General features: G+C 50.5%; 1 protein-coding gene and 1 long non-coding RNA gene across 5 annotated transcripts; both read left to right on the top strand.

The window, feature by feature from the left end:
• Positions 1–60,302: 60,302 nt before the first annotated feature.
• On the top strand, positions 60,303–116,952 carry CTBP1 (C-terminal binding protein 1). 4 transcript variants are annotated; one of them, XM_049886568.1, is made up of 10 exons: positions 60,310–60,517; positions 83,531–83,728; positions 87,281–87,435; positions 97,075–97,219; positions 101,151–101,357; positions 109,692–109,906; positions 112,622–112,752; positions 113,590–113,717; positions 114,655–114,772; positions 115,951–116,952. In XM_049886568.1, the coding sequence occupies exons 2-10, from the start codon at positions 83,722–83,724 to the stop codon at positions 116,135–116,137; spliced, it is 1,293 nt and encodes a 430-aa protein (XP_049742525.1). In that variant the 5' UTR covers positions 60,310–60,517; positions 83,531–83,721; the 3' UTR covers positions 116,138–116,952. The 4 variants fall into 4 exon arrangements, with proteins under 4 accessions (XP_049742524.1, XP_049742523.1, XP_049742525.1 ...); XM_049886569.1 differs by lacking the exon at positions 60,310–60,517 and adding an exon at positions 70,847–71,271; XM_049886567.1 differs by lacking the exon at positions 83,531–83,728 and having other exon boundaries at positions 60,303–60,517; positions 115,954–116,952.
• Positions 116,953–118,350: 1,398 nt separating this feature from the next.
• On the top strand, positions 118,351–128,552 carry LOC126077331 (uncharacterized). The gene is made up of 3 exons (XR_007517708.1): positions 118,351–119,109; positions 120,618–120,714; positions 128,474–128,552. It is a non-coding gene; the product is annotated as an uncharacterized LOC126077331 (long non-coding RNA).
• Positions 128,553–142,678: the final 14,126 nt, after the last annotated feature.

Here is a 142,678-nt window from a genome sequence, read left to right as displayed (position 1 = left end):
TTGTCTGACGCAGAGAGTCATAAAATTGGACATGCACAGCAGCACTCCATCGTTAAATGGAAGTGGTATATAAGAGATCAGGCCCAAGCAGGACCTGAAAGTACAAGTAAGTTGCATGAGAATGCAGCCCAAATGCCCATGGTCTCTGCTCTGCCACATTACCTTCAATCTCCCAGTCTGCACTTATGGCCTTATGGGGAGTCCCTTATGATCAGTTGTCTGAATAAGACAAAACTCGTGCCTGGTTTATAGATGATTCTGCATGATATGCAGGCACCACTTGAACGTGGGCAACCACAGCACTATAGCCTCTTCTGGAAACTCCCTGAAGGATGGGTGAAGGGAAACCGTTTCTATGGGCAGAACTTCGAGCAGTGCACCTGGTTGTTCACTTTGCTTGGAAAGAGAAATGGCCAGATGTGTGATACATACTGATTCATGGGCTGTGGCCAGTGGTTTGGCTGGATGGTCAGGGGCATGGAAGGAACATGATTGGAAAATTGGAGACAAGGATTTACGGGGAAGAGGTATGTGGATAGACCTCTCTGCATGGGCCAAGGAAGTGAACATATTCATGTCTCATGTGAATGCTCACCAAAGGGTGACCTCAACAGAGGATGATTTTAATAATCAAGTGGATAATATGACACATTCTGTGGAAACCAGTCATCCTCTTTCTCCAGCTACTCCCATCATTGCTCAATGGGATCATGAACAAAGTGACCATGGTGGCAGGGATGAAGGTTATGCATGGGCCCAGCAACATGGACTTCACCTCACCAAGCTGACTTGGCTATAGTCACTGCTGAGTGCCCAATCTGCCAGCAGCAGAGACAAACACTGAGTCCCTGATATGGCACCATCCCTCAAGGTGATTAGCCAGCAACTTGGTGGCAAGTTGATCACACCGGACCACTTCTGTCTTGGAAAGGGCAGCATTTTGTCCTTATTGGAACAGATGCTTACTCTAGATATGGATTTGTCTTCCCTGCATGCAATGCATCTGCCAAAACTATCATCCGTGGACTTACAGAATGCCTTATCCACCGTTACGGTGTCCCACACAGCATTGCCTCGGATCAACGGACGCACCTCACAGCAAATGAAGTGTGGCAGTGGGCCCATGCTCATGGAATTCACCAGTCTTACCATATTCCCCATCATCCTGAAGGAGCTGGCTTGATAGAACAATGGAATGGCCTTCTAAAGACACAACTGTGGCACCAGCTGGGTGGCAATACCTTGCAAATTTGGGGCAATGTTCTCCAGGAGGCTATATATGCTCTAAACCAGTGTCCAACATATAGTGCTGCTTGTCCCGTAGATAGGATTCATCAGTCCAGGAATTAAGGGGTGGAAATGAGAGTGGCACCACTCACTATTACCCCTAGTGACCTACTCACAAGATTTTTGCTTCCTGTCCCTGAGACCTTATGCTGTTCAGGCCTAGAGGTCTTAGTTCCAAAGGGAGGAATGCGCCCACCTGGAGACACATCACTGATTCCACTGAACTGGAAGCTAAAAATGCCATTTGGCCACTTTGGGCTCTTTATGCCTCTGGATCAACAGGCAAAGGAAGGAGTTATCATACTGGGTGGTGTGATTGACCCTGATCAACAAGAGAAAATCAGATTGATATTACATAATGGAGGTAAAGGAGAATATGTCTGGAATGCAGGGGATTCCTTAGGGGGTCTCTTCGTACTATCATGCTCTGTGATTAACAGCAACCTAATTCTGACATGACTACTAATGACCCAGACCCTCAGGAATGAAGATATGGGTCACCCCACCAAGCAAAGAACCATGACCAGCTGAGGTGTTTGCTGAGAGCTAAGGGAATATGGAATGAGTGGTAGAAGAAGGTAGTTCTAAAATCCAGTTATGGCCACTTGACCAGTTGCAGAAATGAGGACTGTAATTGTTACGAGTATTTCTGCTTTGTATGTGTGCATCATATATTTTTGTTTTCTTTGTTTATAAAACATAAGCTATAAAACGGGCTAGTGTGTTTCCAGTTGTATGTGTGTTAGTTGTATCATGTTAGATACAAGTATGACTTTATAATTGTCTTAATCAGAGATTATGTATGGCTTAATGAGATGTGTACATGTGCCAAGTTGACAAGGGGTGGGCTGTGATGGTTAAGATTGTGTATCAACTTGGCTACGCTATGATTCTCAGTGTTTATATGTGATCACTTCGATGATTCAATCTGCTGTGAGTAGCCAATCAGCTGAAAGGGCATTTCCTTGGAGATGTGGCCTGCATCCAAATATATGCAGATGTTCTGGATCCTGTGACTGCCTCCTGTTCGTCTGACCTCCAGGTCTTGGAACTTGAGCTACCAGCTTATCTGCAGACCTTGGGTTTCGTCAATCTTCATGGCCTGAGAGTGGGAGCCCTGCTCACCGACCTGCCTATCTTGGGTTTGCCAGCCCCTGTAGCTACATGAATCGAGAGAAGTCTCTATCCTGATCCATGGACTTGGGATGTTCCACCCTCTACAATTGTGTGAACCATTTCCTTGATATAAATCTATATATATATTTATACCCTTTATTGGTTTTGCTTCTCTAGAGAGCCCAGCGTAAGACAGGGATCAAATAGAAGAACTATCTATATGGGATCAAATCAACAACACCAACTCAAAAGGTTAGATAGGAAGCTTAGGTGGCAGTGAGTTTACGTTAACTGGGGAGAAACAGCTCAGAAAGAGAGGAGAAGAATGGTTTGCACAACTTGAAGACTGTACTCACTGTCACTGAATTGCAGGTGTAGAAATTGTTGGATTGGTGTATGTTCTGCTGTGTATAGTCTCAACAACAACAACAAAATAAAACAATTTATTAAAAATATATAGTAGAGCTACATGTACTGTCATGGAAAACTATGCAAAATAGTTGTCTTTGTTTGCTGGTGCTGCAGTAACAGAAATACCACACAAAAATGGCTTTAAAGAATAGAAATTTATTTTCTCACAGTTCTGGAAGGTAAAAGTCCAAATTAGGGTCTTGGCCAAGTCAGTTCCATCTGAGTCTCTCTTCTAGTTTCAGGTGACTGCTGACGTTCCTTTGCTTGTATATGATCCTCACATGATGTCAGTCTTTCCCCAGTGTGTGTGTTTCTCTGTTTACTTTGGTCTTTTATAACTCAGAAGTGATTAAATTTAGGGCCCACCCTACACTGATGTGACCTCATCAACAGAAAAATAATCAAGTGGATAATATTATTTCCAAACAGGATCACATCCACAAAAAAACAAATAAAACCTGTTGCCGTAGAGTTGATTCTGACTCGTAATGACTCTATAGGACAGAGCAGAACTACCCCATAGGGTTTCCCACGCTGTAATCTTTATGTAAGTAGGCTGTTGTCACATTTTTCTCCTGCAGAGCGACTGATAGGTTCAAACCTCTGACCTTTCAGTTTGTAGCTGAGTGTTTAACCACTGTACCACCAGGGCTCCTATTCACAAATATACCAAACCAAAACCAAACCCAGTGCTGTCGAGTTGATTCCGACTCATAGCGACCCTATAGGACAGAGTAGAACTGCCCCAAAGAGTTTCCAAGCAGCGCCTGGTGGATTTGAACTGCTGACCCTTTGGTTAGCAGCAGTAGCATTTAACCACTACCCCACCAGGGCTTCCATCCACAAGTATAAGGACCGGGAATTCAACACATATTTTTTGGTGAGACATAATTCAATCTACAACAAGTAAAAAAAGCAAACTACTTGACAATCTTCATAGTAGGTATAGTGGATTGAATTGTATCCCCCCAAAAGTCCTAACCCCCTGTAACTGTGAAGTGACTTTGGAAAGAGGGTCTTTGCAGATGTAATTAAGTTAAGGATCTCTCTATGAGATGGTCCTAGATTTTGAGTGGGCCTAAACCCAAAAACTGATGTCCTTATGAGAAAGAGGAAAGGGAGACTTGACATACACACAGAGCAGAAGACCATGTGACAATGGAGGCAGGGATTGGAGTGATGTGTCTGCCAGAATCTCTAGAAGCTAGGAGAGTGGCATGGAACAGTCCTCCTTCAAAGCCCCCAGAAGGAATCCCCCCTGCAGACACCTCGATTTCAGGCTTCAGGCCTCCAGAACTGTGAGAGAATAAAATTCTGTTGTTTTAAGCCACTCCAAAAAACAAAAGAAAACCCACTGCCATCAAGTCAATTCCAACTCATAGGGACCCTATAGGAGAGTAAAAGTGCCTCATAGGGTTTCCAAGGCTGTAAATTTTTCCTGAAGCTGACTGCCATATCTTTGTCCCATGGAGCAGCTAGTGGGTTTCAACTGCCGACCTTTCGGTTAGCAGCAGAGTGCTCAACCACTATACCATCAGGGCTCCTTTTTTTTTAAAAGCCATCCAGTGTGGGATAACTTGTTACAATGGCCCTAGGAAACTAATACAATATACTTTCATTTTTATCAAAACAAATAATGACAATAACAATATCAAGTTCTGTGAAAGAAGGAAAAAAGTTTTATCTGGGGTGAGATTTTGGGGGATCTTGTCCTTCCTATTTTGTGTATTTATGTAACGTTTGCATCTTCACTTTTACATATGTGATGCAATCAATGCTGAAAGTAATCAAGGTATCACATATTTGTAACCCACTCCTGGAATGACCTATGCATATGATGCTAGGGGCCTGACACAGGTAGTAGGCAGACTTGAGAATGGTCAGGAGCTGGGCAGGGCAGGACAAGCTGACAGGTCAGCCATGGGGACTGAGGGAGGGTGGTGATGTTTGGGTTGCCAGTTTGGATGGCCAGGTGGATGGAGGAGGTCGGAGGAGAAAAGGAATTCAAATCCTGGGCACACTGGACTTGCATTTTTTGTGGCACCCAGTTAAGGCAAGTGGCTGAAAGCTGGACATTTAGCCTGGAGTCCAGGAAGCAGGGCTAGGCTATAGGGATCCCAGTGCGTAGAGGGTCCATGAAGCCACAGAGTGTAAGGAGTGTCCAGGGAGCGTGCATCTCAGAATAGAATGGATCAGCTCAGGAGTGGGAGGGACAGGGACCATTGACAAATCCTTCCAGAAGTTTGGCCATAAACCAGAGGGGTGTGACATGGTGGCAGCTGGAGGTGACATGGGACGTGAACATGTTGAGATGATACCTTCAAAGGGGAAGCTAGTGACAAAGGAGTAGAAGAGGATTGGGGTCTCTGAGAAGGCAGGAGCAGGGGGACTGTGGAGCCCAGAAGGCAGGGACTGACCTCAGAGGTAGGAAAGACACCCCTTCCCTTTTAGCAGCCATCTGTAGAGGTGACCCACTTCTTCACCTGGAGTAGATATGCTCTTCTGGAGAACACTGGGGGCAGGTGTCAGGCAGCCTCAAGTGCCGTCTGGTTGATAGTTACATTGACAACCATTTGAAAGCCATCTTTCCTGGAAAATCACGAAGAAGCTCAATCTTATTAGCAGGAGCTGTGGTTATGTTATTAACTGTGGAGGCAGCAGAGGGCACCAGACGATGGAGCACATCTCAAAAGCAACATGGAGATCTCTCACAAGCCACCCTTCCATCTCCACAAAATTGTCTCAGGGTTATTCTTTGTGAATATTCATGCTTTCTAGTAGCAGGGGAAAAATCATAGCAGGAGGCAGGGAGGTAGGCAGTTAGCATCCTGTCATGGAAAAAACTTTCCATTTTCACTTTCTTTCAGGACAAATTTAATTTCTGGCTGTAAGTGCTTCCAAATCGCTCCCTGAGGATTAGCTCTCACCCATTTTAACCATCACTAATGAAAATCTCCAACATACATCTGTCAGTTTGTTATAATGTGGTGACTTTTGTGTTGCTGTGATGCTGGAAGCTATGCTACCAGTATTTCAAATATCTGCAGGAAGACCCATGATGGGCAAGTTCCAGCAGAGCTCCCAGATTAAGACAGACTAGGAAGAAAGGCCTGGAGACCTGTTTCTAAAAATTAGCCAGTGAAAACCTTATGGATCACAACAGAGTATTGTCTGATATAGTGCTAGAAGATGAGCCCCCTAGGTTGGAAGGCTCTACACAGTAGCCACAACAATGGGCTCAAACGTGCCATTGATCATGAAGGTGGTACAGGACTGGTAACGTTTTGTTCCGTTATACGTAAGGTCACCATGAATCAGAGCCAACTCAATGGCAACTAACAACAACAATGAAGATCTTGTGGGCAGTCTGATTTTTCTTATGATGCCTCGACTTTATATTCTGTCTTCATGATGCAAACTTGCTTGATAATCCAATACCAAAAAACAACACATTGCCGCTGAGTCTATTCCAACTCGTAGTGGCCCTATAGGATGGAGTAGAACCTGCTCCAGAGGGTTCCCGAGGAGCAGGGGGTGGATTCCAACTGCTGACCTTTTGGTTAGCAGCTGAACACTTAATCACTGTGCCACCAGAGCTCACATCCAATACAACAAAGACATATTTTTCCAAGAAGCTATGGTTCTTGAGAAAAATTCTTAAAATGTTGGAACTTTCTCTTCCATCCATGATGGAGTAAGTAGACGCCAACCCCACCACTCACCTGAAACAACTAGACAATCAGATCAAGTCAATGAAACACACCCAGTCCTGGATGTACCACACCCATCTTCCAGTAGATTGCTTCTAGGGCCACCCAGCCTTGTGACTGTGATTTGTGAGCTCGGGATGGGAGGTCAACCCACTCATGCAAGGTCACTTGGTGTCTGATGGTCGAAGTTCTGTCTCTAGTGGAGCGTGGCAGCTTGCCAGCACTGATGCCTGAACAGTATAATTTTCTGTGGCCGATGCACGGCCTTGCTCCAGAACCCTAGGAGTTTACATTTTGATTTTCCTACGGGGGCTTCCCTAAACTTCACTTGGTGCAGTTCTGCAACACAGATACCTCTAGTATTGTAGACAGGGAGGGTGTACTAGATTACAAGGCTCAGCTGGAAGGACTGCTTATACCTCAGCCTGGACCTGCAACAGAGCACTTTCTTGCTCTGGGCCAACCCACACCAGGCCACTTTCTCTATTACATGGTGTCTAAGTTATCTAGTGCTGCTATAACAGAAATACCACAAGTGGATGGCTTCAAAGAATAGAAGTTTATTCTTTCACAATCTAAAAAAACCCACTGCCGTCGAGTTGATTCTGACTCATAGCGTCCCTATAGGACAGAGTAGAACTGCCCCATAGGGTTTCCAAGGAGCAGCTGGTGAATTCAAACTGCTGACCTTTTGGTTAGCAGCCGTAGTTGGCCATAGCTCTCAACCACTGTACCAGCAGGGCTCCCTCTCACAGTCTAGAAAGCTAGATGTCTGAATTTAGGGCTTCAGCTCCACAGGAAGGCTTTCTCTTTCTGTCGGCCCTGGAGGAAGGTCCTTGTCACCAATCGTCCCCTGGTCAAGAAGCTTCTCAGTGCAGGGACCCCAGGTCCAAAAGATGCACTCTGCCTCTGCACTACTTTTCTTGGTGCTATGAGGTTCCCATATCTCTGCTGGCTTCTCTCTTTTATATCTCAAAAGAGATGGACTTAAAAGATTGATTTAGAACACAACCTAATCTTGTAGATTGAGTCCTGCCCTATCAACATAACAGCCGATAATCCCATTTCATGAACATCATAGAGGTAGGATTTACAACAGGTAGGAAAGTCACATCAGATGACCAAATGGTGGACAATCACACAATACTGAGAATCATAGCCCAGCCAAGTTGACAGATATTTTTGGGGGACACAATTCAATCCATGACACACGGTAAACGGGTCAAACAGCATTCTGTAGTATGGAATATGCTGCTTCCAGAACCCAACAAGGCCTATCAGGCATTGTTCTTCTTTCCTAGTGGTAGGAGGTTCAAGACACAGTAATTTTTCCTTAATTTGAAGGGGATGACCCCTAAAAACTTCTCTGATGTGATGATGCTGTAGGGTTTATCTCGCATTCTCTGATTCTCTGTCTTACGAAGGTCTCTAATGTAATTGCCGCTTCTTGCTTATCCTGTATCATTTGTAAACCAATTGCCACCTAGTGGACTCCAACTCATGGCTACCCTACTTGTGTCAGAGTAGAGCAATGGTCCGTGAGGTTTTCAGTGGGTGATTTTTCAGAAGCAGATTGTAGACCTTTCTTCCAAGGTTCCTCTGGGTTGAGTCAAAGTGCCAATCTTTCAGTTAGCAGCTGAGCACATTAAATATTTGTACCACCCAGGGAGTCCATGTCATCTATACCCAAACCATTGCTGTCAAGTTGATTCCGACTCATAACAACCCTATAGGACAGAGTAGAACTGCTGCATTGGGTTTCCAAGACTGTAATCTTTACGGCAGCAGACTCCCACATCTTTCTTCTGTGGAACTGCTGGTGGGTTCAAATCCTTGACCTGTCAGTTAGCAGCCAAACGCTTAGCCACTGTACCACCAGGGCTCCTTATATCATCTACACAGAGGGTGATTTTGATGATCTGTGGTGTCTAGTCATATTTTGATAGATTGCAGATGAGTTAACACAGCCCTGGGGCAAGACTTCAAATGTATACCATTGTCCATCTCATGTGAATACAAATTGTTCGATTTCTTTTTGCTGATAGGGATAGCAAAGAAGGCATTTGCAAGATCAACGGCTGCATATATGCACTTGAAGTTGTGCTAAGTAGCAAATATACATATTCAGGAGAACAGCTCCGCTTGGCACTGCTGCTTGGCAAATTTTGTAGAAGTCCACTATCATCCTCCAGGATCCATCCAACTTTTGTCAAAGCATGACCAGTGTTACATGGTAGTATAATGGGAACCACCAGTTATGCTTCCTTTAACTCTTCAAGAGTGGCATCTTCTCATCCCTACCCCTGAAAATTCCATAACATATTTTATTATGCTATCATGACTAGGGGTGGGGGGAGTTTCAATGTGTTCCACTTGGTCTTTGTCACTGTTATGGCTTGAATTGTGTGCCCCTAAAATATATGTTGTAAATCCTAACCTCTATGCCTGTGGTTATATTCCTATTTGGAAATGGATTGCCTTTCTCGTGTTAACGAGACAGTGTGAGATTAGGGTGTGTCCCGAGTCAATCTCTCACAGGATATAAAAGGAGCAGATCAAGCAAGTCAAGAGGGGGAAAGATAGGCGCCAAACCACATGGAGATCTCCAAGGAACCAGGAAGCAGAAGCTGAAGAGACAAGGACCTTCCCCCAGAGCCGACAGAGAGAGAAAGCCTTCCCCTAAAGCCGGCACCCTGAATTTGGACTTCTAGCCTCCTGAACTGTAAGAAAATAAATTTTCTTTGTTAAAACTACCCATTTGTGGTATTTCTGTTATAGCAACACAAGACAGCTGAGATAGAATTTACTACTGAGAAGTGGGAGTGCTGTTCTAACAGATATCTAAAATGTGGAAATGATTTTGGAATTGGATATGGAATTGACGCTGGAAGAGTTTTAAAATGTCTAGATTGCCTTGAAGAGACTGTTGGGCAGAATTATGGACATCGAAGGCAATTCTGCTGAGGGCTCAGGAGGAAGTAAAGAGAACCTTAGAGAAAATCTTTATTGTCTTAGAGAATACACATTGTTGCTAGGCATGCGGACATTAAATGTGCTTCTGGTGAGGCTTTAAAAGGAAATGATAAATACGTGATTGGACAACGGGGCAGAGTGATGCTTTTTATACAGTGGTAGAGAACTTGTCTGAATTATGTTCAAATGTTTGATGGAAAGTAGAAATTGTAAGCGATGAATTTGGATATTGGGCTGAAGAGATTTCTAAGCAAGATTTTAAAGGGTTTGCATTGTTTTTCCTTGCTGCTTATAGTAAAATGTGAGAGAAAAGAGATGGATTTGAAAATGAACTGTGCAAAATGAAAGCAACACTTAAAGATTTGGAAAATTTTGTTGTACAAACTAAGGATGTGTGTCCTAGAATTTTTATAAAAGATGTGGCTACACAATCTTTTGTTAAAGACATTAAGTCTTTGACTAATGGATCTAGCCAACTACCACAGCAGAAAACCTATCAGCTTAGACTGAAGGGGTCAAAGACAGGACAAAAGGAAAGAAAAATGTCTGCCCCTTGGAATGCTACAGACGGGACACAGGCCACTATGGAACTATGTCTGTTCTCTTCCAAGAAAAGAAAAAAAAAAAAAAAAAAAACAACCCTGGAGCAGCCCGGAAATCAACAGAACTGTTGGAAGGAGCACAAGAAGCAGGGCTGCCTTGGTTTCAAAGGTAAAACGAAAGCCTGCTAAGTTTCAAAGGGTGGGGCCTATGGCCTGCTAGGTTTTAAAGAGATAGATCTTCACCACCTTGGTTCCAGAGCATAGGGCTGACATTCAAGAGTGCCAGGGGGGATGGGGCCACCACCCAAAGCTGAGGGGTGGGGCTGTTATACCCATGGGGCAGAAGAACAGAGCCTGCCAGGGCTAAGGGGGTACGGTCGCCACTCAGGTGGACTAGGAGAATAGGGCCACCCAAAGCTGAGGCATCAGGGTTACCATCCCAGTGGGCCTGGAAGGCAGAGCTGAAGCCCAGGGCTGAGGTACCTCCACCCAGAAGCCAGAGAGCATGGCCAACACCCAGAGTTTGGAGGACAGGGCCCTTGTCCAGATGGTCCCAAAGAACAGAGGATTATTTTTAAGCCTTGAAAGCTAACGTAAATTGTTCTGCTGGGTTTTGGACTTGCTTGGTGCCTGTTATCCCTTCTTTCCCTCCAATTTCTCCCATTTGTAATGGAAATGTCTACCTTGTGCCTGTTCCACTACTGAACTTTGGAAATAGGTAACTTGTAGTTAGATTTTGCAGGTTCACAGATAAAGAATTTTGCCCAGGATGGAATACACCTAGTCTAAACCATATTTGATTTTAGATGATTCAGAAGGTAAGATTTTGGACTTGGAGTTGATTTAAGACTTTTGGGATGATGTGAAAATGTTTTGCATGTGGCAAGTACATGAATTTTGGGGGTGCCAAGGTAGAATGTTATGCATTGAATTATTTCCCCCCAAAATATGTGTCATAAATCCTAACCTCTATGCCTATGGCTATAATTCTATTTGGAAATGGGTTGTTCTTGTTATGTTAATGAGACAGCATCATATAGGGTGTGTCTTAAGTCAATCTCTTTTAAGATATAAAAGAAATTAAGCAAGGAAGCAAGCAGAGATGGGGGGAGATAGATGCTAAGCAACATGTAGACCTCCAAGGAACCAGGAAACAGGCTGAGAAGGCAAGGATCTTCCCTCAGAGCTGACAGAGACAGAAAGCCTTCCCCTAGAACCAGTGCCCTGAATTCGGACTGCCAGCTACCTAAACTGTGAGAGAATGAATTCCTCTTTGTTAAAGCATACACTCGTGGTATTTCTGTGATAGCAGCAGCAGCTAACTAAGACAGTCACCGTGCCAACTCTCGTCCCACAGACCAAGGAACCGATGTGGGGTTTCTGCCAAACCGTCTCTAGGTGGATCCAAGGACACATTGGGTCCATTGTGAACTGGACCTAGGGCAGTCTCATGCACCCGCACTTTAATGGGGGGGGGGCCATAAATGCTCAGCTGCTAAACAAGTCCACCCAGAGGTACCTTAGGAGAAAGGCCTGGTGATCTACTTCTGAAAAATGTCACTGAGAACCGTATGCAGCGTAGTCCTACTCTGACACACACGGCTGCTTCATGAGTCAGGGTCAACGTGACAGCAGCTGGTTTGGGTTTTTTGTTGTTGTTTGTTTTAATGATACTTCAAGTATTTAGGTATCAACACAGATCCTGTGATCTCCTACCACAAGTGTCTTCCCCTTTCCCAGAGTACATGCCATGACTCCTTTTGGGCTAATCGTTACTGTATACACTTGCTGGGATGTTTCAGGGTCTTTCCTCAGGATCCCTTTAGGGCTGTGCTGGAGTCAGTGGGTGTCCAGTCAGAAAACCGGTTCAGATTCAGAGATTATGCCTTTTTGATTGGGGTGCTGCCTTCTGCCTCCTGTCCATCCATCCTTGATATCTGTATTGTACTGATGAAACAGTCCCCTTTGTTGGCTCCCCGTCCCTTTTGCCATTCATTATGACAATTACACCCACCTTGCTTTTGAGGGTTAACCTCATCAACAGTTTCAATTATGTCGTGTTCTATTACTCACATTGTTATCAAAGAGCCCAGTTGTACCGTCAGCCCTGGACCCCACTGAGCTTTTAGGTGATGCTGGTGCCACCATCACCAGCAAATTATTCATTCCTTTTGGAAAGAAAGTGCCCTGTCCCTCCTACAGAACAGAGCTGGCTGATGGGTAGTCCAGCCTGGTGGTCCATCCCTTCCAGCAGGCCCACACATCTGAGCCTTTGACTCCCTCTTCCATCATCTTCCATGACATCTCTATTTTTTCAATGTAGGGCATCATATTTTCCATGCTTTAAAGAGTCGTTAAATCCCAAATCCTGAGATTGTTGTTGTTAAGGCCTGTTGACTTGGTTCCGACTCACAGTGGCCCTAGGTACTGCCTGGTCCTTTGTCATCCTCACAATTGTTGCTATGGTTTGGGCCGTTGTTGCAGTCACTGAGTCAATCCATCTAGTTGAGGGCCTTCCTCTTTTTCTCTGACCCCCTACTTTACCAAGCGTGATGTCCTTCTCCAGGGACTGGTCCCTCCTAATACAACATGTTCAAAGTATGTGAGACGAAGGGTCACCGTCCTTGCTTCCAAGGAGGATTCCAGCTGTACTTCTTCCAAGACAGATTTGTTTGTTCTTCCAGCAGCTCATGGTACATTCAATATCTTTCTCCAACACAATAATTCAAAGGCATAAATTTTTCTTTGGTCTTCTTTATTCATTGTCCAGCTTTCGCATGCATTTGAGGCTGTTGAAAATACCATGGCTTAGGTCAGGTGCACCTTAGTCTTCAAACTTACATCTTTGCTATTTAACACTTTGAAGAGGTCTTTTGTAGCAGATTTGTCCAATGCAATTTGTCTTTTAGTTTCTTGACTGTTGCTTTTGTGGGAGGTGATTGAGGACCCAAATAAAAGGAAATCCTTGACAACTTCAATCTTTTCTCCATTTATCATGATGTTGCTTACTGGTCTAGTTGTAAGGATTTTTGTTTTCTTTTTGTTGAGGTGTAATCCGTATGGAGGCTGTAGTCTTTGATCTTCACCAGTAAGTGTTTCAAGTACTCTTCACTTTCAGCAAGCAAGGTTGTTTCATCTACATATCACAGGCTGTTAATGAGTCTTCCTCCAATCCTGATGCCTCCTTCTTTTCGTATAGTCAAGCTTCTCAAATTATTTGTTCAGCATACAGATTGAATAGGTATGGTGAAGGGATACAACCACGATCCACATCTTTGCTGACTTTAAACTATGCAGTATCCCCTTGTTCTGTTAGAATGACTGCCTCTTGGTCTGTGTACGGGTTCCTCGTGGGTACAATTAAATATTGTGGAATTCCCATTCTTCACAATGTCATCCATAATTTGTTATGACCCACAGAATTGAATGCCTTAGCATAGTCAATAAAACACCTTCTGGTGTTCTCTTTCAGCCAGGATCCATCTAACAGCAGCAATGATATCCCTGGTTCCATGTTCTCTTCTGAATCTAGCTTGAATTTCTGGCAGTTCCCTGTTGTTGTACTGCTATGACTGCTTTTAAATGATTTTTAAGAAAATTTTTCTTGTGTGTAATATTAATGATATTCAATAATTTCTGCATTCTGTTAGATCACCTTTCTCTGAAATGGGCACAAATATGGACCTCTTCCAGTCAGTTGGCCAGGCAACTATCTTCCAGATTTCTTGACAGACCAGTGAGCACCTCTAGTGCTGCATCCATTTGTTGAAATTGGTATTCCATCATTTCCTGGAGCCTTGTTTTTTGCCAGTGCCTTCAGTGCAGCTTGAACGTCATCCTTTAGTACCATTGATTCTTGATCATATGCTGCCTCCTGAAATGGTCGGACATCGATCAATTCTTTTTGGTACAGTGACTGTTTGTATTCCTTCCACCTTCTTTTGATGTTTCCTGTGTTGCTCAATATTTTCCCCATAGAATTCTTCAATATTGCAACTTGAGCCTAGAATTTTTTCTTCAATTCTTTCAGTTTGAGAAATAAATGATAAGTTTGTTCTTCCCTTTTGGTTTTCTATCTCCAGGTCTTTGCGCATTTCATTATAATACTTACTTTGTCTTCTTAAACTGCTCTTTGAAATCTTCTGTTCAGCTCTTTTACTTCATCATATCTTCCATTGGTTTAAGCTACTCTATGTTCAAGAATAAGTTCCAATGTCTGTTCTGACATCCATTTTGTTTTTTTCTCTCTTTCCTGTGTTTTTAATGATCTCTTGATTTCTTCATGTATGATGTCCTTGATGTCATTCCACAACTCGTCTGGTCTTCGATCACTAGCGTTCAATGTGTCAAATCTATTCTTCAGATGGTCTCTATATGCAAGTGGGATATACTCAAGGTCATATTTTGGCTCTCTTGGACTTGCTCTCATTTTCTTCAGCTTCAACTTGATCTTGCATATGAGCAATTGATGGTCTGTTCTGCAGTCGGCCCCTGGCTTTGTTCTGACTGATGATATCGAACTTTTCCATCAGTTCTTTCTGCAGATGTAGTCGATTTGATTCCTGTGTATTCCACCTGGTAAACTCCACATTTATAGTTACCATTTATGTTTTTGAAAAAAGGTATTTGCAATGAAGTTGTTGGTCTTGCAAAATTCTATCGTGTGATCTCTGGCATCATTTCTATCTCCAAGGCCATATTTTCCAACTACTGGTCCTTCTTTTTTCCAACTTTCATATTTGCCATGGATTGAATTATGTCCCCCCAAAATGTGTGTATCAATCTGGCTGGGCCATGATTCCCAGTATTGTGTGGTCATCCTCCATTTTGTGACTGTAATTTTATGTTAAAGAGGATTAGAGTGGGAGATAAAAGGAAAGGGAAGCAGAGAGTTGGGGACCTCATACCATCAAGAAAGCAGTACCAGGAGCAGAGGGTGTCCTTTGGACCTGGGGTTCCCGTATGGAGAAGCTTCTAATGCAGGGGAAGATTGATGACAAGGACTTTCCTCCAGAGACGACAGAGAAAGAAATCCTTCCCCTGCAGCTGATGCCCTGAATTTGGACTTCTGGCCTACTAGACTGTGAGAAAATAAATTCTCTTTGTTAAAACCAACCACTTGCAGTATTTCTGTTATGGCAGCACTAGATGACAATATTCCAATCACCAGTAATCACCAGTAATAATCAACTCATCTTGATTGCATGTTTGATCAATTTCAGACTGTAGAAATTGGTAGAAATCTTCAGTTTCTTCATTTTAGTCCTTAGTGATTGGTGCATAAATTTGAATAATAGTCCTATTAACTGGTCTTACTTGTGGGTGTATTTATATTACGCTATCACTGACAGTGTTGTACTTCAGAAGAGATCTTGAAATGTTCTTTTTGACAATGAATGTGATGCCATTCCTCTTCAATTTGTCATTTCCGGTGTATTGAGATGGGTTCTCTAGAGAAGCAAAACCAGTGAAGCATGTAAATGTATATATATAAACCCCAAAACCAAACCGTTTTCCGTCGAGTTGATTCTGAATCACAGCAACCCTATAGAACAGAGTAGAATTGCCCCATAGCATTTCCAAACAGTGGCTGGTGGATTCAAACTGCTGATCTTTTGGTTAGCAGCTGAGCTCTTAACCACTACACCACCAAGGCTCCATGTATATATGGATTTATATCAAGGAAATGGCTCATGTGGTTGTAGAGGCTGAAACGTCCCAAGTGTGCGGGTCACCCTGGAGGCTTCTGATTCTTGTAACCACAGGGGCTGGTGAACCCAAGATAAGTAGGTCATACAGCAGGTCTCTTGCTCACAGGCTGTGAAAACAGATAAATCCCAAGATGGCAGGTAAGCTGCTAGCTCAAGTCCCAAGAACTGGAAGTCAGATGAACAGAGCTAGCTGCAGAATCCAGAGTGAGCAAAACCCCATAAACCTTGCCAGAAATTCCACCTATATTGGTTGCAGACCACACCCCCGAGGAAACTTCCTTTCAGCTGATTGGCTGCTTGCATCAGATCCCATCATGGAGGTGATCACATCATCATATGACTGCAAAAGTATATCACAACTGCCAAACCACTGAGAATCATGGCCCAGACATGTTGACACACAACCTTAAGGATCACACTTGGTGTAGTAGACCATATGATTGTTCAAGTCAAAATAGCCAGTACCAGTCCATTTGAGCTCCCTAGTGCCTAGCTGAACAGAAAGTGTCAAAGGGCAGCTTGAGAAGACAAAGTAGAGTATTATAATGACATGTGCAAAGACCAGGAGATAGAAAACCAGAAGAAAAGAACAAACTTGGCACTTATTTCTCAAGCTGAAAGAACTGAAGAACAAATTCAAGCCTCAAGTTGCAATATGGAAAGATTCTGTGGGGAAAATATTAAATGACTCAGGAAGCATCAAAAGAAGGTGGAAAGAAAACACAGAGTCACTATACCCAAAAAGAATTGGTTGACGTTCAGCCATTTCAGAAGGTAGCATATGATCAGCAACCGATGGTGCTGAAGGAAGAAGTCCAAGGTACACTGAAGGCACTGGCAAAAAACAAGGCTGCAGGAATTGATGGAATCTCAACTGAGATGTTGCAACAAACAGATGACGCTCTGGAAGCGCTTACTCACCTATGCCAAGAAATTTGGAAGACAGTTACCTGGCCAACTGACTGCAAGAGATCCATATTTATGCCTATTCCAAAGAAAGATGATACAACTGAATGTGGAAATTATTGAACAATATTATTGAAATCACATGCAAGTAAAATTTTCCTGAAGGTCATTCAAAAGCAGCTTCAGCAGTACATCAACAGAGAACTGCCAGAAATTCAAGCCGGATTCAGAAGAGAACGTGGAACCAGGGATGTCATTGCTGATGTCAGATGGATCCTGGCTGAAAAAAAGCAAAGAATACCAAAAAGGTGTTTACCTGTGATTTACTGACTATGCAAAGGCATTTGACTGTGTGGGTCATAACAAATTATGGGTAACACTTTGAAGAAAGGGAATTCCAGAGCACTTAATTGTGCTCGTGAGGAACCTGTGTGTAGAGCAAGAGACAGTCGTTCTAAAAGAACAAGGTGATACTGCATGGTTTATAGTCAAGAAAGGTGTGGGTCAGAGTTGTATTCTTTCATCATACTTATTCAATCTGTATGCTGAGCAAAGAATCTGAGAACTGGACTATACGAAGAAGACAGGGGCAATAGGATTGGAGGGAGACTTATTAACAGCCTACATTACACAGATGACACTACGTTGCTTGCTGAAAGTGAAGAGGACTTGAACCACTTACTCATGAAGATCAAAGACCACAGCCCCAACATAAAACAAAAATCCTCACAACTGAAGCAATATCATGATAAACTGAGAAAAGGTTGAAGTTGTCAAGGATTTCATTTTACCTGGATTTACAATCAACACCCATGGAAGCAGCAGTCAAGAAATCAGAGGACAGATTGCATTGGGCAAATCTGCTGCACAAGTGTTGAAAAGCAAAGACCTCACCTGAAAGACTAAGGTGTGCCTGACCCAAGCCATAGTATTTTCAGTTGCCTCATGTTCATGTGAAACCTGGACAATGGATAAGTAAGACCAAAGAAAAGCTGATGCCTTTGAATTGTGGTGTTGGCGAAGAATATTGAATATACCATGGACTGCCGAAAGAGAAGGAACAAATTTGTCTTGGAAAAAATGCAACCAGAATGCTCCTGAGAAGAAGGATGGCAAGACTATGTCTCGCATACTTTGGACATGTTATCAGAAGGGATCATTCCCTGGGGAAGGACATCATGCTGAGTAAAGTACAGGGTCAACAAAAAAGAGGAAGACCCTCACCTCAGCAAGATGAACTGAAACAGTGACTGCAACAATGGACTCAAGCCTAAGAAGTATTGTGAAGATGGTGTAGGACCGGGCGGTGTTTCTTTCTGTGGTACATAGGGTCACCATTAGTTGGCATCAACTCAACGGCACCTAACAACCACAAGAACGACAATGCCTAAGACATCAGTCTTTATGCATTGCATTTCTTTTTTGACAACTTCCCATTTTCCTAGATTCATACTTCATACATTCCACATTCGGATTATTAATTGACAAACTGACAGATGCGTGGTGGAAATCATGGGTAGGTGCACCCTTATCTATAAATTAAGCTCAGTATTTACTGAACCAACATTTACTGGCTCAGTATTACATTTCATCTTCCTTGCTCTTAGCTATTTTATTCCCCACTGTCATCCATTCTGCCTAAGTCCCTGAAGACACAAGTTGGTAGATTCTTCAACCCCTGTGACACACCCCATCTCTCCCCCTTAGCTAAGCTTACCGGCTCCCTCTGCGTTATACCGTGCTCTCACTCTCATGGGTGACCCGGAGGCGACAAAAGTCAGTGTGAAGAATTCTCGAGTGTGGGGTGAATGACAGCCTCTGTTGAGACAACTTATTAATTTGCAAACTTAGAAGACAAAAGATAAAAGTTTATTTTTTAATTTATGGCTTCCAGGGTGGTCAGAAGCATCCAGCCCACCCAAATGTCTTTGTGATCAGGATCGTCGATCTAGCAAGACCCAGCAATTCTGCTCCTAGATAGAAACCCAGGAGACTGGAAAGCAGCAGACACAAACAGACACACTTACTCCAGTGTTCATCGCAGCACTCTTCACAATAGCCAAAATGTGGAAACAACCAGAACGTCCATCGACAGACGAATGGATAAGCAATATGTGGTATATACCAACAATGAATTATTATTCAGCCACAAAGAGAAATGAAGTCCTGATACATGCTACAATGTGGATGAACCTTGAAAACGTTGTGCTAAGTGAAGTTAAGTGAATCACGAAGCGCAAATATTGTGTGATCTCACTTACACGAAATAGCTACAACATGCCAGTGTACAGACAGCGAAGTTTATTACTGGTTACCAGTGGCAGGAAGGGAAGGGAAAGGGGGAGTCATTGTTTAGGAAGCACTGACTTTCTGTTTATGCTGATAAAAATTTGGCAACAAATATTGGTGACGCTTGCACAACATGATTTACTTAATTGATGTCACTAAATGGTACACGTGAAAAATGCTAAGTTGGCAGATGTTATATTTCATGTATATTTCTACAAGAATTAAAAAAAAAAAAAAGATTGTTGATGTAGGAACTAAATGCTACAGCCTTCAGATTTCCCCATGCTTGCCCTCCCCCTGAACTCCATCCCAGGCCACCGTCATGGGTGACCGTGATGCCACCTCATGCCAGATTAGAAGGGTCCTGGCCACCCTGGTGAGGAAGACTACGGTGGCTCTTCCTGTACGTGAGCTCCCCTGGGCGCCTGGATTCCCTTTCGTGTCTGGAATCTATGACTGTATGGATCAGGGTCCCAGCACTCCACAAGTCAATGAAGAGTTACTTACAGAGGTGTGACCAAAGGGTTGGCCCCACAAGGGAACGCCCAAAGTTGTTAACACCCCAAAGCTAGAAGGGACAAGGAAGGCAGCAGCGTTTCCAGAGCCCAGGAGGGCTCGGGCAGTGGGAGAGTGACCACCTGCAGCCTGGCAGGGAGTCTGTAGCCGTAGCTAGGTGGTGCAGGTAGGAGAGGTGGGGTAATTTGAGGGAGGGGTGGGGGGTAAATCTAGAGAGTGACTTGAGCATGACTAGCACACAAACAAATTTCTTTTAAAATGCTTGGGATGACACTGCATTTTGGTACAGTTATGATAAAAAACTGAATAACTCTGATATGTTTACTGCACAGTTATTGGTATTGTTAAATGTCCCTGGGTGGCACGAATGGTTTGTGCTTGACCATTAACCTACAAGTAGGTGGTTGCAACTCACCCAGTGACACCATGGAAGAAGGACCTGGCGATCCGCTCCCATGAAGATGACAGCCAAGGGAACCCTATGGAGCAGTTCTACTTTGTAACACATGGGTCACCATGAGTCAGAATCGACTAGGTGGCAATGGGTTTGGTTTTTTTAAATCGATATTCCATGTTCAAGTATTTTCAGCATTGTGCACACTACAGAAAAAGGCAGTGAAATCCATAATGTGGTATCATCAAGAAGTCAAAATAATGATTTCATTTGTTGTGTAGTAATGCCCCATGGTAGGAGTAATAATAAAAATAATGAGGTTTATTTACTAATTTAGGGATGTTTGTGAAAATAATGTCTAACACAAGAAGATAGTTTCGAGAAAGTAATTACTTTTGGGTCTCGTGGCCGACCCCAAGAGCACCGTTTTCATCCCCAGCTGCTGCAGCAAAGTCTAATTTTGCAGTTTATCACAAAATGCCAGATTTGCTTAGCGTGTAATTTCATCTTACGCTTGGAGGCTTCCACGTTACTTGCTTATCACAAAATTGTTCTTCAGTAAAAATGTGTGGGCCGTGATCTCTATTTTATTAATCTGGCACGTCATTTCCTCGGTCATTTCAGATGCCCGGAAAGGGCAATTTGTCACAGTTACAGGCTGACTGTCAGTGTTGGCGCACAGGGAGTCGTAACTCTTAGCTCTTGGGCATCTTGGAAACATACATCTTCATCTAAAGGAAAATATTTTAAACTACCAGTTGTTAATAGTAATATAATCACTATTGTTCCAATATATAAATAAGTGTAATTACATCTTTGTAACCAAAAACCAAAACACCGAATCCATTGCCACCGAGTCGATTCTGACTCAGGTCCACCCCATTTGTTACAGAGTAGAACTTTGCTCCACAGGGCTTTCCTGTCGGTGAAAAAGATGAAGACCCTCAATGAGATGGAGTAACACAGTGGCTTCAACAATGGGCTCAAACATAACAACAATTATGAGGATGGCTCGGGACCGGGCAATGTTCTGTTCTGTTGTACATGGGGTCGCTGTGAGTTGCAATCGATTCGACGGCACCTAACAACTACAGCAAAAATAATCTTTACAGAAGCTGATTAGCAAGGCTTCCTTATGTAGCACTACTGGGGGAGTTTGTACTGCCAACCTTTGGGTTAGTAGTCAAACACAAACCATTTGTGCCACCCAGGGACCTCTTTTGTAAGCAAGTACTTTAACACTCCTGGAAAAGGGAAAAGAAGTAATTATACCTATTCACCTTAGTGTCTGCATGACACAAAGACTTAGGCTAACAATAGCAAGTTTATAGGCTTTGTGCCATCCAATGCTGCCAGCAGCCCCAGGAGGGGATTTGCAGATGGAGAGCCCAGGCTAACAGGTGAGCAACATACCCACAGCAGAAAGGGTGACACCAAGGTTTGAACCTAGATCTTTGTGAACAAATTCAGCTTCTGCAGTTTGACCAACTGGAGTTGAGTCAGCATGTTTACAAGCAGAGACTGAATTCTGGAGAAGTCAAGCCAAGCATTTCTGGAAGCATAGCTTTTAATTCCTTGGCTTAAAGTAGACAAAGTATTTGATAGTGAGATTCTTTTGTTTAAATTCTTGCCTTATTTACTTAATACAATAAATGAGAGATCCCAGAATTTACGGCATCAATGAAGTAATTATTTACCCATCAAATTAACTGTAATGTTGATTTATCCAAAGTATTTCCTGCCATTTGTTTCCAAGGAAAATCGAGTGGGGAATCAACAGCAGTGCTTATCGGGCATGCTTTATTCATGCTGGTGATCAAGCTGTCCACAAAACAGCAGTGTTTCTCCTCTCGAGCTGTATTTAAACTGACCATTTTGGTAAACTTTCTGCCAAAGGTTGACCTAGTGGGGGAGGGGGGTGATGAACAGGGCTGTCCTGCTTCCTTGGCCATTGGGCAGGGTGTAGAACGGGGGATGTGGAGGCTGAAATGAGAGATTCTTAGAGGCTATGGCGAACTTGGGTGGGCAAGAACCAGGCTACCTCCCTTCTCCCCACTGGCCAGAATGATGAAATTATCCATAATTTGTTATGATCCACACAGTCAGATGCCTTTGCATAGTCAATAAAACACAAGTAAACATCTCCCTGATATTCTCTGCTTTCAGCCAAGATCCGTCTCACATCAGCAATGATATCCCTTGTCCCATATCCTTTTCTGAATCTTGCTTGAGTATCTGGCAGTTCTCTGTCAATGTACTGCTGCAACTGTCTTTGAATTACCTTCAGCAAAACTTTACTTTTGTGTGACAGTAATGATAAAACCAAAACTCGTGGCCGTTGAGTTGACTCTGACTCATAACAATCCTACAATGATACCGTTCGATAATTTCTGCATTCTGCTGTATCAACTCTCTTTGGAAATAGGCACAAATATGGGTCTCTTCCAGTTGGTTGGCCAGGTGGTTGTCTTCCAAATTTCTTGGCATAGACAAATGAGCACTTCTAGCACTGCATCCATTTGTCGAAACCAATCTCAACTGGTATTGTCAGTTCCTGGAGCCTTACTTTTCGCTAAGCCTTCAGTGCAGCTTGGACTTCTTCCTTCTTTGCCATCAGTTCTTGCTCATACGTTACCTCCTGAGATGGCTGGATGTTGACCAGTTCTTTTTGATACAGTGACTGTGTATTTCTTCCATCTTCTTTTGATGCTTGCTGTCATTCAGTATTTTTCGCATAGAATCCTTCAATATTGCAACTTGAGCCTTGAATTTTTTCTTCAGTTCCTTCAGCTTGAGAAATAAATGCCAAGTTTGTTCTTCCCTTTTGGTTTTCTATCTCCACATCTTTGCACATTTCATTATAATATTCACTTTGTCTTCTTGAACTGCCCTTTAAGATCTGTTCAGCTCTTTTACTTCATCATTTCTTCCATTGGCTTAAGCTACACTACATTCAAGGGCAAGTTTCAGAGTCTCTTCCGACATCCATTTTGGTCTTTTCTTTCTTTCTTGTCTTTTTAATGACCTTTTGCTTTCTTCATGTATGATGTCCCTTGATGTCATTCTACAACTCTTCTGGTCTTCGGTCATTAGTGTTCAATGCATCGATTATATTCTGAAGACGGTCTCCAGGTTCAGGTGGGATATACTCAAGGTCCTATTTTTGCACTCACAGATTCATTTTAATTTTCTTCAGCTTTGACTTGAACTTGCTTATGAGCAATTAATGGTCTGTTCTGCAGTCGTCACCGGGCCTTGTTCTGACTGATGATATTGAGCTTTTCCATCATCTCTTTCCACAGATGTAATAAGTTGCTGATATTTATCTACCTAAAAGGGCATGCCTCTTCTGATTTCAGTTCACTTGTGTAGGATGAACCAAACTAATCTGTAGTTCAGCTGGGTTTGGGCTTGGATGCAACCTTAGTTAAATTCAACTCACTACTAGCTTCGAATATTTTGGAAGTAGAACCAGGACCTTCTGTTCAGCAGAACACGGAATCTGAACACTGTTGAGTCTCGGAAGTCTGATTTTAGGCTTTAGAAGCTAGCCACCACCTTTTGGAACTGTGGGATTTCTGTTGCTGCCTTAGAGCCTAGTTGCTCATCACTTGGATCACCGATTGCTCAACAGTCTCACCCTCAGTAGTCTGTGCCTGAGGAGGTCTCTCTGCCATTTCTACCTGCTCCAGACTTCATAAAGTGTACCATGCACCCAGCAAAGGCCCGGTGTCTGGGAGGGGTTTCTCCCAGGTCTCCTCTTCTGCCTCAACCTTCAGCAAACTGCTGTCATGCACTCGGTGAAGATCTCTGAGAAAGAGTTGAAGGAGGGTGCAGACTCAACTGTGGCCTAGAGTTCCTTGGGATTCCAACCAATCATGCCAGTCCACATATAGCGTTAAATGTTCCTTGAAAGGTCAGCCAGTTTCTTCTTACTCCTGTCTGTGGCATATTCCTTATCCCGTACATCACTCTGCAGAAGTGTAATCACCTATGGGTCTCTTTTCTTCCACAAATGACTTGTTACCTTCTGGAATTTAGCTTATTCAGTCGTCTTTTCATCCTTAGCTTTTTGACGAATTTTCTGAAACTATGATGTTGTAGCATTTCGGCGTTAGATATCTTGGAGGCAGAAGTCCTCTCCAGAGGTCCATTTTAATGAACAAAGAAGGACAGGTGGATAAAATGTTTAAAACCTGTGCTTTTCGCCTGTGGTTGCTGTGGAATCCCTTCACTGGGAATGATATTCCGCTGCTTGACTCTTTCAGATGATTTAGTTTTAAGGTATCTTCACCACAACAAAAATAGATTTATGATAACCTGCTGTTGAGAGTCCCTTTTATTCTCTAAGAATAATTATTCATTCTAGATTTTCCACACTTCACACTGTCACTCCTTGAGTTCTGATTATACTTTCATGATAAAGCACCATTGCACTCTGACAGTTTTTTTTTGTTTATTTTATTCACCTAAGTTCATAGACAGAATTTTAATTAGATAATCCTTTTAGAGCGCTAGTAATTTTAAATTCTTTTGTTGAAAATGTAATTAAAGAAAAGAAGAGTCAAGCTGACAAAACAGCCTCCCCAGATTCTCTCTTCGGTGAAGTTTTAAGCACTCAAATATTTAAGCATCCTAATAAATGAAAACCACAGTAGACCAGTTCTGTTTCCTTACAGGAGAAGCAAAAGTGTGTGATTTTGCTTTCCAGTGCGGATTGTACCTGCATTGCTAAAGAAAGTATGTCAAAGACAGGACTGCCCTTGGCCTTGACCTCAGGATAGAGGGTCCTTCCCTGGGTCATGCCTCTCCCTAAGAGACAAAGTAAATGCAGGGCAAAGGGGTCCTGCCCATCTAGCGCTCATTCACCCTACCCTGTTTCTAGGCCGTGCTTCAGATACCTACGACCTCCAAGTGTCCTCCTAACTAGCTTGGAGCCTACTTCCAGTGCCTGGGAGGGCTTTTCTACTGAGTCCATTCTCATGAGGTTGGGCTGTGCAATTGGTATACACACCCATAGGCTTGAGGAGGGGCCGAGGGGTAGCTGTTGGTCAGGAGTGTGAACGGAGCTTGAACATGAGGCTGGGGTGTCTACACCCTTGTGTGTGAAGCCCCCCACCCCTGCAAAGTGCAAGAAAGAGCAGGGGTAGGGAGATGAGAAGTGGGGCAGGCCAGGGTATGCAGTCGGACCAGATTCAAACTCTCTGGGTTTAAATCGCATTTCTCATTAGTCAGAAATGTTAATGGTTATTTAGAAGGTCATTTAGCCTTCTGTGTCTCAGGTTCCTCATCTGTAAAATGGGGATAATAACAGCACTTGATTCCTAGGTTGTGGTGATTATTGAAGGAGATCATATATGTAAAGTACGTGAGAAAGTGACACTTTATGTGTCATCGCCTCCAGTTTAGCTGGCAGAAATGTATTCACCTGCAGAACCTCAGCTGCAGCAGCACCTGGGAAATGTAGTTTTCGGCTTTCCAGCCTCTGCAGTTGGGAGGCACACTAGGAGGAGGTGGGAGGGGGCGACGTGGGCCAGTCAACCATGTCTATGTGGGATGCAACTGGGAAGAAACATAGCCCGAGTCCTCGCTTTGCTCATAGCCTTGAGGAGAGAGAGCAGGGCCAGCTACGTAATCTGTGGGGTCCAGTGCAAAATGAAAATGTGGGCCCTTTGTTCAAAAAGAGGGGCAGGGGCAAATGCTGTTGAAAGTACTAAAATGTGATGCTTTTTGCTTTCTTCCATGGTCTTTCTCTTGACTTGTCTTGGTGTGTTTTGTTATTTAGTGTCATCCCGAGCAAAGAAAAATTAAAAAATTTAAATGATTAGCATGGATTTTGCTGTACTCTTTATATTGCAGAATGCCAATTTGAAATGAAAATTTAAGAACATTTAGCTTCTATGCAGAATCTCTGAAATTACACGACATGCATTTCATCGTTCGTGCGTGCATATGTGTTTTGCTCTTACCTGAACGGTGAAAATGCTGCACGAAAGTAACTCAACAGTTATTTCATTTCTGGTATGTCTATAGTCTACCAATATGTTCTACCTTTAATTTACTGGTCAAGTGCTCAACTACTAGCTTGAAAGTTTGGCAGTTTGAACCCACCCAGAGGCACCTTGGAAGACAAACCTGGTGATCTGCTTCCAAAAGGTAATAGCCTTGAAAATCCTAAGGAGTAGTCCTGCTCTGCATGTATGGGGTCACCATGAGTCGGAAATGACTCAACAGCAACCAGCAAGAGCAAGGTAGGACTGAAAAGAAAAGAAACTATAGGCTACCCTATCTTTCCATTTCCTTCTATGCATCAGTTGTTGTGTAATATAGGGAAGTAAAATGATAAGGTTTCTGGGTCATTCATGTTTCTTAGAATTCCATTGAATGGCCATGAATCAGAGCCATCCTGATGGCAGCTGATGAAGACAACATTCCGTGTTACAGCTACAGTTTTGTGCTGATTTGGCCTTAGATCTATACTGAAATAGATATGGCTATGATCTCCAGTTCATTCATCATGGCGCCTCGGCCCCTAGAGTGTGGGCTTGGACTTCTGGGATCCCAGGCCTGGGAGGCATGCATGCAGGAGTCCAGAGGAGCACCAGAGATCTTGCCTGGTTAGGGGCCCAGCTTCCTCCTTCCAGCCAGAGTTTGAGGCTCTCCTGGGGAGGCTCCTGGGAGGAAAGGAACGTTGGGGTGCAAACCTTTGACAAAGTTGTGAGCTGCACCTGTCAGTCATGAATCTACCCAAGATCTGCACGCAGGCATCGCCTGAGTTCCTGAAAACACTGAGCTGATGCTATGTGAAATATAAAATACAATTTTTCCTTCCATACATTTCTTAAAATATCTCCCTGGAGCTATTCCTATTTGCCTTACAAGAGGAGGCAGTAAATCGTTGCCATGGTGATGGTTTGCTTTTTGGTTCTTGGTCGTATTTTGCCCCTGCTCCAGCACCCTGGGGGCTTTCAGGCACATTGACCTCCACCCTCCAGGAGGGCCCATAGGGAGTCTGCAAAGTAGCTTTTCCAGGGCAGCAGTGCCAGGGACCCCCTTATACCCAAACTCTTATGCCCCATGGAAGGGAGGGAGGGACGGATGGAAGGAGGAGAGAGACGGGGGGAGGAAAAAAAGGAGGGAGGAATGAGGGAGGGAGGAAGAGAATACCTTGCTGAGGGAGGTGAAAATGGTTAGGTACAGGAATCGCTATCTATCACAGGGTGAATGAATACATGCAGCAGAAATCATTTTTAGAAGAAAAGAGAGAAAAGAACTCCCAAGTCCTTTTAGGGGGCCCAGAATCACCCACAGGTACCCACAGGGCTCCTGCTATCCATTGGGCTCAACACATCTTCCCAGGGGCACTTGTCAGAGGAGGTGGTGGCTGATCAGAATGGAGCCCCAGGTTCTGTCCCGCGTGCGGTCGCTCAGCTCTGCCAGTGTCCATGTGGCCTCCCTGGGAGAGTGGCTGGCCTCCCGAGTCCACTCCAAAACACTCCTCTCCCAGTTCTGGGCTCTCTGTGCCCTCAGTGGCCTGGTGGCCTGGAGATGACCACCAAAGAACGTAGGGAGCAGGGTGGATCAGAGGCCGAGCCTCAGGATGCAGGAGGGACCTCCAGGTGGGGGAGGGGCAGGCCTGCTGCTTATCCTGCCAGCCCTCTCCCATCCTACCCCACCTCGACCACCTCTTTCTCACAGTTGGTTCCAATGACCAGCCCACAGGAGAAGCAGGAGCCCCCAGATGGGTCCCTCCCAGCTTCCCACCACCAGCTGGCACCATCTGCACCCATTCATCTCAGCGGAGTGCCTTGTCCTGCAAAGGCCATGCTCCAGGGGCCTGGGCTCCCAGCCTTCTCCCTCTGCTGTCTCAGCCTCCCCATCGACTGGGATGTTCAAGTCAGCTGTGCCCTGAGTGGTATTCTGTCTGTGGATTTTCTGTCAATACTGAGAGTTGTTGTTGTTGGCTGTCATCGAGTTGCCCCAGCTCACAGTGACCCCATGGAAATGGTAGGACCCTTGTGAGCCACAGGGTTTTCGCTGGTTGATTTTTGGAAGTAGATCACCAGGCCTTTCTTCCTAGTGCATTTTAGTCTGGAAGCTCCACTGAAACCTGTTCAGCATCACAGCAACAGACAGGCCTCCACTGACAGACGGGTGGTGGCTGCCCACGAGGTGCGTTGACCAGGAGTCAAACTTGGGTCTTCCACATGGACGGTAAGAATTCTGCTGCTGCAGCACCGCTGTCCCCTAGTTATTGAGAAAGGAGCACTGAAGTCCCTGCCTGTAACTGGGGATTGGCCTCTTCTCCTGGGTTCAGTGATCTTTGAATGTGAGCTCATCGACGGGTCTGAACTGGAGGGTGTTGAGGGAGGGACTCACTTTGGGGCTACAGGGAAGATTTGCTTCTGGTTTGGTGGGCTCAGGCTGCACCACAGATCCAGGTATTGCAACTCGCCTGAGGGTCTCCTCTGGGGTGGGAGCCCCAGGCTCTCTGGCTGCTTCCCTACTTGCCACATCTTGTGCTAAGTCCATCTCATACACAACCTATCTAAGCCTCAGAACAATGCTGTGTGGCAGATCCTGTGTTTGTGCCCATTTTACAGGTGCAGAAACTGTCTCAGAGAAGTGAAGTGATTTGCCTTAAGGCACAGAGCTGATGGCTTGTGAAGCTGGATGTACTCCAGGGTCCTCTCCTGCCAGGATGCACCTTCCAAGTTCATCCATCAATCAGGTGGTGCCCACATGGACCCTCAGACCCAGGGCCTCTGTCCTGCTGCTGATGCTCTGCCAGGCCATGTGAGTGGTCCAGCACCTGGACATGTTGTTGGTTCAGCACCTGTCCAGCACCTGGCCATGTTGATGGTTCAGCTCCTGGCCGTGTCAGCAGTCTAGTGCCTGTCCAGCACCTGGCCACGTTGGTGGTCTGGCACCTGTCCACCTACCTTTATACCCAGCAAACATTTCACTACCAGGAATATACCTATAAACAAGGTGTGGAGTGGCACCCGATGTGCCCCTGTGGCTCCCGGTGTGCCCTCACCCGGCCATTTCACGGCCTCAGTTTCTACCTCACTGGTTGCTGGCAGAAATTCACACAACTTTCCCAGGGCGGGGGGCGGGGGCAGACACAGGGAGCACAGTCCCAGTAGCAGTAGAGCAGGGACAGTCAGGGTTCATCGGAAGGGGGGAAGTGCCCTAGGCTGTGGGACACTATTCATCCAGAAGTCTACATGCTGGGGGCTTTTAGTCTTTTGGTGGTGGCCTCCCTTTTGGCACTGGGCAGAGTTTGTCCTGGACTTGGGGTAAGGGCCATGCCCCTTGTGGGATAAAGATTCAGTGTCAGTAATTACAGAGGTGTGCCAGCTACTATCCCTGTCTCCCCTTTCCCACCCTGCCCTCGGGCCTAGGACAACAACAATGGGTCCTGCCCCTTCTGGCTGAGCTATGTCTACCGGGATCCCGGCAGGACACCAAGTAAAGTTAGAGCATTTAGTACTGTGGCTCCTCCCTGCTGGGCCACCTTGGGCTGGCTGCATTCTTGGAAGAGGATCACAGCTTCTGTCCAGAGGGCAACTGTCTTTCTAGACAAGATAATTGCTCTCCCCTCACCCTTCCAGCCCCCCCAATAGTCCCTCCCCTTTATGGCCCCGTAAGTTATTAATGCATTGAATGTCAACACATTTTCTGATACTAAATGACAAATAATTAGGCTAGGTTACATCCTGAGAACCAACAATATCAAAATCTTGAAACAATAAATACTTCTTGCTCCTGTGAAGTGTGCAGGACCAAACCACTCTCCAGGGCTACCCTTCTCCACTGATGGGCTCAATCCCCAGGCTGTCTCTGTTGTTGTTAGGTGCCATTGAGTTGGTTCCAACTCATAGTGGCCCCATGTACAACATAATGAAACACTGCCCGGTCCCGTGCCATTCTCACAATCATTGTTATGCTTCAACCCATTGTTGTGGCCCCTGTGTCAGTCCACCTCGTCGAGGGTCTTCCTCTTTTTCACCGACCCTCTACTTTACCAACCATGATGTCCTTCTCCACGGACTGGTCCCTCCTGATAACATGTCCAAGATATGTGTGATGAAGGCTCATTATCCTGGCTTCTAAGGAGCTGGCTATACTTCTTTCAAGATAGATTTGTTTGTTATTCTGGTAGTCAGTGGTATATTCAATATTCTTTGCCAACACCGTAATTGAAAAGCATCGATTCTTCTTTGGTCTTCCTTATTCATTATTCGGCTTTCGCATGCATATGAGGTGATTGAAAATATCAAGGCTTGGGTCAGGTGCACCTTAGTCCTCAAAGTGACATCTTTGCTTTTGAATACTTTAAAGAGGTCTTTTGTAGCAGATTTGCCCAATGTCATGCATCGTTTGATTTCCTGACTGCTGCTTCCATGGGTATTGGTAGTGGATCCAAATAAAATGAAATACTCGATGTCAACCTTTTTTCCATTTATCCTGGTGTTGCTTGTTGGTGCAGCTGTGAGGATTTTTGTTTTCTTTGTGCTGAGGTGTAATCCGTACTGAAGGCTATAGTTTTTGATCTTCTTTAAGCCCTCTTCACTTTCAGCAAGGAAAGTTGTGTCATCTGCGTATCTCAGGTTGTTAATGAGTCTTCCTCCAATCCTGATGCCCCAATCTTCTTCATATAGTCTAGTTTCTCAGATTATTTGCTTATCGTACAGATTGAATAAGCGTGCGGAAAGGATACAACATTTGATGCACAGCCTTCCTGACTTTAAACCATGAAGTACACCCTTGGTGTGTTCAAGTGACTGCCTCTTGGTTTATGTACAGGTTCCTCATGAGAACAAATAAGTGTTCTGGAATTCCCATTCTTCTCAATGTTATCCGTAATTTGTTATGACCTACACAATCAAGTGCCTTTGCATAGTCAATAAAACACAGGTAAACATCTTTCTGTTATTCTCTGTTTTCAGCCAAGTTCCATTTGCCATCAGCAGTGATAGCCCTCGTTTCACATCCTCTTCTGAAACTGGCTTGAATTTCTGGCAGTTCCCTATCAATGTACTGCTTCAACTGTTTTTGAATGATCTTTAGCAAAATTTAACTTGAGTATGACATTAATGATATTGTTCCATAATTTCCACATCCTGTTGGATCACCTTTCTTTGGAATGGGCATAAATATAGATCTCTTCCAGTCGGTTGGCCAGGTAGCTGTCTTTCAGATTTCTTGGACCAGAAGAGTGAGCATCTCCAGCGCTGCGTCCATTTGTTGAAACATCTCAACTGATATTCCATCAATTCCTGGAGCTTGTTTTTCACCAATGCCTTCAGTGCAGCCTAGACTTCTTCCTTCAGTACTATCAGTTCTTGATCATATGCTACCTCTTGAAATGGTTGAACATTGACCAATTCTTTCTGGTACAGTGACTTTGTGTGTTCCTTCCATTTTCTTTTGATGCTTCCTGTGCCAGTCAATATTTTGCCAATAGATTCTTTCAAAATTGCAACCTGAGGCTTGGATTTTTTCTTTAGCTCTTTCAGCTTGAGAAATGCCAAGTGTATTCTTCCCTTTTGGTTTTCTAACTCCAGGTCGTGGCTGTGTAATACTATTACCACAAACCTAGTGGCTGAAATGAATACACATATGTATCATGGGGCAGTTTTTGTGGGTATCTTAGTCTGGGTTCTCTAAAGGAATGGAAACAGTGACGCATTTATAGATATATACAGAGAGAAATTTACTTCAAGGAAATGGCTCACACAATTGTGAGGAAATGGCTTACACAATTATTAATGCAAGTCCCAAGTCTGTGGGTCACACTGGCTCTGCTGGCTCACGTGGTTGCCAGGGCTAACGAACCCAAAATCTGCAGGTCAGGTAATAGGCTGGAGGTCTCTGCTGACTCATGTCCCAAGACCTGGAAGTCAGATGAAGAGAATATTTCAGGGGAGAGAGAGAGATAGAAAGAGCACTTAACCAGAACATGCATTTACATTGTGAATTCAGGCCACAACTCCGAGGAACTCCCCTTTCAACTGATCGGCAGCTCATATCAGATCATAAAATGGAAGGTGATTACATAGTGTCTGCCAAACCACTGAGAATCGTAGCCTAGCCAAGTTAACACATAACTTTAACCATCACAGTGGGTCAGGAGTCTGGGCACAGCTTAGCTGGGTCCCCAGCTTCAGGGTCTCACAAACCTGTTGTCTGAAGCTTGACTGGAGATGCTCTGTTTCCAAGGTCACTCAGTGGTTGTTGGTACCGTTCAGTTCCTTGAAGGATGTTGAACTGAACTCTTCAGTTTCTTGTTGGTTGTCAGCCCTCGGGTCCTTGCCATGTGAACCCTCCAAAAAACCAGTAAGAGGGAGTGTCTCTTGACAATCTTAAGCATTGTAATCGTGGAAGTGACATCCCATCATACTTGCCGTATTCTACTGATTAAAAACATATCACAAATCCCATTCATACTCAGGGGGAGGGGTCACCCAAGGGTGTGAACATCAGAAGATGGAGATTGTGGGCGTCATTTAGAGTCTGTCCACCACAGTATGGCACCACTTTATCAAACAGGCTTCCTTGATTACCTTGGCAGAAGAGAGAGGACTGGGGGGTTTTGCATCAGTAATGCCATGTTTTGCCTAGAAGTGACATGTTACTCCCATCTACCAACCATCAACTATAAACTGTGTCTTAGCTCTACTCACATGGAACAGATCTGAGGAAGTGGGATCCTCCGTGAGCAGGAAAGGGGAGAAGGAACAGACGCAAGTGATTATAGACATCCTGGCTGTTTTATTTTTTTTTTCAGAAGGTTATACTTTCTAGTTTGTTGTCATATATTTTGATTTTTAAAAACTTTTCATTAGTCCTAATGACTAATCAGCAGATGCTTGTGATTTTATTTGTAGATTTTCATATAATCTGTAATTAATTATATTTTTGTTTCTTTCTTTCCAATCTTTGTATCTTCTACTGTTATAGACCTGGAGTTAGAAAATCAAAAGGGAAGAGAACAAGCTCAGCATTTCTCAAGCTGAAAGAACTGAAGGAAAAATTCAAGCTTTGAGTTGTATTTTGAAAGACTATATTGCAAAATATTGAGCAACACAGAGAACATCAAACAAAGGTGGAAGAAATACACAGAGACACCGTACCAGAAAGAATTAGTCTGTGTTCAGCCATATCACGAGGTAACATATGATCAAGAACAGGTTACACTGAAGGAAGAAGTTCAAGCTGCACTGAAGGCACTGGCGAAAAACAAGGCTCCAGGAACTGACGGAATACCAATTAAGATGTTTCAACAAATGGATGCAGCGCTGGAGGTGCTCACTTGCCTATGCCAAGAAATTTGGAAGACAGCTACCTAACCAACTGACTGGAAGAAATTCACATTTGTGCCCATTCCAAAGACAGGTAATCCAACAAAATGCAGAAATTATAAAACAACATGATTAATACCACACACAAGTAAAATTTTGCTGAAGATCATTCAAAAGCAGTTGCAGCATTCAGTCAATTGGCATAATATAGTCCATAGAGACATTGTCCTACCCCCTAGTTTGGTGAGTAGTGTCTGGGATCTTAAAAGCTTGCGAGTGGCCATCTAAGATACAATTATTGGTCTCTACTCATTCAGAGCTAAAGAGAAAGAAGGAAACCAAAGACTCAATGAAGAAGCTAGTTTACAGAACCAATAGTCTACCCAAACAACATTATCATCTACCTTGAGACACCAGCTACCACTGCTGACCATTCCGACCAGGGACCCAATAGATGGTCCCGGATAGAATGGGAGAAAAATGTAGAACAAAACTCCAATTCCTAAAAGAAAAGACCAGACTACTAGATCGATAGAGACTAGATGAGCCACCAAGACTATCTCCTGAGATACTCCTTAAACTTGGAACTCAAACCACTCCCAGAGGTCACCTTTCAGCCAAATGACAGATTGAACCATAAAATAAATATCACCTGTGAGTATTGTGCTCTTCAACGTAACTGTCTCTGTGAAGCCAAATGGTTAACATTTACCCTAGAACAAGGAGAAAAAGACTAGGCTGGTCAGGGAAGCTAGATTAATAGAAACACAACAACCAAAATGGAAATAACAAGAATGCTGATATATTGTGAAGAATGTAACCAACGTCACTGAACAATACGTAGAGAAATTGTCAAATGAGAACCTAATTTCCTGTGTAAACTTTCACGAAAAATATAATAAAATATTAAAAAAAATAGCAGTTGTAGCAGTTCATTGACAGGGAACTGCCAGAAATTCAAGCCAGATTCAGAAGAGGCCATGGAATGAGAGATATCATTGCTAATGGCAGATGGATACTGGCTGAAAGCAGAGAATACTAGGAAGATGTTGACCTGTGTTTTATTGACTCTGCAAAGGCATTCGACTCTGTGGATCATAACAAATTATGAATAACATTGGGGAGAATGGGAGTTTCAGAACACTTAATTGTGCCCATGAGGAACCTGTACATAGAATGAGAGGTGGTTGTTCAAACAGAGCAAGGGGACACTGCATGGCTTAATGTCAGGAAAGGTGTGCGTCAGGGATGTAGCATTTCACCACAGTTATTCAGTCTGTGTGCTGAGCAAATACTCTGAGAAGCTGGACTATATGAAGAAGAACGCGGCATCAGAATTGAAGGAAGATTCATTAACAACCTGTGACGTGCAGATGGCACAGCCGTGCTTGCTGAAAGCGAAAAGGACTTGAAGCCCTTACCGATAAAGATCAACTCCTCAACATAAAGAAAACAAAAAGCCTCCTGACTGAACCGATAAGCATCATCATGATAAATGGAGAAAAGATGGAAGTTGTCAAGGATTTCATTTAACTTGGACCTAAAATCACGCCTATGGAAGCAGCAGTCAAGAAATCAAAGACATATTGCATTGGGGAAATCTGCTGCAAAAGCCCTCGGTAAAGTGTTAAAAAGCAAAGATGTCACTTTGAGGACTAAGGTGTTTTCAATCACCTCATATGCATGAGAAAGCTGGTCGATGAATCAGAAAGACCAAAGAATTGATGCCTTTGAATTATGGTGCTGGTGAAGAATGCTGAATATACCATGGACTGCCAGAAGAAAGAGTAAATCTGTCTTGGAAGAAGTACAGCCAGAATGCTCCTTGGAAGCAAGTAAGACTTCATCTCACATACTCTCAGCCTGGTAGCGGGGGGGGCCAGTCCCTGGGGAAGGACATCATGCTTGGTAAAGTACAGGGTTGGTGTAAAAGAGGAAGATGCTTAGTGAGGTGGGTGCAACAGTGGGTTCAGACATAACAACGATTGTGAGGATGGCACAGGACCGGGCAGTGTTTCCTTCTGTTGTACATGGGGTCACTATGAGTTGGAACTGACTTGATGGCACCTAACAACAACAACAGCAACAAGCTGTCTCCAGAAGCCTTAGTTTAGAAGACACGGCCAGAAACCATTCCAAGTATCTTCTCTGACCATAATGAAATGAAATTAGAACTCAGTAACGGAAGAAAACTTAGAAAATTCATAAATATGCAGAAATTGAACAACACGTGCCTAACAATAAATAGATCAAAAAAGATATCACAAGGGAAATTAGAATGTATTTAAAGATGAATGAAAATAAAAATTACAACATACCAAAACTCATGGGATGCAGGGAATGCAGTGCTTATAGAGAAATTTGTGGTTGTAAACACATCTGCATTACAAAAGAAGAAAGACCTCATATCAATTATCTAACCTTCTACCATAGGAACTAGAAAAAAAGAGCTAACTAAAACCAAAACAAGCAGAAGGAAGGAAATTACAAAGATATGAGCAGAGATAAATGAAATAGAGAACAGAAAAACAATAGCAAGAATAAACGAAACCAAATGCTGTTATTTTGAATGGTTCAAAAAAATTGACAAACCCTTAGCTAGACTGACCATGAAAGGAAAAAAAAAGAGAGCGAGGGACAGAAAACTCAAATTACTAAAATCAGGAGTGTAAGTGGAAACATCACTACTGACCTTGCAAAAAGAAAAAGAGTTGCAAAATGATATCATGAAAAAAGTATATGCCATAATAAAATCTATTAAGAAAACATTCTGCATCCCACTTTGCAGAGTGGTGTCTGGGGTCTTAAATCCTAGCAAGCCATCCAAGATGCATCAGTTGGTCTCAACTCACCTGGAGCAAAGGAGAATGAAGAACACCAAAGACACAAGGTAATTATGAGCCCAAGAGACAGAAAAAAACCCCAAACCCATTGCCGTCTAGTGGGTTCTGACTCACAGCAACCCTATAGGACAGAGTAGAACTGCCCCCATAGAGTTTCCAAGGACCACCTGGTAGATTCCAACTGCCGACCCTTAGGTTAGCAGCCATAGCACTTAACCACTACACCATCAGGGCTTCCCAAGAGACAGAAAGGGCCACATAAAGCAGAGACTACATCAGCCTGAGACCAGAAGAACTAGATGGTGCCTGGCTACAACCGATGACTGCCCTGACAGGGAACACAACAGAGGACCCCTGAGGGAGCAGGAGAGCAGTGGGATGCAGATCTCAAAGTCTCGTAAAAGGACCAGATTTAATGATCTGACTGAGACTAGAAGGACCCCGGAGGTCATGGTCTGCAGACCTTCTGTTAGCCCAAGACAGGAATCATTCCCAAAGCTAACTCTTCAGACAGGGATTGGACTGGACTATGGGTTAGAAAATGATACTGGTGAAGGGTGAGCTTCTTGGATCAAGTAGACACATGAGACTATGTGGGCAGCTCCTGTCTGAAGGGGGGATGAGAGGGCAGAGGGGGTCAGAAGCTGGCCAAATGGACACAAAAATAGAGAGTGGAGGGAAGGAGTTTGCTATCTCATTAGCAAGAGAGCAACAAGGAGTATATACCCACTGCCATCGAGTCGATTCCGACTCATAGTGACCCTATAGGACAGAGTAGAACTGCCCCATAGAGTTTCCAAGGAGTGCCTGGTGGATTTGAATTGCCAACCTCTTGGTTAACAGCTGTAGCACTTAACCACTACACCACCAGGGTTTCCACAAGGAGTATACAGCAAGGTGTATATAAATTTTTGTATAAGAGACTGACTTGATTTGTAAACTTTCACTTAAAGCACAACAAAAATTAAAAAAATACATATGCCAATAAATTCGATAATCTAGATGAAATGGAGATATGTTGTTAGAAACACACAAACTACCAGACTTAAGAAGAAATCGAAAAATCTGAATAGACCTATAACTAGTAAAGCGATTAAATCATTAAAAAACAAAAAACCTTCCAACAAAGAAAAGCCCAGGATCAGAGAGTTATACTGGTGGATTTGATCAAACTTTTAAAGAAAGGAGCACTTCCCAACACATTCTATGAGGCCAGATAATCCTGTGTTATGCATTGAATTGTGTCTCCCCAAAAACTGTGTTGAAATCCCAGGGCTGTTGATGTAATTCCTTTGGGGATAGGGGTTTTTGTGTGCGTGTGTTAATGAGGCCGTATCAGGGTGGTTTGTGTGTTTTAAACTTAGTCACTCTTGAGATCTAAAGACAGCAGGTTAGGCGGAGAGAGACTTGAGCACAAACTGGAGAAGACAGAAGCACAAGGGAGGATGCCAAGGAACCAAGGATTTAGGGGTTACCGAAGCTGAGACAGGACCTTCCCCCAGGGCTGACAGAGAGAGAGCGCCTTACCCTGGAGCCAGTGCCCAGCATTTAGACTTCTAGTCTCCTGAACTGTGAGAAAATACGTTTTCCTTCTTTAAAGCCACACAGTTGTGGTATTTCTGTTACAGCAGTACTAAGAAATGAAGACACCCTGACACCGAAGCCAGACAAACACATCACGAGGAAAGAATGTTACAGACCAGTATCTCTTATGAATACGAATGCAAGGAGCCTCAACAAAAATACTAGAGTACAGCAAATATAAAACAGAATCCAGCAGCATATAAAAAGGATTGTACATCATGACCAAGTGGGTTTTATCACAGGAATGCAACCTGTGAATACCAATGTAATCCAGCATAATAAAATGAAGGAAAACAAACAAACAAAACGACATAGATCACTCAATAAATACAAATACAATAAAAGCGTTTGACAAAATCCAACACTCTTTCATCATAAAGACACTCACAAAATTGGAATGGAAGTGAAATTCCTCAATATGATAAAAGGGCATCTGTGAAAACCCTACAGCGAATGTCACACTTAACGTGAAAATACTGAAGGCTCTCCTTCTACGACAGGAATAAGACAAGGATGCCTGCTCTCCCCACTGCTATTAAACATTGTAATGGAGGTTCAAGTCAGGTGTCTTAGTCATCTAGTGCTGCTATAACAGAAATACTACATGTAGAAGGCTTCAACAAAACAGAAATTTATTCTCTCACACACTAGGCGGCTAGAAGTCCAAATTCAGGGCTCCAGCTCCAAGTGAAGTCTTTCTCTCTCTGTTGGCTCTGGGAGAAGGTGCTTGTCATCAATCTTCCCCTGGGTCTAGGAGCTTCTCAGCGCAGAGACCTTGGGTCTAAAGGATGCGCTTCGCTCCTGGTGCTTCTTTCTTGGTGGCACGAGATCCGTCTCCTCTCTTTCATATCTCAAAAGAGATTGAAGCCAAACACAACTTAATCCTGTAGATTGAGTCCTGCCTCATTAACATAACTGTCTCTAATCCTGCCTCATTAACATCATAAAGGTCAGGATTTACAACACATAGGATAATCACATCAGATCACAAAATGTAGGACAACCCCACAATACTGTGAATCACGGCCTAGCCAAGCTGACACACATTTTTGGGAGGCACAATTCAGTCAATAACACAAGGGAAGTTAGGTAAGAAAGAGTAATGAAAGGCATTCATAGTGCAAAGAAAGAAGTAAAACTATATTTGCAGATAACATGATCTTACAAATTGCTGCTGGTGGGTGCCGTCTCATAGCCACCCTACGTACAATGGAATGAAACACTGCTCGGTCCTGCACTATCCTCACAATTGTTGCTGTGTTTGAACCCGTTGTTGCAGCCACTGTGTCGAACCATCTCACTGAGGGTCTTACTCTCTTTTGCTGACCATCTGCTTTACCAAGCATGATGTCCTTCTCCAGGGACTGGTGCCTCCTGATAACGTGTCCAAAGTACATGAGACAAAAACCCTTGCTTCTAATGAGCATTCTAGCTGTACTTCTTCCAAGACAGATTTGTTCATTCTTCTGGCAGTCCATGGTACATTCAGTGTTCTTCGCCAATACCGTAAGTCAAATGCGTCAATTCTTCCGTCTTGCTTATTCATTGTCCAGCTTTCACATGTATGTGAGGTGATAGAAATACTATAGCTTTGGTCACTCGCACTGTAGTCTCAAGGTGACAACTCTGCTTTTTAACACTTTAATTCAGCAATTATTTTCTGCTTTGAATTTTTCTTGATACCATGTGTTTTCATTAATGGATGCATGTTGAATCACTAAGTGTTGTTGAATTTTTGGTAGGTAGTATGGATTTTTTTTTTTTTTTGCACCCTCCAACAATCCTATCCTCTGAGTCAGAGTGACATACGTTGGTCCACTAATTCTACCCCAGATGCTTCCTAGAGTTCACGGGGAAATGCTATGCCCCACATGAAAATTTTCAAAACTTCTCGTTCTTCCACCAAAAATGCACACGGCTCAACCAGCACCCTGTAGAAACGGTAATTTATGGCACACGCCTGGTTTTTGGTTTCAAACAGTCATGAGGGCTCGTGCCTTGCAGCAGCATGAACTGCCAGCAGGAAAGCAGCTTCCCAGTGAGCCTGAGAGGCAGAGAAGGCAGCGATGAAAGGGCGTGAAAGGGTCTTTTGCAGCAGATTTGCCCAATGCAATACAGCACTCGGTTTCTTAACTGCTGCTTCCATGGGTGTTTGTTTGGACCCAAGACTGGACAACTTCAATCTTTCCTGCATTTATCATGATGTTGCTCATTGCTGCAGTTGTGAGAATTTTTGTTTTCTCTATGTTGAAGTATAATTAATACTGAAGGCTGTGGTTTTGGGTCTTCATTATTGAGTGCTTCAAGTCTTCTTCACTTTCAACAAGCAATGTTGTGTCATCTGCGTATCACGGGTTGTTAATGAGTCTTCCTCCAATCCTACCTGTTGCCGTGTTCTTCTTCACAGAGTCCAACTTCTCAGATTATTTGCTCAGCATAGAGACTGAACAGGTATGGTGAAAGGATACAATCCTGATACATACATTTCCTGACTTTGAACCACGCAGTATCCCCTTGTTCTGTTCAAATGACTGCCTCTCAGTCTATGTACAAGTTCTTCACAACCATAATTAATTGTGTTCTGGAATTTCCATTCTTCCCAGCATTATCCATAATTTTTTGTGATCCACAAGGTGAAATGTCTTTGCAGAGTCAATAAAACACAAATAAATGTCTTTCTCTTATTCTCTGCTTTCAGCCAAGATCTATCTGACATCAGCAATGATATCCTTTGTTTCACATCGTCTTTTGAATCCGGCTTGAATTTCTGGTAGTTTCCTGTTGGTGTACTGCTGCAACCGCTTTTGAATTCAGCAAAATTTTACTTGTGTGTGATATTAATGATAAAAAAAAAACTTTTTTTTTATATATATTAATGATACTGTTCGATATTTCCTGCATTCTGTTGGATCACCTTTCTTTGGAATGGGCACAAATATTGATCTCTTCCAGTTGGTTCGCCAGGTAACTGCCTTCCAAATTTCTTGGCGTAGATGAATGAGTGCTTCCAGCCCTGCGTCCGTTTGTTGAAATATCTCAATTGGTATTCTGTCGGCTCCTGGAGCCTTGTTTTTTACCAATGCCTTCAGTGCAGCTTGGACTTCTTCCTTCAGTGCCATCAGTTCTTGCTCATATGCTACCCCCTGAAATCGTGGAGCATTGACCAATTCTTTTTGGTACAGTGACTGTATATTCCTTCCACCTTCTTTGATGCTTCCTGGATTGTTTAATATTTTGCCCATAGAATCCTTCAGTATTGCAACTTGAGGCTTGAATTTTTTCTTCAGTTCTTTCGGCTTGAAAAATGCTGAGTGTGTTCTTGCCTTTTGGTTTTTCACCTCTAGATCTTTGCACATTTCATGGTAATACTTTGTCTTCTCAAGCCGACCTTCCAAATCTTCTGTTCAACTCTTTTATTTTGTCATTTCTTCCATTTCCTTTAGCTGCTCTATGTTCAAGAGCAAGTTTCAGAGTCTCTTTTGACATTCACTTTTGTCTTTTCTTTCTTTCCTATCTTTTAGTGACCTTCTGCTTATAAATAGAAAATCCTAAAGAATACATACACACACACTATTAGAGCTAATAAATGAACTCAGCAAGTTGCGGGATAGAAGGTCAACATACAAAAGTCAGTTGTGTGACAGGGAACACAACAGAGAGCCCTTAATGGAGCAAGAGAAAAGTCGGGTGCAAAATTCAAATTCTAGAAAAAGATCAAACTTAATGATCTGGTTGAAACTGGAGGGACCCCAGAAGACATGGTTCTGGAACTCTTTGTTAGCCCAAACCTAAGACGATTCCCAAAGCTAACTCTTCAGACAAAGATTACACTGAACTATAAGACATAAAATGATATTGGTGAGGAGTGTCCTTCTTAGCTCAAGTAGATACACGAGACTAAGTGGGCAGCTCCTGTCCGGAGGCGAGATGAGAAGGCAGAGGGGGACGGGAGCTGGGTGAATGGACACGGGGAATACAGTTGGAGAGGAGGAGTGTGCTCTCACATTGTAGGGAGAGCAACTAGGGTCATACAACACTGTGTGTATAGGTTTTTGTATGAGGAACTGACTTGAATTGTAAACTTTCACATAAAACACAATAAAAAATCAGAAATAAAAAAAAATCAGTTGTGTTTCTACACACTGGTAATGAACAATTCAAAAATGAAATTAAGAAATCAATTCCATTTGCAATAGCATAGAAAAAATAAAGAATAAAACACTTAGAAATACATTTAACCAAGGAAATGTAACACTTAAAACTACAAAATATTGCTGAAAGAAATTGTGAAGACCCAAATACGCGAAGCACCACTGTCAGTTTGTATCCCTGCGGTAGCTTTCATGTTGCTGTGTTGCTGGAAGCTATGTCACTGGTATTTCAAAGAGCAACAGGGCCACCCATGGTGGGCAGTTTTCAGCGGAGCTTCCAGACTAAGCCAGACTAGGAAGAAAGACCTGATGATCTACTTCCGAAAGTTAGCCCATGAAAACCTTATGGATCACAACAGAACGTTGCCTGACTTGATTGCTTTGGACATGTCATCAAGAGAGATCAATCACTGAGGCGGATATCACGTTTGGTGAAATAGAGGGCAGGATGGTAAGGGAGACGCCAGGTGAGATGGGCTGGTACAATAGCCACAGTAGTTAACTCCCACCTGCTGGTGATCATGAGGGTGATGTAGGACTAGGCAACATCTCACTCTGTTGTACCCGAGGGTGTCATGAGTCAGAGTCGATTTTATGGCAGCTATTTAATACATGGAAAGACATCTGTGTTCACGGACTAGAAGACTTAATATTGTTAAGATGACAAAAAAAAAAAAACAAAAAACGAAAACCAAACCTGTTGCTGTCAAGTCAATTCAGACTCATAGCTACCCTATAGGACAGGGTAGCACTGCTCCATAGGGTTTCTAAGCAGCAGCTGGTGGATTCGAACTGCCAACCTTTTGGTCAGCAGCCGAGCTCTTAACCACTGCACTGCTAGACTATAGCTTTCAGTATGGATTACATCTCAACGTAAAGAAAACAAAAATCCTCGGAACTGAGCTGATAACCAACATTTGCATAAATTGAGAAAAAAGTGAAGTCAATAATTTTACTTTACTTGGATCAACAATATTCATGGAAGCAGTAGTCAATAAATCAAACAACATTGCATTGGGCAAATCTGCAAAAGACCTCTTTAAAGTATTAAAAAGCAAAGACATTACTTTGGTGACTAAAGTGAGCCTGACCCAAGCCATGGTATTTTCAATCTCCTCAGGCACGTGAAATCTGAACGATGAAAAAGGAAGATAGAAGAACTGATGCGTTTGAATTGTGGTGTTGGCAAATACCGACTATGCTGTGGACTACCAGAAGAACAAACAAATCAGTCTTAGGAAAAATAAAACCAGAATGCTCCTTAGAAGTGAAGATGGCAACACTTTAACTAGCTTACTTTGGGCATGTCATCAGGAAAGACCAATCGCTGGAAACGGGCATTGCACTTGGTAAAGAGGAGACTAGGCAAAAATGAAGGAAACCTTCAATGAGATGGTTTGACAGGATAGCAGAAACCATGGACTCAAACATACCCATGATCATGAAAATGGTGCAGGACTGGGTGAGGTTTCATTCTGTTTTGCATTAAGGTCACCATGAGTCTGGAGCTAACAGCAACTAACAACAACAGGTCAGGGAAGGAGGAGAGGGAACTGGAGAATGGGGGATGATAGCTAAAGGGTTTCCTCTTGAGGTGATGAAATTGTTCTAAAATCGGCTGTGGAGATGGTTGCACATATCTGTGTGTATAGTAAAGACCATTGAATCTTACATCTTCAATGGGCAGATTGTATGACATGTGAGTTATATCTCAATAAAACTGTTTTTAAACAACTTCGATGAATCACAATTTCCACCTCTTTGCTAAACTCACCAAATACGAACTGTCTTGGGAAGAGCTCAGGACTGGCCAGAACCTTTTTCTCCCCCCTCCCTGTGGATATCTTAGGTCACTTCCACATGCTAACTTGGGGAATCTCCTTAGGACAGGGAGGATTATTGTGGGGCCAAGGCTCAATGCTCTTTTAAGCCCCAAAACATGGGGGAGTAAGATTTAGTCTCTGGTCACCATGGTTTATTTCACCAAATCCTACAAATTCTGTGAGACACTCTTATCCCCATCTTACAATAGAAGAAACCAGGAGTTGGAGTGGCAAAGGAACAAGCACGTCTGTCTGCACCCAGAACACCCATCTGGCCATTGCAAGCCTGCTGAGTGCCACCCTGGGCTGCATAGGATCTTACTGTTTGTAATTGCCCTGCAAGGTAGGTGATAATCTACCATCTTATGTTTGGGAAACTGAGTCTTACAGAAGTTATCTGTGCTGTGGGGTAGTTTTAGTCTTTGGATAAAAGACATTTTAGATATTTGTCCAAACTGTTTTGACTCACCTGTAGGTGGTTTGTTTTCAATGGTTTTTTACTGTATGTACAAGGCTGACAACTTGATGATTTCCCTTATTATGTTAGCATAGTATCCAACCAGCTTTATGATGTCTTAGTAGAATATGAAGTAATGGCATGGGCTTGGCTCAGACTTGAATATTGAATTTTAAAAAAAAAAAAACCAAACCGGTTGCCGATGAGTCGGTTCTGATTCATGGCAACTGCATGTGTGCAGAGTAGAACTGCTCCACAGGGTTTTCAGTGGCTGACTTTTTTGAGGTAGATTGCCAGGTCTTTCTTCCAAGGGGCCTCTGGGTGTGTTCAAACCACCAAGCTTTCGGTTAGTAGCCAGGTACTGGACCATTTGCACCACCAAGGGACTCCTACATTGGACATAACTACTAAAAAAACAAAGACAAAAACCTGGTGCCGTTGACTCGATTTTGACTCATAGAGACCCTACAGGACAGAGTAGAACTGTCCCATAGAGTTTCCAAGTAGTACTTGGTGGATTTGAACTGCCGACTCTTTGGTTAGCAGCTGTAGCACTTAACCACTACTCCACCAGGGTTTCTGGACATATCTACTACTAAACTTGAAATCTTTCGTGTACATCAAAGGCACTGTCTAATGAATGATGAGGTGGCCCATCAGTCTCGGGGCCAGAATTCCCAAGTCAGGTAGGCCAGTGAGAGTCAAAAGAAAGGAGGAGAGGAGTTTTTTCCCGGTTTGTACTGGTGTAAGATAACTGGAAATGGGATTTTTTTTTTGCACAATGTCTAGCTCAGAGGGGATTGTCATAGATACTTAAATTGAATTAAAGTCTATTGGTTGTCATGGATTCACATGAACTCATATTCATTCCTCCAAAACGTGAATGGTTCTCTATGGTGCTGGTTTTCCCCCAATTCTGGGTTACTGTATGTAATGGGCCGTGAGACCCCATACTGGAACTGATGGTAGCCCTGCTCAAACCCAGCACCTGGGCCTCCAGCTTCCCCACCAAGTATGACTCTCCAGCAGCTCCATGGACAGTCCCAACCTTAGGATGGCAAACAGGCCTTGAGCACTGTTATGGGTTGAATTGTATCCCCCCCCAAAAGACAGCTAAAGTCCTAACTCATGTACCTATGAACATGACCCTGTTGGGAAATAGTTCTTTGGTGATGTTACCAGTTAGGTATACTTGAGGTCATACTGCAGTAGGGTAGGTCCTAATCCTACATGACTGGTGTCCTTACAAAACAGGAGAGACACAGAGACTGAGAGACAGAGGAAGGATGTCATGTGACACCGTACCTGCGAGCCAAAGATTGCTGGGAGCCACTGGAAGCTGGGAGAGAAGTGCACTTATATGTGGTCTTTCTAGCCATGGTCTTGTGACTTCCACTGGGACTGTGCAAATAAGGCCATTGTGCCTGTCATGGATTGAATTGTGAACCCCCCAAAATATGTGTCAATTTGGTTAGGCCATGATTCCCAGGGTTGTTATGATTGTGTACTATTTTGTCATCTGAAGTGATTTCCCTATGTGTTGTAAATTCTATCATGGATTAGTGACTGTTATATTCATGGGATCTACAAGATGAGATAGTGTCTTAAGCCAATCTCTTCTGAGATATAGAGAGAAGCAAGCAGAGAGACCAGGGAGACCTCATACCACCAAGAAAAGCAATGCTGGGAGCAGGGCAAGACCTTTTGACTCCAGGTTCCTGCACGGAGAAGCTCCTAGTCCAGGGGAAGATGGATGACAAGGACCTTCCTCCAGAGTCAACAGAGAGAGAAAGCCTTCCCCTGGAGCTGGTGCCTTGAATTTGGACTTTTAGCCTGCTTTACTTTGAGGAAATAAATTTCTCTTTGTTAAAGCCATCCACTTGTGGTATTTCTGCTATAGCAACACTACATAACTAAGATAGTGGCCCACCAAGGGAATTGGTCAGCTTTGCCATAAGAGCTACAGCTGCTAACCAAAAGGTCAGCAGTTCAAATCCACCAGGGCTCCTTGGAAACCCTATGTAGCAGTTCTACTCTGTCCTATAGGGTCGCTATGAGTCAGAATCGACTTGACGGCAGTGGGTGGGTTAGGCTTAAAAGAGAGCAACTCCTAAGAGCCTTTACATGAACAGATATATGCACAACCATGTTCACTGCAGCGCTGTTGACAAGAGCAAAAAGATGGAAGCAACCAAGGTGCCCATCGATGGATGAACCAAAAAAAAAAAAAAAAAACCAAACCCAGTGCTGTCAAGTTGATTCCAACTCATAGTGACCCTATAGGACAGAGTAGAACTGCCCCACAGAGTTTTCAAGGAGCGCCTGGAGGATTTGAACTGCTGACCCTTTGGTTAGCAGCCGTAGCACTTAACCACTACGCTACCAGGGTTTCCATCAATGGATGAATGGATAAATAAACTACGGTATATTCACACAATGGCATACTACACATCGATAAAGAACAGTGAGGAATCTGTGAAACATGTCATGACATGGAGGGATCTGGAAGGCATTATGCTGAGTGAAATTAGTCAGTTGCAAAAGGACAAATACTGTATAAGACCGCTATTATAAGAACTCGAGAAATAGTTTAAACAGAGAAGAAAATATTCTTTGACGGTTATGAGATGGGGGAGGGAGGGAGGAAGGGAAAGGAGTATTCACTAATTAGATCGTAGACAAGAACTATTTTAGGTGAAGGGAAAGACAACACACAATACAGGAGAGGTCAGTACAACTGGACTAAACCAAAAGCAAAGAAGTTTCCCGAAAAAACTCAATGCTTCGAAGGCCATCATAGCTGGAATGGGGCTTTGGGGCCCATGGTTTCCGGGGACACCTAAATCAATCGGCATAATAAATTCTATTAAGAAAACATTCTGCACCCCACTTTGGAGAGTGGCATCTGGGGTCTTAAATGGTAGCAAGCGGCCATCTAAGAAGCATCAGTTGGTCTCAACCCACCTGGAGCAAAAGAGAAAGAAGAACACCAAGGACACAATGTAATTACGAGCCTAAGAGACAGAAAAGGCCACATAAACCAGAGACTACATCAGCCTGAGACCAGAAGAACTAGACGGTGCCTGGCTACAACCAATGAGTACCCTAACAGGGAACACAAGAGAGGACCCGTGAGGGAGCAGGAGAGCAGTGGGATGCAGATCTCAAAGTCTCATAAAAAGACCAGATTTAATGGTCTGAGACTAGAAGGACCCTGGATGTCATGGTCCCCAGACCTTCTGTTAGCCTAAGACAGGAAGCATTCCCAAAGTCAACTCTTCAGACTGGGACTGGACTGGACTATGGGATAGAAAATGATGCTGGTGAAGAGTGAGCTTCTTGGATCAAGTAGACACATAAGACTACGTTGGCGTCTCCTGTCTGGAGGGGAGATGAGAGGGCAGAGGGGGCCAGAAGCTGGCCGAATGGACATGAAAATAGAGAGTGGAGGGAAGGAGTGTGCTGTCTCCTTAGGGGGAGAGCACTTAGGAATATATAGCAAGGTGTATATAAATTTTTGTATGAGAGACTAACTTGATTTGTAGTCTTTCACTTAAAGCACAATAAAAATTTAAAAAATAAAATAAAAGAGAGCAATTCCAAAGCAGAGAAAGACTCCTACCACCACCAAGGGAGAATAGCCAGGAGCGGAGAGCGCATCCTTTGGACCCAGGATCCCTGCACTGAGAAGCTCCTGGAACCAGGAGATGGAGAGAGAGAGAGAGCGAGCAAGCTAGAGAAGTGGTAGCAAAGAAACGCTAGCAGGAGAGAGCATGGTGGTCTTCCCGGTCCATGGAGTGAGAAAGCTGAGTGCCTTTGGGCAGGGTGCTTGCTGGTGGAGCAGGGTAATTCTGGGCCTTTATTGGCAAAGCTAAAAGAGCTTTGTAACATTTGCCAAGCAGAGCAGAGGCTGAGGGTCAGAGAGGCATGCCTGTGAGCACAGCTGGGAAGACACTGTCGTGACGCAAGAACTGTATCCTGAGTGTTCCTGAGCCTGAACTGTATAACCTGTTACTTTCCTAATAAATCCTACAATTGTGAGTATTGTCTGTGAGTTCCGTGTGGCCATTGCAATGAATTATCGAACTCAGCAGAGAAGTAGAGAGTGCTGTGGGAGGGAGGGACGGATGGTGTCAGAATTGGTAAAGATGGCGGAGAGAGGAGTTGCCTCATAGGAATCAGCCTTGGGCTGTTGATCTTGATTCTCCTTCCCCCTTGCGAAGTTAGAGGAGGTCAAGCATCACCCCCGTGCCATTTTTTCGGGAGCATGGAACAGATCCTCACTCAGAGCCCTCAGAAGGAATCAACACGGCTGACATCCTGATTTGGACTCCCGGCCTCCAGAACTGTGAGACAATACATTTCTGTGCTTGTAAGCTGCCCAGCTCTGTGGTATTCTGTTATAGCAGTGCTGGGTAGTTAATACAAGCACCTACTCTGTGGGTACGTGACAGGCCTCGGGGCCCTAGAAGCTTGGCAGCTGGGACACATTTGGGGAGTCTGCAGGCGGATCTATCAGCCCACCACAGGCTGGACAGTGGGGGCAGATGGGGCAGGAGATGAGAGATAGGGTTGGGGGATGTGGGGAACTGGTGAGAACCAGCCACAGGGCTGGGAGGCAGTGTCCAGAATGCTGGCCTTCTTTGTGGACCACGGGGTCACATTTAAGCTTCGGAATTGCAGCCTCAGTTGCTGTGTGGGGGAAGGAGATAGACTCCTGTGACCACAACTCCAGCTGGGGAAGGCAGCACCTGGAATAAGGCAGGGACGAGGTGTCTTAAATAGCAAATGCTGCTGTAAGAGATCACAAGTGGGTAACTGTAACAAACAGAAATTTATTTTCTCACAGCTCAGGAAGCTGGAAGTCCAAATTCAGGGCACCAGCTCAAGGGGAAGGATCTCTCTGTTGGCTGTGGGGAAAGGCCCTTCTGTGGCCTCAGCATTCCTCGTTTCTGGGCCATCTGCACATGCCATCTGTCTTCCCCTATTTGTGCTTGCTTGTCGCTGTGCCTCATCTGGGCTTTTTATATCTCAAAAGCGATTAGGTTTAGGACACACCCTACACTGATATTTTCAAGTGGGATTACATCCACAAGTACAGGATTTAGGATTCCAACACATAATTTTGGGTGATGCAATTCAATCCGTAACACAGGGAAAGGTGTGTAGGAGCAGAACATGAGCCTCGATAAAGCGGAAGTGCTGAGGAGGCCTGTGGGGGAAGGCTGCAGAGAGACAGTGGATTGGTCTCCTGGAGTGGCTACAACAGAATACCATACTCCCGGTGGCTTATAAGGACAGGAATTTATTGTCTCACAGTTCTGGAGGTGGGGAGTCCAAACCAGGGTGTCAGCCATGTTAATTTCTTCTGAGGGATCTGAGGGTGAATCTGTTCCTGCCCCTCTCTTAGCTTCTGGTGGCTCCTGGCGTTCCCTGGCTCACGGCTGCAAGGTCACATGGCTTCCCTCCTCTGTCTCCCTATCTCCGTGTCTCTTCTCTTTTAAAAGGACATCAATCATATGGGATTAGGACCCACTCTACTCCAACATGAGCTCGTGTTAACCTAACTACCAAACAGGGTCCCATTCACAGGTAGAGGGTCCTATTCACAGGTACAGGGTTGGGACTTCAGCCTGTCTTTCTGGGGGACACAATTCAATCCCTAACAGAGGGGCTAAGGTAGATGCCCAAATCTCTGGCCCACTCTTATCTCTTTCTCATTCTCAGTTGAGCCTGTGAAATTCCTTGCAGCCCTCCTCTACCTACATGACAAAATAAAATCCTGGGTGAACTAGGTCCTAGAGAAACTTTCATTCTGGACTGGGATTGCTATTCACAGGGAGCGCCACCTGCCTGAATCCAAAGGATTATAGGTAGTCCCCGGTGACGGGGTTCCATTCCGGTGACTCCATCCTAAGTTGGTTCTGTCATAAATCGGATATTTCTTTTTTTTAAAGTTTTCATTATTATTGCCTTTTATTATCAGTATCTTTATAAGTCCAATCTTTAAACCTCTTCCAGTGAACACTTGAGGATGATAACACCAACACATTACATGCCGTAACATTGTTTGTAGGACATATTACTAATGATAAGATGTAGCCAAAAAAAAGAAACAGGTGGTCATAAGTGTGGTTTGTTGTAACTCGGATATGTCATAAGCTGGGGACTACTAGTATTTAACATTTGGAGTGATGTTTGGGTGTCTGACAGCCCTCTCAAAGTCAGCAAGTCCAAACCAGAGCTGTGGGTCCTGTGCCTCCCCTCACCCCCACTGTTACAGATTGAATTGTGTCCCCGCCAAACACCTGTTGTAAATCCTAGCCCCTGTACTTATAGTGGAAACCCTGGTGGTGTAGTGGTTAAGAGCTATGGCTGCTAACCAAAGGTCGGCAGTTCAAATCCACCAGGCGCTCCTTGGAAGCTCTATAGGGCAGTTCTACTCTGTCCTGTAGGGTTCCTGTGAGTCGGAATGGGCTCAGGTGCAACGGGTTTGGTTTGTTTTTGGTTACACCTGTGGTTATAATCCCATTTGGGAATGGGTTTTCTTTGTTATGCTATTGAGATAGTATTAGTGTAGGGTGTGTCTTAAGTCAATCTCTTTTGAGATATAAAAGACATTAAGCAAGCAAGAGAGCAAGTAGAGACGGGGGAAGACAGATGCCGACCCACATGAAGATTGCCCAGGAGCAGAAGCTCAAAGAGACAAGGACCTTCCCCCAGAGCCGACAGAGAGAAAGACTTCGCCTAGACGCAGCACCTTGAATTCGAACTTCTAGCCTCCTAAACTGGGAGAAAATAAAATTCTGTTTGTTAAAGCCACCCACATGTGATATTTCTGCTGTAGCAGTGCTGGATAACAAAAACACCCACCAAATCCATCCTGTCCTTGGTCTTTGCATTGCGGTAAATCACAGGCAGACTCCAGCTGCAGAGGACAGGCTGAAGTGACCCTTGACGTCCCCAGCCCTCCTTCAACCCGGCGGCACGACTTGCTGGCCCAGTCACACAGGCCTCCTCCTGGATCACCTGCCGCTTTCCCCACCTGGCCTGCTCTGGCTCTCTACGACACACAGGGCTCATCTCGCTGACAACACCATCTGCTCTCCACAGCCAGGACTAGAACCCAAGCCCCTGATCCTGCAAACCCACTGCAGCTCAGTCCCCTCAGGCCATACCCGCTGTCCCTCATGCCCACGCCAGGCCTTTGTCATTGTTGGCGGCATCGAGTCAACCCCATGTACCGCAGAATCAGATCGTTGGCTCTATAGGGTTTTCATTTACTGATTTTCAGAATTTGATCACCAGGCCTTTCTTCCTAGCCTGTCTTAGTCTGGAAGCGCCTCTGAAACCTGTTCAGCATCCTTGCAACATGTAAGCCTCTGCCGACAGATGGGTGGTGGCTGCCCATGAGGTACCTTGGCCAAGAATTGAACCTGGGTCCTCCCACATGGAGGGCAAGAATTCTATCACTGAACCTCCACTGCCCTTCGTCAGGCCTTGGTTGCTCCTTTTTCTGGGATTCTCTTCTCCCAGGTCTTTGCATGGCCACCCCACCCACCACTAGGGCTCCCCACTCAAGTGTCTTCTCTTCAGCGACCCCCACTGAACCCCACGGGTGGGGCTCCAGTGGCTCCAGTGCTCATGTGATGCTCTTCTGCATCTCCTCCCTGGTGCCCTCTTGGAATGTGAGCAGCTTTCCCCACGCCTGGCACAGAGTGGGGTCGAAAGCGCCTGAGTGCCTGCAGGGTCTTGGGCGAAGGTGACTGTCTTAGTCATCTAGTGCTGCTGTCGCAGAAATACCACACGTGGAAGCCTTTAACAATGAGAAATTTATTCTTCCACAGACTAGGAGGTCAGAAGTCTGAATTCAGGGTGCCAGGTCCAGGGGAAGGCTTTCTTTCTCTGTTGGCTCTGGGGGAAGGTCCTTATCATCAATCTTCTCCTGGTCTAGGAGCTTCTCAACCCAGGGACACAGGGGTCCAAAGGATACGCAACCCTCCCAGTGCTTCTTTCCTGGTGGTATGAGGTCCCCCTGTCTCTCTGCTCACTTCTCTCCTTTGTATCTCAAAAGAGATTGGTTTAAGATGAAATCTGATCTTATAGATTGAGTCCTGCCCCACTAACATAACTGCCGCTAATCCTACCTAATTAACATCATAGAGATAGGATTCACAACACATAGGAAAATCACATCAGATGACAAAATGGTGGATAATCACACAATACTGGGAATCATGGCCTAGCCAGGTTGACAGATGTTTTCAGGGGACACAATTCAATCCATGATAGTGACTTTGGAAGTGAGTAAGCATACTTTGACGTTGTGCCCCAGGCTCGTGAGAACCGCTGGCCACTTCCATTCAACTTCACGCAGAAGACAAATCTTGAGTGGCTCCTCTCACTGCTCACAGGATTGGGGGGCGGGGCTTGGGTCCTGTCTCCCCACCAAGCTCCCTCAGGAACCACTGAGCAAGTGTCTTACGGCAAACTCGTGGGGTCTTTATGCGTCATGGAGTTTTGACTAACCATTGTTTCTTAAATTATGCAATTACCTAACCAATGTTTCAAGGTAGTTAACAGAACTAAAAGACAAAGGATCTTTTGTTGTCTCTGCAAAGAGAAGTAAACCATAAGCGTTTGGCATTGGAAAATTCTCGTATTCCATAAAGAAGCAGGCTTGGGCCTCAGTAGACAAGGCCTCTGGTGACCAGGCTGGGTGTGTACCTGCCCTGCTCCACAACTGCCTTAAAGGTGAAGCACATTTCTGGTTTTCTTCCTGGGGCTCTAAAGGGCCTCTTCTGCAGTCAGCCAAGGTTTGGGTTGCTTTACTGGAAGGCAGAGCTGGGTTACGGGGTGTTCTGGTGTAAAGGGTTCCTCCAAGTCTGAGCCTTGCGGGCGGTGAGTGGTCCTGGGAGGATGGCTGTGATGGCTAAGGTTGTGTGACACCTTGGTTGAGCCATGATCCTCAGTGTTTGGCAGTTACACTGTAGTTTGGCAGCTTTTTAATGATGTACTCACCTCCACAATGAGATCTGATATGATGCGATCACCTCTGACCTGAGTTCTGTTGTGAGCAACCAATCAGTTGGTAGGGAGTTTCCTTGGGGGTGTGGCCTGCATCCAATATAAGCGGACTTTCTGGGAAGGCTGGCTGGCCTTTGCTTGCTCTGGATCCTGCAGCTGGCTCCTGTTCATCTAACCTCCGGCTCTTGGGACTTAAGCTAGCAGCTACCTGCCGTCTTACCTGCCGATCTTGGGATTCATTGGCCTCCAGAGAATGTGAGCCAGAGGTCTTCAGCCTGACCCACAGACTTGGGACGTTCCTGTCTCTACAGCCACACGAGCCATTTCCTTGAAGTAAACCTCTCTCTCTGTTTTTTTCCATTGCACTGGTTTTGCTTCTCTAGAGAACCCAGCCTAAGACAGAAGCTTCACCAGGAGGCCACTATGAGCTGTGCCAGGTGGGGTGGGCACACCTTGGGCAATGCCTATAGCAGAAACACCAAAAGTGGGTAGCTTTAATGAACAGAAATTTATCTTCTTCTAGGAGGCTAGAAGTCCAAATTCAAGGTGCTGGCTCTGGGGGAAGTACTTGTCTCAGCTTCTGTAACCCCAGATGTTCTTTGATGATCTCTCTTTCGCCCATCCCTGCTTGCTTTTTTTCTGTGCCTCATCTGCCCATTTCTATCTCAAAAGTGACTGGTTTAAGACACACTCTACACTGATGTGGCCTCATTGACACAGGAAACATTGTTCCCAAACGGGATTGCACCCACAGGCACAGGGCTTAGGGTTCTAACACATATTTTGGGGAACACAATTCAATCCATTACAGGCAGGAACCAGCCAATGGGCTGGGGTGGCTACAGCCAGGCCAGAGGCAAGAATCTCCTTCTCGGGCCTTCTTGTCTGCAGCCAGTTCTCCAAAGGTAATTTGGGGTCTCTTGGGCCATGAGCAAAGGCAAGGTCAGGGAATGAAGGATGTCGCGGTGACCCAACAGATTCCTGGATTCTTTCCTGAAGGCAGGAGCTTGTGGTCGTGGTGCTCCTGGCCAGTCCCGAGAAATGCGGAGGCACTCAGGGGACTGGCACACTCAGAAGGGTGCATCAATGCTTACGTCTGTATTGAGCTGGTTCCGACCTCAATCCATTGGGCTCAGGGAGCAGCAGCATCTCCTGCCCACAGGGAGCCCACAGTACGCAGGAAGAAAGCCCAGACCCATAACTCTCATAGCGGGCATTAAGAGTAAGGAAAGGAGGTGGTGCTTATGGGAAGAGCAGGGGAGGGCAGTAGGAATAGCAAGTGCAAAGGCCCTGTGGTGGGCAGCAAGGAGGGCAATGTGGATGGAGCGTGGTGGGTGGAGGCCATGTGCTTAGAGCTGGCGGAGGGAGGGAGGAAGGTTAGATGAAAACTGAAGTGACCCCGGCTTATTCCTATCTCTGACTGTGATAAGCAGCTTGCACTTAAAAAAGTTCACTAAGGGGTTTGCTAAATACTCATATTCTAGTTTCTCATTTTCCATCTATAACTAGCTTATCCAGTTTGGAAGGTATGTGCGCATTTGAGTTCTAGGTGAAAGTTAAAGAGCATTTATTTTGCAAATAGATACCGAGTTCCCTATCATGATTTATTGAATCCCCCTCCCCAGTTTGCTGTGTTTTATGGCTTTTAAAAAAGTAGAGATAGCAGGATTGATTTTGGGATCCTCTGCTGTGTTCTAACTTGTGCTGGCCAGTGCTGTTCTGCTTTAAAAAGTTAGCTTTCGAATACAATTATTCTTCCTCCCCCAATTTTTTTTTTTTTTAAGGCTAGCCTTTGAAACCCTGGTGGCTTAGTGGTTAAGTGCTACAGTTTGAATCCACCAGGAGCTCCTTGGAAACTATGGGCCAGTTCCGTTCTGTCATATAGGGTTGCTAAGAGTTGGAATGGATTCGACTGCACTGGGTTTGGGTTTTTTTTTTTTTAAGGCTAGCCTTCTGTCAATTTTTAAAAAATGTTTTCATCTGTTTACTCTTCCAGTTGAATAATTTAGTCACATTTAAAAGAGCTCCATTTGGACTTTTTATTGGAATTACATTCAAACACTGAGAAAAATTGATATCCCTTATAATACTTCTCACATACTTCAGGCATATTACCAGGAGGGATCAGTCCCTGGAGAAGGACATCATGCTTGGTAAAGTAGGGGGTCAGTGGAAAAGAGGAAGACCCTAGACAAGATGGAGTGACACAGTGACTGCAACAACAGGTCCAAGTATAACAACAATTGTGAGGATGGTGCAGGACTGGACAGTGTTTCGTTCTGTTGTACATGTGGTCGCTGTGAGTCAGAACTGACTCAATGGCACCTAAAAATAATAACAATACTCAGTTTCCCAATTCAAGACTAGGACGTGATTCTCTACTCATTATTCTCATAAGTTTTACCATTTTCTTTAAATAGATCCTCCACCTTTGGGATGGTTATGTAAAGGCATTTGTTTATTGGCATTGTGCGTGTGACAGATGTTCCTGGTATACCTTCTAGCTCATTAATACTGGAATGCAGCTGTTGTCGTTGGGTGCGTCAAGCCATTTTTGATCCATAGCAACCCCATAGGATAGAGTAGAACTGCCCCATATGGTTTTCTGGGCTGTAATCTTTATAGAAGCAGATTCCCAGGTCTTTCTCCTGAGGTGCTGCTGGTGGGGTTTTAACCGTTAACCTTTCAGTTAGCAGTTGAGCACTTAACCATTGTGCCAACAGGGCTCCTTCAACACTGGAATATCGGTTAAAAAAAAGTTACCTTCTTCCCGTTCATTTAAGTTGTTCTGGTGGCACAGTTGTTAAGTGCCCAGCTGCTGACCGAAAGGTTGGCGTTTCAAAGCCACCAGCTGCTCCACGGGAGAAAGATGTAGCAGTCTGCTTCCATAGAGATTCTCACCGCCCACCCCCCACCCCCAAAAAGTCCACCAAACCTGTTGCCATCAAGTCGATCCCAACTCAGTGACCCTATAGGACAGAGTAGAACTGCCCCATAAGGTTTCCAAGGAGCGGCTAGTGGATTCAAACTGCTGACCTTTTGGTTAGCAGCACAGCGCTTAACCACTGCACCACCAGGGCTCCCCATAAAGACTATAGCCTTGGAAACCCTATGGGCCAGTTCTACTCTTTCCTATAGGGTCTGTATGAGTTGGAATTGACTGGACAGCAGTGGGTTTTGGTCTTGGTACCAGTTCATTTAGTAAAGATATCTTTGTGTGCCCACTATGTGTCCATTCCTGTGGCAGCGGTGAGCAGCCTGCAGAGCCTCATGGCACAGCACTGTCCGGCAGGAAGACAGTGCAGCAGACCGAGGGGCGGGGGCCGGGTGGCAGGACTAGAGGGCAGGTGGCTGGTGTGCAAGGTGGCCAGGTCACACAGGGTCTCAGTGGTGGTGACCTTTTCCCAGGTGAATGTAATTGGTTTGTATTTAGGGAGTGTTGGAGAGTGCTTAAGCTGGGCGGTGAGAGGCGGCAGTGGGGGATGGAGAGCAGCGGACGTGGGTGGAAGATGTGACCAGGTGGCCTGGGAGTTGAGTGGGCTTGGGGTGAGGGAGGGAAAGGTGTCGGAAAGCATCTCCAGGTGAGGCCACTGCAGAGGGTGTGCACAGAGAAGAGGGCCTGGCATTGAGGAGCCGGTGGTGGGAGGCGTGAGAGGAAAACCCACACAGGGCGAGTCCCAGAAACTTGGAGTTTCTTGAAGTTTGCAAAGGCTGCCAAGAAGCCATGCATGATAAGAACGTGATCTCCAAAGTAGGTGCCTAAAAGAACATATTCAAACTTATATGTGTGTGTATATATATTCAATATATATATAATACTATTTTTATACATAATATATACAGTTATATACATATATATATATATAGGAAAGCCTGGTGGTGCAGTGGTTAAGTGCTACAGCTGCTAACCAAAAGGTTGGCAGTTCAAATCCACCAGGTGCTCCTTGGAAACTCTATGTGGCAGTTCTACTCTGTCCTATAGGGTCGCTATGAGTCAGAATCCACTCGATGGCAATGAGTTTGATATATATATATGTATGTATACATACATATATAAACCTGTTGCTGTGAGTCAGACAGAGTGGAACTGCACCATAGGATTTCCAAGGCTGTAAATTTTTATGGAAGCAGACTGTCACATCTTTCTCCTGTGGCGCAGCTGGTGGGTTTGAACTGCCGACCTTTCATTTAGCAGCTGAGTAGTGCTTTAACCAATGCACTACCAGGTTTCTTCTCTCTCTCTCTATATATATATATCCAAACATGTATATGAGGAGCCCTGGTGGCGCACTGGTTAAAGCTAACTGAAAGGTCCACAGTTTGACACCGCCAGCAGCTCCATGGCAGAAAGATGTGGCAGTCTGCTTCCGTAGAGATTTACAGCCTTGGAAACCCTATGGGATCACTATGATTCTGAATTGACTTGATGGCAGTGGGATTTTGGTTTAAAACATGGACGTATGTGTAAAATGGTAGTGTCGTATCAGACCTCCTTGCCTAACTTTAGGAGGCGAAGAGAGAGTGACAATCAGCGTTAGCCCGAAGCTGACTCCCATGAGGTGCAGGTCAGACACACCTCCACTCTCCAGCCGTTTAGCCAGTTCTAACACCAGCCATCCCTCCCACGACACTCTCTACTTCTCTGCTGGGTTGGATAGTTCCTTGCAACGGCCACACAGAACTCACAGACCATACTCAAGATTACAGGGTTTATTATGTAAGTAACAGGTTACAATTCAGGATCTGGAACAAGTTGGAAGTAACAGGAGCTCAGGATACATTTCTTCCACTAGGACAGCTTCTCAGCCATGCCCGTAGGCAGGCCTCTGCCCTGCTCGGGCAAGTGTTACAACCCTTTAGCTCCACAAATAAGTGCCCAAAGGCACCCCACTCTGACAGCAAGTCTACCCGGAGGTGCTCAGCTCTCTCACTTCACGGCTTGGCAAGCCCAGTATAGCTGCCTTGCTCTGTGGGCCAAGAAGCCCACTGCACCACCTCACACCAGCCTCCTGGTTCTCTTGCTGTGGTGTCTCTGCTGCTGGACTCTGCTAAGCTTGCCACTGCTTCTCACCATCTCACGTCATCTCCAGTGTAAAAGCTCTCTTGAGTTACAGCTCTCCAATGCTATAGCTCTGTCTCCTTGGTCTAGCAGGTTCTCAGTGCAGGGCCCCTGGGTCTAAAGGGCGCACTTTGCTCCTGCCTCTTTTTGATGGTAGTGAGGTCCCCTCTCAACCTTGGATTGTTTTTTTTTAAGCCTAGTGGGATGACAAAACTGACCAATCCCCTACAAGGTTTCCATGCACCTTATTTGCATCAGCAGATTGTTCAATCCCCGTAGTTTACACACCTTATTTACATAGTTCCACCCAATCATTTTATGGATGTTATAAGAAAGACCATGGCTAGAAAGGTCATATAAAAGCAACTGACTGCACCTCAATATGTACATATATTAATGTTGGGTGTTGTCAATCCCAACTCGTAGAGACCCCACGTGACACAGTAGAACTGCCCCATAGGGTTTCCTAGGCTGTAATCTTTACGGGGGCAGATCGCCAGGTCTTTCTTCCGCAGATCCACTGGGTCAGTTTGAATCACCAACCTTTCAGTTAGTGGCTGAGCGCTTAACCATTGCATCACCAGGGCTCCTATGTATATACATGTCTATTTATGCAAGTGCATGTAACATTTAAATATACACGTAAAATTTAATTTAGATACAGAAAATAAGCGTTACGGATGCTTCCATACAGACTGACATTAACGTCAGCTGCTAGGATGGGGGTTAGATGTGGGGCTTGATTGTGTTTGGATGTAGATGGGAGTGTCCAGGAGAGGTGGATGTTTATGGGGGCCATATGCTGAGCACTCTGGGGCTTAGCGGTCACAAGACAGGGGAATGGCTACCGGCCATGATCTCCAGGCACCTCCAGGTAGGCATGGGCTATTTTGGTAGCAGGTTGTTTGTCTCAAAGTCCTGGCTAAAGCTTTGCATTTCCTTGTCACAAGCTCCCTGTCCCTTGCTGGCTGGATGAATTACACATTCCTGTCCATCTCAGGACAGGGCCAGAGCCTGGGCTGGTGATGGGAGGAATCCCGTTCCAAGTGAACAGGTGGCTCCCCTCAGGTACCACTGGGACCTTCCTGGCAGTGGAAATGTCTCCAGGCTGCTCCTTTGACCTGTGTTCCTGGCTAAGACCTGGATCCAGCCAGGTGCTGAAAGTGCAGCAGCTGAAAAGGCACACAGGTACAGGTGTATCCAAGACCGTGGGAAAATGGACCTTTTTTTAGAGAGAAGGAACTCCAGAAAGAACTTGGACACCTAGAATTGGTTTGTTTTGATTTCAGAGAACAATGATTCCTGTCTTCACAGCCTATTAGCCCCGGCGCAACAGAAAGCATTCCGGCTCGGCTCGAGGGACCAGGGTCTCCCGGGCTGGCTGCTGCCCTTCCTCATCAACAGGCTCACCTGCCCTTGGGGCTGGTGGACTCCCACCCTAGAGGGGCCCCCACAAGCCTCAGGGGCCCAGCTCGCCTCTGCAGTCCACCCCTGTGGAGCGCAGGCCGCTCCCCGGGGTTTGGGGTCCGCTGGCGGGCCAGTTCTCTGGCACGGACCCCGCTTCAGACACACCTGGCCTCATCTCCCCGGGGTCCCGCCTAGGCCCGGGGAACCCCTGCTCCGGTCCCTGGGTCCAGGTCATCGGGGCAGCAGGCGGCTCCCGCAGCCGGCTAGGGAAGCTCGTCCCGGGGGGTTCCCAACAGCGCCAGAAACTCGCTGGGGCGTCTGCTGTGGCTTCTCCGCGGAGCGAGGCCGCGTCCAGCGCCTTCCGGGGCCTGCAGGCCTGCGCATGGCCGCCGTCTGCGCCCTGGCAGCGCCTCCGTGCAGGGGCACGGTAACCATTCGGCCGTCGCGTCCGCGGAGCTGCCACCCGCGGCCGCGAGCCGGGTCCTACACCCGGCCGGCCCCGACGGCGCGGCGCAGGTGCCACGGGACAGGTGCGCCGGCAGGTGCGCCCGGCTCCGCCCTGCGCCGCCCGCGCCCCTCGGTGGCGCCCGGAGCTGTGGGGTGCAGGGCCGGAGCTGGCGCGGGTTCGGCCGCGGCACCGCCCAGGCCTGGGGCGGGGCCGGGCGGGCGCGCCCTGCAGCCGCCCGCGTCCGCCCGCGTCCGTCCGGCGCGGCGCTCTTTCCTGGAAACAAGAGATTAATCCGGCCGCTAAGCCCCGCCCGCCGCCCGCGCGCCGCCGCCGCCGCGCCTGTCCCCGCCCGTTCGGAGCGCGGCTGTCGGCGCGGCGCAGCGGCTCGGCACGGCGGCGCCCAGGTACAGGCGAGCGGGCGGAACAGCGGACGGCGCCGAGGCCGCCCCACGCGCCGGGCCAGCGGCGGAGCGCGCCGGACTCGTCGGGGCCCGCGGCCGCCCGCGCCTTTCAATGGGCAGCTCGCACTTGCTCAACAAGGGCCTGCCTCTCGGTAAGGCCGGGCCGCGCGCGCGCATTTCCGGCCGCGGCCGGCGGGCGGGCGGGCGGGCGAGGGGGCGGGGAACCGGCCGGCGGTGGGCGGTGGGCGCGGGGGCGGGCCGAGCGCGCGCCCGTGGGGGGCGCCGGCTTTGTGTGCAGTGCGCGTGCGCGCCGAGGGGGCGGGGCCGCGGGCGGGGCCGGGCGCGTGCGCGAGCGGGTTGCGTGTGAGTGCGCGTGCGCCATCGCCACGCCTGCCCCGCCCGCCCGCGCAGGTGACACAAAGGGGTCTGCGGGCCGGGCGGCAGCCCCCGGCCGGAGGGAACAGCTGGGCCCGGCCGGGGCTGGGACCCGCAGTCCTGCGCCCGTAGCCCCAACAGATGCCCCGATCCCAGGCCCGTGACTGCGTCCCCGGGGCCGCCGCATCCCCCTTTTCTAGGCGTATGTTTTTGCGGCCTGGCCCTACTGAATCCCCGGGTTCCGGGTCTGTGAACTTGTGGCCCGGCCCCATCAGTTCCCCGGATCCTGAGTCCACGACGCTGCAGCTCTGGCCCCATCAGAACCCCGGATTCTGGGCCAGTGATCCTGCAGCCTCAGACTCCTGAATCCCGGGTCCGTGATCTTGAGGTTTTGGTCCTATCAGAACCCCAGATTCTGGACCCTTGATCCTACAGCCCCAGTCCTGCTGAATTCTCGGGATCCTGAGACCGTGGTCCTGAGGCCTGGCCCCATCGGATCCCTGGGTCCCCATTCGATATTCAGATCCTAAGTCTGTAATATCTGGTCTCAGTCCCAGCAGACACCGCAATTCTAGGTCTGTGACCGTGCATTCCATGTTCCTCCTCTGGACGCCTGCTTTTCAGGCCCTTGATCCTGCGGCTTGGCCCTACTGGATCCATGGCTTCTGGGCTTACGATCCTGTAACCCTGGTCCCCATAAATGCCAGGCTGGTGATCCCGCATCCCTGTCCCTCCAAGTCCCCAGACCTCAGGCTGGTGATTCTGTGGCCCCTGTCCCTCCTCCAAATCCCCAGATTCTATGCTGGTGATCCTGTATCCCTCATCCCTCCCCCAAGTCCCTAGATCCCAGGCTGGTAATCCTGTGGCCCCTGTTCCTCTTCCAAGTCTCCAGATCCCAGGCTGGTGATCCTGTGGCCCCTGTCCCTCCTCCAAGTCCCCAGATTCTATGCTGGTGATCCTGTATCCCCCATCCCTCCCCCAAGTCCCCAGATCCCAGGCTGGTAATCCTGTGGCCTCTGTTCCTCTTCCAAGTCCCCAGATCCCAGGCTGGTGATCCTGTGGCCTCCAACCCTCCTCCACGTCCCCAGATCCCAGGCTGGTGATCCTGTGGCCTCCAACCCTCCTCCAAGTCCCCAGATCCCAGGCTGGTGATCCTTTGGCCCCGTCCCTCCTCCAAGTCCCCAGATCCCAGGCTGGTGATCCTGTGGCCCCGTCCCTCCTCCAAGTTCCCAGATCCCAGGCTGGTGATCCTTTGGCCCCGTCCCTCCTCCAAGTCCCCGGAGCCCAGGCTGGTGATCCTGTATCCCCCGTCCCTCCTCCAAGTCCCCAGGTCCCAGGCTGGTGATCCTGTGGCCCCCGTCCCTCCTCCAAGTCCCCAGATCCCAGGCTGGTGATCCTGTGGCCTCCAACCCTCCTCCAAGTCCCCAGATCCCAGGCTGGTGATCCTGTGGCCTCCAACCCTCCTCCAAGGCCCCAGATCCCAGGCTGGTGATCCTTTGGCCTCTGTCCCCTCCAAGTCCCCAGGGCCCCAGGTTCAAGGCCTGTGATCCTGTGGCCCCAGCAGACCCCCCAACAGCTGCCCCCAGCTCCACTTCGTCTTGCCGGAGCCAGTCTAGCCTCACGTGGCCCGTCGTTTGACTCCCTTACTTCATTTGTGATCTTCCCTTCACACATATTCCCTCCGAGGAAAGCTCTGGAAGCGAGTGTTTACTATGATACAGTAGGATACAAAGACCAAGTCTCAGTAGGGTGTAAGGATGGGATTCGCTGCAAACAACTTGCTTTGAAAGAAGAAAAAACCTTGTATTTCCTAAGAACAGTTATACATTTTGGCCAAGCGGAGGAGTCGGAAAGAAACTGTCGTGAACTTTTTACCCCTCCTCTGTGAGTCTAGCCTCGTTTCCTGTGTTGGTGGCCACGGGGCAGCCAGGGTGGGGGGACTGATTTCTCCAAGCTTCGCTTGTTGATTTGGGGCTTTTGTGGCATTACAGACTAGAAAGAAAGTAGTAACCCTCAAGCTAAAGGGTTTTCTCTGAAGAAAAACAGCCATCTCAAAATGGAGCGTATGTGGAGGGTGCTGGGGCGGGCTTCGGTGACTCCAGCGATTTTAGAGGCATTTTGTTTGGTGGCAGGCCTGCTAGTGCCGTGTGAATTTTTAAACTAAATTTCCTAAATACGTAAAATGAAAACGTGACCGACCAGCTAGTGGGGAGGGCAGCCTCTCTGTTCGTGGCTTTCAGTTGGTCACTTCAGCTCATGAGCTGTGCAGCCCGGGGGTCGTGCAGCCAGGGCATCTTTGGGTCTGTGTGAGCGGGGAGGGAGAGCTGGAATCCCACAGTCCCCGCACATGATTTGAGGAAACTCCACGCGATGCGCTGGGCTGGCCTGTTTCCACCTTAATAATTCAGGAGGTCGGGACCTGCTTCTGTTTGCCACCAGGGCGCCGTTTTTCCTCTCGTTTTGAAAGGTGGCAGAAGCAAAGCCCCTTATGGCGTTCTCTCGACCCTGTGGCAACACAGGGTGTCTGAGCCTTACAGACCGCACTGCTCTCCACGGCTACTCTGTAACCTTCCTTGGCTGGATGGCCCTGCTCCTGGGGCTGCAGAGGGCGGGAGGGAGGGAGGAAGGGAGTGGGCCGGGGCAGGGGGCCCACCGCTGATGGCCGCCAAGATGTGCGTTGGAGGCTTGTTATGGTCTGCTAGTTTGCGGCCTGTTGTCGTTTTAAGCATCTTATCAGACCACCTTGTAACGTGTTGTGTACAACAGTCCGTGGCCATTTTGCAATTCCTTGTCAACTTCCAGGGAGTGTGTGCTTGGGCCTCCCTCGTGGGAGGGGCAGTTCCAGGGGCAGTTCCGGGGTGCGGCCAGGAGGGGCCTGCCTAGTGAGGGGCCTCCCTTCCCTCGCCTTCCTCCCCTTCCTCCCCTTCCTCCCCTTCCTGGCCTCCTGGGCTGGGCCCCTTGACGCTGCTGCCTGCCCCCTCCCCCCCACCCCCACCTCTCCTCCCACTGGCCTGGTCATGCACCCCTACCCTCACCACTGTGCCCAGCGGGGCTGCACAGTCAGGGCCCAGGAGGCCTGTGGGAGGGACCACACCTGGGCCAGCAGGGTGGCAGGGTTGGAGGCTACTAGAACTTTCTCTGGCTGGCTGCCCAACCCAGCCCTTTGCCTGGGGATTGGCTTAGCCCTCTCCTGCCTGCTGAGAAATCAGGGCACCGCCTCTGGGCATGCCCAAAGGATGGCTTTGAAGCTGGAGAAGCCTGGAACCAGGCCAGGGGCCAGGCCCTTCTTACTGTGGTAATTTTCTTGTGGCCAGTTAGGACAGAATCATCTTCTAGTTCTGGGAAAAGAGGCACTGCCTGCTATCAAGAGAGGAAACAAGACCGAAGTTCTTCTGGGTATTCTGAACCATCCCAGTAGTGAACTCCTAGCTTAGCACCTGCTTCTTGGGGTGGCCTTGACAGTCAGATGGTAAACCTGGGTGGCCCAGGCCCAGCCAGCAGCGGGGAGTGGGGTCGTGGGTACCAGACCCTCCTGGCCTCCAGGTGGCTGCTCCCTTGGGTGGGAAAGAAAAAAGACAAAAGGCTGGGGAGGCCACCCTCCAGGGAAAAAGTTGTTGGAAAGTCAGACAAGGACAGAGGGAAATGCTAAAGGCCTCGGATTTCTGCTCCTCAGGGACCTGTGAGTTTGCCCGTCAATTTGCCCACAGCCATGACCTGTCTACCTTCCAGCCCCTTGTTCTCCTTTCAAGAGTCATGATTTTACCTTTTGTATTAAAATAAATGCAGAAGAGCATGTCCTTATAAATAAAACCCAGCGGGTAAAGAGGAGTTTCAAGGACTCTACTCCTAGCAGTCTCCATGGCGCAGGCCTGGTGCTGGTCCTTTTGTGTTGACCTGACTCTTGGATGGTGTTACTCAGGGGATCATGTCAGCAGGCTTCTGAGAGGAGTGCCCCTCGGCGGTCAAGGGCCCAGAGTCTGTCCCATGGACAGGAATCCCACTGTTCCCCCAACCAGCAGGTGGTCTCAGGACCCTCACATGACCTCTGAATGCCAGACCCCGTCTAATGTGGTGATTAGAGGGTAAACGAGTGAGCGTGTGCGAAGTGCCGAGGGTGTGTGCTGGCCTTGGCCGTGTGTGGCTCTGGGGTCCCCTAGTCCTGCCCTCACACTGCGTCGGGTGTTGGATGTTGCCTGAAGCCTCCAGAGAGTTCTTTCTGCGTTCATATGTGTGGACCAGGGCCTGTGAGCTCTGCTCTGACCCAGGGTTGGGCTGTCCTCACCCCAGGTCCCTTTATCTGCACGTGCCTCTCGTGGCCCCGCAGGCCCTGTCTCTCTGTCTGCTCTCCTGTGGCCATCTCGGCCTTTTGCTTCATGCCCCCTGTCTGCCTGCTCTTGAGAACGAACTTACTGCTGTGGAACAATTTTTGGCTTGTTTCCTGAGTTATCTGGTCTCCTTTTTTCCCTCCTGTTGCTTCCTGTTGTTCTTGCCCCTCTCTGAGGAGCATGTCTGGTTGGAGTGCCATCTGCTAGGTGTCCGGACCCCTGTGTGCTTGGGGTTCTACTGCTCTCGTGGGTTCTCCAGCGTTCCCTCTTCCTCTGCCTCAGCCCAGGTGTGTCCTTGCCTTCTGCCCTGCCTCCCTGCACCTGGGCTGTCTCTGGGTGCATCTGCCACGTCCCAGGACATCCTGCTGAGCCTTCACCTGGCTCCTGCTCCTCTTGTTCCCTCAGATTCCGTGAAATGGGTGCTGGGCGCCTGTGGCACGCCCTTATCCGGGGCCAGTTTGCCTTCCTCCCTCCCAGCTGCAGAGGGAAGGCCATGTTTTCTTTCCAGCCACTTTTCTTTAGCGTGAGGGTACAGAAGGTGAGGGAGGTGAGAGCTTGGCTGGGTGGGAGCAGGCCGTAGGGGCTGGGGACGGTAGGTCCCACTCTCTCCCCCCAGGTCCTATCTAGGATTCTGAGCAGTGGGTCCTGGGAGGTTGGAAGTGCCAGCCAGCCCTACTTCTGCCCACAGTCAGGAGCCGCTGCTTTTAGACAGTTGTAGCATACGGTTCGATTATCTGGTCACCTATCTCAAACAGACGATCTGGACATACCGGCCGAAGGGACCTCTGTGTAGAAGAAGTTGTTACCACTTTAAAGAAGTATCTTAGGCTTAGAGAGGTTAAGGCCCCTCCCTGGGCTTCTTCACTGTCCTTGTCAGAGTCAAGGGTCCCACCTGGCTCCTGGGCATTCCTGCCAACGGTTGTCCCTTGCCCTGTAGCTTGTGCAGTCAGTGCCTCTCAAGGGGGTCCCCTGCCCGAGTGTGGCTGGGGGCTGCTGTGCCGTCCTCACAGGCTTCTGCCGAGAACTCCCTTGAGTAGATCTTCGTGCCCCCACGATTTTGCCTCCCGTGGATCCTCAGAGAGTAGTGCCCAGGTCAGAGGGTCACACCCTGAGGTGTTCCATCCTGCGGCAGCTCTCCTTCTGGAAAGACTTGTCATCTTCCCTCCGCTGCTGGGAGCACTCCCAGCCCCTGCCTGTGCCAGGCACAATTTCCGAGGTGCTGTGCTCATCTGATACAGAGCCTCCTTGTCCCTCAGCTGGGCGGCTCCGAGCGGGGCATGGCGGCAGACCCCCGGCGCCTTCAGGAGGCCTGGCACAGCTACACGTGACACCTCCTGAGGAGGAACTGCAGCTTGTGCTGAGCTGGATTTAAAAATTCAGCGACAGCACCTTAAAGAGAGGGTGCTGCCCTCAGCGCGCTCTGGTGTTCCCACGGGCGTTTGGTGGCTGGGTGCAGGAGTTGACACGGTCGTGAAGCCAGAACTGTCTGAGATGAGCGTGCACGTCTCCCCGCAGTCCGCATGTGTCCACTGGGGGGGCTGGAGCAGTAAGGGGCCACTGGCCCGCTCTGGTGTGGGGTGGTCTGCACAGGGCTTCCCGCCACCTCCGTGTCGTGGACAGTCTCTTCCAGGAGCCTGGTTGTGGGACCAGGGCTGCATGGCGTGGAGTCCTGCTGGCTGCGTGTACCCGGCGACTCTGGGAGCCCCCAGGGGAAGGAGAGTCAGTCCTCCCTTTTCTCGTTAGAGCCGCTGTCGGGTCGGTTGCAGATCTGTAGGGTTTTCGTTGGCTGATTTTTGGGAGTTGGTTGCCAGGCCCTTCTTCCTAGCTTGTATTAGTCTGGAAGCTCTGCTGAGACCTGTTCAGCCTCACAGCAGCCCACAAGCCTCCCTGACAAACAGACAGTGGCTGTGCAGGGAGCTCACGGGCTGGGAACGAGGAAGGTGAGAACCCTATCTCTGAGCCACGGCGGCCTTCTGCTCTTCCCTGTTAGCTGCAGTAGAGTCGATTCCGACTCACGGTGACCTCAAGTGTGTCTGAGGAGAGCTGTGCTCCGCAGGGTCTTCAAGGCTGTGATCTCTGAGAAGCAGATCCCCAGGCCTGTCTTTCGAGGCACCTCTGTATGGGTTCGAACTGCCTACTTTTCAGCTAGTCGTGGAGTACTTAACTATTCGCGCCAGCGGAAATCTCTTGGGTGATCAGCTGCCAAGTTGAACGTCAAATGGCAGGTTGTTTTCGGTTGTGGTAAGTCGTTTGTGGCCTCTGTTGCCCTTGGGGTTGTGGTCCCACATGTCCCCCTGGCCACCCCTGGGTCCTGGCCCTGGACCACAGGCTGGGGAAGGTGAAGTTGGCATTGGTGCCAGCGGCAGGGGGTGCTGTGGCCAGCTTTGTGCTCAGCCTTGAGGGGGACTAGAACAGGGGCCACAGCTCTGTGAGATGCCTTGGGCCTGGGAGGAGAGGCCAGAGCAGGTTCTGGGATTGCTCAGAGGAAAACCAGCAGACATTGGGGGTGGTTTGGGTAGTGGGGTGTCGGCACAGGAGCCCAAAGAGAGGTGTGAACGGTGCTGGGATCCAGGGCCTTTCTGGACACCTCCCCAGGGCCCTGGTGTGGCCGGTGGTAAGGCCGGCGTGGTACCTCTGTGAGGTGCCTGTCTGAGGCGTGGATGCCGGCCAAGGCCACGCTGCCTCGGGAGGCTGGCTCTTCAGTGGGCTGGTTGCTGACTCAGCAGTCTAAGTTGCAGGGTCCTATAGTGAGGCCCAGGCCCTGCAGAAGGTGTCCTGTGTTGATTTTCCCTAAACTGTCTGTAGAATGTCCCATTAGAAGGGCAGGAAGTAATGTGATGTTTTCTAAATAATCAGTTATAGATTTTAATAAGCAGTGAACTTTAACAAGAGTAAAATTCCTATTTCCACATTTTGGAATGTGGAGGGAATTCTAAAGTATCGTAAAAAACAAGAGCCAAACCTGTTGCCACTGAGTTGATTCCAACTCATGGTAACCTTGTGTGTTACAGGGTAGAACTTCTTTAGAGGGTTTGCTTGACTCTAATCTTTATGAAAGGAGATCACCAGTCTTTTCTCGTACAGCTCCACTGGGAAGGTTCAAACCACTGACCTTTAGGTTAGCAGCAACAGGATTTAGGTACACACACACACACAAACTGTTGCTGTCGAGTCGATTCTGACTCACAGTGGCCCCATATACAGAGTAGAACTGCCTCATAGGGTTTCCAAGGAACGGATGGTGGATTTGAATTGCCGATCTTTTGGTTAGCAGTCGAGCTCTTAACTACTGAGCCACCAGGGCTACGTACACACGTACATACATATACGTTGCTGTTAGGTGCTGTCAAGTGGATTTTGACTCATTAGTTACCCTGTGTGACACAGTAGAAATGCACCATAGGGTTTCCTAGGCTGTAATCTTTACAGAGGCAAATCGCCAGGTCTTTCCCGAGGAGCTGCTGGGTGGGCAGCTGTGTGCTTAACCATTGTGCCACCAGGATGAGAAGGAGCGGCCGTGGCGGTCTAGAGGGGAGCCTACTCCTTGCCATGACTTGGTTTTGAGGAGGAGGAGGAGAAGCGGGGGGCCAGCCTGGCGGGGCTCAGATTCAGGGCCAGAGTGGGGCCCATCTTGCTGAGGATCAAGGATGTCATTCCGGGGACATGGGGACACCCTTGGAGGGTTTTAATCCAAGGGGTGACATGCCTTGGTTTTTGTTTCTGAACGCTGCCTGCTATGGGGAGGGTAGGAGTGGACGCAGGTGCTGGGACCATGGTGGAGAAGAGGGGAGCCAGAGGCTCAGGGGAACTGGCTGTGGGGCTGAGACAGGGTCAGGGCAACTGCAGAGTTGGGGCCCCGAGCAGCTGGAGGGATGAGAGCATTTACTGAAACTGGGGAAGGAGCAGGGGTTGTTTGGGGTGAGTTTTGGACATGTTGGGTTTGAGAAGTACAGCAGAGGAGTGGACAGTGGAAAGAGACGAGCCAGAGCAGGGGTCCCATCCTCCCGCATCTTAGAATTCTCCTGGGCTTCTGCCGACACTGGTACCGGGGTTCAGATGTGCTTGATGTGAGAGTGAGGGTAGAGGGGGCTTCAGAGCCCTCAGGTGACCCCAGTGTATGCCAGGTGCACTCCTGGCTTCTGTGAGAGATGAGGCCAAGGACTCCCCAGCCCCCTCCATGGTTAGGGCTGAGTGGGGCAGGAGTGGCCTGGAGGCGGGAAGGGCCAGGTGGTCAGCCACATGGAGACAGTGCTAGAAGTTAGGCGGTTCCGAGCTCAAGGCTGCCAGGGGCATCTGGCCTCCCTGAGCGACAGCCCGTGGGGCCTGCTGCCCTGAGGGTACGAAGCTTGTTGTCGCTTGCCCACCCTCGTCTATTTCTTGATAAATGTACGCCCCACACCCAGTGTTCCCTGTTGTTAATGTCTTATATTAGTGTAGTACAGTTGTCACGACAGATGAGCCAGCACTGGGTCATAATTAACTAGAACGTCAGTTGCCATTGACTAGATTCCAACTCATGGTGACCCAAGTGTGTCAGAACAGCACTGTGGTCCACAGGGTTTTCAGTAGCTGATTTTTTGCAAGTAGATTGCCAGGCCTTTTTTCCAAGGCACCTCTGGGTGTACTAAAACCATCAACCTTTCGGTTAGCAGTTGCCAGTTTGTTTTGGCCACCTAAGACTCTCTTACGAACTAAACAAAACAAAACAAAAACCAAACCCGTTGTGGTGGAGTAGATTCCGTCTCATAGCGACCCTGTGGGACAGAGTGGAACTGCCCTGTAGGGTTTACAGGGAGCACCTGGTGGATGCGAATTGCTGACCTTTTGGTTAGCAATCCTAGCTCTCAACCAGTATGCCAGCAAACCAAACCTATTGCTGTCCAGTGGATTCTGACTTACAGCGACCCTACAGGACAGAGTAGAACTGCCCCATAGGGTTTCCAAGGAGCATCTGGTAAAGTGGAACTGCCGACCTTTTGGTTAGCAATCATAGTTCTTAATCGCCACACCACTAAAGTCTACCCTTTATTCAGATTAATCTGTGTTCCCGAATATCCTTTCCTGAAGTGCAGAGCTGAAGTCGGTCCATTTTGGGTGCGTGTGGTGTTGGTTGCATGGATAGAGCAGAACACACCCCAATTTATGAAGCCTTCCCACTGCTGGGTGCATTTGGTCAGCTCCGGTGAGCCTCGGTGTGGGTTTGTGGGGAGCATGCGCGCATTTGTCTCTGGGGCACCCCGGGGTGGGTGCCGAAGGGGCTTTTCTGCGCAGTGGGTACTGCCAGCCCTCCTCTCCCGCCAGCGCTTGGTATGGCCTTCCTGCGGTGGGTGTGGGCATTTCAGCTGCGTTTTCCCTGCCGCCTTCCGCTCCGCTGCTTACGAGGACCCACGTAAGATGGCATTTGCTACAATGCGGGTGTGAACACGACTGTTGTGAGCAGGGCGCGGCACTGTGGGGAGCGCTGTCTGCCTCCGGAAGCCGTTCACGGCTGCCTGTCTGTAGGTGCCAGGAGGGGCTAGGTGCGGCCGGGCACCCTGCTTCCAGAGCCACCCTCACTCCCGGAGACCCCAGACTCAGACTGTTCATTTGGGAAGGGAAAAGGGGGCTCCGAGGTCCCCGGTGGCCCCTATCCTGAGCGTTCAAGGCCCCGCCCCGCCCCCAGCTCCCCCTCTTCCTGGCTTAGTGTCCTCCCAAGGGGCTAAGCCCCGCCCCTCGGTTCCTGGCCCCGCCCCTGACGTCCGGGCCCTCCCTGCCCACGCCCCCATGAGGCTCAGGCCCTCTTCCTCCCTTGCTCTGCACCCCTACAAGTTGCGGCCCCACCCCGGCCCCCTGTCCTACTCGGCTCCCCCTGCCGCTGTTGAGACTGGGGCTAGCGGAGGTAGTGGGGAAGGCACACCGATCGCGCAGCTGGGGCTCAAAACCAGGAGTCGCAGAGCCCCCACCTTTCCAACCCCCTCCCAGCCTCTCCCCTGCCCCCGTGCTGCCTGCGAGTGGAAAATTCACGGTTTTCACCTTTTCACGTCACGGTGATTCACACCCAGGAGAAGGCGGGTTGCCTGTTTTTCTCACTTCGGAACAAGATTTGTCGGTCAACGCCAAGGGCATGGCGCGATGGATCGTGTGAAGTGCCGGGCCTTGCGTGCTGTGCGGAAGCCCTGCGTCCTTCCCGGCTGGCGGTGCAGAGCCGGCCTCGGCCGTGGGTCCGGGTGGGCATGGGCCCCGGAGCGTGCGGGGTGGGGTGGGCGCAGAGTGGTCACGGGGTGGGGTGGGTGCAGGGTCGGGTGGGTGCGGGCCCCCGAGTGTACAGGGCAGGGTGGGCGCGGAGTGGGCGCGGGGCGGGGCGGGGCGGGGCGGGCTGGGCGCAGGGCGGGGCGGGCTGGGCGCAGGGCGGGCGCGGGGCAGGGAGGGCACTGGCCCCGGTGGGCGCGGCCTGGAGTGCACAGGGTAGGGTAGGCGTGGGGTTGGGTGGGACGAACTCCTGGGTTGTACGGGGCGGGGTGGGTACAGGACGAGGCGCGCACGCGATCTGGGGTGGGCACTGGCTGGCGGGGTTCTTGGCGGCGCCTGGCTTTCTCCCTGTTCTTCCCTGGTCTCGGGTCTGTGCTCCACTGGGGTGCCTGGGCCTTCGCACTGCATCCACAGGCCCCCAGGGCGGGATGACCTGCTCCCTAGGTGACCCCTCGGCTCCCTTTGTAAGCACCTGGGGTCCGAAGAGGAATGTACACGCCTGCGAATTCTCTGGTGGGCTGCCTCCTGGGTGACCCCTTGGGCACATGCAGCCTCTGACATTGGTGCAGCGATGTTGGGGGTGGCTGCTGACTGCAGGGACGTTGCTGGTAGAAATGCCTGATGGTTGTGTGGTTTCAGGCACAAACTCTTGGCGGTTGTGTGGCTTATGGGGCAAAGGCCATGGTGTGGGCTGACTTTGCCAACTCGAGTGCAGGACCCATGCACCAGCTTGCTGGTTTCCCAGACAGGTTTCCAGAGTACTCTGAAAAGCGCTTGCCTACTGTGCCAAGTCTTGGTGAAAATCTCTTCTGCTCTAACCAAATCCCTCAAGAGGGAGCCCCGACACCCCAGGTCGATTCCTTTCAGCATGACCATGCTTTTCAAAGGCCGATAGATGGGGTGGGGGGTGCTGTGGGGTGCCCCCCCCCAATTTCACTTCTCTGTAACTGGCTAGGGCAGGCTGTGCACCAGCCGGTGTAGGCCATGGGGGTCAGTGTGGGCTGAGTGCTGCCTGACTGCTGTCCGGGAGGTCCACCCTGTTGTCCTGCTGGGATTCGCCTGTGACTGCTAGCACCGCCAGCAGCTTCCTCTCAGCCTCAGCTCTGGCTTCTCCTTGGACTCTCCCGGCAGGGGAGAAAACTCAGAAGCCAGAGTCACGCAGGTGGCCAACGCTGGGCCAGACCCCCGTTGCTGTCACACTGGCACAAGTGGCTGGCCTTTGCCAGTGCTGGCTGTTTGTAGGCACTGCTTGGCAGTGGTCCCGGGCTGTGAACCCCCTGTGGCCGGAGTCTTGTCCACGCTGTGTCCTATGCTTCCGAGAAGTCCCACCCTTCTTATCAGCACCCCATTTGACAGGGTTCCTAAGCAAGGAGGCCACAGGGCCGCGATGGGAAGCCCGCCCTTAGATAGTAGGGTGGGGCTTCCTGAGTGTGGTGGGGCCCTGGAAAGTGACACCTTGGGAGTGTCCCCAAGGGTGGATGGAGATCTGTCTCACACAGCAGGGCGGGTACCTAGAGGGCATGGGTGCTCTCCCCGCCCCTCCTCTGTTGCAGCTGCAGCACCCCCCCAGCCAGGTTGAGTCAGCAATCCTTGCTGCCCCATGCTAGAGAGGTTCCTTTTCTCTCTGCCCTTTTATCCCCACTCGTCCGTCAACAGCGATTTTGTGTTCCTGTGGCTCTTGGGTTATTCTGGGGAAAGAAATCATCCACCGGGGCTTCTCTTTACCAAACCCAACCCGTTGCCATCGAGCCAATTCCAACTCATGGCGACCCTACAGGACAGAGTGGAACTGCCCCGTAGGGTTTCCAAGACTAAATTTTTATGAAGGTAGACAGTCACATCCTTTCTCGCGGAGCATCTGGTGGATTTGAACCACAGACCTCTCAGTTAGCAGCTGAGCGCTGAGCCACCTTGCCTCCTGGGCCCCTCTGCTTCCTTTTACCCATCTCAGAAGCCACGGTGGCACCTTCTGGGTTTGCATCCTGAACACTCCGTGTAGCACTAGACTAGATGCTTTGCGTGGTTTTACGGTCTCATTGCTCTTCCTCCTCAGAGCTCCCCACAGCCTGGCAGACATTGGCAGCTCTGTTTACAGGTCCCAAGGGCCTGCGGGACATCATGGGCCAGCGGAGATGGGGGCCAGATCCCACCGACCTGTCTGCAGCACAGGCTCTGGGCTCTGCCCCTCCTGCTCTTGGGTCGGAGGGATGGTGCAGGTCCCTGGGCTACTTTCAGGATGAAGGTGGTAGCATGTTCATACTGTGAGGGCCACACAGACATGCCTTGGGGGCTGAGACAAGACCGTGGACACCTTGCAGGGTGGGCACCAGCTCCACTTCCCTGAAGCCAGGTCCTCTTTGGGCAGGGCCAGCGGGATGCTTCCGGAGACCCGCTTTACCCTGCTGGGGCTCATTTCACTCACACCACTGCCCCAGCAAGCCTGGCTTCTCCCTGCCAGGTTTCTGCGGAGCTCAGATGTGTTGGCCTGTCTGCAGGTGTCCCACAGGTCAGCATGTCCCCACTGAAGCCTGCTGTATCCCTGGGAATCTGCTTGTTCCCTGCTTTAGTGCTTCTCCATGGATGTGCCACCCACCCACCAGTGACCCATGTGGCAGCTGGCTAGCCCCTGGCCTCCTCCCATCATCCCAAAGTCCCTCCTTCACCCGCCAGGCCACCTCTGCTGCCCTGGTGCTCTCTGAGTACAAGCATCAGCTGCCCCAACAGGTCCTCGCGGCCTCTGCGGCCTCCCTCAGGGTGCCACTCTCTCTGATTCCTTCTGTCTTCGTGTTGTGCCTAATGAGCCTTTCTAGAATCCTGGTCTGCTCCTAAGACCTGCTTGGCCCCTAGTGTCCTCAGCGTGAAGACCAGGCTGACATTCAAGCCCCCCCAAGCCCACCCACACAGCTGTGACTGTCTCCTGAGGCACCCTTGGCAGACACAGCATCTGCATCTGCTGCCCCCCAGTCAAGCAGCATGGAAGCGTACCACTGACCACGTTAGACCCCCCAGTCGGGCAGCATGGAAGCGTACCACTGACCGCGTTAGACCGCCCAGTCGGGCAGCATGGAAGCGTACCACTGACTGCGTTAGACCCCCCAGTCGGGCAGCATGGAAGCGTACCACTGACCGCGTTAGACCGCCCAGTCGGGCAGCATGGAAGCGTACCACTGACTGCGTTAGACCCCCCAGTCGGGCAGCATGGAAGCGTACCACTGACCGCGTTAGACCCCCCAGTCGGGCAGCATGGAAGCGTACCACTGACCGCGTTAGACCGCCCAGTCGGGCAGCATGGAAGCGTACCACTGACCGCGTTAGACCCCCCAGTCGGGCAGCATGGAAGCGTACCACTGACCGCGTTAGACCCCCCAGTCGGGCAGCATGGAAGCGTACCACTGACCGCGTTAGACCGCCCAGTCGGGCAGCATGGAAGCGTACCACTGACCGCGTTAGACCCCCCAGTCGGGCAGCATGGAAGCGTACCACTGACCGCGTTAGACCCCCCAGTCGGGCAGCATGGAAGTGTACCACTGACCGCGTTAGACCACCCGTGGGCCTAGGCGTTGGCCAAGCAGCCCATTCCATTTTGGAACCATTTTCACAAAAAACTAGTAGCGTGAACAAGCGCACACGGGGTGAGGCGTGCAGATTGGCCATGGGGACACAGCTGGCTGGCCAGCATGCATGTGGTGCCTGTGTCACCTCTCACTGCCTGTGTCGCCCCTCCGTGTGAGCGGGAGTCTGAGCCACAGCTTCCCAATGTGTCTGGTGGTTCTCGGGGGCCGGCCTCAGCCCTGGGGCCATAGTGGGTGCGCATTGACACCGTGAACCATTAGGGCCATGTGGGGCGTGGGTGGGAGCAGCAGGACAGGACCACAGGAGCAGACACCCTGGTCACCTCCTGGCCACCTAATGCTGTGTCACTAGGTTGTAAGCAGGAAGACCAAGGAAAACCCCAGAACAGCATGGCAGATACCACGTCCACTTCTAGATACATCTGAAAGTGTGCAAACTTAACTTGATGGTGTAGCTCACTCGGGGATGCAGGGCTCAGCTCGGCCCATTGCACGGTGACCAGTGTGGTTCTTACCACAGGATGCCTTCCTCGCCTCTGCTCTTGGGCGCGCCGTTTGTAATTTTAGGCCAGCTCATGATGAGTAGAGAAATGTGAAGAGAGAACGGAACGAATCCGACCTGTGGGGTTTCGAGTCCTATGGGCTGTGTGGCGCTCTTTGTCTGCTGAGTCAGCCATGCAGTGGGAGCAGCAGGCTCTTCCAGAAGCTGGTGGGTGCTGGCCGAGCCCCCATGGCTGACGCCCCACCTGCCAGCTGACACCCCTCCCCCTCACGGCCGGCAGAAGGTTCCAGCACAGGCTTCCTGGCAGTGAGGCCCTGGGGACGCTATGATTTCTGGCTTTCATTTCCCTGTTTGTGACACTTTGCCAACACCTCTTGCCTCCTTGGTGGCATGAGTTTGAGTGAGTTGGTGCCTGCTGCAGGGCAGGTGTGTTGGGTATCCCTTAGTGTGTGCCAAGCATGTTGGGCCAGGCACATGGGGGGCTGCCCTTGGGGCACTTGCAGCGCTGTGGTCCTGGGGCCGGACTGGTCGGCCCCCAGAAGCCCTGCCCCAGCCAGCTGAGACCCGAGGGGCTCTATTCCAGCGTGATCAGCCAAAATGTGATCCACAGGCAGCCTGCCTGGAGCGGCCTGTTTTCCTTGGCAGCAGGCTTGTTGCTCCTGGCCCAGGTACCTTGCACACTAACGATAGACACCCTGTTTGCTCACGCTCATGACGCACACCTTGTAGAGGGCTGGTGAGGGGAAGGTTTGCCCCAGAGCCTGCAGGTGTGGAGCCTCTGGGCCTGGACAAGATGGCTGGCCACGGGATGGACTGGGAGCTTCTGTAGGCCAGGCTCACCAGCCCCTCAGCCCTGCGCCTCGTCTCACCCCCAGCCCTGCCCCGTTGTTCCAGCTTGATGCTCTTAGAACTCAGCAGGCAGGGATCCAGGAGACCCACCAGAGCCTGGTGAGTCCACGTGGACAGATACGCACAGCCTGCAGTGCACTGTAGTTCCAGTACCCAGAAGAGAGGGTCCTGGGAGCCTGGAATGTTCTCTGACATGGTGCCTCATCACAACACAGCCCTCAGCAGGCTTTGGACCCTGGTTTATGGGGGTCCCAAGTGATGTCTTTGTGTTATTGTTTGTCAGGTGTGATTTTTCTGGAATGAAGTTAACTCAATGTCAGTGGTCTGCGATGTAAGGATACTTGATACAGTTTTTCCTGTGTTTTGTGTGTTTTCTTCAGATACACGTAGGTTATGAAACTGAAAAGTATGTGTGACTGTAAGGCTTCACCTACAGGGTGGTTGTGCTGCAGGGACAATGGGTATGACATCCTGTAGGCTCAGAGTCTTGGCTCTCCCTCCCTGACTTGGCCAGTGGGGAGAGAGCCGTGGCTGAGAGCCGTTGAGCCTGGATGCCAGCCTGGTGCCCACAAGCTGGGCCAAGCATTAGCCTAGGTCCTTGGAGCCTTGTGGTCTCCCCATAGCCCAGTGAGGCTTAGCCCCCGCTGCCACCAGACCACCAAAGACCCCAGCCTCAATCAGAGAGCACAGCTCTCTGGCCATTAGGCTGGGAAGGCCCAGGACCGGTGTTAAGGCTGTCGTGGGTCTGGGCCTCATCCTGGCCAGATTCAGGAGTGGCCTGAGGGCAGGGCAGGCAGAGGCCAGGCCTCCACCCACTGCTCTCTCGTGTGGCAAGGACACTGCCACCCAGAGCCCATCTGGCCAGTTCTGTCTATGAGGTGGAGGACATGCCCCCCAGAGCCCACCCCTCCAGTTCTATGAGGTGGAAGACATGCATGCCCCCTGGAGCCCACCCCGCCTGTTCTGTCTATGAGGTGGAGGACATGCCCCCAGAGCCCACCCCACCTGTTCTGTCTCAGAGTGAGGACTCTGTCCCCTAGAGCCCACCGTGTCTGCTCTGTCTTCGGGGTAGAGGACATGTCTCCCTGGAGCCCACCCTGCCTGCTCTATTTCTAGGTGGAGGACATATCTCTGGAGCCCACCGCTGGAGGGCTGTTTCAAGGATACAGGCCTCTGAACGAGGGGATGCTGGGCTGGGCTGTACTTGTCTGTTGGAGCACATGGACAGCCAGTGGCTCCAGGCTCCTGTGCCACAGGGACCGGCTTCTCAAGTCTGGGGCTGCCTTGGCTTCTCAAGTCTGGGGCTGCCTTGTCATGCGTGGTTTTTTTTTTTAACTTTTGTGCTTTAAGTGAAAGTTTACAAACCAAGTCAGTCTCTCATACAAAAACTTATATATATCTTGCCATATACTTCTAGTTGTTCTTGTTATAGAGAGACTATGTACCCCTTCCTTCCACTCTATTTTCATGTCCATTCGGCCAGCTTCTGACCCCATCTACCCTCTAATCTCCTCTCCAGACAGGAGCTACCCACATAGTCTCATGAATCTACTTGATCCAAGAAGCTCACTCCTCACCAATACCATTTTTATCCTACAGTCCCGCTGAATCCCTCTCTAAAGAGTTGGCTTTGGGAATGGTTCCTGTCCCGGGCTAACAGAAGGTGTAGGGACCATGTTTTCTGGGGTCCTCCTAGTCTCATTCAGACCATTAAGCCTGGTCTTTTGACAAGAATTTGAGGTCTGCATCCCACTGCTCTCCTGCTCCCTCAGGGGTTCTCCGTTGTGTTCCCTGTCAGGGCAGTCGTTGGTTGTAGCTGGGCACCATCTGGTTTTTCCAGTCTCAGGCTAATGTAGTGTCTGGTTCATGTGGCCGTTTTTGTCTCTGGGCTCATATTTACCTTGTTTTTTTGGTGGCCTTCATTCTCCTTTTCTCCGAGTGGGTTGAGAACAATTGATGCGTCTTAGATGGCCACTTGCTATCATTTAAGACTCCAGACTCCATTCTCCAAAGTGGGATGCAGAATGTTTTCTTAATAGATTTTATTATGCCAGTTGACTTAGATGTCCCCAGAAATCATGGTCCCCAAACCCTGCTACGCTGGCCTTCAAAGTACTCAGTTTATTCAGGAAACTTCTTTGCTTTTGATGTAGTCAGGTTGTACTGACCTTTCCTGTGTTGTGTGTTGTCTTTCCCTTCTTCTAAAATAGTTCTTATCTACTAATTAGTGAAAACCCCTCCCTCCTTACCTCCCTCCCTCCCCCCTCTCGTAACCATCAAAGAATATTTTCTTTTCTGTTTCAACTATTTTTTGAGTTCTTATCACAGTGGCCTCATACAGTATTTGTCCTTTTGCAGCTAACTAATTTCACTCAGCATAATGCCTCCTAGATTCCTCCATGTTATGAAATGTTTCATGTGTTCATCACTGCTCTTTATTGGCGTGTCGTATTCCATTGTGTGAATATACCAAGTTGATGGGCACCTTGGTTGCTTGTCACACGTGTTTTTAATTCACCATCACGTGGAGCGTCCTGGGTTGACCTGGCGTTACAGAGTGGCTCTCGTGACTTCATGTGAGTCTGTGTGCTCCGGGCAGGATTGGGTGTTTCCATGTGCCCCTCTATCCTCTGTCTCCTGTCACTGCCTCTCTGGGGAGGGGGGGGCATTGGGCACACTTGTTCTGGAGGTTTTTTTTGCATGTTGTTGGTGTCTGCTGTCCCTGTGTGGCTGCAGACCTGTGCATTGGGGATAACTGACATTGGCCAGTGGGGACAGTGCTCAGGGCATCACTGAGGGGAGGACACTAGGCAGGAGGAAGAAATCATTCAGGACGTCAGACAGGGCACGTGTAACGTAAAGTTAATAACTGCGGTGCAAGAGTACCTGAGATACAAGGAGCTCTAAGGTCCCCTTGGGCTGAGGTGAGTCCCTAGAAGGGAGGACTTGGAAGGGCCAACACCTCTCTGTAGGTGTGGTTCAGCCTCCAGACAGCAGAGACGTCCGTAGGTTTGGTCCAGCTGGAGCTGTCTGTGTATGGGCTAGAGCTGTCTGCAGACCCTGAGCAAGCAGGTGGCTTCCCTGAGGCATGCAGGTGGGGAGTGGGATCAGGGTGCGGGAGGGTGTGTGTGTAGGGCACCGGTGGGGCAGGAGGCCTGATCCCGTGACAGGCTGTGGAGGAGCTGCCGCTCAGGGTGTCCCCGTGCAGGGCTCTGGATTCTGGTGGATTCCTAGTGGGGAGGGCTGCAGACAGGTCCAGGCTGCCAGGTGGCAGAGGGATCTCATGCTGGGCCCTTCTTCCAGCATGCCCCCTAGCACCCCCTGCTGACAAGGCCGAGCCTTATGCTGATCCCACAGGAGAGTGGCATACCACTGTATCGTCCTGAAGTCGCTAGTGAAGATGGGTTGGTAGCTGCCTGCAGTGGCAGGGGTGGCTTCATCGGATGATTCCAGTGTGTTTCTCTGTGTCCCTCTGTACTGGCTAGCAGGGCGGAGCCTGCAGCGAGGACAGGAGTCTGTGCTGGTGCCTGCTGCAGGGGCAGCTGCGCGGTGGGTACAAAGGACTTGAGGGTTAGAATGCCCGGACCTTCTGGGAAACGGCACTGCCAGGAGCCCGGAGGCGACTCAAGGGTCCCAAGGGAAGAAGCAGGTGACTGTGGACCAAGGCTGTTGTAGACTCGCAGCTGCAGAACTTTTTCACGCATGGCTTTGGCTGGCTTCGGGCTGCCCTGCCGCTCCTCCAGGCTGGCTCATTGGCTGCCCTGCCGCCCCTCCAGGCTGGCTCATTGGCTGCCCTGCCGCCCCTCCGGGCTGGCTCATTGGCTGCCCTGCCGCCCCTCCAGGCTGGCTTCGGGCTGCCCTGCCGCCCCTCCGGGCTGGCTCATTGGCTGCCCTGCCGCCCCTCCGGGCTGGCTCATTGGCTGCCCTGCCGCCCCTCCAGGCTGGCTTCGGGCTGCCCTGCCGCCCCTCCGGGCTGGCTCATTGGCTGCCCTGCCGCCCCTCCAGGCTGGCTTGCCGCCCCTCCAGGCTGGCTCATTGGCTGCCCTGCCGCCCCTCCGGGCTGGCTCATTGGCTGCCCTGCCGCCCCTCCAGGCTGGCTTCGGGCTGCCCTGCCGCCCCTCCAGGCTGGCTCATTGGCTGCCCTGCCGCCCCTCCAGGCTGGCTCATTGTCCCGCACACGGCCTCCAGAGGCGCCTGGGCTGGGCTCTGCTGGCCTCCTCGCTCAGCGGAGGCTTCTTGAGATGGGGGCTTAGTGGGAATCCATTCATGAAGAAACAGCATGTGCCGGGCTTCCGGCTATAGGACCCGTGTGGCTCTTCCCTGTAGGAATGGCGGGATCAGCCCAAAACAGTACCCACTCAGACTTGGAAAGGGAGTTAGCTGAGAAGGTGCTGTGGATATTTGAGTCACAAGGGCTCTCTAGTCCCCGTGGTGGGTGGTGTCTCCTGTCTATGTCCTCCTCTGGCTACTGTGGAAACTGCCTGGTGTGGGATAGAGGGGGACACAGGCCGTTAGGTGCTGAGCATCTGCTGTTTCTCTGGTACTGGGAAGGGGGCTTCGCATAGTTTCTCTGCAGGCCTCCCAAGAAGCCCGACATGGCCCGGGCCCTCAAGGGCACCCTGTGCTATGCAGGAGGAGGCAGCTTCTCTCTGTGCCTGGGGGGCCAGCATCAGTGTGTGTCCCGGAACGAGCTGTTGTGGCCTGGGGGGGTTCCCATGCAGTAATTGGGTGGGATCAGGTGAGGGCAGGCTTGTCCCTGTGCCCAGCAGTGGGGCTGGGTGGAGTGGATGCGCATAACCGCATCCGTTTCCCATCCCTTTCATATTGGGCATCTGCTCGGGGCACCGAGGGGCGGGCAGTCTCCTTGCACTCAGGCGCACATCCTGTAGGGTGTCAGGAGTGAAGGTGGCCTGGCCGTGGCTGGTAGGCAGGTCCATGTCCCGGGCAGCCTGGCATCCAGCCACGTGTCAGTGTCAACCCCTGTATAGTGTCCTTGTGTAAAATGGTGACCAGCGCGCTCAGGACCGGTCACGAACTCTCCTGGGGGCTGGGTGGTCCTTGTCTGCCCCCAGCCTCTCCCAGCCTACCTGGATCCTATGTCCTCCCTGACGGGCTCGGTCCCTGCAGGACAGTAAGGCCCAGCCCAGGTGCTTCCCAGTGGGCTGGGCATGCATGTGAGAGATGGTGTAGGCCTGTGTCTGTGTGTGCACACACATGTGCATGGGTGTAATCTAGCGTCAGACCTCGTCTCTATCCTTGGGGAACGAAGAGGATCAGGACCAGCACAAAGCTGGTCCCTGTGAGATGGTGACATACCGCCACTCTCCAGCTTCTTCATCACTCCTCACCCCAGCCCTCCTACCTACCCACAGCACCCTCTACTTCTCTGTTGAGTTTAATAATTTGTTGCAGTGGCCACATAGAACTCACAGACCATACTCACAGTTATGTGGCTTGTTAGGGAAGTAACAGGCTACAGCTGAGAATCATGATCAACTAGGAAGTAACAGGATCTAACTCAGGAGACAGGATCAACTTTGTCAATCAGGACAGTTTCCAACCAGGACAGCTCTCACCTCCTCATCTGTGCCCAGAGGCTGACAGCCCTCCTCTCGCCCATGGCCCCCTTTAGCCTCTGTCCTGCTCAGACAAGTGTTAACTATTGGCTCCGCTGACAAGTGCCTGGAGGCACCCCGCTCTGCCAGCAAACCGCCTGCCCGAAAGCGCTCAGCTTTCTCTCTATAGGCTGGCAAGGCCACCTCACAGCCTTGTGCCATTGGTCAACAAGCACCACTGCAGCCGTCTGCTGGTCCCATGGTTCTCGCACTGCTGCCGCCGTTTCTTTGCCACTGGGCTCTGCTGTGCTTGCCGCCGTCTCGTGCCATCTCCGGTGTTACAGCTCATGACCCATATTACAGCTCTTCTAGGAGGTTCCCTTGCTCCCCTGTTGCCTCTCTGAAAAACCTCTTTTGGGTTGGTTGGCTGCTTATGTAAGCAAACTCCTTATCGGTTTCAAGGCATGGCCTTCCCAACCAGGTGACAAACAGACTAATCCCTGCAGGGCCACTTAATCTTATTGGGTGGTTTTGTGTACCCTGTTTGCATAGTGGGATCCCTGGTGGTGCAGTGATTAAGAGCTCGGCTGCTAAGCAGGAGGTCTGCAGTTTGAATCTACCAGCCGCCCCTTGAAAACCTTATGGGGCAGTTCTCCTGTGTCCTACAGGGTTGCTGTGAGTCGGAATTGACTCAGTGGCAGCGGGATTGGTTTGAGTTTTTATTTGCATAGTAAATTGACCAATCCCTGCCAGGTACATAAAGTGGATCAATCACAGGGCAGGTTGCGCCTGACCAATCATTTTTGCAGAATAATAAGCCCAAGGTCAGAAAAGCCATATATAAAGAAAAACCCACTGCAGTGTGTTTTTACTGCAATGGGCAGCACAGAGCCCTTGACATCAGCCCCCGGCCAGGTCCCCAGAGGCCAGTGTCGGTGGGGCGGGCTGCACTGGGGGAGCTGAACAGCGTTTTTGGGAAGGATTGTGTCTAAGTCAGCTGATGGTCAGCTGGGACACTTCCTGCAGGGGCATGGGACCAGCTGCAGAGGGCCTTGGGTGTGTGCCCCCCTGGGGCAGAACCCCTCACTGGCAGCCCTCAGTACCTGAGGTTTGGATGCTAGAAGTCTGTGGCGTCAGGGTCTGCCCCCCACAGCCCTCTCCCCTTGGCGGCCTTGTTAGAACATCCACTCTCCCTGCCAGGCCACAGAGGGGCTCAGGAACCATGTCAGTGATGTCAGATAGGAGCCTCCAGAACCGGTGGTGGGCATGCATGCTCACGGTGTCCTCCTTGGCCCAGGCACAGTGCCAGCCGTGTGCCTCATGTCCTCTACCTCTCGGTTCTTGGACACCAGTGGTGTCTGGGTGGGTGGGGCTGAGAGGCTCATGGCTGGCAGGCAGCTGCCAGCCAGGGACCTGTGGGTGGTCATGGCCTCAAAGGGCAGATGGCAGCCCAGAGGGGCCATTTGTGTTTACATTTATGTGACATTAGGGGCCTCTGAGACTGTGAATCTCGGGTGAGCTTCCCACTCTGTGTGTCACACTGGCCAAGTGCCTGCCGGTCGCTCTGTGCTGTGGCAGAGCCCTGTGTGCCAGGTAGGTCTGCCGCCAGGCAGCCTCAGTCGGTGTGCAGCTGGGGCAGTTGGTGCACGGTGGGAGCAGCCGCGCGCTGGGCAGGGTTGAGGACACACGTCCTGGCGTTTGTTAGTTTTCTTCAGAACCCCAATGGTATTTTAATGTGTCTCTTGTGCTTAATTTTTAGTCAAAGTTTGAACCCGACCCAGGCGTCACTGGTTGCAGCGGATCAGAAGCTTAAGAGCTTTGGTTCGAGACAAATTAAGGACATGGAGATAAGGATCCAGTGACAGGACGCTATTCTGCCTGGGAATTCTGAAGATATAAAGCTTTGGAAAGTCGAATTCATGGTCGTGGAAACCGAGCTCATTTTAGGAAATGTCAGGTTGGTCGGGGCTCCTGGAGTTTGAAATCAGCTTAAGACCAGTCTCTGTGCAAATGCATGAAAGGGAACTGCTTCAGGGAACATGTGCGTTTATTTGTCCTTTGTAGTCCAGACCCTGGGTGGCACAGTTAAGTGCTGGACAACAAGCTGGAAGGTTGGCAGTTCAAACCCACCCAGAGGCACCTTGGAAGACAGGCCTGGTGATCTGCTTCCAAAGGTCACAGCCTTGAAAACCTATGGAGCAGTTGCACACTGCACACATGGGGTCGCCGTGAGTCGAAATCAACTCGATAGCAACTAACAACAAAGTCCAAACGACCCAAACCTTCTTGGAAGAGGCCCTGAGGAGGCGTCCTCCCCTGTTCAGCCACCCTGGTGCGGGGCCTGGGCATGTGGCTCTCTGTTCACTCTCTTTGTGGTCAGCTGGTCAGTAGGTTCCTCTTGTCCTTCCCACCAGTACGTGTGCAGAGGTGTTTGAGTAGATGACTTCCGACAGAGTGACCGTCTCCGGTGTCCCTGCACAGGAAGCTCTGGCCCCTGGCGGGCTGCTCAGCGTCAGCCCATCTGGCTCAGCCCTCAGGCCCCACGGTGCCTTGGTCAGGTGTCTGTGTGATGCTGTCTGCGGTGGGTGTGTTTCTGTCGAGGGCGTCCCGAGAGGGGTGCCGGGCCGGGGTTAGGCCAGGCTGCAAGTGCAGTCAGGTGAGGGTGGGTCCCGGGGGCCACACCGGGCCCCAGGGGAAACCCCCAAATCCACGGCCAGCTGTGCAGGAGGGACCAGACTGCAGGCCAGCGCCATGGTTGTTTTCTTTTCCGTCTGTCAGTGCTCGTAGGTGCTGAGTCCACTGAGTTTGTAAGAACAGCCTGGGTTGTGGTGTGACAGCTGGGACTAACTCCCATGCTGGGCAGTGCTGTCGGGAGGCCTGGCACCTTGCCCAGTATGACCCAGAAGCCCAAGAGGGTGACTCCAAGCCCGCCTGGCACAGCAGAGGCCAGGAGAAGCCTTGGGCGGCTGTTTGGGGACAGGTCTGAGGGGTAGACAAGAGGAGATGGTGGGGGTTTGGCACTAGGCAGCGTGTTCTGGGGCTCCCTCTCCAGTTTAGGCGAGAAGCCGACTTGGGGAGGTTACTGCCAGGCTGCTCTACTGGGACCTCCCAGCCCAGAGCCTGTCCTCCTCCAGGCGTTCTGGTGCCCCGGCATCTGCCCACCCTCTAGCCAGGCCGCTGGACCTGGTTTGCCGCATCCTCACCTGGGCAGTGGTTTTGAACTGTTTGGTCTCAGGGCCTCCTTTCCACGCTTAACAGTGATTGAGGGCCTCAAAGAGCTTTTGCTAATGCGTATTATATCTGTTGATATTTATCTCGTTAGCCTTTAAGACAGGGAGGCTTAAAATACGTATTTATCGCTTCACTGAAAATAGCGAGAATAAACCCCATTCCATGCTAAAATAAAGAACGTTCCTTAATGAAAAATAACTGTTTTCCACATGACAGTCAGTGAGAAGCGTGGCATTGCTTGGCCCGTTTGTAAACCTTCTTACTGCATGGTTTACTAGATGGCGGCTGGGTTCCGTCTGCGGTCAGCTCGTCTGCTGTCACCCCCGGTGGGCTCTGGGGCGCGAGAGGGAAGACCAGCCGTGCAAGTCTTGATCTTGCAGGCCCCCGGGGCAGTCCCGCCTTCACTGCCCTTCGTGGAGGCAGTGGAGGGCCCGGAACGCGTGGCCCCGCAGTAGGCCCCAGAGCCTCCTTGACTCCCGACCCCGCAGCCTCCAGGGTCTTAGAGCAGCTTCCTACCTGCTGGGACTCGAAGTGCATCAGAGTGACAGGCAGGCTTCCCTGCAGTTGCGTGCGCAGCAACCACGTCCTGCACAGCACCCACCTGGCCCTCCTTGCCTTTGACGTGAGGTTTCAGTGAGGTGCGTCCCTGCATTCCTGCACTGAAAAAGGCAGTTGCTTCTCTCCACGGACCCAGCTGGTGGTACCCGTTGCCTTCGAGTCAATTCCAACTCATATCGAGCCTATAGCACAGAGTAGAACTGGCCCATAGAGTTTTTAAGGAACACCTGGTAGATTTGAACTGCTGACCTTTTGCTTAGCAGCTATAGCACTTAACCAGTGCGCCACCAGGGTGCTAGAGGAGTTAATTCCCTTGGGCTGCCCCCACCATCCATTCTCCTTTCTGGCCCTGTGCCGCGCCTTCGACGCACCCCAGGTCAGGATGGGCCAGGGGAGCTGGCACGTCACCCAGGCTCTGTTTCTATCCTGTGCCCCCACTGCCAGGTCCTCCCAGAGTCTTGACGAGCCTCCGGTCTCAGCGCTGCCACTGACCCGCTGAAGTTGTGACCGTGCCTGGCGCCCTCTGCACCCAGCACGTGTTGAGGCTGCAGAAGCCTCCTTTCTCCAGGCAGGCCTGTAAATGAGGGTTAGTTGCTGTCAGCTGCCGTCGAGTCGGTCCCCAACTCTTGGTGACCCCACGCACAGTGAAATGAAATGCTGCTCGGGCCTGCGCCATCCCTGTGATCAGTTGTGGTTCAAACCGTTGTGATCCGTAGGCTTTTCATTGGCTGATTTTCAGAAGTAGATTGCCAGGCCTTTCTTCCTAGTCTGTCTTAGTCTGGAAGCTCCGCTGAAACCTGTTCCACATCACAGCAACACGCAAGGCTCCGCTGATAGACGGGTGGTGGCTGCACGTGAGGTGCACAAACCAAAAACCCAAACCCATTGCCGTTGGGTCTGTTCTGACTCATAGCAACCCTATAGGAGAGAGTAGAACTACCTCATGGGGTTTCCAGGGAGCAGCTGGTGGGTTTGAACTGGCGACCTTTTGGCTAGCAGCTGAGTGCTTAGCTGCTGTTCCACTATGAGGTGCATAGCTGAGTACTGTTGGAAAGGAGGGGATTTTCATCCTCCTTCCTCACCCTGTTGTAGGATGGTGAGAGGTTCTGCCTGTATTTTAGTGTGCCTTAACCTTTTCCTACCTCGTCATTGTCTCTTGTACTTTCTAATCTACACGTGGAAATGGTGCCAGGCATGTGGAAGATGCTAGAACGTGCTTGTTGGTCACTGTCAGGGACTTGGGCAGCTGTGCTGTAGCTAGAGAAGTAACAGGATGTTTTCCTAAAGCCCATCACATTACAGTCCCATCTTTCAGCACCAGTAAGCATGAAGAGCCTACTGCTAGAATAGAGCAAGGGACCACAGCCCCCTTGCCCGACCCTGCCTGTCTGTGGGCTGCATGGCCTCCTCGCCCTGTCCACATCACCGAGCTGCCTCGTGGTCCCCACAGCCCCATGCCCTGTGGGGGTGGCAGTGGTCACCCTCGATCTGTTCCCACTCAGGTGACAGGAAGCTGTAGTATACCTACCAGCTTGCCTTTCCTGCTGATTTGTAATTCACTTTGTGAAATACCCACCTGAGTGGGCGTTTAGAGCAGAATGTCCTCAGGAGGCCAGCTATTGTTAGCCCATGCGGACAGTGGGTGCTAGGTGTAGGTGAGGGTTTAGCTGGGGGAGCAGACTGCTACAGGAGAGCTGAGTGTCCCCTCCTGTCGTTTCAGGCGTCCGACCTCCGATCATGAACGGGCCCCTGCACCCCCGGCCCCTGGTGGCACTGCTCGATGGCCGGGACTGCACGGTGGAGATGCCTATCCTGAAGGACGTCGCCACCGTGGCGTTTTGTGATGCACAGTCCACACAAGAGATTCACGAGAAGGTAACGATGTGGCGCCCCGTGTCCTGGTCGCTTGGACGTTCGTGTGGGGGTGAGGAGGGCTGGACAGGCTGGGAGGGCATGCAGGGCATGTGAAGCGCCGCACCCCTCTTCAGCCTGGGTGTGTAGATGCTTGGAAGTAGGGGCTCAGCCAGCTTCTTGGCCTCTGGCCACAGTCTGCACACCTTTCGGTTCCTGCACTGCAAAGTGCTGCCTGGGAACAAGGACGGGTTCTGTCACCATCACCCTGGCCCCATCAGGAGGCAGAGACTTGGTTTACTTGTCTTCTGTAGCTTCTTGAATCATTTTTCATTATAACAAATTATTTTTTTCCCCAGAAACTGCAACCCTGGGGTATTGGATTATTTCCCTGGATGCCGCAGAGAGCACCGTAGGCTGGCTGTGATGAGCCTGGTCCTCCTTGTTCCCCGTCAGCACTTAAACACCACACGGGGAAGCCTGACACCCTGCCTCCTGGAGCTTGGAGTCAAGTGGTTTGCAGCTTTTGGGCAGCTTTCATGATTTATGAGTTTGCTTAGGAGATTTATAGGGTTTTCCCGTCGATGCAAACTATGTTAACCTGGTTTTCTACTTCCCGTAATGGCAGACGAAGTAGTTCAGAACAATTTTCCCACTGAACAGCCAAGAAAAGTGGTTGAAATTTTTTTTTTTTAAGTCTAAAAAGCAACCAAGAGCTAACAGGATCTAGCTGAGATCAGGAGAGGCTCAGAATCCAGAGGAGTGGAGTGGCCTTGCCTGTTTTGGTCTGGAGGTGTTCATTGTTCTGGAAGAGGTAGCTGAGAGGCTGAGTTGTGCTTTTGGTGGCCTCATGGGGCTGGAGGTTCAAAAGGTGGCGTTTGGGGCCATAGGTGGCTCAGGGTTGAGATCCAGAAGGATGCACCTTGAGAGTGAGGATGAACTGGAACGAAACATGCTCTCACAGGGCGTACTACACAGCTAGTTAACATCTGTGTCAAGCCTTGAACTTGGGTTGTAGGTGACCTTGGATCCCTGTGCCTAGGCAGCTGGCAAAAGCAAATGGAGAGTCCTTTTTGCAGGAAGATAGCATTGGCTTAGGCCTCAAATTCCTTCTGCAAATCATTTTCAAGTACGCTGTCCATCACACAGTTAAGATAATCAGGCAGTCAAGGGGCTATGACGAGTGAAAACGAGCAGAATCAGAAGATGACAGAAGGAGACCCACAGGAACTCAGGTGTTAGAATTGCCAGGCACGGACTGTGGAGCAGTTACTACCATAACCTAAGTTACTGTCATAAGCGAAGAAATCAAAGCCCAATTTGGAAATGTAGACAAGGAACTGATAGCTGCATAAAAGTGACATATCAGATTCGGGAAAAATAGAAAACTTAGAGCTGAGAAATACTAAAGCCGACATTAAGGAAGACTGGATCACAGGGCTTGAAGATGACGTGGTGGTTGGTGAGTTTCCTGGGCTTTCTTTTTGCCTCATGTCCTGGTCCTGAGCTGGAAACCTGGAAATGCCAATAAGTACAGAAAAAAGTCCCAACAAAGCCTGCTCTTTAGCCAGAGGACCAGGAAAGGGCAGCTTAGCAAGACAAAAACTTCCGGACATTTAACTACTCTACTGCAGCCAAACACCACTGGAAACACTGTGAACCCATCCCCACCCTTGACAGCACAGGGCAGAGCGGGGAACCCAGACTTCCACCATCATGAGAGGTGCCCCATCTCCCCACCGGTGTTGTGTCACAGGAGGCCTGGTGGAGACCCCAGAGCTTTCATCGCTGCTGTCCTCTAATGAGGCCCTTCCATGGTGTCAGTGGAGGCCCCATGGGGAGCCTGGACTTTATCCCCACCCAGCAGTACTGCTGGGGTCCTGTCAGAGGAGGCCTGGTGGATAGTCAGGACTTTCACCACTGCCTAGGGGCTATGAGGCCACCTGCTCTGCAGCGTCAGTGGAGACCTCATGGGGAACCAGGACTCCTGTTGCCACAGACCAGTGACAAGGACCACCCGCTCCTCAGATGTTATTGGAGGCCAACGGGGAAACCTAGACTTCTATTTCCACTTGGCAATAATGAGGCGGCATTCCTGCTCTGTGTTTTATTGGCTGTGCAAAGGTATTCTGCTGTGTGGATCATAACAAATCGTGGATAACATTGAGAAGAATGGGAATTCCAGAACGCTAATTGTGCTCATAAGGAACCTGTACTTAAACCAAGAGGCAGTTGTTTGGACAGAGCAAGGGGATACTGTGTGATTTAAAGTCAGGAGAAGTGTGCATCAGGGTTGTATCCTTTCAGCATACTTACCATTCTGTATGTGGAGCAAATAATCTGAGTAACTGGACTATATGAAGAAAAATGTGGTGTCAGGCTTGGAGGAAGACTCATTAACAACCCGTTATGCAGATGACACAACCTTGCTTGCTGAAAGTGAAGAGGACTTGAAGCACTTACTGCTGAAGATCAAAGACCACAGACTTCAGTATGGATTACACCTCAACATAAAGAAAACAGAAATCCTCACAGCTGGACCAATGAGCATCATGATAAACAGAGAAAAGATTGAAGTTGTCAAGGATTTCATTTTACTTGGATCCACAATCAACAGCCACGGACGCAGCAGTCAAGAAATCAAAAGACGCGTTGCATTGGACAAATCTGCTGCAAAGGACCTCTTTAAAGTGTTAAAAAGCAAAGTTGTCACTTTGAGGACTAGGTGCGCCTGACCCAAGCCATGGTATTTTCAGTCTCCTCAAATGCATGCGAAAGCTGGACAATGAATAAGGAAGCCTTAAGAAGAATTGAAGCCTTTGAATTACGGTGTTGGCAAAGAATATTGAATATACCATGGACCACCAGAAGAATGAACAAGTCCGTCTTGGCAGAAGTACAACCAGAATGCTCCTTTAAAGAGAGAGCGGCAACACTTCTTCTCACATACTTCGGACATGTGGTTAGAAGGACCAGTCCCTGGAGAAGGACATCATGCTTGGTAAAGTAGAGGGCCGGTGAAAAGAGGAAGACCCTCAATGAGACAGATTGACAGTAGTGGCTGCACCAATGGGCTCAAGCATAATGATTGTGAGGGTGATGGAGGACTGAGCAGTGTTTCATTCTGTTGTACATAGAGTCACTGTGAGTTGGAACCAACTCAGTGGAACCTGACAACAACAACAACAACATAATCAAGACAAAAGGAACCCTGGTGATACAATGGTTAAGAGCTTGGCTGCAAACCAAAAGGTTGGCAGTTCAGATCCACCAGATGCTCCTTGGAAACCCTGTGGGGCAGTTCTGCTCAGTCCTATGAGTGAGAATCAACTCAATGGCATCGGATTTGGTTTTTTGATTTTGGTTTATAATCAAGACAGGAGGAGCCCCGGTGGTGCAGTAGTTAAGTGGTTGGGCACGCACCAAAAAGTCAGTGGCTTGAACCCACCAGCCACTCTGCAGGAGAAAGACGTGGCAGCCTGCTTTCATAAAGATTACACCCTTGGAAACTCTGTGAGTTGGAATCAACTCGACAGCAAGGCGTTTATAATCAAGACTGTGGTATTAGCAGAAGGATAGATGCACAGATCAAAGAAGAGAACAGAGAACCCAGAAACAGGTGCACTTAAGTATGCCCAGCTGGGTTTTGACAGATGTTTACAAAAACAATTCAGTGGAGGAAAGGTAGGCTTTTCAAGAAATGGTTCTGGATCAGTTGGGCAGGCAGCTAAAAACCAAACCTTAACCTTATACGAAAGTTACTTCAAAATGGGCTGTTGACTTAAGTGTAAAAAGAAAACCGTAGAGTCTTTAGCATAAAGCACAGTAGAAAACCTTTGGATCTAAAGCTAGGCAAAGAGTTCTTAGACATGATTCTAGAAGCACAATTCATAAAAGGAAAAAATCGTTAAATTGGACTTTATCAAAATCAAAAATGTTTGCTCTGCGAAAGACCCCATTAAGAGGGTGAAGAGACAAGCTGTTGATTGGGAGAAAATATCTGGAAACCACATGTCTGACAAAGCACTAGTGTATAGAATCTATAAAGAAGTCTCAAAACTCAACAGGAAAAAGAAGAATAATCCAATTAGAAAATGGGCAAAAGAAGTGAAACATTTCACCAAAGAGAATATACAGATAGCAGATAAGCACATAAAGTGATGTTCAGCATCGTTAGCTATTAGGGAAATGCAGATGAAAACCACAATGAGATATCACCACCCCGTCAGAATGACTCACGAAACAGCAACAACAGCAAGGGTGAGGAGGATGTGGAGAGATGGTCACCCGTGCATTGCGGGGGGGAATGCAAAACGGTGCAGCCACCCTGGAAAAGTTTGTCACTGCTTACAAAATGAAACAGACGACTACCATACGGCCCAGAAATGGCCGTTGTGGACGTTTACCCCAGAGCATGAAAGACACATTTTCACACAAAAAACATACATGAATGTTTATAGCGGCTTTATTTTATGATAGCCCAAACTGGAAACCACCCAGTTGTTCTTCAGCGGGTGAATGGTGAAACAAATTGTCATACATCCGTAACGTGGAATACTCTTCAGCACTAAAAAGGGCTGTCGATACACGGGAATTACGCTGAGTAAAGAAACCAATCTCAAAAGGACATGTAAGGTACGATTCCATTTATATAATGTTCTTGAAACGACAGAGTTACAGAGATGGAGAACAGGGTAGTGGTTCCTGGGGTGCAGGAGGGAAGTGGGTGTGGCTGTGAGAGGGCAACATGCAGACCCTTGTGAAGGATGTCCCACCCCTTGATTTTATCAGTGTCAGTCTCCTGGTTGTGATATCCTGCTACAGTTTTGCAAGATGTTACCATTGGGGGAAGCTGGGTAAAGAGCACATCAGATCTCTGTATTGTTTGCAACAACGTGTGAATCTACAATGATCTCAATGCGAAAAGTTTAATTAAAATAATCACAAATAAGGCAAATATCCTTCATCCCCAGAAGAGCAACAGTAACACCATCTCCCCCCCCCCCCCGCCCCCCAAAAAAGGCAGTGAAATTTGCCAAGAAAACATAGGATAAAAAAGAAGATAACCAGAAACAGGAAAAAGGAAACAAAAGGAGAAAGTCAATTGTCAGAAAAGGAAGCATAAAGGAAACACGTTTTTAGGTATGATTGTTGTTGTTAGGTGCTGTCGAGTCATTTCCCACCCACCGCAACCCTGTGTACAACAGAACGAAACACTGCCCAGTCCTGTGCCATTCTTAGAGTTGTTGCTGCATTTGAGCCCGTTGTTGCAGCCACTGTGTCAATCCATCTTGTTGAGAGCCTTCCTCTTTTTTGCTGACTCTCTGCTTAGCAAGCATGATGCCCTTCTCCAGGGACTGCTCCTTCCTGATAATATGTTCAAAGTATATGATACCCCGCGTGACCATGTCTCGGTTCATACCTGCACTCTGTGACCATATTGGTTCATATCTGTGTTCTGTGACACCTTATGTGACCATGTCTCGGTTCATACCTCTGCACTGTGACACCCTGTGTGACCATGCCTTGGTTCCTATCTGCGCTCTGTGATGCCCCGTGTGACAGTGTCTCAGTTCATACCCGCCTGCACTCTGACACCCCTTGTGACCATGTCTCAGTTCATACCTGCGCTCTCTGACACCCTGTGACCATGTCTTAGTTCATACCTGTGCACTCTGATACCCTGTGTGACCATGCCTCGGTTTGTACCTGCACTCTGTGATGTCCTGTGTGACTATGCCACGGTTCATACCTGCAACCTGTGACACCCCGTGTGACCATCTCAGTTCATACCTGTGCTCTGTGACGCCCTGTGTGACCATGTCTTGGTTCATACCTGCGCTCTGTGACCATGCCTTGGTTCATACCTGTGATCTCTGACACCCCGTGTGACCACGCCTCGGTTCATAGCTGCACTCTGCGACGTCCCATGTGACCATGTCTCAGTTCACACCTGCACTCTGTGACACCTTGTGTGACTGTGTCTTGGTTCAAGTATTCCAGCATGAGCTATCATGAGCAGCCCCCCTGTGAACCTTCCAGGACGTGTCTTTGGGGCACATGTGAATTTGCATTCGACATCTGTTCCTATCTCAGAAAAGGGTATTGCTGGGTCACAGGGTGACTTATGGTTCACTTCAAAAGGTGAGTCAGCTTTTCAAAGTGGTTGCACCACTTTGTACCGTCCCCCCGCCCTCAGCAAGGTTCGGAGTTCCGGGTGCTCCGCATCTTCACCAACACTTGGTGTTTCCTGTCTCTAGCCATTCTGGTGGGTATGGAGCAGAGTCTCTTTATGGTTTTCATTTGCGTTTCTCTGATGGCTAATGAAATGAACACCTTTTTACCTAGGATTTGGCCACTTGGATATTGTGTTTTGCGAAGTGTCTGTTCATGTTTCTGTCCTTTTTCCTAGTGAAACTTAAGCGTTTTTTTTATGTATTTTTGTATATGGGTTTTTTGGTCCAACACACATACTGCGGATATCTTCTCCCACTCTGAGAAGTTTTGTGACTTCTAGAAATTGTATGTATTATGACTGTGGCCTTTAATTTCACATTCCTCCACAATGTCATTTTTGATAGCTGTCTTAGTCACCTAGTGCTGCTGTAACAGAAATACCACAAGTGGATGGCTTTAACAAAGAGAAATTTATTCTCTCACAGTCTAGGAGGCTGCAAGCCCAAATTCAGGGTGTCAGCTCTCGGGGAAGGCTTTCTCTCTCTGTCGGCTCTGGAGGAGGGTCCTTGTCATCAGTCTTCCCTTGGTCTGGGAGCATCTCAGGGCAGGAACCTCAGGTCCAAAAGACGCACTTTGCTCCCGGTGCTTCTTTCTTGGTGGTCTGAGGTCCCCATGTCTGTCTACTCACTTTTTTATATCTCAAAAGAGATTGGCTTAAGACACTACCTAATCTTGTAGCCCTGATCAACATAACTGCTGCTAATTCATCTTATTACATCATAGTGATAGGATTTACAACATGTAGGGAAATCACATCAGAAGATAAAACGGTAGACAATCACACAGTCACACAAGGGAATCATGACCTAGCCAGGCTGGTAGATATTTTGGGGGGACACAATTCAATCCATGACATTCTACCCTTTGGCCCCTAAAAACTCACGCCCTTGCCACAAGTAAAGCATATTCACCCCATGGTATCATAGCAAAGGTCTGAACTCAATTCCGGGTCCAGAATCCAAAAACTCCTCTTCGTCTGTGAAATCCGGAATACAAGTTACCGGCTTCCAAGGTACGATGGCAGAACAGGCACGAGCTAGAGGTTTTCGATGGGAGAAATTGGAGAGAAAGAAGGCATAACAGGCACCAAGGAAGCTAGCAGAACCCATTCCGTTAGCCCTCAAGGCTTGAAAATGTCTTCTGTCCTCTGAGACAATTTACACGATAGCCCTCCCCTCCAGACTTTAGGTGTTAGCCACACTTTCTGGATTCTAAGTAGAGGCCCCTCAGCCCTGGGCTTCAGCTCCGCCTTCCAGGCCCACTGGGACGGCAGCTCTGCTCCCTCGACTTTAGGGAGAATGCGCACCATTCTCCTAGTGCATCGGAGTGGCAACTCCACTCTTAGAAACACCAGAGGCCGTGTGTCCACCCTTTGAAACCCCAGAGGTCACGGCCATACCTTTTGAGACTGAGGCAGCTTGGATTCCTGTGTTCCTTGTCTTTTTAGCTTCTGCTTCCTGGTTTCTTGGCCTCTCGGTTCTTGGGCCTCACACCCACATCTGCCCTGCTGGGGCAAGCATTCCAAAGCTCTGTAGCTCTACCGATCAGTGCCTGGAGGCATCCCACTCTGTCAGTAAACTTCGGCCGGAAGGCACTCAGCTGTCTTGCTCCATGGGTTGGCAAGCCTAGCTCTACTGATAAGTGCCCGGAGACACCCCACTCTGCCAGGAAGCCTCCTGCGCACAGGCACGCAGCTCTCTCTCTCTCTGGGTCATCTCCAGCGCTGTCTGATGCTGGTCTTTTGGTTCTTCTGCTGCTTGTCCTCTGCTGCTGTTTCTCACTGTCTGTGCCTTCTCCAGCTTTAAATAAATGGTTCTCACTTCCTGCTGAGTCTTCTATCCATTCACAGTTTCAAAACCACCTCCACATTTTAGGTATCTGTTAGAGCAGCACCCCACTCTCGGTACCAAACTCTGCCTTAGTCATCTAGTGCTGCTATAACAGAAATACCACAAGTGGGTGGCTTTAACAAAGAGACATTTATTCTCTCACAGTCTAGTAGGCTGCAAGTCCAAATTCAGGGCATCAACTCCAGGGGAAGGCTTTCTCTCTCTGTCAGCTCTGGAGGAAGGTCCTTTTCATCAACCTTCCCTTGGTCTGGGAGCATCTCAGCGCAGGAACCTCAGGTCCAAAGGGTGTGCTCTGCTCCCGGTGCTTCTTTCTTGGTGGTATGAGGTCCCCATGTCTCTCTGCTCACTTCTTTCTTTTATATCTCAAAAGAGATTGGCTTAAGACACTAATCTTGTAGACGTGATCAGTATAACTGCCAGTAATCCATCATGTTACATCATAGTGATAGGATTTACAACATACAGGGAAATCATATCAGAAGATAAAATGGTTGACCATCATACAATCACACAAGGGAATCATGACCTAGCCAGGTTGACAGATATTTTGGGGACACACAATTCAAACCATGACAGTAGTCATGTAGAATTGCACCATATACATGGACTACAACTTATTTATTATACATGGTCCTCAATATTGGACTTGTAAGTTGTACCCAGTATCTTTTGCTGTTTATAGGTGGCACAGTAATGAACATTTTTTAAGCAAGATCTTGGGGCTTTTTGACAGAGGATAAGCCTCTTCACGGTACAGTTGCTGGGCCAGGGAACGTAAGGCAGTGAGGGGTCCTAGTGTTATTAAAACACCTCCACAAGGTTGCCCTCTTTCCACCAGCTCAGTCTGAGAACTCTAGCTAGCTCGGTGTATTGGCATTGAAAAGCACCGGCCAGTTGGCAGCAAGAAAACAAATCTGGCCTCCGTGTGTGGTTGCATTTCTATGGTTCCTAGTTGGGTAACCTTTTCCTTCCAACAGGTGGATGCATGCTGCCTCCTCTGTGGGCACGTTGATAAGGTGGGAGCCGCAGGGGCAAGAGGTGACAAGGCCTGGGCTGAGAGTCCAGAGCTGGGTGCGTGCTCCAGCTGCCAATGCGGTGAGGTGTCGGCATCTTCAGACATCACTTCTTGTTAGAAAGTCCTGCACACATGCCTGTACCCTCATTACCATAGGATCTCCCGTGCGCATGCGGAAACGAGGCTGGTGAGGAAGCAGCTATGAACCTTGTGACTGCCCCCCGTCGGATTAGACCTGACGGCCTCTCCCCGGTCCGGGGGTTCTCATGGCTTCACTCTCCCATCTACCTGGCCTCTTCCTAGGATCCGTGTGGCCTCTCCCTGGGATCCTGCGGCCTCTTTCGGGCATCCATGTGGCCTCTCTCCAGTGTCTGGGCTGGTTCTTGGGGAGCCAGAGGCTGAGGGCAACAGGCCATTCTCCACAAAGTCAGCAGGTCCTGTGCACATACCCTAAGCCAAGAGAGCTTCAGGGCTAAAAGCCATGCCCCTGTGACTTTCCGGCACCTTCTACAGGCTGGTGCCGCATGCTGACAGCTGTGTGTTCTTTCCTCTTGACTCCAGGTCCTGAATGAAGCCGTGGGGGCCCTGATGTACCACACCATCACTTTAACCAGGGAGGACCTGGAGAAGTTCAAAGCCCTCCGGATCATCGTCCGCATCGGCAGTGGCTTTGATAACATCGACATCAAGTCGGCTGGGGATTTAGGTAGGAAGGATGTCCCAGATTCGTCTCGGCTTTGAACGTCTTGTGTTCTGTTTCCTGGGCGTAATCTTTGCCACGTCGTTTTGTCTGTTGAGCTTTTACTTTGCAGCAGTGAGAATCCCACTGCAGGCCCCCGATTTGGGCCGAAGGTGACATTGCAAGCCTGGGTGTCAGCCAAGCTCGCGGTGTGTCTGGGACCCTGTGCTGCTTCCCCATTAGGACAGGTGGACAGCATGACTTTGCTATGGTGGCCTGTTCCTCTGTCGTAAACAGAATGCCTGCCAACCACAGCTCCATTCATGTCCCTTTACTGTGACACGGTCACGTCCACTTGACAGCCAGCCCTGAGCAGGGATATGGAGGCACGTGGGGTGGGAGTGTGCCCAGGCAGGGGGTCAGGGCCTCCGGATCAGAGTATTCCACAAACACAGTAGGAAATAGAGTGCGCTGGGACCCGGTGTGCACGCATACGCAGGTGCATACATGAATATTTGCACAAGTGTGCTAAGACAAATGTTTGGCAAAGGACTGCCTCCCCACGTTGTATTCAGTGCGGTCTGCTGCTACTTGTGACATTCTGTTCCATTGCATTTATTTTTTAATGCTGATCACAACTCAATAAATGGTATCACACTTCATTCATGCCTCAACCCACAGTTGGAAAATGTTGTCTCTGGCGTCTGGCTTTGCTTCTTTTTCCTCCAGGACATGGCTTTAAAATCAGAAGGACTGTGCATGTCAGTGGGGATGCCAGGTGGTGCCCCTGAAATGAGTGGCTGGTGCCCATTGCCGAACCCCTGGCCTCGGCTCTTCCGATGGCCGTCTGCCCCCCCTTACTCTTTGCCAGCGGCCCCCTCATTGTCTGTCTGACCTCAGGCAGGTTCTGGGCGCTGGGATGCAGTCATGTCACCAGGGAGGCACCTGCAGGCATGGGGCCAGGGCCTGGGGTGTCTCCACTCACTGAGTTGGGGTGTCCATGGAGGGTGCTGTCATCCTTGTGATTTACCAGATCAGGGCTCTGTCCTTCAGCCCAAGGGCAGTCTGGAGCTGTTTGTTCCCGGACGCGGCAGGTGGGGAGATGGGCCTGCCTCACACACGGGCAGTTTCTGTTCTACACTCCCATAAAATGCACCGCTTGGTTTCCATTCCATCTCCCTCCCTGGTTTTGCGTTTTGTGATGAATCAAGTCGTTTCTGGGAGGGAGTGCAGGATCTGGTCCCAGTACACTCATGCACCCTTGCCCCCGACCAGACCTTTCCCCCCCATGTCAGGCCCCACCCCTCCATGTCAGAATCCACCCCCACATCAGACCCTTCCCCTCCATGTCAGACCCCCATGCCTCCATGTCAGACCCCACCCCTCCATGTCAGACCCTGCCCTTCTATGTCAGACTCCACCCCCATGTCTGACCCCCGTGCCTCCATGTCAGACCCCGCCCCTCCATGTCAGACCCTGCCCTTCTATGTCAGACTCCACCCCATGTCAGACCCTGCCCCTCTTAGTCAGACTCCGCCCCCAGGTCAGACCCCTCACACCTCCATGTCAGACCCCACCCTTCCATGTCAGACTCCACCCCCATATCAGACCCCAGACCCTGCCCCTCCATATCAGACCCTGCCCTTCTATGTCAGACTCCATCCCCGTGTCAGACCTGCCCCTCCAGGTCTGACTCCACCCACCATGTCAGACCCCATCCCCATGTCAGACCCGGCCCCTCCATGTCAGGCCCCACCCTTCCATGTCAAACCCCACCCCCATGTCAGACCCCACTTCTCCATGTCTGGCCCCACCCCTCCATGTAAGACCTGGCCCTTCTATGTCAGACTCCACCCACGTGTCAGACCCTGCCCCTCCAAGTCAGACTCCACCTACCATGTCAGACCCCACCTCCATGTCAGACCCCACCCTTTCATGTCAGACTTCACACCCATGTCAGACCCCATCCCTCCATGTCAGACCCACATGCCTCCATCTCAGACCCCGCCCTTCTATGTCAGACTCTTTCCAAGTCAGACTCCACCCCCATGTCAGACCCCCATGCCTCCATGTTAGACCCCACCCTTCCATGTCAGACCCCACTCCTCCATGTCAGATCCCGCCCTTCTATGTCAGACTCCACCCACCATGTCAGACCCCCCAGCCTTCCATGTCAGACCCTACCCTTTCATGTCAGACTCCACCCCAATGTCAGACCCCACCCCTCCATGTCAGACCCCACTCCTCCATGTCAGATCCACCCCCCATGTCAGCACCCATCCCTCTGTCAGACCCCCCCCATGTGAGACACTGCCCTTTACATGTCAGACTCGGCCCCTCCGTGTCAGACCCTACTCCTCCATGTCCGACCCCAAACCCCTTGTCAGCACACACCCTTCCATGTCAGACCCTGACCCTCCAGTCAGACCCCATCCCTCCACATCAGACCCCACCCATCCATGGCAGACCCTGCCCCTCCCTAGCAGACCCCACCCCCCATCTCAGACTCACCCAGCATGACAAACCCTCCTATTGCTCCATGCCAGACTTCATCCCCCACCCATGTTAGACCCTCTCCAGGCACCTAGGACATGTCAAGTTTCAAAGCAGCTTTTCTGGCCCCCTGGCACCCTTTTCTCATTAGGGAGACAGTCAGCAGGAAGCGTAAGTGAAATGGTCCAGACTGTTAGAGGATGAGACGTAGGTGGGGAACTAAAGAAACACCCTGGGGGGTTTTCAGAACAGAAGGGGGACTCGGGGGAGCAGGAGGGAGTTACGGCAGGAGCAGGCAGGGCGTACACACTGGGTGGTTGCACATGGCTGGGCTGCCCCAAGTGGAGCAGGACATTAGGGCTGGAGATGGAGGAGAAATACAACAGGCTCTGTGGCCACACTGAGCCCAACCACTGAGGCGGAGAGGCCGAGGGAGGGGCCGGTGGCGAGCCAGGCAGGGCAGCGCTGCGGATGCTGAGCCGGACCCCTGCAGGTACTTCCAAGGCTGGTACCATTCCCGGGTGTAAACCATGGTCCAGCAGATAGAGAACTACACCTGAGAGCTGCGCGATGCAGCCTGATTGCAGCCACGCCGACTCTCCCACCTACACTGGGGGAGGACCAGTTCCTGGTGACCCAGCAGGGCCTTGCTCGCCCTGGTGCAGGTGGAGGTGCTTGTGTGGGGTGGGCAGGTATGGGGCAAGCACCCAGATTCTGACCTGGATGGAACTCTGGCCAGACTCCCTAACCTTGCCCCTGCGTGGTACTGCCAAGGCTTCTTGGGGAAGTGTCAAGAGGCAGGTGGTCTGGGTGAGAGCGTCAGCACAGGACAAAGACTCAGGTGGGATGGCGTTGGCCTTTGCCCGGCCCTGCCCACCCAGAGTCTCTGGGGACACCTAGGGGAGGGGCCAGCAGGGCGGACACTCTTCCTGTTTCCCCTCTACACCCTTGTCTGCTCTTGGAGTGGCTGGGCGGGTTACCATACATGTATGCTGGGGTGCTGCTCAGAGCAGGCTCTGGGATGCTGTTGGCACGCGTAGGAGCGAAGTGTGTCTTGAAGGACACTGAATGTGTGTAGGTGAAATGGTCTCAAAGCAGCAGTAGCACCTGTGCCTTGGCGCACCGGGGCTGGGGTACGAATACGGGCAGGGGAGGAATGCTGAGTGCTGGCATGGCCACTTGGTCCCCTGCACTGCAACAGCGTCAGGATTGGAGGCCCGGGTGGCCTCAGCGGCACTCTTCTAAGTGGCTCATGTGTGGTTTAATGCACGTTTGTTTGTAGTCCCCGCCAGGTCTGCCCCAGGGTTGTTTACTCTGGCTTTTTACGTGGAAAGCGTTGTACTCCCGCAGACTCGGGCCTGACCATCACACGCCCTGGAACTGACGACCCACACACCCGGCTCTGTGGTGTCTGTCCTGCGAGGTGTGATGGTCATCCATGTGCATGTTCCTTGTGTCCCCACAGGCATTGCTGTCTGCAACGTGCCAGCAGCCTCTGTGGAGGAGACCGCAGACTCCACCCTGTGCCACATCCTCAACCTGTACCGGCGGACCACATGGCTGCACCAGGCGCTGAGGGAAGGCACCCGGGTCCAGAGTGTTGAACAGATCCGGGAAGTGGCTTCCGGAGCTGCCAGGATCCGTGGGGAGACCTTGGGTATCATCGGACTAGGTGCGTTAGTCAGACCTGGGCCCCTCTGTCTACTGGTCACTGCATTTCAGCACACACTCAGGGCAGAGGGTGAGGCTGTGGTCTCAGGGTGTGACTGCTCGGAGCCGGTCAGCCATGCGGACAGGACACAGGAGGAATAGTATCGGGTGGTGGGGCAGCTGACCTGGCCTCTGCCACACAGGGGCTGTGCCTACCTCCTGCCCTCAGGAACACCAGGCTGTGTGTGCCCCATCACACAGACATTCAGCCGAGCACTCATATGCATGGTCATGCACTGCCCGCCGCCTGGCCCCCACCAGAGCCAGGTCCAAAGCCTGGGACTGGCTCCTTCTTGGGGAGGAGCTTGGCACGGGATCTGTGCCCACCCTGCCTGCTGAGGCTCATTTCCAGCAGCTGCCTGCTGCACGTGCAGCCCCTGCTTCTGGCTGGGGGTGGTGTTTGTTCACTCCCTTCTGTACTCATTCATTCATTCACTCACTCTGCAAGTGCCTGTTCCATGCTGGGCATCATCCCAGGTCCAAAGATACAGCCATGAATACACCTGAGACGTGCCCGGGCCCCGACAGGGTGTAAACCCGTACACCCGAATATGATAACAACCTAGTTTGAGTAATACCAACTTAGTTTCAGTCGTAAACAAACCTTCTACTCCTATACATCTTCATTCCTCCTTCTCTATCTGTTACTGTCACAGAGTACATCTTTACATGTTACATGCTCACTAAAACACAGGCTTATGGTTTTTTTATGTATTTGCCTTTTAAATCATTAGGAAAAAGAGAACTGACAAACGAAATCAGAAGTACAGTAGTGCTGGCTTTTGCATTTGCCTACGAAGTTGTTGTTACTGCTGTTCTGGATTTTTCTTACAGCTTCTAGTTACCGTCTGTCATCTTCTTCAACCTGAAGATCTCTCTCTAGCATTTCTTGAAGGGTATGCCCACTGGTAATGAATTTCCTCAGCTTTTGTTTGTCTGAAAGTGTGTTCATTTCACCTTCCTTCTTGAAGAAGAGTTTTGCAGGGTGTAGAATGTCCTGTATGTTTCCCATTGCTTTGAATATGACATTCCACTGCCTTCTGGCCTAGCTGGTCTATGAGGGTGAATCAGCCGTTCATCCTGTGGAGGAGCCTTTGTGCGTAAGTCGTTTCTCTTGCTGCTTTCAGAATTCTCTTTGTCTTTTCAGGTTGTGACAGTTTGATTATAATGTGTCTTGGTGTGGGTTTCTTTGGACTTCCCTGCTTGGAGTTTGTTGGTTTCTTGGATGTAATATATTCATGTCTTCGTCAGGTTTGGGAAGTTTTCAGCCATTATTTCTTCAAATGTCTTTGCTGTCAATTTTTTCTTGTCCTTCTGAAACTCTGATGGCTTTCTTTGATGGTGTTCTTCAGATGCCTCAGGCTCTGTTCGTTTTTCTTCATTCCGTTTTCTTTCTGCTCCTCAGACTGGATAATTTCAGGGACCTTACGTTTAAGTCTGATCTTTCTTCTGGGGCTCACATCTGCTCTTGAACTCTTGTAGTAAGTTCTTCATTTCAATTTTTTTACTTTTCAGCTCCAGAATTTCTTTCTGGTTCCTTTTTATAATATCTGTCTCTTTATTAATATTCTCACTTTGTTCAGACGTCATTTTCCAGGTTTCCTTTAGCTCATTGAACATGTTTAAGACAGTTGATTTAACATCGTTGACTAATAATTTCAATGCTTGAGCTTCCACAGGGATGGTTTCTGTCATATTTTTTTTCATCCCCGTGAATGGGCCTTACTTTTCTGTTTCTTTGTTATGTTTTGTAAATTTCTGTTGAGAATTGGATATTTTGAGTGTTATGGTACTTCTAGAAATCTAATTCTTGCACTCCCCGGGCATTGCTGGGTGTTGCTTATTTTGTTCTGGAGCTCTCCTTTTGTAACTTTTTCTGTCTGTTTTCCAAAGTGTGTATCCCCTATTGTGTGATGTCACTGAAGTTTCTGTGCTGACCGCTCAGTGATCACAATTAGTGATCAGTCAAAACACACGGGCTCAATTTTTGGAGAATAATGCCCTTATTGCCCACCCTGACACACCAGTAAGCCACACCTGAAGCACTGGCTGTGTTCCTCATGACTGCCTGCCACGTGGCTGGGGATGGTCGCTGCTACCTGAAATGCGGAAATTTGCCAGAATTTATCAGCCTCTTCATCAGGCTCTTCCCTGGAGACTGCAGGTGTCCCACTACACTCCAGGGCTCCGAAGCAATTGACTCAGGTAGTTCCGGACAGCTCAGTCGTTTTCTCAGTGGAGGGACTGATTACTGGATTTTCCTATTCTGCCCTCTTAGTTTAATTATTTTTAGTGTAGTTACTGGTATGTTTAAGTCTATTACCTTGCTATTTGCTTTCTATTCATTTGATTATTTTGCCCTTCTTTCTCCTTATTGCCCTTCTTTTTAGATTCATCAAATGTTTGTATTATGCCATTCTACGAGTCAGAATCGACTCGACAGTAGTGGGTTTGGTTATGTGTTCTACTGCTTTTTGGTCTATTCCTCTTAGCGTTATTTCTTAGTGTTTACTTCAGAGATTACAGTATGCATTCTTAACTTTTTACAGTCTACCTTCAGTTAATACTATTAAAAAAAACCTGTTGCCATCAAGTCAGTTCCGACTCATAGCCACCCTCTAGGACAGAGTAGAACTGCCCCGTAGGGTTTCTAAGGAACAGCTGGTGGATTCAAACTATGGGCCTTTTGGTTAGCAGCCAGGCTCTTAACCACTGTGCCACCAGGGCTCCAAGGAATACTGTAAGACTTCAGTAACAGTGGAAAAACCTTACAATGGCATGATTCATTTTGTTTTTTGTATGAATTATATATCTTCTATCTATATATGCTGTTATTTGTATGGCACATTTAAAAAAAAATTTTTTTTTTTTCTTCTAAGGAAGTTTTTCAGTATTTTTTTAATTTACTTTTTCAGTGCTTTTTTTAAAATTTTATATTTACCTACATGTTTAACCTTTCCAGTACTCATTTTTTCTTCCTCCAGATCCATTTTCCCACCTGGCTTCGTTTCTCTTTTGCTTGAAGATTTTTTTTTTTTTTTTTTTGGGGAAATGTGGGCCTTTAGTGACATTCCCTTAGGCTTTGTTTATTTGAAAGTACATTTATTTTGTCTTCAGTTTTGAAGGATGTTTCTCTAGGTATAGGATTCTAGGTTGACTTTGTCTTTCAGTACTTGAAAAATGTCATTTCATTGTCCTTTGACTATCATTGTTTCCCATGAGAAGTCGTTCTTGTTGTTGTTATTGTGAACGTATTATACACATATATATATATATATATATATATATATTTTTTTTTTTTTCTGGCTGTTTTAAAGGTGATTTCATTATGTTTGATTTTCAGCAGTTTGCTTATGACATGCCTGGGTGTGATTTTGTTTGTATTTACCCTGCTTGTGGTTTTTGAGCTTCTTGGGATCTATGGTTTGACGTCTTCCATCAGTTTTGAAAGATTCTCAGCTATTAGCTTTTTGCATATTTATTTTTTCCCATTTTACTTGTCTCGTCTTTTCTGGGACTCCAGTTACACATATTTTTAGAGCATTTATTATTACCTCGTAAGCCTCTGATACTTGTTTTTGTTCTTTTTTTGTTGTTGTTTAGTAATTCTTTTTTTTTCTGTGCTTTAGCTTGGATAATTTCTGCTAACTCTCTGAGTTCACTGACGCTTTTTTTCTGTTAGGTGTATGTGATGGATTCTTCGTTTCAGGTTGTGATGTTTTTACTTCCAGGGTTTCTGTTTGGTTCTCTTAGCATTGCGTGTCTTTGCTGGAGTTCCCCATCTTTTCCCCTGTTGTCCTATCATGTCTTTGCCTGTGATCTCTTGAACATGTTTACAACTTACTTTAAGGTTGTCAGTTAATTCTACCATCTGGGTCATCTGAGGCTCTGCTTCTGTTGATTTTTTTGTTTTTTAGAGGTTACATTTTCTGCCCTTTCATAGATGTCATAATTTTTTTTTATCGTGCATATTATTAAATACAAATATGGTATGCCAGACGTTGTATATGAAAGAACCAAACCAAAAAAACCTGTTGCCATCAATTTGATTCCAACCCATAGCGACCCTACATATATAAAATCACAGTAGAAACTAAATAATAACAGTCTCTAAAAGGCCACTTCTGTCCTCCGTCAGGTAGCTAAGGTGAGATGGGTTGAGTTGGGTTGTGCTGGCCTATAGTTTTATTTTGTTTGGATTCACCACTAATGACAGATAGCACCAGGACTTCAGATTTAAGCACCAAGAGAAAACAAGATCTCTTTCAACTTTCTTGCCCAGCCCCTAGCTTTCTACGCAACGAGAGCACTCAATCTATTTCTCATTCTCTCTCTCCTTTTCAGCTCTTCCTTCAGCTTTTGATTGAATACTCAGTAAAAGCCTTATGAAGGAGAGTTTACAGGCATTGAGTGCTGGCTCTGTGCCGGGGTCTTCTCTGGATTTCAGATCATACCCCCACCTCAGAGTGGTTAAAAGATCGGCTGGCCTCTTTGCTTCTGTAAATTCCTCCCACCTGTGACTGGTTTGCTCCTCCACCCAGTAACTGCGACGCTCCTCCTAGAAAGGGCTCATTCGTCTCTGGAATTTAGTTGAGACTTCTCTGAGTCCTCAGCTATCTGGTGGGTTTTAAAAAATATATGGTTTTATAGTTTATCCAGTACTCTCTCCTTTCCAAGACGTCTTCATCCTCCTTTATACTGACTTCACACAGATTTTTGCAGACCCCGCTATGAAATACCTTGACCTTCCTGAATCCAGTGGCTGCTTCTTACCTCTCATGTGACCCATGGCATCACCTGGCCCAGCTGACACATGGAAACACTTTGTTCCTGTGGCTTCTGGAGACTTTCCTGACCACGCTCCCCCACCCCAGCCACTCCTTCTTGGTCCTGCGCTGACTCCTCCACCTCCAGGTGACCTCTAAGGATTGGCCCTCCCCAGGGGTTGGACTTGACTTCCTAATCCTCATCTGTTCTGTGGCTTTCAGTGCTCCCTGAGCACCGATAACTCCCAGATGTACCCCTCTGGCCGGGCCTCTTCTGGACTCACTCGTATGCCCAGCTGCCTGCTCAGTGTTGCTAACAGACTCTCCAAGCCCAGCACATCTGGAACTGAGCCCCAGCCCCCTCCCCAAACCTTCTCTGCCCACAGCCTACCTGTCTGGCTCACATCACGTGAACTGAGGCTTGAGCAGAGACTTTGGGCCACCCTGACTCTCTGACACCCCAGCCAGTCTCGTCTTCCAGGCCTCTCCCACTACATGACACAATTTCCTCCTAACTAGTCTCCCAGCAGAGTGACCAGATGATCTTTTCACATTCAGGGTCAGATCGTGCCCTCCTCTGCCTCCTGGCCTCCCTCAGTCTTGCAGACTGGCCTCCTCACTCTTTTTAACCTGGGCTATTGCTGCCTTGGGGCCTTTGCACTTGCTGTTCCCTTTTTCTGACGCCCTCTTCTGTCACCATCAAGTCTTCGACCAATGTGACCCCCACAGGGAGGCCTGCCCTGGCTGCCCTATTTAAAATTGCAGGCTACCCCAGCTCTCTTGACCCTTCCGCCATGCTTGGATTATTTCCGTAGCAGTCATTCCTTATACAGTACACTGCGTCAGGCTCCTCCCACCAGGCTGCAGTGTGCGTGGGCAGGCCTTGTTGCCTGCCTTATTCTCGGCTGCGTCTGGCTCCTGAAGTGGTGCCTGGTGTAGGTGTGTGCAGTCAGGGCATCCTGGGTGTGTACACATGGGAGGCCCCTTCCCCAGGGCAGGAGCCATCCCCTAGCCCCTCCTTCCTCCAGCTCCCTTGGGAGCTCTCCTGCTCCTGGGCCCCGTGTGTGATGAGCCTCGTGTGCCTGCCAGCCTGCAGTGTAAGGACAGTTCTAGCCAGATGCGATGCCTGCTGGGTGTCTCCCACTTTGGGCTTCAGAGAGGCTGTTGTGTCCCCCTCCTGTGCTGTGGTTGGCACCCACTGATTGTGACCAGAAATCAGATGCTTGTTGGGAGGGCCTGAAAGTAGAGCCAGAGCAAAGGGGAGGCTGGGGTCAAGCTCACCCTCACCACAGCCGGCTCTCAGGTTGGGTCCCCCAGGACCCTGAGCCCAGGCGTGTCAGGGCCCTGTGGGCTCTGACGGTACCCTTCAGAGCGTGGGTCTGGGAGGACTTGTGAGCAGTAGGGGGTGATCTCACACCTGCCCAAAGCACATAGTTGATCTGGCCATACTGTTCTCCGGGAGGGGCATGGGGCAGGGCTGAGGTCAGACAGGTGGTGTAAGCTGAGCACTGAGGAGGTGCTGCTGCCCATCCTGCTCCTGGTCTGCTCTGAACCAGGTGCTGCTCCTGGTCTGTCCTGAGCTGAGCACTGAGGAGGTGCTGCCACCCCCTTCCCCCTCCCCCAGTCCTGCTCCTGGTCTGCTCTGAGCTGGGTGCTACACCTGGTCTGCTCTGATGCGGGCGCTGAGGAGGTGCTGCTTCTGGTCTGCTCTGATATGAGTGCTGAGGAGGTGCTGCTCCTGGGTCTTGCTCCTGGTGTGCTCTGAGCTGGGTGCTGGTCCCAATCTGCTCTGAGCTGGGTGCTGGTCCCAGTCTGCTCTGAGCTGGATGCTGCTCCCGGTCTGCTCTGAGCTGGATGCTGCTCCCGGTCTGCTCTGAGCTGGATGCTGCTCCCGGTCTGCTCTGAGCTGGATGCTGCTCCCGGTCTGCTGTGAGCTGGGTGCTGCTCCCGGTCTGCTGTGAGCTGGGTGCTGGTCCCGGTCTGCTGTGAGCTGGATGCTGCTCCTGGTCTGCTCTGAGCTGGGTGATGCTTCTGGTCTGCACTGAGCTGAGCACTGAGGAGGTGCTGCCTCTGGTCTGCTCTGAGCTGGGTGCTGCTCCCGGCCTGCTGTGAGCTGGGTGCTGCTTCTGGTCTGCTGTGAGCTGGATGCTGCTCCCGGTCTGCTGTGAGCTGGGTGCTGCTCCTGGTCTGCTCTGAGCTGGATGCTGGTCCCGGTCTGCTGTGAGCTGGGTGCTGGTCCCGGTCTGCTGTGAGCTGGATGCTGGTCCCGGTCTGCTGTGAGCTGGGTGCTGCTTCTGGTCTGCTGTGAGCTGGATGCTGCTCCCGGTCTGCTGTGAGCTGGGTGCTGCTCCTGGTCTGCTCTGAGCTGGATGCTGGTCCCGGTCTGCTGTGAGCTGGATGCTGGTCCCGGTCTGCTGTGAGCTGGATGCTGCTCCTGGTCTGCTCTGAGCTGGGTGATGCTTCTGGTCTGCACTGAGCTGAGCACTGAGGAGGTGCTGCCTCTGGTCTGCTCTGAGCTGGGTGCTGCTCCCGGCCTGCTGTGAGCTGGGTGCTGCTTCTGGTCTGCTGTGAGCTGGGTGCTGCTCCCGGTCTGCTGTGAGCTGGGTGCTGCTCCTGGTCTGCTCTGAGCTGGGTGCTGGTCCCGGTCTGCTCTGAGCTGGGTGCTGCTCCTGGTCTGCTCTGAGCTGGATGCTGGTCCCGGTCTGCTGTGAGCTGGATGCTGGTCCTGGTCTGCTGTGAGCTGGATGCTGCTCCTGGTCTGCTCTGAGCTGGGTGCTGCTCCTGGTCTGCTGTGAGCTGGATGCTGGTCCCGGTCTGCTGTGAGCTGGATGCTGCTCCCGGTCTGCTCTGAGCTGGATGCTGCTCCCGGTCTGCTCTGAGCTGGGTGCTGGTCCCGGTCTGCTGTGAGCTGGATGCTGGTCCCGGTCTGCTGTGAGCTGGGTGCTGCTCCCGGCCTGCTGTGAGCTGGGTGCTGCTTCTGGTCTGCTTTGAGCTGGATGCTGCTCCTGGTCTGCTGTGAGCTGGGTGCTGCTCCTGGTCTGCTCTGAGCTGGGTGCTGGTCCCGGTCTGCTGTGAGCTGGGTGCTGCTCCCGGTCTGCTGTGAGCTGGGTGCTGCTCCCGGTCTGCTCTGAACTGGGTGCTGCTCCTGGTCTGCTCTGAGCTGAGTACTGAGGAGGTGCTGCCTCCCAGGTCCTGCTCCTGGTCAGCTCAGGTGCCCCCAGCACAGCTGAGGTGTGGGCAGGATGGCTGCTTTCTGGGGTCAGGCAGCTCTTAGGCTTCAGGTCCTCGACCGGCCTGTTCGGGAGGACAGTGCTCTTCAGCATCTCAGAACAGGCTCCCGAAGGGCCGAGAGGCATTCCCTGTGTGCCAGCTGCCTGCATGCACCGTCACCTGTGACCACAGTGCTGCTAGGGGCACGTTGTCACCCCTTTAGCAGACAGGGAAACTGAGGCACAGAGGAGGCCATGGGGACCCTGGCTGTGTGGAGTGCGGGCTCAGGCAGACGTGTGACCGTGTCTGGGCCTCCACAGGTCGCGTGGGGCAGGCGGTGGCCCTGCGGGCCAAGGCCTTCGGCTTCAATGTGCTCTTCTACGACCCATACCTCTCGGACGGCATCGAACGGGCCCTCGGGCTGCAGCGGGTGAGCACCCTGCAAGACCTGCTCTTCCACAGTGACTGTGTGACCCTGCACTGCGGCCTCAATGAGCACAACCACCACCTCATCAACGACTTCACCGTCAAGCAGGTGGGTGTGGGTGGGGAGGGCCACCCCCGCTGCCCCAGGAGCTGATGCCTGGGCTTCGCTTCCTCAGTGGGTCAGTGTGCCCGCCCTGCAGAGCCCATGACAGGAGAGTGACACACAGGGTCATTGGTGGGGATGAAGGACTTGGGCCTGGGCAGTGGGGCTGTCCCACCCCGAGGAGGCACAGCAGGCTTCCCACTGCTAGCTCCTGCTAGAGCCGTGGCAGGAGGAGGGCCCTGTAGAAGTTGGTGGGGTGGGGGTGGGTCCCCTTCCAGAGCCCAGGGCTGCATCTAGGGGACAAAGGTCCTGATTTAACTTTCCAACCAAACCCTAGTCAGCCCAGAGCAGCATCAAGGCCAGGGAGCTGGTGCCACGTCTCTGCTGCCCCCTTGTGTCCAGACCTGCTAATGACAGCTGAGGACCTGCACGGCCCCTTTTTCGGGAAGGCCTGCAGAGACGCCGGTTTTTGTTTTCTGAGTTCTACTGCGGACCCCAAATGCTCTTCTGGTGGTCGTGTTGTTGCTAGGTGCTGTCAAGTCAGTTCCAACTTAGAGTGACCCCGGATACAGCAGAATGAAACACTGCCCGGCCCTGCGCCCTCCTCACGGTTGTTAGGCTGGGGACTGTGGTTTCAGGCACTGTGGCAGTCCATCTCGTTGAGGGTCTTCCTCTCTTTCGCTGACCCTCTGCTTTACCAGGCGTCATGTCCTTCTCCAGGGACTGGTCCTTAGTGATAATGTGTCCAAAGTACGTGAGACAAAGTCTCACCGTCCTCGTTTCTAAGGAGCGTTCTGGCTGTACTTCTTCCAAGACAGATCTGTGCGTTCTCTTGGCAGTCCGTGACATAGTCAGCATTCTTTGCCAACACAATTCAAAGGCATCAAATACCAAGTTCTCGCCAAGGCCTTGTTTTCCAAGCAGAGCACTTGTGAATGGTAAAAAGGAGAACCATGGGTGGGAGTGTTTCATTCGGTAGCTGCGTCCACCCTTAAATGTCTACACTGTCAGGGCTAAGATTGGAAGCCCGCAGCTGGAGACAATGCATGGTAAGGCTGACCAGGGCCTGAGCACTGGGGGCTTGAGGCGCAAGAGCTCAGCCCCATGCCGCCTCTCCAGAGTCGGCAGTCAGGGCAGGAGCTGGAACTAGGATGGCCTCTCCGGCTGGTTCTGGTCTTTCACATGTGTGCGTGCACACTTGTGTGTGTGATTGTATACACATACATATGCGAGCATGTGTGAGTGTGCACTTTCGTATGCATAGGCATGCTTGTGCACGTTTGCGTGTATGCGTGTACATTTGTGGACAGGCTTGTGTGTGCTCACTTGTATTTGTGTACATGTGTGCACCCGTGTGCACACCTGTGTGCTTGTATGTGTGAGCATGTGCATGCATGTTGCCACGTGCACCCTATATACGTGTGTTTGTGCATGTGTGCAAGCGTTCACATCTGCATATGTACTCATGTGCGTGTCGTGTATGTTTGCGTGCATATGTATATGTGCACAAGTGTGCTCTCTTGCTTCTTGTGCAGTTGTGTGATGTGCGTGTTTGGGTTTGTGTGTGTGTGCACATGCCCGTTCTGTTTGCCCCAGGCCCTTGCATGCTGCACAGAAGACAGGCAGGACGCCCACCGCTACCGCCCCCCCTTTATTCAGCAGACGGTGGGCTCGGGCCTCATAGTAGACAGTGCCATGTGAGACAGTGCTCAGGCAGTGCCACCCCAGGGCCGTGGGCGTACCTGGCAGGTGGATGGTGCTCAGGCAGTGCTGCCCCGGGGCCGTGGGCATGCGGCCACTGCGGGCGAGTGTTGATGAGGACACGCTGTCCTCCCCAGACAGTGTGGCTGGCAGCCCTGCCGGTGGCCTTCCTAGGAATGGAAGGGGGATACAGAAACCCCTCCTGTGCCGTGGGGGCATCTGGCATCAGGCCAACTCTGGGAACCTTAAATAAAAGCAAAGCAAACTAACAGAAGAATCTGTGTTGGAATACAGTGGTTTTAGCCCCAGCCCATCATCAGAAACAGGTTTTCTGCTTGAGTCACTACTTGGAAGACCACCCCGACTGAACACCTGCTTGCCTCTCCTGGCCTGTTTGGCATTGGGGCGTGCTGTGAGGTTCGGATCCACCTAACAGGGGCAGCCTGCTGGAGAGAAGCTGAGAGCGAGCGGCCCCAGAGCAAGCAGGACCCACCCCTCACCGTAGTCCCCGGGCAGCCAGGAGCCTGGATGTCTGTGGGAGGGGACTCAGGCCACAGTGGCCAAGCTCTCAGCGCTGGTCCTAGGTGCCCCAGTTCCTTTCCAGGCACCACATGCAAAAATGGGGGGCTGGGTGAGGGGCCCTGGGAGCAGGAGACAGCGAGCGGCATTGTCACGCCTGTGCCAGCTGCCACCCTCCAGCCATGGCTGTGGTGGGGCCTGTAGCCCTAGGGCCCTGGGGCATTCAGCCCTGGAGTTCCCACAAGCCAGCAGGGAACTGGGCATTTTCCCCATGGGGTGTGGACCAGGTGTCACTGTCCCCACAGCTGGCCCGGTCCCTGCTCTGTGTCCCTGACCCTGTCAAACCAGCCCCTCCTAAGCAGCCCTGTGCCTCTTGGGGGTGACTGCTGCCATGAGCCAGGGCTGGCCCTGGCGGGTGGGTGGGCTCAGGGTTGAGGAAGTCCCCCCAAGTGAGTGCAGGCCTCATTTGAATCTGTTTTTGACGCTGATGGTGTTTTCCAGATGCGACAGGGGGCTTTCCTGGTGAACACGGCCCGGGGCGGCCTGGTGGATGAGAAGGCGCTAGCACAGGCCCTGAAGGAGGGGAGGATACGTGGCGCGGCCCTGGACGTGCATGAGTCAGAGCCCTTCAGGTGTGGCCCTCGGCGCCACCTCCAGGGAGGGGGGCCTTGGGGCAGCATGGGGTGGCAGCTCGGCAGGCCTTGTTCCCCAGCCCCTCCTGCCAGGGTCTCCGGGACCCCTGCCTCCAGCAGCTCAGAGCACACCCCCTTCGCCAGCTCCCTCTCCCGCCTGCTGCCCTGCTCCACGCCGACTCCCTCCCAGAACCCACCAGGTTTCAGTGGTGGCGGGAGCCATGGGCGAGGACAGCTCTAAGCCCCCTGCACTGTGATGGGGTGGGGGACACCATCCAGAGCCCCTGGGGAACCAGATGAATGGGCCTCCCTGGGGTAGCCCTGGTCATCATGGCCGCACCCCCTTCTCAGTTGCCTGCCCAGTGCAGGCCACTCTGAGTAGCCCCCAAATGGTGGATGAGTGACAGGTGTCCTGGGGCTCCCCCCTTGTTACCTTGCCTCTGGAGAAATCTATGCTCTCACCTACCCCCTCACGTGGGCACTGGCCCAGGGCTTGAGAAGGCCCCAGCGGCTGAGAGGCTCCTCAGGGCAGCCAGGGAAGAGCTGGCAATGCGTGGAGCAGTGGGCAGCCTGTTGGAGGCTGCCCTGGCCGACCGCCACAGGTCTCGGAGGCCCCATGACTCTTCTAGGGGAGAGGCCCAGGCCCACATCTTCCCCTGATGGCCCCATGTGGGCATGAGCATCACAGGACTCTGACCTTGAAGTCACCTTCCCAGGCCGATGGCCGTGTACAGTGCCCAGGCAGAGGAGGGGGTGCTGGGAGCGGGCAGAGCCAGACTCGCCCACTCCTGGGCCACGGTGTCTGGCTACTCTGACCGTGTCATACACTGTCCTTAGCTTTAGCCAGGGCCCCTTGAAGGATGCGCCAAACCTGATATGCACGCCCCATGCTGCGTGGTACAGCGAGCAGGCCTCCATTGAGATGCGCGAGGAGGCAGCCCGGGAGATCCGGAGGGCCATCACAGGTGGGCCGAGGGGCGGGCAGGAGACCTGGGGGGCCATCACAGGTGGGCCGAGGGGTGGGTGGGAGATCCGGGGGGACCGTCAGAGGTGGGCCAAGGGGTGGGTGGGAGATTTGGGGGCCCATCACAGGTGGGCCGAGCAAGGGGTGGGCTGGGGAGCCAGGGGCCCATCACAGATGGGCCGAGGGGTGGGTGGGAGATCTGGAGGGCCATCACAGGTGGGCCGAGGGGTGGGTGGGAGATCTGCGGGCCCATCACAGGTGGGCTGAATGAGGGGTGGGCTGGGGAGCCAGGGGCCCATCACAGATGGGCCGAGGGGTGGGTGGGAGATCTGGAGGGCCATCACAAGTGGGCCGAGGGGCAGATGGGAGAGCCCGGGGGCCATTACAGGTGGGCCGAGGGTCGGGGGGGAGCCAGGGGGCCATCACAGGTGGGCTGAGGGGCAGGTGGGAGATCTAGGGGGCTGTCACAGGTGTGCAGGTTGGCCTTGGGAGGGACCATGTCCCATCAGCCACCTTGCTGACTCTGGGGACACAGCTAAGACCAGGCCCCTGCCCCAGGTCCAGAGTCATGCACACACCCTGCCTGATGTCTTGCTGGTGTCTACTCGGGGAACAAACCCCACATGCAGGAAAGGTTGGGAGCAGGCCCCTGTTTATGGCTGCAGGAAGCTTGCTGAGGAGCTGCAGGGGGTGTCCCCCGCTGGCGAGTGACTATGGCCAGGTGGGCAGGGCTCCGCTCTCCCAGTGGAGGTGTGGTGAGCCCAGGGTGCTGGGGGGAGGAAGGCACAGCTCTGTGTTCTCAATCAAGCTGGCCATGCTTCCAGGGTCCCGTTGAGGGGCTATGGGCCTCGTCCGGAGGGCAGGCACGGCAGCAGCTGAGGCCAGGCTGCAGGCAGTGGCCCTAACCTGGAGCTGTGTTCTGCCTTCATTTTGTCCAGGCCGGATCCCCGACAGCCTGAAAAACTGCGTGAACAAAGACCACCTGACAGCCGCCACCCACTGGGCCAGCATGGACCCAGCTGTGGTGCACCCCGAACTCAATGGGGCGGCCTATAGGTGAGCAGGCGGCTCCTGGGAAGAAGGTGGGTGGGTGGACGGCGGGTGGCTGGCTGAGGCCCCCATGGAGGACAGCAGGCAGGGTGGGTGGACGGCGGGTGGCTGGCCAAGGCCCCCACTTAGAACAGCAGGCAGGGCGGGGACAGACTGGGCTGGGTGTCTGCCCTCAGTGAGAAATGTGGCCTCCCTCCCTGTGAAACCTGCCCTCACTGGGTACCTAGAGCCGCACGGAGGTGGATTTAAGAAATACTGCTGCCTGTTCCGAGCGTTGAACAGACCCTCTGTTGCCAGACCACAGTCTCTTTTGGCGAACTTGCTCAAACCTGGCTGCCACTAGCTAAGTGTGCCAGGTTTAGTCCCCACAAGGAGCTCTGGCAGCCCCTGTGGGGTGCATAGGGGCCTGCGAGCCAGGGTTGGGGTGAGAGGGTGGCCCCAGGTCTGGGTGATTGACTGGGGGACGGGAGGATGTCCAGGGAACCCTGGCCGCTCTGTAGACCCCTGCCCTTCCTGGGTGTCCTTGGTGCCTGACCCACAGCTGGGAGAGCATCTGTGACCCCAGGAGCTCAGAGGCCCTGCCGGGATCCTGCCGGAGTTAATGGCTTTGTGTTCTCCATGGGGCCAGGCTGGCCTCCTTTGGTGCTTGGGATGGCAGAGCCTTCCTGAGGGACCACGGGTCACTCCTCCAGCCTGGGAGGGAGCAGGCGGTGGGGCAGGGCCGGCCAGCAGGAAGTGCAGCAGCTCCCATGGGGGGCCTGGCGTAGCTGAGGAGGGTGTGACCAGGGCCTAGTGGAGCCCAGCAGGGTTGGGCAGAACATGACCCGGTCCCCGTACACTGACAGCCTCATGAACAGTGGGGGTGCTGCCTTCAGGCCTTGTGGACACAAGACCACTTGGGCAGGTGGGTGAAGGGCTCTGGGAGAGGAAGGCGGCCATCTGCCTGGACTCCTTGGCCTTGGCTTCAGGCCAGGACTTATTGACAGGTGATTTGGGCGTCACCTGGAGATGCTGGGCAGAGATGCCACCTCCCCTGACTCCGCCTACCCCAACGAGGGGCTTATAGACCGCCAATACAGCGTCCTCGCACTCCCCATCGAGGTCTCAGTGAGCAGTCAGAGAGGCCCCCACCAGCCAGGCCTCACCTGTGGCTGGGCCTCACCTGCATCTCTCTCCTCTCCCAGCAGGTACCCCCCAGGCGTGGTGGGTGTGGCACCCACGGGCATCCCAGCTGCCGTTGAAGGCATCGTCCCCAGCGCCATGTCCTTGTCCCACGGCCTGCCCCCGGTGGCCCACCCGCCCCACGCCCCTTCTCCTGGCCAAACTGTCAAGCCCGAGGCAGATAGAGACCACACTAGTGACCAGTTGTAGCCCGGGCAGAGCTGTCCACTCCGCGCCCTGGTGGAGGGGCCGCGTGGCCCTTGGACCGGCGTGTGCAGAGGCGGCGGTGCCACCGTGCGGAGGCCCCGGCGCCCAGAGACTGGCCCGGCACGCGGGCAGGAGCAGCAGAGAGTGTGGCGCCGGGCCTCCTCCTCGTCCCCATTGTAGTTGTCCCGTCCCTGGACTGGCTCATGTCCTGTGTCCTGCGCGTCCTTCGTAAAGCAAAAGAAGTTAGTAGTTAATTATATCATGAATGTACTTGTCTGTGTACAGTTTTTAGAACATGAAAAAGGATTTGTTTGCTTAGCTGTCAACAAAACAGAACCCCGGGCGAGCGTTCGGCAAGTTGATTCCAAGATTATTTTTCCTTTTCTATGTTGAAGCGTGCCCCGGAGCGAGGCAGTTGGCAAACTTCTCAGGACAATGAATATTTCCCGTTTTCTTTCCACGCCACACAGTGCATTGTTTTTTCTACCTGCTTGTCTTATTTTTAGAATAATTTAGAAAAACAAAACAGAGGCTGTTTTCCCCCAATTTTGGCATGAGTCCCCCATTCTCCGTGAAGTCAGCGCCGCAAAGCAACTCTGAGGAGGGAGCAGTTTGCACCGACGCCCACCCAGCTCGCTGCGCCGCGATGCTGACCCGCGGGTGGCGGGCCGCGGCAGCTCCGCCTGGCCGAGGCCGTCCTGCTGATGTGGTAGGCTAGCAATATTTTGGTTAAAATCATGTTTGTGACTGTAACCATTTGTATGAATTATTTTAAAGAAATAAAAATCCCAGAAAGAGCTGGTGAGCCCCAAGTCTGCTTCAGCGGCTCCGTCTCACTGGAACCCTGGCACGTCTCATCCGGCTGTGTTTTTCCCCACCTGGAGGGTGTTGGAGGCCCGGGTCATGGGGCTGAGGTTTCTGTGTGCTCTGCCTCCACCCTGTGGGATCTCTAAGGGCAGACCCAGGGCCCCTGGCTTGAAAGTTGTGCCTGAAATGGTACCGCAGGGGAACGTGGCTTTCCAGGTGGGGCACTTCCCAGCACTGTCCTTTGTCAGGACGGTGGCCTGACTGACCACCAGGGCCTGGCTGGTGCAAGTGGGAACCATTTCTCTCCTGAGCACGCCTCCCTCGGATAGCTTGTGACCTGGGCCAAAAGTGGGCTACAGAAGGACGAAGAAAAGCAGTTGTCTGAGGCTCCACCAATTGAACTTAGGAAAGAAACTGCCAAGAGCATCCTGGCCAGAGGCAGGCAAATGAGGGAACGAGGGGAGGTTTGTTCCATAGCACAGCTCAAGGTCATCGTGGAATCACAGCTGTCCTGGTCTTCATGGCATCCTCCTGGGAGCAATATCTGTCACATCAGCAAAGACTTGGGCACCTCCCATCAGACGATCACCGGGATGCCTCACTTCCCTGTTCAAAGCCCCTTCGTACACCCACCGAGGCCCCATGCCTTTGTCTGTGGTCTGAGATGGGGTGTCAGGTCCTAACTTTTCTGCTCACCGCTGACCACCCCCACCGCTTTCAGTGCTGTCTCTGTTTTCTTTCCACCCACCCTCTTCTTCTCAGTGCAGTTTTGTTCCTCCTGAAGTTCACCCTTTAGTAGTCTTTTCAACATGGTTCTGTTAGGGGTACACCTACCTACTTGTGGCAAATGCTTCTGGAGATGGTACCTTCATCTTGCCCACACACTTGAGTAATTGCTTGGCTGGACACAGACTCAGGTTAGGAATTTTTTCCCCCCACTTTGCACGTTTCTCTCTTGTTTTCCAGCTTCTGTCCTTGAGAAGCCAACCGCTTTTGTGGTTGTTTTAATTTAAAAAAAAATAATATTGTGTTTTTGGTCAAAGTTTACACAGTAAGTTAGGTTCCTGTTTGACAGTTTCCACACAAATTGATCAATGACATTAGTTACATTTTCCACGTTGTGTCAGCATTCTCATTAATTGTGTTCTGATTGTCCCATTTCTAGCACTCTAGTTTCCCAGCCCTCTTATTGCTCATCTTTGCCTTGGATTAAACGTTGACCTTTTGGACTCATGCAGGTGTTTTTTTAGTAGAGCACCGATCTAATGAGCCCTGTCCTTTATTACATGTATCACTGTGCTTTTCTGTTAGAAGGTGATCTCGGGATAGTTTTAGTTCAAGGTTTAAAGAGCATCTCAGGGTGATAGTCTCAGGGAGTCCTCTGGTCTCAGGTGGTCCAGTTAGTCTGGCCTTTTTTAAGAGTTTGAGTTTCGATGTGCATTTTTCTCCTGTTCTAACTGGGATCATCTATGGTGCACCCAGTCAGATGAGTCAATGGTGGTAGCTGGGCACCATCTAGTTCTGTTCTCGGGGTAGTGGCTCATGTAGGCTGTCATCCTTTTAGGCTTGTGTCTTCTCTGTGCTTTTGGTTACCTTCATACTCTTTTGCTCCTGACGAGTAGAGACCAGTAGTTGTACCTTAGATGGCCACTGGTGAGCTTTTAGGACCCCAGACACTACTCACTTCACTAGAATGCAGAACATGAGCATTGTGAGCTATGCTATGCCAGTTGACTGAGTTGCCCCATCAGACTATGGTCCTAAACTTTCAAACCTACAAAGCCGATCTTGGAAGGTGTTTGATTGTCTAATGACTATCTGTAGTTGTCTTCAGTGAATATATGTGCCTGCTCTGTGGTTGCCTTTATGATCCTCTCTTTGCTTTGCTGTTCTGCTCCTTCGCTGTGACACTATCCATGTGTGATTTTATTTTTATTTATCCTGCCCAGTACTCATTATGCTTCCTGAATTGGCAAATTCATATCTAATCAGTTCTGGAAAGTTCTCAGCCATTCTGTCTTCAGCTCTTATCCCCCTTTATTCTCTGTTTGCTCCTTAGGAATCCTGTTTGAGGCCTGCCCCGGACTCATCTACATCTGCCTGCCATGTTCCTAACGTCTCGTGTTTTCCGCCTCTCGGTCCCTGGTGCCGCTCTCTGATCCCCTCAGGTGTGTCCTCCACACCCCAGCTCCCTTCGTCTCCATGTGCTCTCTCTTGTGAACACCTCGGTGGTTAGAGTTTTCATTTCGAAGAGCTGTGCTTGATTCCTTCCTCAATCAGTGTGCTTTCGTCCTAGGTTTTTTCCTTATGATTTTGAGTTCTTTATTTTTATCTGTGCTCAGGAATCCACAGGTCTAAACCTGTGCTTTCTCTCAGCTGACTGTCACAGAGAATCATTTTCCTGTGTTTTGAAATTTTTGATCGTCAGGGTTTTGCCTGTGGGAATGCTGAGCTGCCTGGGCTGAGGGTATTCTGTCCACAGAGGTTTGGGTTTGCTTCTGGTGGGCCTCTTGGGCCTAGGCTACTTGTCCTGTGAGGTTTCTCTGTGGGGTTTCTAGCCTGCAGGCAGGTGGAGCAGGGAACCCTGTCGCTTCCTCGTGGAGCTGGTTTTCCTCTTCTCCCAGGAAGGAACCTCCCAGTGTCTCCACTCTGTGCAGACCTTGGGTTTGCGCCTCCCCACAACCATACTCTCAGCTCTCTGCCCACACCCCTGTAAACCCCAGGTCACCAGGAATGACTCTCCTTCGCACACACAAAAACGCACAACCTCGGCTAAAGGACGCCCTGCTCATTCCCCTAAACGAGCCACTTCAGCCCCACTGGGTCGCCGCCCCCTGGAAGCATCCCTGCTGGGCAGCAGCTGGGTCAGCTCCCTTTTGACATTTGAGTCCTGGGTCTGTGAGACGCTGAGGTGGACATACTGCAGGCTGTGCTGCTCAGCTGGGCAGAGGGTCTGTTCTGTAAGGGCCTGTGATGGACTCAGGACGGCCACTTCTCTTTGTCGAATTGCAGCCCAACAGCTTCAGACCACATTTAGGCCCCAGAGGTGGGGCAGCATCTCCCTGGTTATCGAGGTAGCAGGAGCCCTGGGTCCTGGCCTGAGTAGAAGGTGCTGAGGCCTGGGGGCTTCACTGCACTCAGACCTAGCTTGGAGTTGGCCTGAGGGTAGGCTGGCCCCCATCTCCGCCTCTGGAAGATGGGGGCCAGGAGAACGTGGCATTGAGGCTGGGGGCCGAGAGGGCCGCTCCCACCTGACTGTGCCTCTCCACAGGGCAGAGCAGACGTCCTGTGGTCGCTCCCACCTGACTGCGCCTCTCCACAGGGCTGGGCAGAGGTCCTGGCGTCGCTCCCTCCTGTCTGTGCCTCTCCATGGGGCCGGGCAGACATCGTGGGGCCGTTCCCACCTGGACTGTGCCTCTCCATGGGGCTGGGCAGACATCGTGGGCTGGGGCTTAGTCTCTGAGTGCTGCTGTAACAAACACCACAAGTAGGGGCTTTAAAGAAAAGAAGTTTATTTTCTCACGATTCAGGGGCTGGGAAGTATGAATTCAGGGTGTCGGCTCTAGGGGAAGGCTTTCTCTCTTGGCTCAGGGAGAAGGTCCTTCAGCTCCTTGGCGGTCTACATGTGGCCTTGCGTCCATCTTCCCCCATTTGTGCTTCCTGCTTCTCCTTTTAGACCTCGAAAGTGATTGGTTTAAGACACACCCTACAGTGATACCGCCTCGTGAACATAACAGAGAGAAATCTGTTTCCAAATGGGATTACATCCACAGGTATGGACTAAGATTTATAACATATTTTGGGGGACATAATTCCGTCCATAACAGGTGGTCAGGGGAAGGGAGGCCAGAGGTTCCTGGCGGAAGGTTGAGTGGGCCTTCCAGGAGCCGGGCCAGGTGTGGAGGAAGAGCCAGGGAGGAGCCCGCCAGCAAGGAGTGTCCAACAGGTGTGGTCCCCACTGCAGTCCCAGCTCGTCTTGGGGCACCTGGGCATAGCTGGCAGAGGATGGGTCCAGGCAGGTCCCAGCAGGAGGACCAGGCAGGCAGAGGTGGTGGGCTCGGGGTGGGCCACCCCTGCAGCCCATGGCAGTGTAGAGCAACACGGTGTGACCCTCCCAGTCTGCCCCCTGCCAGCCCGTCATGCCCCGCACAGCACCCTGTCACCCTCCCCTCTCCTGGTCCCCCGGTCTTACAAACAAGGAGGCGGAGGCGAGTGCCTTGCCAAGGCACAGAGCCAGGGTCAGGGCCCCACTGATGCAGGCTGAGGGATGGGGACGATAGGCACTGAGGTTTGTGCTGGAGCTCGGTGTGGACAGGTGGGGAGGGGGGCGGTGTCTACAGACAGGAAGGCCTGGAACGATTCAGGCAGGAGCCCAAGGTGGGCGGGATATGTGTGTGTGGTGAAGATAGAATTGCCCAGTGAGCTCCTTGCAGGTAAGTCCATGTGGGGCCCCTCAACAGCCCCTCGAGGCAGGTGCTGTGTCAGCTCCTTCTAGGCGGTGACTCAGGCCCCACCCAGCTCCCACCCAGCTAAGTCTGATTGTAGGACATACTCTACCCACTTTGTCACACTGCCCTGTGGGTGGTTCTGGGAGACTGAGTGTCAGAACCCAGAGAGGTCTCCTTCCAGCCAGCCTTGGCTGCAGACATGCCCTCAGAGAAATAACTAATCCATGTTTTTTTTTTTAAAAAGCCTCGAAAAGTCACTTGAGACCATTGGATCAAGATGACAGGCTGAACACCCACCTTTAGCTCCCTCTCCCAAACCAAATCCCTAGAAATCACAAAAAACAAAACTATTTTAAAATGAAGATGCATGATAATCTAGAAAACAAGAAGGGCTGCCTCTTAACCAGCTGCTGTCGAGTTGACTCCTATTCATGGCTTGCCAGCGTGTGTCAGAGTAGGACGGTGGTTAATGGTGGTGGACCGTTTGGGACGAGAACAGTTAGAATGTGGCACAGCCTGGGAAATGTCATCCACGTGGCTGAGTTGTCAATGTGGAAATTGTTGTGTTGGGTGTTTTTACCACAATACAAAGAGAGAGGAAAAAAAAAAAAAAAACAGGCCTACGTGACTCCAATGGTGAATTCTATCAAATATTTAAAGAAGAAATAACTAGTAAAGAATGTCTGCCTTAAGCATTGTGCTCTTTTAAGAACTATCTTTTACGGGATCGAATTGACAACAGCAACTCCAAGAGGAGATAGGAACCTCAGGGGCAATGAGTTTATGTTAATGAGGGAGGAACACTCAGAAAAGGAGGGTGAGAATGGTTGTCAACTCGAAGAGTATAGTCAGTGTCGCTGAATGGTACCTGTAGAAACTTTTGAATTGGTGTGTTGTATTCTCAACAACAACAAAATAAATAAAATTAGCAACAAAACAAAAAAAAATAATTCCAATTCTACACACATTCTTTCAGAAAATGAAAGAAGGGACACTTGCCATTCATTCTACGAGGCCAGAGTCAACCTGTGCCAAAGCCAGACAAATAGCAGAGCTCCTACACACCTGCTCTGGCCCAGCCGTTCCCTCTTCTGTTAACATTTTGCATTTCTGTGGTACATTTGTTACAGCTGATGAACAGATATTGATACGTTCTTATTAACCAAGGAGCCCTGGTGGCACAGTGGTTAAGAGCTCGGCTGCTAACCCCAGGCTCGGGCCTAGGGTCCTCTGGGCTTGCTGACCTGCGGGCCTCACAGCCTGGCAGTTACACTCAGTGTCGCCGTCTGTGCAACAGGTGACAAGGGTAGATGCTGAAGCATCGGCTTTGTGAGAACCTCTTCCCCCGCAGCAGGCTTATTTCTCTCCCCACACTCTCCAGCTGGCCAGTCCCCGTAGGAGGCTGCGTTCTGCCCATGTCTGAGGAGGGACTTTCCAAGCAGAGGGAAAAGCAGTGCAAAGGCCCTGGGGCAGGAGCTGGTGGGAGAGTTGTGAATGAGCTGGGAAGAGAGGAGGGCAGCAGGAGAATGGGGGCTTCTCATGGAGGGCTCTGCAGGGGCTCTGCCTTCTCTGCATGCGTGGGAGCGTTGGGTGCCGGGTGGAGAGAAGCACACCTGCCTTAGGCGTCTAGGGCCTCTTGCTGCTGTGTTGAGGGTGGACTGTGGGAGGCTGCCCAGTGACCCAGCCAGAGTGGTAGCTGGTAAGGACTGGGGAAGGGGTGAGTGCTGACATCTAAGAGCACAACCCACAAGCTCAGGGATGGGTCGTGGGTGTGAAAGAAACAGGGCCACTGGGGACAACTTGATTAGCATCTTGGCCTGAGCAGTGTAAGGATGGGGAGACGTTTACTGAGGTGGGGGCTGCAAGAAGGGCTGGGGAGTGCCCAGAAGTTCTGTTTTGCCCATATGGGCTTTCAGCTGCCCCTCACAGCTTAGCACACAGTGGCCAAGGTAGGGTCAGCCCCCGGGGTCCCTCATCTCTGCCAGCCTATTCAGGCAGAGCCCTGGGTCAGCCCTAGGACAGTGGGATGGGCCTGGCAGCCCGGGAGTCACCTGTAGGGCTGGTCTCGGGCTGCCGGGAGGACTGGGCAGCCTCCAGCCCTAACTAGAAACAGGCCACCGGCCCTCCTGCCGAGGCTGGATTGGGGCCCGAGAATATGCTCCGGAGACTGCCTGGAAGGCCACACTCAGCAGACCTCAGCCAAGGCATTGCCTCAGTATTTCCAGGTTGGAAGGCTCATTTTCCCTTAGCGAAGGCTTCTCCACACTCACCTCATTTTCCCTTCACAAAGGCTTCTCCACACTCACTTCATCATGGTGAGTGCCAGGGCTGGATGTTAAAGTACGACCTGAAATTGGCAGTGTTGTGAGTGAGTCATATAATGAATCTTCCGTGGAAGCTTCGGAGAAAAGGCCCCGGGAGGGAGCCCCGCCCCGTAGAAGGTTCCTGTGCAGAGGGAGGGGTGGTGGGAAGCAGAGCCCCCCGCTGGGAGCCAGGAAGCCTGCCTCAGTCCACCTTTATTCTTTATTCCCATTGTGACCTAGGGCAAGTCATACCCCTCTCTCAGCCTCAGTCTCCTCATCTGTAAAATGGGAATCATGATTTCTCTCCCTAGAGTTTAACATTATACTAAGATCACGGCCAAAGCTATAAGACAAGAACACAAAATAAGAGGTTTGACTATCAGAAGGGGAAAGAGAACTCTGTCAATATTTCCCAACAATCATCCGTATAGAAAACCCATCAGCAAACTAACAGAATGAATCAGAGACCTTGGCAAGGCAGCTGCACACAGTTGACTGTTGGTAGCTCTCTAACTTTTTCGGCCAGCCCACTGAAGAAGTACAAGCAGAAAGGATTATTAAACAGTAAGTGCCTCTACGACATGCAAAGCACTCAGAGAATTTCTGTTTTTTGTTCTCTCCTACTGCCTTCTATTTCAAGACCTAGGTTAACCAACCAGTTGCCATCGAGCCAATTCTGAATTACGGTGACCCCATTTGTGTCAGGGTAGAACTGCTCCATAGGGCTTTCAAAGGCTGGTTTTTTGAAAGTAGGTCCCTAGGCCTTTCTTCCGAGGCACTTCTGGGTGGACTTGAACCTCCAGCCTTTGGGTTAGCAGCTGAATGTGTTAATCGTTTGCACCATCCCGAGACTCCTAAGATACAGGTTATAACCCACTAAACCAATTCCACAATGAATAAAGTGAGTCTGACCTGGTGTCACCCAGCCTAGCAACAAGCTTTATGAATGGCCCAGGAATTAGCAGAGGGTGCACCTGGCCTCCGTAGCAAACACCGTAAAACACTATTAAAGACATCGAAAGACCTGAATCCCTAGAGAGATGATCTATGTGGGCAGGAGGGCTCCACACCAAAGATGCTCATTCTTTCCAGGTTATCTACGAGCTCATTGGAACCCCAGTCAGAAGTCTAGCTGTTTATTTTTAACAAATCCAACAATTTTACCTGAAAGTTTATATGCGATAACAAATGTTATGGGTTGAATTTTGTCCGCCCAAAAGATATGCTCAAGTCCTAACCCTCGTGCCTATGAATGTGACCTTGACTGAAAAGAGGGTCTTTGCAGATGTAATTAGTTACGTTAGCATGAGGTCATACTGGAACATGACTGGCCCTAACTATGTGAGTGCTGTCATTATAAAAAGAGGAGAGACACAGAGGGAGGTAGCCATATGAAGATGGAGGCAGAGCTTGGAGTGACGTGGCCACAAGCCCAGGAAGCTGGCAGCTACCAGGAGCTGGGAGAGGCCAGGGGGAATCTTCCCCAGAGCCTCAGGAGGGCATGCGGGCCTGCCGACATCTTGGTTTTGGACTTCTGGCCTCCAGGACCGTGAGAGAATACGTTTCTGTTGTTTTAAGGTACCCAGTTTGTGGACCTTTGTTACGGTGGCATTGGGGAAGGAACAGAGCTAGGATTCATAAATTTGGTCTTGCAATATCTGAAGACACATAATAAAGCAAACATAAAAACGGTCTGTTTGGACGCAGAGACACATAAAGGTACCAACAGGCTAAACAGAAGAGACAACCCAGAGGGCAGGGGTGTGTGTGTGTGTGTTTACATGTGAGAATGTGTGCCTGCGTATGTGTGTGCATGTTCACAGGTGTGTATATGTATGTGCACACACGTGTGAGTGCATGCGTGTTGGTGTGTGTGAATGTATGTGCGTGTGTATGTAAACGTGAGACAGTATCCAGGGGCACAAATCAGTGAGGGAGGAATGGACTCTTCCTGGGTTGTGCCAGGAAAGGGCTCCCATTTCTGTCACGTCGATTTTGACTCAGAGTGACCCTGTAGAACAGAGTGGAGCTGCCCCACAGGGTTTCCAGGGAACTGTGGCCCAGTTCCAGGGAACTGCCAACCCTTTGGTAAGTGGAGAAAGGGGAAGCCGATTCCCATGGCCCTGTAGCCCCGCGACCACAGATGAGTCAGGGGCCCAAGCTGAGAAGTAAGGCCATAGAGTGAGCAGGAGGCACAGGACACTGTGATGGCCGGGGTGGATGGGGAACGGCTTATTAAACAAGTCTGCAGAAGTGCAAACTGTAGGCAAAAACCAGCTGATCTGAGTGTATCGCAAAGGCGGATTTCAGATCAAGGGTGCTGCTGTGCGTTAACAGGTGACAGCCGAGCTGAGGATAGGCTCCCGTGGCGTCTGGACAACAGGCGCACACCCCAGCCACGCAGGGGCTTCTGTGACTCGGCAAGAACAGAGCTGAATCACGGAAGGGGATTCCAGCTCAGGGACAGCAAGCCCTCAGGGACGAGCCGTGCATCTGCTCCAGGCCCTGAGAGGCGCCCGAGCTGGCTGGGCCAAGGGCTGGGCGGGGGGACAGTCGCCCTGTCTTGAGGCATCAGGACAGGGTGGGGGTCTGACATGGAGCAGGAGGTCACCCAGAGGTGGTGCTGGCAGGGGTGAGGTCAGACAGCAAAGCCAGCTCCGGGTGACTGGGCACTCAGCCTGGTCTCCGCCTATTCCATGTGCATCAAAGCTTTCTCCCCTTTGGTCATCCAGCAAATACCCCAAGCTGTGCCTGCCCTTAGCTTCTACCCTCAGTCCTGGGGAGGGAGAGTGAGAGGAAGGGGACACCAGGTGCTGCTCCTGGGGCCTGGGGACCATGGGGGAAGTAAGTGGGCTTCCAGCCTGGGTCTGGGGATGCCAGCTGGGCCCTGGGTAGGAAGTTGGGAGGGGGTGGGCCTGTCACGTGGGGGCAGCTGAACAGGGGGCAAGGACCACCAAGCCCCCCTGGGCTGGCTCCTCCTGCTCCTGCCCACCCATCCTCACTCCTGGCCCATTGCAGGCTCCAAGGAGGCAGGAAGGGGATGTCAGGTTCACTTTTGCCAATGACCTGCTGAACCTCCCCCTACTCCAGCTGCTCTGGGCCAGAGCCCAGCAGGGATTTGCGGAATTAATTTTCCAGCACAAACAACAGCGATGGGGAAGAATGGAGATAAAGGCCAGCTGCAGCCTCCGCTCCTTCTGTGGCCTTGCCATTCTTCTCGGCTGTCAGCACTCTGCACACTAAAGAAAACCATCTGGGCCCTGGCCTGCATCCGGCGCCCGGAGAAGGACCTCTGGCCCCTCTGACCCGCTAGCTCCCACCTCTGCTCCGCATTTCCGAGCATCGCCCCCACCCCTGTCTGAGCCCCTCTGACTGCTTACCTCGATGACCGTGGCTACCTCCTGCCCAGGACAGTACACCCTTGGATTTAAAACAAGCCCTGGTGTCCCTGGGTTGCGTAAATGGTTTGCACTCAAATAGTAACCGAAAGTTTGGCAGATCAAACCCACGCAGGGGCACCTTGAAAGACAGGTCTGGCAATCTGCTTCTGAAAGTTCACAGACTTGAAAACTCTATGGACGTTGTGGAAAACAGTGGGACAGTTCCTCAAAAAACTAAAAATAGGACTACCATATGACCCAGCAATTCCACTCCTAGGTATATGCCCAAAAGACTTGAGAGCAGAGGCTCAAACAGAGACTTGTACACCAAAGCTCACTGTAGCACTATTCACAACAGCCAAAAAGTGGAGACAACCTAAATGTCCATCAACAGAAGAATGGATAAACAAAATGGTACATACACACAATGGAATACCACTCAGTCAGTAGGAGAAATGAAGTCTTGATACATGCTACAGTATGGATGAAAGCTTGAAGACATGCTGAGTGAAATAAACCGATCACAAAAGGAAAATGTTGTATGACCTCACTCATATAAAAAGACATTGTAGGGTAATGCTATTCAGCTCTAGGCATCCCCTCCCTAATGGAATCAGCTTTGCTCTTCCCCGAAGCATGCTGGGGATGAATTCGGAATGGACTCAGGCTAAGGTACTACGCTGGGAGTGGCGTGACTGGGCCAGTGGCCAAGGCCGAGGAATGCCTTAGCAACAGGAAGGAAAACATCTGGGCCTAGACGTGAAGTCCCTGGGAACACTGACTGCCCAAGGACGTGGGAGAAAAACAATGGCCCTTGGTCCCAGCTGGAATGGTATATAAGCTTGTGTCCCTTGCTAGGTGGTTGCGGAGCGCTAAACTGGTCTGGCCGCTGTCCTGGGCCACAGTCCTGTAAGTAAGCTTCCCAGATAAACCGTATGTCATGATCACTGGTTCCGGAGTCCTTCTTCGGTCCCTTGGAGATGCAGCTGACCTTGCGTTTAGGTGCTGCTGGGTTGTTCCCGAACAGCCATGAAAAGGCAAATGTACAGAGACCAAAGTTTATTAGCAGTTACCAGGGACGGGGGAAAAGGTGGAAAAGGGGAATTAACGGTGATGGAAAAATGGCATTGATTAAGGATAGGTTTGCACAGCTGATTATTGTAATTGCTGTCAATAACTTGTACACCTGTAAGAAGTTGAATTGGCAAAAGGTGTGTGATAGATATATTTACTGAAACAACAAACAAACAAACAAAAACAGTAGCTGCTGAGGCTGCTCCTGTACAACCAAACAGTTCATCGAATTTGGTTCCTTGGTTTGGAGGTTTCGGTCATGGTTTCATGGGACATCCCGGTTAATAGGCCTAATGACATGTTTCGTGCTTCTGCTCTATCTCCTAGTTCGTCGTGTAGTGTCTGGGGTCTTAAATCTTGCAAGCGGCCATCCAAGGCACAACGATAGATCTCTATTCGCCCGGGGCAACAGCGGAAGGAGGACAGTCAGGAATAGGAGGAGGATGTGGAATGTGTGGCTAATTGTCTCCATGAACAACTGCCTCCTTCTATGGAAACTGCTGAGACCAGAAGAACTGGATGGTGCCCGGCTACCATTACTGAACATTTTGATCAAAGATTCCATAGAAGAATCCTGATCAAAAGGGAAAAATGCGAAACAGAATTTCAAATTCTTGTGGATCTAGACTTTCTGGAGCCATGGAGGGTGGATGAACACCTAAACTATTGCCCTGAGTTAATCTTTAAATCTTAAACCAAAAATATCCCCTAAAGTCCTCTTAAAACCGAACAATAGTTTATTTTAACTAGTGAAAAAGGCCTGCCTTGAGCATTATGCTCTTTTAAGAACTATCTATATGGGATCAAAGTGACAACAGCAACTTGAAAGCTTACATAGGAACCTTAGGGGGCAGTGAGTTTGTGTTAATGGGGGAGGAACAACTCAGAAATGGAGGGTGAGAAGGGTTGCACAACTCGGAGACTGTAATCAATGTCACTAAATTATACATGTACAAATTGTTGAATTGGTGTATATTTGGCTATGTATATTCTTAACGACAACAAAATAAACAAAATTTAGGAAAAAAAGAAAACCCTATGGGTCGCTATGGGTCAGAACCGACTCGACGACACCTAACAACAACAATGGGGCAGTTCTACTCTGCACACATGGGGTTGCTATGAGTCGGAACTGACTCGGCGGCAACCAACAATGACAACAATGGAACACTACTGAAGAGGTACAAAAATACAGAAGGTGAAAAAATATGACTCCTGCCACCCCCTCTGCCCCAGTGCCCAGCCTGTCCCCCAGAGGCAGCCGGCGCTGGTTTCTCTATCTCCTTTACAACACCAGCGTACACGAGCATCCCATTTTTATCTTTCCCACCAGTGCAGCATGCTCTACTCCTTTTCGTTTTCTTTTTAAAACTCACTGATCATCTTGTTGATATCAGCACTGGGATATCCATTGTGGAGACCAATCACTATTTATTTAACTATTCCCCTCCTAGTGATTCCGGTCTTTTGCTGTGTTAACCTGACTGTACTAGGCCCAAGATGGAGGAGGCATTTATGCCAAGCCCTGCCAAGCCCCGTGTCACTGAACTGAAACCTAACTATATTTCTATTTCCTGGAAATGCCTGACCTTCCTAGAAGCCAAAACCTGAGTCAACCAACCCATGCTTGCTGCCCCAGCTGTAGTATGTGACCTGCCCACCAAAATTCCCAACGTGCCATACAAGAAAAGTAACTGTTATAGATTGACTTGTGTTCCCTAAATATATGTGTTGTAAATCTTAACTTCTATGCCTCTTATGGAGCCCTGGTGGCATGGTAGTTAAGCGCTACGGCTACTAACCAAAAACGTTGGCAGTTCAAATCCACCAGGTGCTCCCTGGAAACCCCATGAGGCAGTTCTACTCTGTCCTATAGGGTCACTATGAGTCAGAATTTACTCTATAGCAATGGGTTTGGTTTTTTGGTTTTGATATGCCTGTTATAATCCCATTTGGGAATGGGTTGTCTTTGTTATGTTAATGAGACAGGATTAGTGTAGGGTGTGTCTTAAATCAATCTCTTTTGAGATATAAAAGAGATTAAACAAGCAAGCAAGAGAAGCAGAGATGGGGAAGAGAGATGCCAAGCTACATGAAGATTATACAGGAGCGAAGCTCAGAAGAGACAAGGGCCTTCTTCCTGATCCAGCAGAGACAGAAAGCCTTCCCCTAGAGCTGGCACTCTGAATTCAGACTTCTAGCTTCCTAAACTGTGAGAAAATAGATTTCTGTTAAAGCCATCCACTTGCGGTATTTCTGTTATAGCAGCACTAGATAACTAAGACACTAAGAGCTAACCAATCACTTTTTGCCCCATATAGCTTCCTTGTTCCTGCGTGTCTGTTGCCTATAAAAACCTTTCCATTTTGTACTGCTCCTTCAAACTAGATGTTGCCCAATTCATGAACTGCTAAATAAAGCCAATGAGTTCAAACAAAAATTAATGTTGCCCAATTCATGAACTGCTAAATAAAGCCAATGAGTTCAAACAAAAATTAATGTTTTGTTGAAAATTTCTTTCAACAGCTGTTATAATCAGAGCTTCAGTGTGTGGCTGGTCCTTGTGTCATTGTCATGGATGAACAGCTTTGCGAGTGAATTCCTAGAGTTGAAATTGCTAATTGGGGATATATACTTGCGTAATTTGGGGAGATAGTTCCAAATTGTGTGCTGCCAGGGTTGACCAATTTAGACTCCCAACAGCATGCGAAAGGGCCCATTTCCTCACAGCTACCCAGACACCATGAGTTATCAAACTTCATGACCTTCCTCAATGTAGAAGGTTCGGAACGGCACCTCTAGATGGTTTTAATTTATTTTTCTCCTATTACTGGTGAAATTGCGCATGATCCACAGCTCCTCGCCTAAGAATTTTCTTTTTCTTATTGATTTGAACTCTTTATATATTAAGGAAATTAAAGTTTTGCCCATAATATGATTTGTACATACAGTTTCCTTGTTTGTTGTTTATTTAATTGTGACAAGCACATTTATTGTCTTCTTCTTCAAGGGAATGGCCAGCCCCGGCAGGCAATGGTGTGTCTGCTCATATGCAACTGTCTAGCTCACGGTAGATTCTCCACGGATATTGGTGAACGTGGAATAAATGGCGCTGTCGGTCAGGCTGGAGTCTCGGATAGCCAGGCCTCTGTCTCCACAACCTCTGGCCTCAGGAGAGGAATGTGTTCAATGCAACCACTCATGTCTCAGAAGCTGGCTGAGTTCGAGCCACAGTTTCCCCTTCACCAGGAAGGAGCTGTCTCAAGGCTCTTTGTCCCCACCATGCTGCCTCCCGGAGCCCATCCCACACCAGAACGTGGGCATGCTAGGACTGCCGAAATGGACGAAGCCCAGGCTCAGATGAGACCTTGCCTCGCCCAGTGTCCCATGGGGATACCAGAGTCTGTCAGGGGTGGACGTGAGGACAGGGTCCAGATGGAGGAGCTGGGTGCCCCTAGGTTGTTGGGAGAAAAGAACCTCCCCTAGGAGGCCCCTGGATTAGAGACCGCTGGAATAGCCAGTAGGCCAGGGAGGGCAGGCTCCCTCCTCGCTCTGTTGAGGAACAAGAGTCCTCGGTCCAAGGCAGTTAATGCTAATGCCCAGTGGACCTTAATTGGGTCCAGAATTGAAGATTTCCTGTGGAGAATAGTCCAAAATCAACAGAGTCGAGGCTGTTCAGGGCTTAGTATTTGGCACTGACAAGGCCATCCTTCCTGGATCCTAGAGACTACATGGCCTTGGAAGTGGGGCTGGGAGGGGGGGGTTGGACTGAGGGGGCCAGTCTGAGGATCCCTGGGGGGGGACCTGTTCCCAGGGGCCCCTCAATGTGCTCAGCCTCCGGCAGAGGCCGCCTTTGGGGGCTCTGCGTAAGGACACAGAGGCTTCCCTGGTCCCTCCTCAGCATGCTAAAGCTGGGGTCCACGCTCACGGCCCCCACAGCTCCAGAATGGGGGGTGTTCCCTCACCCCTCCCCGGGAGTCCCTGAACGAGGCCTTCATGCTCAGACCGAGTGCTGGGCTGGTCAGGTCTGTCAAGGCTCCACAGCAGTCACCCCTGTCACCCTGGGGAAGGGGCTGGCACCCGGCCTGGGAAGGGACCGCTCACCTGTGCGGCCTCCAGAGACTTCAGGGCTGAGGGCAGCTGCCCTGGAGGGGTGGCAGTTGCTGTCCTGACTGGAGCTGGGCCTGTAGGGGTACCAAAGGTCCCACACCTGACACCCACAGGCACCCCTGGCCTCTGTCCCTCGTTTTGGGCCAGAGTGAGTTGCACCTGGGGCTTCATTGCCATCCTCGTCAAAGCTGTCTGGCTGGTGACTGTACCCACACTGCACCCCACATCTCCCCACACTCCTATTTCCCAGGGTGGGATGCAGGGTGACAAGGGGAAGAGGAAGGGCTGGGGCAGATGCAAGGGACCTGGAGACCTCTAACACTCCCACCCCCAACCAGGGCAGCTTCATGGGGGAGTTCTGGAGGCCCTCATTTCAGGTGATTTTATTTTTAAGGTCCCCGTATGGTGCAAATGGTTTGTGCTCGACTACTAACCTAAAGGTTGGCATTTTGAACCCACCCAGCAGCAGCACAGAAGAAAGACCTGGCAATCTGCTTCTGTAAAGATTGTAGTTGTGCGCCGTCAATTCTGACTCATAGCGACCCTATACGACAGCCTAGAACTGCGCCACAGGGTTTCCTCGGCTGTAAATTCTTACGGAAGCAGATCGACAGGTGTTTTCTCCCATGGGGTCGCTGGGTGGGTTTGAACCTCCAACCTTTAGATTAGCAGCTGAGTGCTTAACCGCTACCAGGTCTCCTTCTGTGAAGATTACGGCCAAGAAAGCGCTATGGGGCGGTTCTACTCAGTAACACATGCAGTTGCCATGAGTCAGAATTGACTCCAAGGCAACAGGTTTGGTTTTTTGTGTTTTTGTTTTTAAATCCTTTTTAACCACAGTGAATTGTTAAAAAGACAACTGAGTAAAAGTTAACTTCTTACGCTTCTCATACTTGTATGGCACAGCAGTTCCTAGAAATTCCTTCATTCAACACCGTCCGGACCCTGCTTTGTGCCACCCTGGGGAGCGGTCATGACCCAGAGGAGAGAGGACCCCCAACCACACAACAGTACAGCTGCTCCGGGGCGGGGCGGGGGAGGGCTGCAGTTTCTCTCTCTGGGGGTGACCAAATGGGGGCCAAGAATGGACCTCAAAGAAGACCTGGGTTGGGTGCAGCCCTGGCGTGAGGGGACCTGTCTATGTGAGCAATTTGACTTTAAAATGTAATATAAGTGAGTCCCTGGGTGGGGCAAACAGTTAATGTGCTCGGCTGTTGACCGAAAGCTTGAAGGTTCGAGTCCACCGGAAGAAAAGCCTGGAGGTCTACTTCTGGAAAATCAGCAGTTGAAAGCCCTCTGAAGCTCAGTTCTGCTCCGACACACATGGGGTCGTCAAGAGTTGGAGTCAACTCCACAGCCTGTGGCATAGTGGCAGAGAGGAGGGCTTGCATTTTTGGTGACTGTCCGTCCCATCAGGGTATGACGAGGCTGTGCTTGGTGACCAGCCCCACTCCCTGCTCAGGCCGGAGCTGTCTGTTTCCTAGCTGCGTCTCATCTCTCACAGCTCAGCTGTTGTGACTCACCGCAAGGCCCCTGGGCCTGTTCGCACAGAAACCACGAGACGTCTTCATTGCTGCCCTCCCTGACACCATCATTGGTTCTTCCATGCACCACTGGGAAGACAGACTTCTAACAGCTCTCTGGATGTGAGTCAGACCAGACACGTGGAAAGGCACCCCTAAGTCTTCGTCTGACGGATTCCGGAGCTGCGGAGTAGCCACACACATCACCATGTCCCCTCTCAGACCTGCAGCCCTGAGACCTCCCCACCACCACCAGAGGCCCGGAAGCTGAGGCTGCATCCCTACCCCATGGCAGGGCCTGGCCCCCAGAGGAGAGGGGATGTGGAGGCCTTGGCCCATGATGCCTTGGCCCCTGGAGGAGAGGGGGTGTGGAGCCTAGTGGAGGCCGGCAGGGTGGTCAGCCATCAGTGGCACTCCTGGCACCAAGACTGTAGGCCGAAGGGCACCCTGGGGAGGGGCAGGGTCTGCACCGACTCCCCGCAGTAGGTTTTCCGTCAGCTCTGGGCAGGTTCTGCCCCTCAGAGTCTCAGTTTCCCTAGGCACAGTCAGGCAGAGGCTTGCTGGGCCTTGCCAGCCAGGACTGCTGTGGTCTCTCCACCCCAGGCCAACACTGGGCTCCGGCCAGCCTCACCCCACCTGCTTGTGTTACCTCCGGCTGTCTCCGGGCATCCCCAAACACCCCACCTACTCATGGCTCCACACACCGCTGTACACAGTTCCCACACACGGCCCTTCCCACACAGCCCCCTACATATAGACAGACCCCATAGACCCTCCATATACATACACAGCCCCCTATACATGCACAGATGCCCCACACACACAGACCTCCATAGGCACAGCCCCCCACTTATGCACAGGCTGGCCCCCGCCGCCTGTATATGCACAGCCCCCGCTGTTGCCCGGCTGTCATGTCTCTGGGCTGAGCCCCTCAGTGGCCCTGCTCCAGGGACTGATGACTGTAAACATGTCCAGCCCTTCCCAGACCTCCCTCCTGCTTGGACCCAGGGCCAACCTTTGCTGAGTCAAGGGGGAGCCTCCTTGCCCCCTGGGTGTCGCAGCCTGGTCGTCAGTCATTGAACCCACAGCCCAAGCCTGGCTGGCCTTTCCCTTACAGCCACAGGGTGGGGGTGGGGGGAGGCCAAGATGAGGAGCTGAGGGGTATCGAATCAGATGGAAAATTGTGGCTGTCTTTCCTGCTGGGCCTGGGGTGCCCACGGCCGGGGCAGGTGAGGCCAGCCCTGCCTGGGGTGGGGGACAGAGGAGATCCAGGTGGTGGAGGCCGGGTGCACTGGGCCCAAGCCCAGCTGGGAGGAGATCTGGGGCAGGCCAAGGCTGGGGGAGACCACCTCCACCTGTTGGTGGGGCACAGGGGCACTGAGGGTGGGCCTGGAGCTGTATGCCCAGCCTCCTCGTCTGTACAGCAGCTGTCATGCTGACCCTGGAGGCTGTCGGGCCAGGTGTGCTGCATGGTCCCCAGGGGCAGGGGCAGGGGCAGGGGCAGGGGCAGGGGCAGGAACAGGGCCCAAGGCAGAAGCCCAAGACCAGGTGCCAGCTTTCCAGTAAAAGTAGTGAGCAGCTGCGAGATCCTGGAAATTGCTGGCAGGGGTCGGGGGAAGGAACAGTCCTTGGCCCAACCAGGCTTGGCTGGGAGGAGACTTGTGGGGAGCAGGACAGATGTCTGGGAGGGGTGGATGCCCAAAGGCTCTGCCATGGGCATGTGGGTTCCTGGGCCTGGAAGGCCTGGCTCCTGGCCCCCTGCTGGCTGGGAGCAGGGGTGGTCTGTAGCAGCAGCTGTTCCCAAGCTGCTGAGGGCCCCAGCTTCTCATACTGTGGCTGCAGCCCAGAGCTCGGCCACGGCTGCCCAAGGCCTGGGGAGGTGGAGGTCAGGCCCACGGTACCTCAAGTAGGCCTGGGGTGGGCCATAGCCAGTGAGTGCCACTCCTGACCTTGGGCTGAGCAGGGTGTGGGGGCCTCAGTGAGCCTACCCCACCCACAAGCCTGGAAAGAGGTGTTCCTGCAGGGTGCCCAGGGGCCCACCCAGACCCCACCCTCCATGGCCCCCTCTCGGGGGGCTGCCTCTCAAAAGAAGAGCTGTGGAGGGTAGTACTGAACCCTGTGAGCAGCTCCAAGTATGGGGTGTCAGGCCCACCCTCAGCAAGGGAATGTGTCCTTGTGGTTGGGTGTCCTGGCTGAGGTTTGATGTGCGTGCCTCAGTTTCCTCATCTGTAAAATGGGGGTTGGGTTGATGACACATGTGGTTTGCCCCTCAACTCACGGTGGCACCACCCCAGCTCCTGGCAGAAGCCCGGGGTACAGAGAGGTGAGTTGGAAGGAGGAGGTGGCCTGGCCTGCGCCCAGGACCTGAGGCCCAGCTGGTCCTAACCAGGGAAGCAGCTCCCCAGACCAATTGCCTGCACCCACCCTGGCTCAGACCTGGCCGTTGCCCTCTCTCTGTGACTCGGGGCCTCACTGGGGTGAGCCCTGAGGGGATGAGGTACTGTGTTCCGCTCTGCGCTGGGGGCCTGCACTGTGGGGTCTAGGTCCACATCCTCTTGGCCCCCCACTGTGGCCAAGGCGGTGTTCTCCTCTCCACACTCACCTCCACCCCTCACCTGCCCACACCTCACCTGCCTGTACCTCACCTGTCTACCTGTGACCGAAGCCACCTGCTCTCACGCCCCCCCTACACCACGGGGCCCCTGTGGTCTGGGCTTGTGCCCCCTGAGCACTGAGTGCTCAAATCACAGCCCCTCAGAGGGACACCCCAGCGCCTCTGCTCCCTGTCAGACACCCCCCAGGGCAAACCCTGCCCCCCCTTTTTCTCCCCAGAGCCTGGCCTCGTGGCTGAGCCCAGAACAGGGTTGCTTGGCTTCTCAGGGTGCTCGTGAACACTTGTTGGGGTCATTTTCTGTGACTGGGTGGAGTGGCTGTGGGCTTCTCGAACCCCATCCTCTCAAGCCATCTGATGCACTCAGGACCCCTGTCGGCAGCGGGGCATCACGGCCCTCTCCAGCCACCCAAGCTGCTGCCCGCCAGGCACCCACCCCTTCCGCAGGTGAGAGGGAGGCTGGGAGACGGTGACCTGGAGGCAGACGTCAGGTGATGACGTGTGCGCTGAAGGTCCGCATGGTGTAACTGTAGACAAGGCCACCAAGAGCAGGATCCGCAGGGTGTTCTCTGGTGCCGGAGGGCGGGTTCTGCCCCGGAGGCCTCGGGCCACCCCCACGTGCCCGTGCCTGCCTTGTTTCCCCGCCCCCCCGTGGCAGTGTGCTTGTCGTACTTGCTTGTCCCACTGGTCTGTGGCGCCCCCTCCTCACATGGCACCTGCCCCAGAAGGTGCCACCATCTTTGTGACAATATGGCTGGTCAGGAGCTCAGCCTGGCCGTGTGAGTGGTGGGTGCCGAGCAGTCTGGGGTGGGGGGAGTGGGGAGGACAGCTGATCACAGCCCACCACGGCCTCGGGGCAGGATATTCTGGTTACGCAATCAGCCTCGCCACCGGGACTGGGGCCATGCATCAGTCAGGTGACCTTGACCACATGCCCCCCTCTGCCCTGGCAGAGCCCGGGGGTGGGGCCAGGCCAAGGCTGGCTGCTGAGCCCCCGCCAGCTCCATGTGGGGAACAGGGGGCCTGGGTGGGTGGGGCGAACTGGGGGTCTGTGGCCAGGTGAGTGGTCAGTGCCAACTGACCATGGGCAGGGCCCTCTCGCCCTCTCTGAGAGCAGGAGGCTGGGCAGGGTAAGCTCCCAGCTGGGCACCCAAAGAAGAGGAGGTCCAGCTGTCATCCACTGCTTTGCCTGGCAGTACACAGGGGTGCAGGAAGAGGGAGCTAGGGGACAGGAGGGGCTCTGCTGTGCTGAGGGGTGGCGTCCTCCCTGCTCAGCCCTGGGAGGGGCAGGATCACCATGCAGCCCCCAGCCCAGGGGTGGCACCATCACAGCCAGAAATGAGAACCACATGAGGACCTGGCCTTTCCCCAGGCCAAGGCTGCTCAGCAGGATGGGGCCAGGACAGTGGCCCCTGCCCCCCTCGCCCTGCCCCCTACATGGCAGGACCTGCTCAGATCACCTCTTGGGCCAGGGTGGGGGTCTGCAGGAGGCAGCATCAGCCAGGAAAGCTCAAGGTGGAGTGGTCGGTGAGGGGCTCCTGCTTCCCGCTACCCCAGGCCCCTCAGTCCCTGGCAGAGCTTCTCTTGGGGTGGTGCCTATGCCCTTTAGACCTGCTCCATGGGGCTGACCGGCAGTGTTGTCCCAGGCCTCCTCCTTGGCATTAGGGAAGAGAGGCACCCCTAGAAGGACCTGGCCTGGGTGGGTGCACGCCAAGTGGGGGGCTGAGGCCTGGGAGGGGCGCTTGGGGCGACTTTAAGTGTGGAGGCTTGGGTGAACAAGGACTTGGTGGGTGGGAAGCTTGGGGTTGGCTGAAACCCGCCAGCACCGCAGCGGCTGCTGATCAACACCAGATGACACCCTGGGGCCCAGCCGTGGCCACCCCACCCACTCTGACACCGCCCTCCCCACAGGGCCACCTCTGGGAAACACATTGGGATGCCTTGGCCGGTGGGAGAAACCCAAGGCAGCAGTGCTTCAGGCTTCAGCCCTTGAGGTGGTGGGTGGTGGGTGGAGGGCAATGGGCAGAGGGGTGGAGGGTGGTGGGTGGCAAACTGTCCTGGCCTCGCCTTGAGAGCTCAGCTTCCACACAGCTTTCAGTTAGAAGATATAAGGAACAGAAGGCAACAATTACGATAGCAATAAAAATGACAAAATATCTAGGAATATACTTAACATGCCAGATCTATATAAAAAAATAAAATAAAACAAACTTGAAAAGCTACCAAGGGTACACATTCCATGAAAGGGCAGGCACGTGCTGCCTTAGATGGAAAGATTTAACATAACAATGAAGTTTCCATCTAAGCTAACCTATTCATGTAAAAAAAAAAACATGGCACGGCCCAATTATAGACACTAGCAGGATTTCTCTGAACTGGGTAGGTCGACTCAAAGGTTAAGAAGGAAAAACTCAAAATAGCTAAGAATTCTGAAATAAAAGAGTAATAGGAGGAAATCGTCCTGCTAGATGTTAAAATACCTTGTTATAAGGCTACAGTGGCTAAATGTGTGTGGTCGCCATACGGGGATGAATAGATCAATGCGGCAAAATAGAATGTCCACACACACACACGAAGAACGTTGCCGTCAAGTCAATTCAGCCTCGTAGTGACCTTACAGGACAGAGTGGAACTGCCCCATAGAGTTTCCAAGGATGGTTGGTGGATTTGAACTGTAAACCTTTTGGCTAGCAGTCGAGCTCTTAACTACTGAGCCACCAGGGCTCCACAGGAAGTCCACAAGTAGACCTAAATCCACAAGAATTAAGTATGTGGCAAAGTTGACATTTCAAATCAGTGGGAGAAAGATAAAGTGTCAGGGAAATAGTGTCAGGCCATCCGCTGTGAGTTGGTTAGCCCAGAGACATCATGGCAGAGAGAGTTAATGCTCGTGAAATTTTTCACGCTCTCCCTTCAAGGTCAGTTGAGGGCATGTGACTATTTCTAGCCAAAGACAGTGAGCAGAGATATTTCCAGAGGAAGACTAATGTGCTAAGGAACTCATAACTTAGCAATAAAAAGGATGAATCACTCAATTTAAAAATGGACAAATGGTTTGAATAGACTTTCTGCAAGGAAGATTGACACGGATTGAATTGTGTTCCCCCAAAAATGTGTGTATCAGTTTGGCTGGGCCATGATTCCTAGCATTGTGTGGTTGTCCTCCATTTCGTGATTTTCCTGTGTGTTGTGAATCCTACTTCTATGATGTTAATGAAGGGGGATGGGCAGCAAGACTCAATCTAAAAGATTGGCTTGAGTCCTGAGCCAGTTTCTTTTGGGATTTAAAACAGAGAAGCAAGCAGAGAGACTGGAGGACCTCTTATCACCAAGAAAGCAGTGCCAGGAGCAGAGCTCATCCTTTGGACCCAAGGTCCCTGCACAGAGAAGCTCCTAGTCTGGGGGAAGATGGATGAGAAGGCCAACAGAGAGGGAAAACCTTCCCCTGGAGCTGACGCCCTGAATTTGAACTTGCAGCCTACTTTATTGTGAGGAAATAAATTTCTCTTTGTTAAAGCCATCCACTTGTATTATTTCTATTATAGCAGCACTAGATAACCAAGATATACAAAAGACCAATAAGCACATGAAAAGATGCTCAAAGTCATTAGCCATCAGGGAAATGCAAATCAAAACCATAACCAGATTCACTCCCTCCAGGGTGACTACAGAAGCCTGTGTGGCCCAAGCAGTTTGAAATCAGCTCTTAACCAAAAGGCTGACCGTTCGTAACCCAATTCAGCAGCTCCCCAGAAGAAAGGCTGGGGGAACTGCTTCCATAAAGATTACAGCCAAGAAAACCCTATAGATCAGTTCTACTCAATAACACATGGGGTAGCCATGAGTCAAGGGCAGATCAACAGCAGCTAACAACAACAAAAGATGATGACTAGAATAAAAAAAAAAAAAGGAAAATAACAAGTGTTGGCTAGGATATGGCAAAATCGGAACCCTCACACGTTGCTGGTAATGTAAAACGGGGCAGCCATTTTAAGAAAAAAGAGTTTGGCAGAACCTCGAAGTATTAAACATAGAGTTGTCATATGACCCAGTGTCATGAATTGAATTATGTGCCCCCAAAAATGTGTGTATCAACTTGGTTAGGCCATGTGTGGTTGTCCTCCATTTTGTGATTTTCCTGTGTTATAAATCATAATCTCTACCTGTGGTTAAAAGAATTAGGGTGGGACGTAACACCTTTGCCCAGGCCACATCCCTGATCCAATCAACGTAAAGGGACTTTCCCTGGCATGCGGCCTCCTCCAACTTTTATCTCTCAAGAGATAAAAAGGGAGCAAGCAGAGAGTTGGGAACCTGATAGCACCAAGAAAGCAAACAGCAAGAGAGCAGTGCTGGGAGCAGAGTCCCTCCTTTGGACCTGAGGTTCCCGCACTGACATGTTCCCAGGCCAAGGGAAGACTGATGCATCACAAGGACCTTCCTCCAGAGCCGACAGAGAGAGAAAGCCTCCCCTGGAGCTGGCCCCCTGAATCTGGACTTGTAACCTACTAGACTGTAAGAGAATTAATTTCTCTTTGTTAAAGCCATCCACTTGTGGTATTTCTGTTATAGCAGCACTAGGTGACTAAGACACCCAGCAATTCTATTCTAAGAATTAAGAATTGAATTCAAGAGATTTGAAGACATACGCCCACATAAACCCTTGTATGCTAGTGTTCACAGAAGCATTATTCATAGTAGCCCAAAGATGGAAACAACCCAAATGTCCTTTCGTGGATAAATAGATAAACAACATCAGTATATTCATACAATGGAATATTATTTGACAATAAAGATGAAGTATTGGTACATACGGCAACATTGATGAACCTTGAAAACATTATGCTGAGTGAAAGAAGCCAGTCACAAAAGATCACATATGGTATGACTCCATTTACAAATATGTGCAATGTCCAGACTAGGCAAATCCATGGAGACAAAAAAGTAGATTAGTGGTTGCCTAGGGCTGGGAGGTTGGGAAGAAGTGGAGAGGGACTGCTGGCAAGTCTAGGGTTTCTGTTTAGAGTGATGTAACTGTTCTGGAATTAGATAATGCTGATGATTGCGCAATCCTACGAATATCCTAAAAACCACTGAGCTGTCCCGTTAAAATGATGAATTACATGGAATGTGACTATCTCAATGTTGTTGTTGTTGTTAGCTGCCGTCAATTTGACCCTAACTCATGGTGACCCCATGCTGAACTGAACGAAATGTTTCTGGTCTTGCACCATTCCCATGATCGGCTGTGGATCGGACCGTTGTACTCCATGGGGTTTTCATTGGCTGATTTTCAGAAGTAGATCATTGGGCCTTTCTTCCTAGGCCATCTTAGTCTGGAATCCCTGCTGAAGCCTGTTCAGCATCACAGCAACACACAACCCTCTCCTGACAGATGGGTGATGGCTGCACTTGAGGTGAGTTGGCTGGGAAACGAACCTAGGCCTCCCACATGAAAGGTGAGAATTCTAGCACTGAATTCTACCCTCATGACTGTCTCAATAAAGCCACTTAAAAAAAAAAAAAAAAAAGCCAGGGTACTTCCTCCATTCTCTCTTCACCTTTGGAGCAACTATGGAGGTTTCGCAAAAAATGGAAGCTGTGTGCATCCCTGAGTCACTGCCTGGAGAGCTGCCCAGCTGCATCAGGCATGGAGGAGAAGAGACCTTCAGCATGGAGGGGTTATGTCAGGCTGTTCTTAAGCCCATGCTGGGTTCTTCTGCAGCTCGTTGTGTATGCTTGGTCCTCAGAGTCTGTGAGTGATAGAGGCCAGGCTACGCAGAGTCTCCCTCTTCAGGCTTTCCTGCCACAGAGCGTTGTGAAGGGGCTTGGGTCACAGTCCCAGCACTGGCCCATGGTGCCTTTGTCTTCAATAAGCCCATGGGGTGCCAACCCTTGCCCTCCAGCCGAGCCCTGGGCTGATGGTTCCTAGCCTGTGTCCTGGCTCAGCCATGGGGCAGGGAGCCACTGCGGCCCCATCCAGTGTTCCCTGGACAGCCAGGCCCTGGGCTGCCCTGGACCTGACCACCTGTCTGTGCGATGGTTTGTCTGCCCGTTGAACCCTCGGTTTACCCGCGGGAACCCTCTACTCTCCTGTACGTCTCCTCTGCTCAGCGACTCCCAGAAGACTGCGGTATCCTGGCTGGCCCTAGGGCTGGGCAGGCACACAGGTGGGGGGCCCAGGGTGGTCAATCACTGCTGCCCCCACGGGTGGAGTCTCTGTGCTCCTCCCAAGTCTACCCCTCTCAAGCTGTCTCGGCGTTAGGGATGATGGGGTGGGAGGGAGGG

This window comes from Elephas maximus, chromosome 5 (assembly GCF_024166365.1).
Source record: "Elephas maximus indicus isolate mEleMax1 chromosome 5, mEleMax1 primary haplotype, whole genome shotgun sequence".
Taxonomy (NCBI): domain Eukaryota; kingdom Metazoa; phylum Chordata; class Mammalia; order Proboscidea; family Elephantidae; genus Elephas; species Elephas maximus.
Note: the sequence above shows the minus strand (reverse complement) of the source record. Positions and strands in the feature narration are given on the sequence as shown.

Coding starts and splice junctions, on each gene's coding strand:
- CTBP1 (XM_049886566.1), top strand. CDS start 60,478: ATGGGCAGCTCGCACTTGCTCAACAAGGGCCTGCCTCTCG. Junction 112,753..113,589: donor CATGAGTCAGAGCCCTTCAG/GTGTGGCCCTCG, acceptor CACTGTCCTTAG/CTTTAGCCAGGGCCCCTTGA. Junction 113,718..114,654: donor GATCCGGAGGGCCATCACAG/GTGGGCCGAGGG, acceptor CATTTTGTCCAG/GCCGGATCCCCGACAGCCTG.